Genomic DNA, 138,141 nt, shown 5'->3' with positions numbered 1-138,141 from the left:
GTCAGTAGGACACAATAGTGAAGCACTTAGTATGGCCCCACAGGCAGAATCACCATGTGCATAGTGACCAACATAGTTGATTCAGATGGGTGCTGGGGACTCGGACACCTTGACCCGGAGAGTGAACAGCTCTTGGTAAAGTTCAGAAAAATCAGAAGCATAATCAAGTCTCAAGCCTCTGCTTGCATGATGCCAGCATTCCTGGTACCTTCAAGTACATTAAAACTCGAAAGATACTCAGTTTTGGACATAAAATGGAGTGCGGGTCTCAGTTTGTACTGTCCAATATGGTAGCCGTGGGCCACTGGCCACCTGTGGCTATTGAGCACTTGAAATGTGGCTACTCAGGATGGTCTAGACCTGGGACAAGATAGAAAGAGTGCGCTCTAGCTCATTAATGATTTCTCTATTGATTTAAGTTCAAATATGTAAGTTCAAAAAATAGTTTAGATATGCTAGGGTAAGTGAAATATAGTTAAAGTTTGTTTTACCTGCCTATTTTTACTTTTTAAATGTAGCTATTAAAAAATCTTGAAAGCAGGTATGAGCACACATGGCTGGACAGTGGTACTGATGTTAGCTGAGCTTAGTGGGATGTTGGATCCCAGGTCGTTATGACAACCGAAGCATCCAACACCCAGCCCAGGGGCAGAGGTATGGCACACCCACGCCCAGCAACCCTCTGCTCCTCTCAAGAGGCAGCCCGCCTGGGCGGCCTTTCCCTCCTTCCCGCCTCTTCTCAAAACTCCTGCCTCACACTCATGCTTTTGCACCCCTGAATTCCCTGGGGGACCCTGAGACCCCTCCCGAGTTTGCGCCAAGGTTTCTTCCCTCTTGGACAAGGTTTCGAATCCCACTGGTGAAGTCACACAGGATGAGGCCCCCTAGGAAAAGTCTCCTAGCCCCTAACCTAGAGCCCTCTCCTAGTTGGCAGGGACCCTGGACTTCCCTGTCCCAGGTGAGCCTCATGGGGTCCCTGGCAGGAAGGCTGAATAATGCCTACAAAGACATCAGGTCCTAACCGCTGGAACTTGCGAATATTACCCGACTTGAAAGAAGAGTCTTTGCACCTCTGATGGAGTTCCAGACCACGAGCTGGGGGGATGGAGTCATCCTGGAAGGTGAGAGCAGTCCCTAGCACCACCACGCAGGGGACAAGGTGCAGGTGGAGCAGAGAGATCCGAAAGACTCACCTTGAAAGCTGGAGCAAGACAGCCACAGTACCACTCAAGAACTGGTGGCGACCGCCAGAAAATGTAACCAGTAAGCAACAGATGGCTTCCCTTTGGAAACTTCCCGAGGGAGCCCAGCCCACAGATACCTCAATCTCAACCCGGTGACAATGAAGGACTTTGGGGTTCCAGAACAGTGAGAAAATAAATTGCTGTTTTACGGCACTGAGTGTGGTAATTTGCTGCAGCAGCTTTAGGAAACATCTAGCCCTTACCTCTCCTGCGTCACTGAGCAGGGGGACATCTGTGGTCATTCCTGTCCAGAGGCCAGCCCCAAGGCCCATGCTGCCAGGCCTCTGGTGGACGCCCGGGACCTCTCATCTGTCTGACCCTCCAGCCAGTGACCTCTGCTAGGACTGTGCCGGGGCCTGTGAGTCTGGAGTCTCCTTTGCCCCCTAAGACCTCCCTTTTGTTCTGCCTCCGTTCTGCATCTGCTCCAGCCTGCCATCCTTTTTCTGCCCTCCGGGGCTCTGCGCTCTGGCTCTGTGCGTCTGCCTGGCGGCTGCTACCATTTCTCAAGTCCTCCTGCACCTGGGCTTCTCATCTTGGGGGAGCTTGGCACTGAGGTGCTATAAGGTGTGTTGTCCTCAGAATCAGTAGCAAACGCCCGAGTTTATATGCTAGGCCCTAAAACAAATCTCAATCATTTAAAAGGATTTGGATCATACAAAGTATGGCTGCAGATCATGATTGAATTACAGTAGAATCCATAACATTGTCTGGGGTCTTCCTGTCTCCACTGTTGGAGAGTCTCCATGTGAGTTCTTCACAAACTGTGGCTTGGACAGGAGAAGGAAGGTTTGGGGGACTTGGCACTGAACCCCAAAAGCCACCTCTCTAGGTTACTTTCCCTTACAAAGCAGGACTAGTGTGAGGCTAGCAATACTCCCTCCCACAGCACGTATTTCAGGGAACATGAAATCCCAGAATCAAGATAGATTATATTCTAACACAACATGTTAAAATCAAAATGCAAAAAAATATGTATGGTGAGTAAAATATCAAAATTTTAAATAAAAATAGGGTCAGTAGTACCACACTAAGCCATATTGTGGATTTAGTAAAAGAAAAAAATCAGTAGTTCTGGTCCTAAAATAAACTAAAACTCAGGTCAAATCCATCTGCAGCCTGTCTTCCTACATGAAGTCATATTGGAGCACAGCAATGCTTATTAATTTATGTATTCTCTAAGACTGTTTTCATGGTATACAGAGACTTGAGGAACTGTGACAGAGATTTTATGACCTGCAAGCCCAAAATATTTATCTGTCCCATTAAGAAAACATTTCCCGACATCTGCCGTAAAGTAAAACATACTCTAGCCTAACAAAACCTAAAATTAGGTCCTGGAAAGATCTTCAGTGAAGACAGAGTTCAGAGGTTGTCTTTCCAAGTTAGAGGAGCTCAAGAAACACCTTGAGCTTTTCACAGATCTGTACCAATAAAACATAAAACCACCCTTATCTGAAGGTGATTATTCCAGATTTGAAGTATGACTAGAACAAATATTAACTCTCTTCAGAGGAGTAGTGCAGAACCCAGAGTTTCTACACATATAATCAATAATACCCAATACATAATAATAAATTTCTCAGATTGGGGATGTAGGTCAGTGGGATGTAGCGTGTGTGAGGCCATGAGTTTGATCCCAATCACTGCCAAAAATGATAACTTTTTCAGGAACAGAACAGAAGACACAGAGATAAACCCACATAAATACAGTTTTCTCATACTAGACAAAGGCACCATAAACATACATTGGAGAAAAGATAGCCTCTTCAACAAATGGTGCTGGGAAAACTGAAAATTCATATGTAGCAGAATGTAATTGAACCCCTATCTCAACCCCTATCTGCACAAAACTCGAACTCAAAGTGAATCAAGGACCCAGGCATTAGACCAGATACCCTGCACCTACTAGAAGAAAATATAGTCCACAGGTCGGCTTAGGAACAGACTTCCTCAATAAGACTCCTAACACACAAGAAGTAAAATCAAGAATCAATAAATGGAATGGTATCAAACTAAAAAGCTTCCTCCCAGCAAAGAAACAATCAAGAGTGTGAAGAGAGAGTGTCCAGAATGGGAGAAAATCTTTGCCACCTGCACCGCACAGCATTAATCTCCAGGATATATAGAGGACTCAAAAAACTTTACACCATGAGGCTGGGGCTGTAGCTCAGTGGCAGAGCGCTTGCCTAGCATGCATGAGTCACTGGGTTGGATCCTCAGCACCACATAAAAATAAATAAACAAAATAAAGGCATGCTGTCCATCTACAACTACAAAAATTGAAAAAAAAAAAAAAAAAACTTAACACCCAAAAAACAAATAACCAACAAATAAATGGACAAAGGAACTGAACAAGTGCTTCACAGAATAAATATGAATGGTCAACAAATATATGAAGAAAATGTTCAATATCTCTAGCACTTAAGAGAAATGCAAATTAAAACTACACGTCAGTCAGAATAGCAATTCCATGAATACAAGTAACAATAAATGTTGGCAAGGATATGGGGGAAAAGGTACACTTATACATTGCTGGTGGGACTGCAAATTGGTGCAGCCACTCTGGAAAGCAGTATGGAGATTCCTCAGAAAACTTGGAATAGAACCACCATTTGACCCAGCTATCCCACTCCTTGGTTTATACCCAAAGGACTTAAAATCAGAATACTACCACATCAATTCACAATAACCAAGCTATGGAGCCAACCTAGGTGCCCTTCAATAAACAAATGGATAAAGAAAATGTGGTATATATACACAATGGAATGTTACTCGGCTATAAAAAAAGAATGAAATCTTGGCATTTGCTAGCAAGTGGATGGAACTGGAGAATATCATGCTAAGTGAAATAAGCCAATCCCCAAAAACCAAAGGTGGAATGTCTTCTCTAATATGTGGATGCTAACACACAATAAAGGGGGGGTGGGAAGAATAGAATTTCATTGGATTAGACAAAGGGGAGATGAAGGGAAGGGAGGGGAGATGGGAATAGGAAAGACAGAGTGAATTGGACATAACTTTCCTATGTTCATATACAAATACATGACCAGTGAAACTCCACATCATGTACAAGCACAAGAATGGGATCCGAAGTTATACTCCATATATATAAATATAGATATGTCAAAATGCACTCCACTGTCAAGTATATCTAAACAGAAAAACAAGAAAAAATGAAAAAAATTTAAAAGAGATTTAAAAATAAACTCATATAACAGAGAAACAGAAAATGTGACCTATGATCAAGAAAAAAGTCAGTCTATAGAAACCAACCTTGACATGGCTCAGAGGTAACAAACAAAAAATGTTAAAGAAGCTATTACAAAGAGCTTAGATAAATAAAAGATATATATTCAAGAAATTAGAAGAAAATATTGATCTATTGAATAAATAGGAAATTTCAGTGTAGAGATGGAAATAAAAGTCAAATGCAGGGCTGGGCTTGTGGCTCAGTGGCCGAGTGCTTGCCTAGCCCATGTGAGGCTCTGGGTTTGATCCTCAGCACTGCATAAAAATAAACATAAAATAAAGGCATGCTGTCCAACTGTAACCACAAAATTTTTTTTTAAATCAGAAATGCTAGAACTGAACAATAGGACAAAGGAAAACCATCGCAGGGGCTCACAGCATCTTGGAGATGGGAGATAGAGTCAGGGCTTAAATACAGCCACGAAAACCAAAGAAATGGATAGATCATGGTGTGATCGAAGACCTTAACACCCGCAATTGGATAGAATAGACAAAACAAAAATAAAAACTAGTAAAAATATTGAAAACTTGAGAATAAGTAGCAAATATTGCAGTTCATATGCTAAGTCACAGGACAAATCTCAGTAATTTAAAAGGATTTAAATCATACGAAATGTGTTCTCAGATCGTAATTGAATTACTGAAGAAATCCATAATAGTAAGATAGACAGTCAGAAAACTTTAAATGTTGAAAACTAAACACACTTCTAAGTAATCTATGGGTCAAAGAAGACATAGGGAATTTAGAAAATATTTTGAACTAAATGAAAAGGAAAACACAAAATATCAAAATGTAAGTTGACGCTAAGGCATTCTTTAAAGAGAAATGTGTAATTTTATGTGAATATAATGTAAAAAACATTAATTTAAAAATCAGGGCTGGGGATATAGCTCAGTTGGTAGAATGCTTACCTAGTATGCACAAGGCCCTGGGTTCAATCCCTAGCACCCCCACCAAAAAAAAAAAAAAAAAAAAAAAAAAAATCCAAGAAGTTAGAAAAAGAACAATAGAAAAAATTAACAATGTTAGAAGTTTGTTCCTTGAAAAGATTAAGAAAATTGATAAACTGGCAATACTAGGAAGGAAAAACAGACAGAATACAAATAATAAATAGTGGAATGAGAAAATCTCAGGTTAAATAGAGATATTAAAAGGATAATGAGCAAACATTCAATTTTATTTCAACAAATTAAACAATTTAAATGAACTGAAAACATTCTTTGAAAGACAAATTGTCATAACTGACTCAAAAATAAATGAAAACTTGATTGAAATAATCCTATATATTAAATTCATTAAAAAGTTTCTCAGAAAAAAATCTAAAGTGTGAAACATTTAATGAAGTATAATAATGGTATTATGTAAACTCAGAAAACAGAGGTGAAGGGAATGTTGCAACTAATTGCCAAAAAATCCATAATAACACGTTTTTCAATTTTTTGTGTTTGTTTTTAGTTGTAGATGGACACAATACCTTTATTTTATTTATTTATGTGGTGCTGAGGATCGAACCCAGGGCCTCACCCATGTGAGGCAAGTGCTGTACCACTGAGCTACAACCCCAGCCCATAATACCACATCTTGACAATGACATTCCAACAAGGAAAATTACAGGCATAGTGGCACACATCTGTAATCCCAGTTAATCCAGAGGCCAAGGCAGGAGGATCACAAATTTGAGGCCAGCCTGGGTAATTTAGCAAGACCCTATGTGAAAATAAAAAATAAAAAGGGCTGGAGATACAGCTGAGCGGTGCAGCACCCCTGAGTTCAGTCCCCAGTAGCGGGGTTGGGGGAGAGGGACAAAAGAAGAAAATTAATCAGGGGGTCCAGGGTGTAGCTCAGTGGCGGAGCTCTTGCTTAGCATTTGAGAGGCCCTTTGGGTCCTGAGCTCAGCAAAGGAAAAGGAAGAAAAAAACAAGAAAATCAATGTGATTTACCACATTAACAAAATTTTTAAAAATGTATGGTCACTAAAAATCTGAGAAAATTGTGTCAATGATTTTAAAACTCTACAGCTGACCTCGATGGTATGCACCGATGGATGTAATCCCAGTACTCGAGAGGCTGAGGTGGGGGATCTCTTGAGCCCAGAAGTTTGAGACCAGCCTGGGCAACACAGTGAGACCCTGTTAAACAAACCAAGAACTCCTCAAACTAGAAATATTGAAGAAACTCTTAGTTGGCAAAAGGGCATCTACAGAAAACCTACAGCTAACATATTTAATGATGAAAGACTAAACATATTCCTTTACGACGGGGAACCTTTTATACTGAGAGATCCTATTCAATAAGTTAAGTCAATAAAATAGAAGACACAAAGATTGGGAAAACGTTTCTTTTTCTGTACCCATGACTGTCCACCTAGAAGATGCTAAGGAGTTTAAAAAATAAACAAGATTTATGGAGATTAGAGATACAAGGTCACAAAATGACATTTCTGTGTACTAGTTTAAAAAGTGTTTCCTGTAGTATCAAAATACAAATACTTAAAATACTTAGGAATACATCTAATGACAGATGTAAAAGACCTGTTTGAAAATGACAACAACGATGAGAAATTTAAAATGATCTAAATATGTGGAGAGATACGTTGTGTTTATCACTAGACAGTCCAAGTTGTTAAGGAGTCTGTTCTTCCAAAGTTGGTCTATAGATCGCGTGCAATCCCAAAACCCCCAGTAAGCTTTATGCAGAACATGATAACCTGCTTCTAAATTTGTATTTGGAAATGCAAAAGACCTAGAATAGCCAGAGTCATTTTGAAAAAGAAAAAGGTGCTCATGCTAGATTGTGTGGCTTTGGCAGGGTTGCCACAAAGAACACTAGACTGGGCAGCTCAAGGAATAGGACTCATTCCCTCCCCGATCTGGAAGTCAGACATCAAGGGGCCAGCAGGGTGGATTCCTTCTGTGGCCTCTCTCGCTTGCAGATGGCTCCCTTCCAGTTGTTTCTCTAGGTGGGCTTCTGCTCTGGTACCTCTGGCCTCTCTTCCTCTTCCCGGAGGGAACCCAGTCCTGTTGGATTAGGTCCTACCCTGTGTCCTCATCGAACCTTAAGGTGTTAGTTGGCTTTTTGTTAAGTGAAAAAGCAGCTGACATGACTAAGGGAGGAGAGATTCCGCTGAGCATTTCAGGTTGTAGTCCGTGGTGGCTTGGCCCCATGGCCGTGGAACGGCCCATGGTGAGGTGGAACGTCATGGAGGGGCAGAGCAGAGCTCTCACCTCAGGGTGGCCGGGAAGCAGAGAGAGAGTGAGGAAGCTGCCAGGGGTACACTGTACCCTCCCTGGGCACTCACCAGTGCCGACTCCTCCAACGCTTTCCCTCACCTCCCGGTAATCCATACAATCATAGATTTGTCATGGATTCATCCACTGATGCGGTCAGTCCTCACGATCCAGTCACCTCTGAGCACGTCTGCACTGGGACCCAAACCTTCAACACCTCAGCCTCTGGGGACAGTCCAGCTCCAAACCCTTAATTATCTCCTTAACAACCTCTTCTCCAAATATGGTTGCTTGGCGGCTAGCCCTTGACTACAAATGAGGGACAGCATCACGTGGTCACTAGCACGCATCTCATCCTGAAGAGTCTGATTTAGTCCATCTGGCATGTGGCCTGGCTGTAGAATGCTCCAGGGATGAGCATGGGTGGCCACAGCCACTCACCCAGGACTAAGGCCTCTCAGACCTGCAGATGACCTGAAGCCACGCAGGCTCTCGGAGGCCCTGCACACTGTGACTGCGGGGTGTGCACGCTCAAGGGCTGCTCTGTTGAAATGCGCCTGAGAAGAGAGTGCCACTTCAGAACCTGCCCTACGCTGGCTGGTCCAGGTATTACCGTAGACTGCACCCAGCCCAGCACCAGGCCCCAAGTGATGCTCCCTGTTTGAGTCAGCTCATTCACACTGCACTGGAAGACCGAGCGGAAGAACCTTAGAGGAGGCAAGGTTAATTCGAGGGCTCGCAGTTTCAGAGGTCTTGGTCCACAGACAGCCTCTTGGACAGCAGACTCCATTCCTTGAGGCTCAAGTGAGGCAGAACGTCATGGTGGAAGTGTGCGGAGGGAAGCTGCTCACATGGTGATCAGGAAGCAGAGACTCCACACTCCAGATACAGATATATACAAATATATGCCCCACGGCCACACCCCTGGTGGCCTCCAGCCACACCCCACCTGCCTCCAGTTACCACTCAGTTAATCCCATCAGGGGTTAATTCACTGCTTATGTTAAGGCTACAACCCAATCATTTCTACTCTCAACCCTCTCACGTTGTCTCACATGTGAGCTTTTGGGGGACACCTCACATCCAAACCCTAACACTCACTAAATAGAAACCATCAGCCAAATAGTAAATCACATTGGTTCATTTCAGGATTCAGGGTCTTCCCACTAACTCATGCGGAATTTCAGGCTGTGGGGAAACGCAGCGGCAAAAAACACGGGGCGCACACAAGTCTAGCATTAGTTGACTAGGACCCCAGTATTCGGATGCTAGTTTTTTTTTTTTTTTTTTTTTTTTTAATATTTTTAGTTGTAGACGGACACGATACCTTTATTTATTTGTTTTTGTGTGGTGCTGAGGATGGAACCCAGGTCCCCGCATGTGCCAGGCAAGTGCTCCACCACTGAACCCCAACCCCGCCTGTCAGTGGTTTCTAGTCTTTTTAAGGATCTGTGTATATGCTGGCAGCTTCTGGGGTGCAGTGGCCCAGAGCCAGTTAGCGGTGGTCTGTCCGCACCGTCCCTCCTTTGGTCCACGACAGGGCCGTCTCAGGACTTGATGGCAAGAATGGTGGCGCCAGGCGGCCAGCCTCCTGTGGGGGACACCCGAACACAAGTGCAGCGTCTCTCCTCTACTGGCTGCTTGAGAATACGCTATTTTTAGGATCGGTGTGGTGACTGCTGGCAAGAGGCAGCCCAGGAATTTCTAGTCTTGTCTGTATTATCCGAGCTCTGGTCTCACTTCACCCCTTACCTGGCAGGCAGGGAAGTGGTTTGCAAGCTCTTCCCCTCTGTCTCCTCGCCAGGACTGTCCTGGGAGGGAGTGGCCGAGGACCTGGCTCCGCTTCTTCACAGTGACACATTGTGGGGCTGCTCTCTGGGTTCCACTCGGCCACAGCACGGCTCCCTTCTGACACATCGGCAGGAATAAGGGAACTGAGGTGGGGCAAAGAGCGAGTCAAGTGAGGAAAAGGACCAGGCGGGCCCAGAAGTAGCCGGTTCTCCAGGCTGGATTCCCCTTCTCCCTGGATTCTCCTTCCTCGCCTGCCTCGGCTGTCGGCGCTGCTCCCTTCAGATGGAAAGGCCAGGCGAGGCCCCGTGTGCTCCATGTTCACAGGGCCTGGTCCCCAGGCTGGCAGATACCAGAAGGCTTGGTTGGAGGCAGCAGAAACTTGGAGAGGAGTTGCAGATTCCATTGCGCACAGTCATCTTCCTCCCCGCCCACCGCTGAAGCCCTTTACGGGAAACAAGGCTCCCCCTGGCAGCCCTGTCAACACAGAGCAGCTCAGGTATTTCTGGCCCTGTCCCGGGCAGCAGCTCTAGACTGCTTAATGACCCACATCTGGGCGGTCAGGCTGACCTGACATGCACCAACTTCTTGAGACAGAAAATGCCTACCTTTTTAAAAGTGTGGCCTGGGGGGAGAGCGTTAGAAACAGGAGAGCTTGATAGCAGAACCTAACACAGTCTAGAAGTCTTTGAGCACTTGAGATGAAACCAGCAAAAGTACACATGAAAGTATTTTCCTTTGTCTTTGAAGTAAGAACATAAACATATTGTATTCATTTATTCAATGTTTGTGATAACTTCTTCTTTTCTAAGTGGGAGGCCCTGTTACATGCTCTGTGGAATGCAGCCCAGGTGTCAGTAGGGTTTATTGGATCTGTGAGCATCAGGTAAGGTTAAGTTAAACCCATGTGAAAGTATAATTTCCCCTAAATATACTCTTAAGGTCACACTATCTGGCATTCAACAAAAAACTACCAGGCATGCAAAACAGGGAAATAATGATGAAAAAAATCAATAGAAACAGACCAGAAAAGAACATAGATAATAGAATCAGGAGACAAGACATTAAAAGTTATTATACCCAGCCAGTATGGCAGGCAGTACCTGCCTATAGTCCAAGGGACTCACAGAGCTGAGACAGGAAGATCACAGGTTTGAGACCAGCCTTGGCAACTTAGCGAGCCAGTTTCAAGTAAAAAATAAAAAGGACTGTGGTACAGCACCCAGGATTTAATCCCCAGTACCAAAAAAAGTTATTATGACTATATTCTATAAGCTTATGAAGATATAAGAAATGTTAAGAACATTGATGACAGACATAGACTATTGGAAAGGCTACTTCTAGAGTTAAAAATTAATGTCTGAGATGAAAAATGCCCTCAGTGAGACTAACAACAGATCACCATTATAGGGAGAAAAAATTTGAAATTTCTTCCCTTTTTTTCTGGTAGTGGTGATTGAACTCAGCAGTGCTCTACCACTGAGCTACATCCCTGGCCCTTTTTTTATTGTCTAAGTTGCTGAAGCTGGCCTCAAACTTGCTGTCCTCCTAACACAGCCTCCTGAGTAATTGTGACCACAGGCGTGTACTACCATGTCGGGCAGTAGTGAATTTTAAACAGCAATAGAAACGGCCCAAAATGAAACAGAGAAAAATGACTAAAATATGGAGAAATTCTAAATGAATTTCAAGATGACTCAAATCGCATAATGTACCTGTGTAACTCGGCACAAGAAAGGAAGGTAGACAAAAAAAAAAAAAAAAAAAAAAAAATCATGCTGAGAATTTTATTTGATGAAAACCAAAATCCAGGGCTGGGGAGATAGCTCAGCTGGTAGAGTGCTTGCCTTACAAGCACAAGTCCCTGAGTTTGATCCCCAGTACTGGAAAAAAAAAAAAAAAAAGAAAAGAAAAAAAAAAAAAAAAGAAAACCAAATCCACAAATTCAAGAAACTCAGTGAACTGTTAGCACTAGAAAACTACAAGGATGCATATCATAATCAAATTGCTCAAAACCACTGGCAAGGAGAAAACTCTTAAAAAGCAGTCAGAGAAAAAGAGCAGGCTGCAAAGGCAGACAAGAATGACAGGAGACTTACCCTGGAAACAGTGTGGGCCCATAGACAGTGGGGCCTGCAAAGTGAAAAGCTGCCAACCTGGACTTTGACACACACCAGAAAGCTCGCTCACAAAAAGGTGAAATCAAGAATTTCCATACGTTCAAAAGCTGAAAGAATCCATTATGAGCAAATGAGTCATAAAAAATGTTAATGCAAGTCCTTCAAACAGAAGAAAAGTAATACCAGGTGGAAATCAGCATCTACATATGGGAAGAAAGAACACTGGAAATGTTACATATATTGATAAATACGTGAGTTCTTTTTTTCCCTATTTTAAAAATAGCTTTAAGAAATTATTATGATATCATCAGCTATCAGGGAAATGGAAATCAAAACCACCATGAGATACCACTTCACACCCATAAAGATGGAAAAAATTTAAAAGGGGGATAACAGCAAGTGTTGATGAGGACATGGAGAAACTGGAAGTCTCATGCATTCCTGATGGGAATGTAAAATGGTGCAGCTACTTTGGAAAACAGTCTCAAAAATGAAACAATTGACACTATGTACTCAAGAGAAATAAAAATCTATCTTTACCCAAAAGCTTAAATATGAATGTTAATAGCCCAGCATTATTCACGAAAATAAAAAATAGGAGCAGACAAGATGTCCATCAACTGAAGAATGGGTAAGTAGAATGTGGCCTGTCATACAATGGAATATTATTCAGTAATAACAAGAAAGGAAGTACTGGTAAAGCTATAATATGAATGACCCTTGAAAGCATTACGCTATGGGAAAGAAGGCAATCACAAAACAAAGCAGGTTAGTGGTCATCTAGCACGCAGGAAGGCAGAAGGTCGGGGGTGACTGTTAGAGGAGACGAAGTTTCTCTTTGAGGTAATGAAAATATTCCAAAATTGTGATTGCTGCAGAACTCTGTGAACATGTGGAAAAACATTGAATTATATGCTTTAAATGGGTGAATTGTGTAATATGTGAGTTATATTGTCATAAAGTTGTTACACGTAAGTTAATTGTTTAAGTAAAAAATAATTGCAAAGTTTTACAGGATTTATAATATCTACAGAAGTAAAATATGTGATTACAACAACATAAGGACCAGGAGATGGAAAATGGGATGTGCACAGTTATAAGGTTCTTATGCTGTAAGGAGACTATTATGGTATTACTTGAAGTAGCTAAAGGTGTATATTATAAATCATAAATGAACTATAAAATCTTTAATAATTATTTTAGTTGTAGATGGACACAACTTTTCTATAAAGCTTTTTAGAAATATTTTTAGTTGTTGATGGACCTTTATTTGTTTATTTATATGCAGTGCTGAGAATTGAACCCAGTGCCTCACACATGCTAGGCAAGTGCTCTACCACTGAGCCATGACACCAGCCCTGAACTATAAAATTTTTAAAAACAACTAATAAATGGGCAATGTGGAATTAGAGACACAATTAATTAAGAAGATGGTGAGGGGCTGGGGAGATAGCTCAGTCGGTAGAGTGCTTGCCTTGTAAGCCCAAGGCCCTGGGTTCGATCCCCAGCACCCCAAAAAAAAAAAAAAAAAAAAAAAAAAAAAAAAAAAAGGATGGTGGAAAAGAGGAAATAGAATGAACAGAAACTGCAAATAGAAAATAAATAGCAAAATGATGATGTAAATTCAACCATATCAACAATTATGTTAAGTGTAAATGTCTAACTATCCCCAGTTAAAAGGCGTAAATCGTCAGGTTGTTTAAAAATGTAATACCCAATTACATGTTGCTTATAAGAAATTCAGCTTAACTCTAAAGGCACAAATAGGTTGAAAATAAAGGTATGAGGAAAAACTTACTGTAAGGAGCAAGGCTGCAGCGATTTCTCCCCTGATTCCTCCCCACATACCATTTTGTAGCCAAATGGTTAACTTTCTTGTCAGTCATTGGTCCAATTTGCCAGGGGCTTTCACTATTTAAGGGTAATTCCCTTGCTCTTTGCTTTCTCTTCTCTCTCACTTTTATTCTCACTCGCTCTCGCTCTTTCTCTCTTTCACCCTTAAGAGGAGACACTTTGTCGCTAATAAGGTTTCTTGTGTGAGTTCCCAAGTCCAGAGTGGTTTCTGGGTGCTTTCACTTACTGTCCCAGCACTAATCAAAAGAAGTAATATCAGACAAAAAAAGTTCAAAGCAAAGAATAATACAGGAGGTAAAAAAAAAAAAAAAATGGTTGTTTCCTAATGATAGGGAGTAAATTCACCAAGAGGACATAATTCTAAACATTTAGGTACTTAATCATGGAGCTTCAAAATACGTGAAGCAAAGCCAATTAGCCCTCCAAGAGGGAAATTTCACATCCTAATTGAGAGAATGAGTAGACAGAAAATTGAGAGAATGAGTAGACAGAAAATCAGAAAGTATATAGAAGATTTATTTTTTGTTTTTTCTTTTTCACAGTGCTGGGGATGGAACCCAGGGCTATTTAAATACAGAAGATCTAACAAGTAACCCAGTAACCAACAAACTGATTGGACCACACTTATACAGGACTCCACCTATCAGGAGCAGGATGTGTACGTGTTTTAAGTGCACGTGGAACATTTCTCAAAGGTAGGCCACGTTGTGGGCCACAAACCAACTCTAACGCTAAGTTGTAAAGGGATTTGTGTTGTCTCCGACTCCTGCAATTAAAATACAAATTAGTAATAGAAAGATATCTGACCCCTTCCTCGTGTCTGGAAACTAAACAACATGCTTTAAAATAAATAACTTAGGGATCAAAGAGAAAATCAAAAGTAGGAAAAATTTTGAACTAAATCAAAATAAAACAGAATGAAAGGCTCAGAGGGTTTAAAGAATTTCAGCAAATATTTATGGAAAAATTAATGCAAATTTTATCCAAATATTTCAGGAAATTGAAGAGAAAGGAATATGTTTGGATTCATTATTTGAGGCCAGAATCAAACTGTTCCACAATCCAAAGGAAGACATTACAAGAAAAGATAACACAGGCTAATATTCCTCATGGAAACAGGTACAAAAATTCTTTTAAAAATTGGAACACTGAAAACAACATGGCGAGAAAACCCAGAGAGTGGCAGAAAATACTTTCAAACCATAGGTCTGATAGGGGTTAGCATCAAAAATACATAAGAAACAACTCAAAGGCTAGAAAACAAACAAGCCTATTATAAATGGGCAAAGGTATTTCTCAAAAGACAACAGGATCATGAAAAAATGTTCACCGTCACTAATCGCCATTAAAACCACAATGAGATACTACCTCGTTCTTGTTAGAATGGCTACTAGCAGCAAGATGAAAGCGTACGTGCTGGTGTGGCTGTGGAGAGAGGGAACCTGGCGCCTGGCAGTGGTGGTGTAAATTAGCACAGGCGCTGTGGAAAGCAGGCTGCGGGTTCTCAAGAAACTAAACATAGGGTTATCACAGGACCCGCAATCCCACCTTTGGGTGTGCGTGTGTAGGAACTGAAATCTGGGTGTTGAAGAGAGGTCGGCTCTCCCATGGCTTATCATGGCAGTATTTATAATAGCTAAGATATAAAATTATCTGTTTATAATCTGATTATAATATAACATATTATAATCTGTTATAATATATGAATGGATAAAGAAAATGTGGTGTATGTGCACAATGGGAACCATTCAGACTTTAAAAAAAAAAAAAGGAGGCAATCCTGTCCTTTGTGGCAACACAATTAGACTAAGTGAAATAAGGCAAACACAAGATGTAAACACTACCTGATCTCACTCGGAGGTGAAGTCTGTAAGGACTGAACGCGTAGACGTTGAATGGCGGTTACCAGTGGCAGCGGCAGAGGTGGAGAGGGAATGGCAATGGTGGTCAACAGGTACGAAGTTCAGCTGGGCAGGAGGAATGGCATTCAAGACCTGTTCACGTAATAAGCCAATCCCAACAGAGGCCGCATGTTGTCTCTGATAAGTGGCTGCTGATCCACAGTGAGGGGTGGTAGGGAAGAATGAAGGAACTTTGGATTATGCAGAGGGAGGGAGGGGAGGGCGGGCGGTGGGGGTGGGAAGGACAGTAGAATGAGGCAGACATCACCAGCCTAAATCCGTGTCTGACCACACCACTGGTGTGACTCAGCACCTGTACAGCCAGAGGTGAGAAGTCAGGCTCCATTCGTGTACAATGTGTCCACTGCATTCTCCTGTCATGTAAGACCGATTAGAACAAGTTAAAAAATAACATTAAAAAATGCAAAACACTGATCTGTTCACAGCAGGGTGACTAAGTTACTAATGATGTATTATGGTATATTTCAAAATAGCTAAGAGTAAATCTTTAATGTTTCACCACAAAAAATTAGAAAGGTGATATGTTAATCAGCTTAATGATTTTGCATTCTGTGTATGTGAATATATACATATATGTATATTCAAATAATCACACTGTATTCCATAAATGTATACAATTATGATGCTAATTTTAAAGCAATATGAATTTAAAATTAGAAAACTGGATTTGACAATATTTATAAAAGGCCAAATTGGGCTTACCTAGGAAAATAAGATTAGTTTAACAGTTAAAAAAATGAATTAATGTAATTTATCAGATTAACAGATTAAAAAGAAAAACCATATCATCATTCAAATTGATGGTTAGAAAACATTTGACAAATCCAATACTGAATTCTGATAAAAACTTTCAACAAATTAAGACTATAAAAGAACCTCCTCAGGGCTGGGGTTGTGGCTTAGTGGTAGAGTGCTTGCCTAGCATGCGTGAGGCACTGGGTTCAATTCTCAGCACCACATATAAATAAATGAATAAAATAAAGGTCTATCGACATCTACAATAATATTTTTTAAAAAGTTATTTAAAAAAAAAAAAAAGAACTTCAACCTGATAAAGGGCATCTATTAAAAACACGACAGCTAATGTTACACCTTTTGGTCAAATACTGAGTGCTTTCTAAGATGGAGAAAGTGAGACTGCCCACTGTTGCCACTTGCACTCAACACTCGGTTTCACTGTGTTCTGTGCAGTTCACTAGATAAAAGTCATCCACACTGGAAAGGAAGAATAAAAACTGTCTTTATTTCAGATGACTCAATTATCTATGAGGAAAACTCCACAGAATCTATAAAATTTAAGGAAGAATTGGGTCATGTTCAGGATAGCAATAAAGGTAGTTCTAGCAGAAAAGAGGTGGAAAGAAAGACAGGAAGAGCAGAAAAAAAGAGGCAACCAAAACTTCAGGAAAAACTAACAGCAAGCAGCTGGCCTAATTAGAATAGACAATGATACAGGTGGCACAAGGGTTGCAGCACCTACTGGCCACCAGTGTGGCCTCATAGAGCAGCATGAAGGAGGGGTGCCCACAGCAGCCGTGGTGTGGGTGCAATTAGCAGTGAACCGGGTTCCAAGGCTGCTGCTGCCTACACGATCTGAGATTTTGTTGCAGCAGGACAACCTGAGCTGTACCTTGGAGGACAAGTATATTTGGGATAAAGGGGAAGCAGCAGCCTGCAGGTGAATAGCTTGTGCAGGGAGTTTGCTTATTAGCAGGTGCAAATCCTGACTCAGACATCTTCCAGTTACATGACTGAGGGGAAGTTATTTAGCCTTGTAGGTTTGTTTCTGCATCTTAAAATGAGGGTAAAATCAATCTCTATTTCATAGGCTATTTGGGGAAAATAAGTGCTATGACGTTTGTAAACACTCAACTCAGAAGCCTGAAATGACTGTTAGTAAAATCGTGCGGGGGGACAGGAGCAGAGTCTGGGTTGGGCAGTATGAGGAAGGTCAGATGGGAATTGGGGGTCTAGATTTGGAGGCCACCAAAGTTTTGTGGTGTGTGGCTCTCATCTAGTGGCCTGGGCGTTTGAGAGCATTAACTGAGCAACTACAAATAAGGAACATTCGTTTGATCTCCATTGTGAAAAGATGAAATCAGTGCTCCTAGAGGTTGACTAGTTCCTGAGGGCCACACAGTGGGTGTGGCAGACAAGGGGAGTCCGGGCGTCTTGGCCTGCAGAGGAACAGGAAGGGAAGGTGGGACTAGCTGGGCTCTGGAAGACGACGGAGGGCGTGAAGTGAGGAGGCTGCTGCCCTGGGTGGGTGGCCAAGTGCAGGCCCTGGACTTTGAGCCCTGAGGAGACAGAGCTGGGGCAGTGACCCAGGTAGGGCTGCTAGATGCCCTAAGATATCGGATGCCCTGCCTGGCTCCGGCCAGTCCCTGGAGTCTAAGGCTGCAGGCAGAACTAACTTAAAGAGGGCTCCCCAGCAGCTGACGACCCCACGCTGCTGGTCTCAAGTGGCTGTCCCCACCCCAAGGATCCCTGTCCATCCCCCGGGACCCCCCACCTCTACACAACTCAGAGGGTAGCACCTGCTGGTCTCTGCAACACATCAGGCTTCACTCCTGCCCCCTCCGTCCACCCAGTCCCCCTCTTGTCACTCCCCTCCCCCAGGCTGCACTTCCCAGCTTCCTGCCCTGGCCGGTCTGAAGCTGTGACCTCGCTCCCCCTTGCACACCCACTCTGGGCTTCTCTGCCAGGTCACCCTCATTCTTGGCTTCAGCTTCCCCTGCAGGGACGTGGCAATCTTGCTTCTCTTCTGTTCCCTGTCCTGCTGGCACTGACCACAGTGCCTGCCCGTGGTAGGCTTGATGGATGAGTGAATGAGCAGGAACAGGGGGACGTGTCGCTCAGCAGCCACTCACGGTGACCAGGCCGCTTGGCTGGGCCCCAGCGAGAAGAGCTGGGATGCGCTGAGGCCCCTGGGAGGAGGGTGGAAAGGGGCAAGGATGAGGTCGAGGACATCAGGACCCCTACCCAGCGAGGTACACGGCTGGGGTGAGGAGTGGGGAGATGGCCACATGCAGCGCACAGAGGCCCAGGACATGCCCAGGGTTTGTCCGGAGGAAGGGGCAGCAAGTGCCATCTATGTCCCAGCTTTCAAAAGTCCGGCAGTTTCGAGGTTGAAGTAGTTTTGAATCTGGTAGCAAAAGCATTGTGGCCTCCAATGGGACCCAGCGAAAACCGGAGTCCCGCTGGCGCTGGGCGTCAGGAGCACAATGTCCATCTGTTCAGTCGCTTTCTCTTCTCAGAGGCTGTTGGCTCACCCCGCTGGACACTTCAGGACACGAAGCTGGAGCGGGTGGCAGATTTCTTGGAAGTGGTGGCGGGGTGATCTAAATTAAGACCTTTCTATCACTCCAAATAAACAGAAGCTGAAACAGAACTGAAGCAAATGCCCTTATACACGACTTTTGAAAAACGGGAGGGAGAAGTCAGAAAACAGAACGGTGTTTATTCGTTGAGTCCCGAGGTATGTGCTGAGAACAGTGGCACCTCTGTGTGACACAAAAGCATGTTAGGAAGAGCAGGTTTCCCTGAAGCTGGCCATTCAGGCTGCGCTGCTCGGAAGGCTCTTGCCCACCCCCCCCCCCCGGAGCCGAGAGGAGCCCCCCACACTTGGAGTCATCCTCGTGGTGGCCTCTTACTCACACTCCTGAAACACGCTCCCTTTGCCTTTGCCTAGCTCTCCTGGGGCAGTTGTGCCAGCAGCAAGAAGGTGTCCACCTTGGTTGGGTGTGGCGCGGGGCCAGTGGTGGGGCAAAGTCGCTGAGGGTGGCTCCCAGGGGCTGTTTCACAACAGACTTCAGGTCTCAGTCCCTGAGCCAGAGACTGGGTAGCGGCGTACTTCCAGAATAGCCGGGAAGCGGGAAGGGACAGCCCTGCCCAGAGCAGAGAGGAGCTCATCCTGCAGCAACGTCTCAGAATGGTCGGCCTGTGGGTCTCCTAATCACCTCAAGTGAGAAAAGGCCAAAGGGCTCCTGCAGCACCAGCAGAGGGGCTGCTTCTCCAGGCTTCCTGGGATTCTCCTGGCAGGCCAGGCTCTGAGGGGTACCACCTGCCAATTTCTGTGGTGTAACTACTCCCACTACGCTGACCAAAAGCTTTCCATGGGACCCACCAGAGTTGGAACGCACAGGGCCAATCATGTCGTATTTCCACAGATGCGGTAACAATAGCCCCAAAACATAACGAACTATCGTCATCAGGACGTAACTGCGTGCTTGCATTGTTCACGTTTTAACAGCAGCTGTGTTTAACCACTAGTTCACAAAATTCCTGGAAATTGTTAACAACTGGCCCTTGTTCTGGAAGCCAGTCTGAGCTGATGTCAGCACCCCAGACCTTCACACGCACCATGGAGATGAGCAGCTCCGAGAAGCTGATGGTCACACAGCCAGCACGGTATAACTTCAAGACAACTTACTGCACCTTTCTAGGTGTTCACTTTTAGCATTTTAACTTAATTTCCTTGATGATGGATACTGAATGAATTTGGCTATCAAAATGCACATAAGCCAGGGCTGGGGAGATAGCTCAGCTGGCAGAGTGCTTGCCTTGTAAGCACAAGACCCTGGGTTCGATCCCCAGCACCCCCCAAATAAATGCACATAAGCCAATTGGATATCTGTGAAACACGGTTTGGATCTGTGCCTGTTTGTGATACTGGCGTTCTTTTCTTTGGAAGCACGTATCAACGTTTCTCCACATCATGGCTGGCCTTTCCAGTCCGTGTCAACTTGGTAAGTTCTTAACTGCAGCAAAATCCACCTCATCAGCTTTTTATTCTTAGGGCTAGTGCTTTTTGTTTCCTAAGAAATCTGCCTATTCCAAGGACAGGAAAACTGTATTCTCATAGAGCAGCATTATTTTATTTTTCATATTTAGGACTATGATCCATTTGGAATTGATGTTCTATATACCGTGAGAGATCAAAGCATATTTTTTCCCCACAAGGGATATCTAAAATCATTCATAATGTAGCTAAAAACTTTTTTTTTCTGACTTGATGGTTGACCAATCTGATTTGACTGAGGATTGACTCATCAGGATTTTGTAGTCGACTACTTGTGTTCAACTTCTGCATTTTTGCTAAATATTTTCTTTTTAATGAGGAGTTAAGGGGGGAATAGCAAGAGACAATATAAAGCTAGGGTGGTGATGGAGTGAATGAGAACACCCTCAGCTGAGGAGTCTGAAGCACGCGGCTTCTCCACTAGGGCTAGCCTTGCCTGGGATCTTCCAAGGTGCGGTTCAAATGCCCCAAGTCAGGGGAGGTGGGCTCTGACCCTAAACTCAAGCTGGACAGGAAAGGCCAATTCAAAAGTGCTCATGCAGGCAACCTGGGAAAGCCAAGGGTGAAACTGTCCTCTGCTATATAATCACAATACCCCCAAAGTCAAGATTTTCAGAACTCAGCTATGTTTCAAATTGACTTTGAGATGATCTGATTTCCTCCTGGTCTTTTCACTACTTAACTGCGTTCCAGTCCAGGCTGTGTTGAGGAAGTGCTGCACCTAACCTAACAGAAAACTGTCTTATAGGACCAAACTCTCCTTTTGCACTGTCCAGGCTCACAATGACCAGTGCCCCTTTCTCAAGGGTTCATGTACTGTGCACCGTGCTAAGCACTTAAGAATTTGATCCATTTAAGTTCCTTCTTTGCTTCTCCTTCAAAATCCTTCTAACCACCTGGGATGACACTGTGTCTGTCACCTATTCAGCTCCGGAGCAGGATTCACGGGCCCCTGCCTTTTGTTTGCCACTGTGATCAAAGCGTCTAGCCTGGTGCCTTGGAAGTAACAGCACCCCACACACCTCTGTGGAGAACGGTTTCCAGCATGTTTGTTTCGAGGCCAGGCCTTGCCTGGAAGGCTCTGAAGTGCACATGGCTACAGGAACGTGGACATCCCTTCGTCCACTGTGTCAGAGTAAAGAGGAAAACATTAAAGGAACTGGACATAACTGGACCAACTCTGTTCACAATGAACCTTTCATCAAGTCTGTTGCGTGTGTTTGGAAGACCTAAATACCTTTTCCACTTCTTTCATGCTGGGTCCTGAGATGTTGGGGGTCTTTCCGCTACAAACCACTCGACACTTAACTACCTTTGCCTTTCAGTCTCTGGGCGAGTGCCTCATGTGGGTGAAAGGAATCCCACTGCTGCCAGTCTCTCCACCTGTCCCCTCCACAGAGGGTCATCCGAGTGAAAACTATTCTAAACTAGTTCTACCGCTGCAGTCGTAGTGCTTTGGTCCCTCTGGCCACCTGCTTCCACCGTACACACTATCTGTAAAATTAACTTAAAAACGTAGCAACATTTTATGTTGCTGGGCACCGCTTCAAATTCATATTGGATTATTCACTACTCTTAACAGATTAAGCAGTTCAGTAGAGAAAAATAATTTAATTTTTAAAAGAATAACCATTGTTCTAAGTTATACATTATTCTGAATTAAATGCTACCAGATTAAAAATATGTACTGATAATTCTCTGAATATGCCTCCAAAAAAAAAGCAATTATCTTCAGGGTCCTTACATGTATTTTATTCACATGAAAAATCTCTTAGCCTAAAACAGTGAACTATTTAATATCTCTGTATAAAAGTTCAATTCACAAATTTAAATAGTCAATCTTGTGAACTTGAGTTTGTCAAGCTTTATTTAGGCACAAAGGAGGGTTTTGAACCAGGCTCTAAAATACTCAAAGATACTTGGCCAAGATGTGGGATGGCTGTTTTTTCCAAATGAAGTCACTTTAAAAATGTTAGCATGGCACGGAGGTCCTGAATTGTCATGTAGAATGCATTTTAACATTATCCAAGAGAGAACAGGCAAGAATGACAGTATGCTGCTGGTCTTTTAGGATGCTCTTTATTGACAGTTAATGGACAGATGTATGGCGTGATCACGAGGCTCTGAAGTTAAGGACAGAATACATTCTCTCACTCTATAGCTGCTCTTCTCCTTTGTACCAGCTGCTACAAACTGACCCCTGTATATTTTAATATGTGCAGCTCTCAACTGTGAATACGAAGTGTTTTACGGACCACCATGGAGAATGCTTCAGAGTTAGGAGGGGGCTTACATGGACTACGTCACTAAGACATCACAACTCACATGGAGCACAGGCAGAGGAAGGTGACCTAATCTGCCCAGACTCATGACTGAGTTTACAGTAGAACGAAGAACACACTGAAAGTCACTTTTTGATCCCTTATGTTTGAGAAGTGGAATGTGTCCAGGATTCATGTTTCCGAATGTACCACTGTCCATAGGTCACTAAAAGATCTAAGTAGTTCCTAATGCAGTTACAGTTTTGTTCTTAGGCCACAGTACAAGATTGCATGCATTACTCTACACGAATGTCAAACACAAGACAGTTTTAACACAGACACCGCAGGATTGCCTAATTACACAAGTTTCTCTTTTGGGGTGGGTAAGGAAAGAGAACGATGGTGACTAGTCTACAAAGCGCCCGTGTGTGCTCAGCACCGAGCTATGTAGACATCCAAGCACTTGCTGACTGACTCACAAAGAAAGCCAAGTACTGCTAATGACAACAGCAGCATATTCTAAGAACGAGTTCAATGTGGGGTTGATACATTGAATACATGGCCTTGATTTTAGGGGTAAGAAAGTCTTGGCTGATAACTAATAAAAAAGCGTTTTGTAATTGAATTTTCAAAAATCAGATTCTATCTTTAAAAGATTAAAAAAAAAAAAAAACTATGGAGTGGTTGGGGATGTGGCCCAGTGGTAGAGAGTGTGCTTGCCTAGCATTTGTGAGGCCCAGGATTCAATCCCTACTATCATATGGAGGGAGAAAATACATGGGAAAACTAATAAAAAGAAAAATCAAAAGCATATGAGATTTCATAAAGAGGAAATGTGAATCTTTTTGGTCCATATCAGCCGATTTTTAACATTAAGTACAAATTATTAAAATGTGACTTGTTTAAGCCCATTTTTAAAATGTAGCATCTTTGAAGGAAAATGTAGGCATATTTTCAGAATACCGAATCTTATAAAAAATTTTAAAGGTCAGTATCATCTCTCTTGTAGAGCTACTAGAAAATACATTTCAAACATAAAAGGGGAATCTGGGCACTTAACTAGGTTAAGAATTCTTATATTTAAACTGCTCTGAGGTGCTCACAATTCTTCCCAAAAGAAGCCCCCGTCTCACAGAGCTCCTCCACACCAGCCCTAACAATGGAAGAATGCAAAGACACATCGTTTCATAAGCCACTAGTTGGCTGTCACTGAAGTGTTTAATCAGAGTGGGGAAATTACCTAATAGCAACTGAATTAAAGATTTCCACTGATTAGCTTTGTGGGACACAGAATGCCAGAGATTCTTCAGAGGTTTTCTTTTCATACTGAAGGTAGGGATTATCATTATTTCAACTCAGTGTGTTGGGAGAGTGACGCTTTAGTGAAGAGTGACTACCTAGAGCCACAGGAAGGCGGTCCCAGCTGGCCAGTCCTGGAAGGCAGACACAGGCTACTCTTCTGACAGGTCACCATCACGACAGGCAGGGCAAACACTCTGTCCTTTAAGCCACTGCTTAAAGCACTGAAAAGGAGAAAACGAAATCAGCCAGCGCCCTCAGGACCCTGTGGGGGCCTTAGTTCCCCTGCACTGCTGGACCCTGGCAGGCATGGCTAATGTCACCTGCAAGTCTGACAGGGCCTAGTGCTGCCCAACACTCAGGGACAGTAATGCCTGCGCAGGCCAGGAGTGTGGATAAAACCACAGAAGAAATAAGGCTGCTTCAGGTATGGCCTCCCACATGGCCTCAGGGGCGCCCTGCCCTCCCACACCTGGCTCCATCTCAGTTCTTCAGCACCGCTGCCCTGTCTTGCGGAGGGTTGGCATTTTCAAGGCCAACCCAAATCTGAGCCCATTCCTCTGCACGGTCTTGGTTCTTAAACATCCCGGCAGCCCGTGTGCCACGCTCCCTGTTGCTCCTGGCCAGCCTGCTGCTGCCAGATGGCTGAGTTGCATGGAAACTTGAGAGCCAGGCCAGGATGCCCTCTCTGGAGGAGTAAGACAGCGCGAGACTCTGCGAGCTTTCTCATCACCGTTAGCGAGTATTCTGCATTCATCCCTTCCTCGAGGATGAAAAAGTGAGCATGGCAGAGCCCGCATCTGCCTCGGCCCGCAGGACAACTGCTCACAGTCAGGCACATGGGACCCAACTAGGTTTTCTCTTTTAAAATGTTAACCACCTTTATACAGTACCCTAGGTTGATAATGTGCTGCGCTGTTTATTCGTTTAGTCGAATAAGGAACCATTTTTCAAGGAACTCAGTGCTTTGAATCTCAGAACCTATGTATAAGCTAAATGGAGTCAGCTCTTCTCCACCCATGACACGATCACACAAAGTACAGTCTGCAGAGCTGCACAAACCCCTGGCCCAGGTTCTCCTGCTTCTTCAGCACCAATCTTTACAAAACGGAATGAACAGAGACATGCGTAGGCTTACGAAGAAATTCATTTGGAATTATAAGTACTGATGCTTAAGAAAAAAATTCCTTTTTTATTTTCAAAACAGTTGGCAGTCACAATGCATGACAAAAGATGATCAAAGAGAATTCTTACCCCTTTGTGAAACTTGTGACCACATTTTAGCACACGCACATTTTTTGATTTGAACACCTCATGGCATATTTCACAGGAATCTGCATCTAGTACCTGTGGAAACAAACATGTTTGAAAAATAAAGATTAAATAAATTTCTTTTTATGACATGAGTTTTTCATGACTCATGATGAGTGGCTTTCAAACATTTTTGTCACAAAGGGTGGTAAATTATGGCTGAGCAGAATGAAGAAACAACTTGTTTTTAAATAGCATTTCTTAAGAAAAAAACATAAAAATATAAAAACAAAAGTATCCTTCTAAATTTCTAATTTTCTCAGAGGGAAAATTGGTTTTTACAATGAATAGATTCCCTGGTGAAATATTACTAGTGCCTATTTATCCCGTAGCCTACATGAAGTGTGGTATTAACTTGATATTACAAATTAATTATTCATCTAATTATATAACAGGGACTTAAATTATGACAAATCTACACAACAGACTATCATGTGGCCAGTTAACATCATGATGGAACACCATAATCTCTGACACAGAAAACTGGTCAGAACAAATCACTGAATAAATGTAGGTTATACAGCAGTCTTTATCATGTAATTCAATTATTTAAAAACAGAGAATGTGTGTCCACAGAGATGCCTAGAAAAGAATCTGATATCAAAATATTAATAGGGTCACCCCTTGACCAAGGAGATTTGATATTTTTCTTTACATTTTCTAAGGTTTCTATGAACGTGGAATAGTAGTGCATTTCGAAACAGATGGCTCGGCCAACTAACACTCAGTCAGGAACTGTGTGGGACGCTGGAAACAGATGAGTGTCAGTTTTTGGCCTCCAACAGCTCACAGTCTGGTGAGCACAGGCAGCATTTTCTAGGTGACAGCATACCCCAAGTGACACTTAAGCCACCAAGCACAGAGTTCTCCCTACAGCTCACAGAACTTAGCCCACACTGCAACAGTTTCTACTCTAACTTGCCTCTTAACTGTGAGCACTCTGAAGGCAGGAAATGACTTTCAGTGGCTGGTAAGGAAACTCGCCCCAACTGGTGTTCCGAAAACATCCTAAGAGTGACTGACTGAAGCAGACAGTGCAGGCAGTGGGGGTAAGCTCCAGGAATTGAGCTGCAGACATCACCTAAAGGCTGTGTAGATTCTGAACTACTATGTGGGGTCCTGCTCTTTCCCTAGGTTCTGGCAGGGCCCAGAGAATGGGGCAGACTAGGCAGAACAAAGGTTCACATTGCTCTACTGCTGTTCGTGACTCAAGGATCAGGAAAGAAAGGGAGGTGTAAGTCCTGGGGAAGGGCAAGGGAAGGCCTCTCCAACTCACTTTGCAAAGTTGAAAGTGGGAAAATATATAGATGACTTGACAATTTGCTAGTGTAGAAAGAGGAACACAGTATATTTCTGAGTAAAAATTAAAACCACAATAAAAAAAAATGAAATCTCCCCAAAGAACTAAAAAGTATGACTTAAATATTTGGTTTTGACTAAATTCACACATACATATAGAAGAGTTTAGAAAAATATATATTAATGTGATAATACTAGCTAGAAGGTAGATTTTAGAGTTCTTGTTTTTTTTTCAAATAGGGTCTTGCGATAGAGAACTTGAACTTGTGATTTTCCTGTCTTAGTCTCCAAAGTGACTGGGATTATAGGTATGCCCCACATTGCTCAGCTTTAAGTTTTTTTTTTTTTTCATATTTTTATTAGTTGTTGATGGACCTTTATTTTATTTACTTTTTTTTTTTTTTTTTTTTTTTTTTTTTTTGCAGTGCTGGGGATCGAACCCAGGGTCTTGTGCTTGCAAGGCAAGCACTCTACTGACTGAGCTATCTCCCCAGCCCTTTATTTACTTATTTACATGCCGTGCTGAGACTCAAACCCAGTGCCTCACACTTGCTAGGCAAGCGCTCTGCCACTGAGCCACAACCCCAGCCCCAGCTTTAAGGTTTTTAACATGCCCCTTGTATTTTTATTTTCTATTGTAAGTATGTATTACTTTTGTAATGTAAAAATATATAAAACAAACTTTTAAATTTTTCAAAAACTATCCACAATTATCAAGTTAAGTCCCAGTTTAAATATACATTTTTGTTTCTCATATAATTTGATAAGGTTTAAATAAATTGGCTTTTACAACTTAATTATTATCAACATTGACCATGAAGCAGAAGGAGAGCTCTCGTTCGAGTCTTTCTTAAGGTGGGGATGTCATAACACACATGCACATGGATGGGAATGCCCTGTTGGGAATCCTGCCTGGCTAACAGGTCACAGAGCACGTGACACATGAGAACCCCTGGGAAAAGGGGGGACTCCAGGTGAACACCCCATGTGCTTGTAAAGCTCTCTTACTAGGATAAGGTTGGGGATGACACCTTCTGGGAGCTGAGTGTATGTGATGTGTAAGTCTCCAAGGGGTAGTGGAAAGCAAAAATGTACAGCAAATATAAAACAAGTTCATGAAATGACTCACTGCAAGCTCAAGTTAACAGGCTGGTACTCTGCAATCTTGTATTGCTGACCCCTGCTGAGACCATTATGGGGCTATGACTTTCAATGTACTCTATACTCTGCTACCACAGTTGGAGAAACAGGGAAACGTGCTTCACACCAGAATTCAATCCCAGCCCCGCTACCTGAGCCACACAGTTGATGGCCCCTCTTACAACCACATGCAGTCCCTACCAGGTCTCTGGCATCAGGTGGTCAGTGTGAAAAGAACTAGGAATGATACACTGCTCACTTATTCAAAAGGCACAGTCTGAGCTACATCTATGCCTTCGCTCCAGTGAATGCTGGCAAGCTGCATTTGATTTCCTCATTATAAAATACCGACAATTACAAGGCCTTTTCAACTCAGACATAGTTCTAATAGCATTTTATAAAATTTTCCATGTAAATGTGAATGACTCTTACTGTTTAAAAGGAGAAGAAACAACTTAAATCAGTGTGTCAAATTTCAGGCGCATTTAGCCCATTCCAGCATGCCCTTCCCAGGCACACGGGGGAAGAGGTGAAGGGCAGCAACCAGCCTTTCTTAAGTACCAGGCTGACCTGATTATTTCATCCAGCAATAGTCTGGGCAGACCAGACATTACCTGGGCTCCGTGATGTGAAGTGATGCAACCCAGTCTGATTTCAAAGCCCATGGTTATGAAGAATAAAATTATTTAAAGTTTTTTTTTTTCAACTAATCCAAATATTACCCTTGGTACCCACCCCCCCCCCAAAAAAAAAAAAAATCAACATATTGCCCATCTGCAGGAACATCAGTGCAGTCAGTTTGTGTGTAGGGCTTTTTCCCTGCTCTGGGTCCTGGGCATTCCTCAGAACCACTCACTGCTGTTCAAATTGGACACCTTCAAATACAAAAAAATTTGGTTTCTAATTTTAGCATCCAATAAAGTGATCTATAAGTGAAAAGAATGGTGCTAAATCATGGATTAAAAATTGTTTCCTTCTTGTTCTTCATTAAAAAGCAAAACTAGTCACACAGTTATACATACGACACTCATGGGGACATCTTCTGTTTTCTGCCCTTTGGTTTTCAGCGATGGTCCAACAATCATTGAGAGTGGGCCCTGGGAGGACTGGCTCACAGAAGCAGCAGAGCTGGCCTCAGATGTACTCTTGCCCTTTCCTGGGTTTGGCTGCGGAGATAACAAGGGGGTTGAGGTGGGAGGGCACAGAGGAGGCCAAGTTCAGCTTAGGTACTTAAAGTTTGGTCACCTTTTCTTTCCTCAGTAAACTGTTCTCTATATTTTGGTTTGAAGCATTTTTAAAAAATAATTCTCGCATGTTACCAATAAGTAAGGGTGAAGTGGATCATGTTACTGCAGCTGGATGAAATACCTTTCTCCTTTTCTCTTCTTCTACAATGCGATCTGTCACTCTTTGGACGATTTCATCAATACTCAATCCCGAGAGTAAGTTTTTGTTTTTGTTTCGAACCTTTTTAATAAAGCCAGCAAGCTCGGTGCTGAAAGGGAAAGTAAGTGATACATGACAACAGAAAGTCAAGTTTTCTACTGTATGCCAGTATTACCCCAAAAGTCCAACCAGAAAAAATAAATGTATAAAAAAGTAATTTGTAGGCCATAGAATAATAATAACTATGCATTAAAAACAACTATTTTAAGGCAGAATCACTCTTTCCAAGTCGTGAAATTTTCCATATTATTTTAAAATATTTGTTTCAGTAGAATTACAAAGTAACAGTATATCTTCTCGTTCTACTTGGGATAGGCTTTCTTATTTTAGAAAAATGACTTTGTATAGCTAACTACATCATTAGTTTATGAAAAATCACTGCATGATCAAATATCCCAAGTTTCTGACTTGAAATTAATAAGATCTCTTTCTATCCAAGAAAACACTAACTTCGTAGATTTCCTCTCTTCAAAAATCCCTAACAAATCAGCCTTCAAAGCCTGAATGTTTCTCAAGTGCCATCAAATGGGAAGAGGGCACCATCAGTCAATGAGAACTTGATAGTTGCACCACTAATGCCCCAAACATTTTAGCATTTAGAAAATCAGAACACATTTTTGTTTGATTTTTTTTTTAAACTCTGCCAAATTTAATCAAGACTGTACACAATTTTATTTGTAGGGTACTTCTGGTAATTACAACTTGAATATTTTTACAACTGGCATGAGAACTGTTATTGAAAAAACTTACAATGTTTGTTAAACTCAGAGCAAAATATGCCCAAGTGTAGACAAAATAGACTTCTTTTCAAGTGGGCAGGGTTCCACTGAGAGTGTAAAACATTAATATTAGCCAATCACTAATGATGACTTTGTTTCCAAATAACATTGTCAGAGAAGGAGAAATAACAAGGCAGGTGCAGAGGTCATTCTCTCTGTGTGAAGTCCTCTCTTCTGAACTACCCACTGAGCCTTACCTTTTCCCTTCTTGCCCCAACCTGGAGCCACTGAAATGCTAGCAACCATCCCCAACCCCACTTACACCTGGCTCTTGTCGACCCAGGTATGAGAATCTCTTCTCCATTCTCACAAGGATCCTCTGTAATATGTACATATTCCTCATTTAGTGTCAAATTCAATCTAGTCTTTTCAACCTTGCACCTCTAACAAATCAGAGGTACTGTCTACCAGGTGTAAGTTGTTGTTGTGTTCTTTGCTATATGTGATTATATGTGATCTATCTTCCCCCAAAAGACATAAAACTATTATTTTACAACTAATTTACCAATTTCATAACAACTAGCATTGGAGAGTGTTATGGATCTCATAAAAATCTTAGCAAATCGATAGATTCTGTTGAGTACTGATTACCAATGCTCAATGTTTTCAATCTAGATATGCATATTTAAAATTTTATTTGAGGGCTAGGGGTGGTAGAGCTCTGATCTAGCATGTGTGAGGTGTGGGTTTGTCCCTAGCACTATGAAAAAGAAAATAAGAAAAGAAAACCTTCATTCTATGTTTATAAAAAGAAAGAAAAGTAGCACCCATCCTGATGAGTAAAACAATTATGCAGGTTTTTTCCATGTTAGCCCCTAGTCGGCCTTGATTTTATTTGATCAGGAAACATCAGTTCAACGAAGTTTAACAATCATAAATGTTTTATATTCATACCTGCTGTACCATGGGAATATCACAGACAGGTGCTCAATAATACTGTTGAATGGCTTTTTTGGAGACTGGCTTGAACGAGTAGCACGTTCTGCAGGAACAGGTAGTTTCTGATCTGCCTCAGGGCTTTGTTCCGATGGAATTGTCTGGCTGGTCCTTGTATGCTCTGATGGCTGAGCAACTTCAGTTTGACCAGAGGGCAATCCAGGTGATGGTTCAGGAGACGTTTCTGGGCAATCACCAGGGGAGAACAGAACAAAGTCCCTAACTGCTCCAGTTGCACTGTTTACAACTGTCCCAGGCCCTTGATCATCCTGGCTTGCAGGTTCAGTGGGAAACTCAGGATGAATCTGTGAGAGATACACCATAGGAGCTGGTCACTTAGGACTCGCCTTAAGAGGAGAAACTTGCAAGGACAGAGACTGATGATGATGCATGACTATGATATAGGAAACCTGAATACAATACTATTTTTGTCTTAAAAGAATTGCTGATCATAACTTGGTAGTTTTTAAAACAAGGAAAGATTTCTGACTTCTACATAATTCTCCATACTATACTTTTTTCCTATAAAATCAGAAAAGCTGCTTAAATGGGAACATCTCACCTGCCTAACAGACCTCCTTCAGTCTGTACTCCAACACTTCTCTCCTCCTTAGCTGAACTTGGTTGACTGATCAAAGCCTGTCCCAATGTTCTCCAAAGGTGTCTCCACCCAGCGGAGTCACAGGGACGTCTAGGGTGTCAGCCACCACTCCTTTCTCCAGATTCGCCCTTTGGCTCTGCTCTGCTGGCTCCTCCAGCAAGGTGCTCAGCCTGACCTTGTGGCTCTTAGCCTCCGCCCATGCTAAGTGTGGATGCTCCCTCTGATGTCACCTGAGGCCGACTGCCGCATGCTATCCACTCCCAGGCCATTTCACATCCTCTAGGCCTCAGTGACAATGCGCCCTTCTAATTAATACCCACTTTTCCGTTTCCAGTCTAGAATATTTTCCTGAGATCCATGTCTACAGATCCACATGGATGACTCTGACCCAAATGTGTTCAAAACCAGCCCCAGTGCAGTCGCACTAGGCTGTTCTTCCCCTCGGGCTCGGGCCCACCCTGGACTCCCTGTGTTCACACACTCTGCCCTAGTCTTGAGCTGGGCACAACTCTTTAATCTGCTCCTCCTAAATCCCTCTCCCATTTGGCTCTCTTCCCTCCACCCCTACGTCGACCCCTCATCTAGACGTGGCTGATGGTAGTAAGTGACTAGCCAGCCAGTGGAAATCACTCCAGTCCCTCACGCCCACTTCTCCACACCGCCATTCGGTTCACCTTCATAAAGTACAGAGCTGACAGTATTCCCTACGTGAAACTTGGATTGGCTTCCTAGTGACCCGAGGCAATAGCCACACTGCACAGCATGGCTTCAGCACTGCTCTCCTATCTTGGCCCCGGCTACGGCCACACACTCTACAGGCCCCTTGGTTAAAGTACGCTTACTTTATAGCTATGAAAGGATTATGTCGCCCTGTCCCACTTTTTTATCTAGCCACCAAATACGCTGTTTCTTCCACCTGGAACGCGTCACAACATCCTCCCTTCCCCAAAAGTCCATCCCCTCAACTCCTTCAGCCGTCTGTTCTTCCTCTAGATCTGTGTCATGGGGACCTACACCTCTAGACAAGGATGGTGCTCCTGATTTCTGCCACTACAGTGCCCTGCTCTGAAAACCCTCAGTGTGCTCTGCCTGTAGCTGAACGTAAGGTCTTTCTTCAAGTCCATGAGCACTCTGAGGCCCAGCCCACATCTAATCTTGATAACCACTAAACTCCCACCAAATGACTGAGGGAGAAAAGAGACACAAAGCAAAGGGTTTTAGGGTCCTTTATCGAGCTAGTTCCTAGCAAACTAAACTTCCAGAATTTTGGATATGAAAATTCTTTTGTGTATTTATAAAATTACATGAACTAGAATTACAATTTAATAGTAAAATAGTATATTGGAATCCACAGATTTTTCTCTCCATATCTGCTATAAAAACCTGGAGAACTATAAATGAGAAGTGATTTTCAATCCAAAATAAATCTATTTCTTATTCAGTTCAATGAAGAGAAAAAAGTTTGGATCTCAATACAATATTTTATTTAGTTCAAGGTGGACATACCTTTTTTACCCTTCAGACATTTAAGACCACACTGACTAAAGGAACCAGTACAGGAGATACAATGAACATGCAGAAGGGCCACGGGGGAAAGGCCAAGAGGGCAGCCCCCGAATAAGCATCCAGGTGAAGGTGAGATGAGAGGAACACCATCCTGGTCTCAGCATCTCAGGCAAAGGTCAGGCAACAGCAGGAAGACACTTTTTGTGCTGGGGAAAACAGTCTTCCCCATCTTTAGGATTTCAATGCCAAGCTCAAACATACTGAAATCCGTCTCTAATCATCTCAAGACTTTAAATTCCTATGGTCCAACCTCCTTTGGGTCTGATTCATTTCCATTAGTATTCACAAAACATCTCTGTGGTCAAATTTCAGATGTACCCCAGAATACGATAAAGTGACATCAGGCTTAGTCATATCATAAAGTCCACAAAATACAAGTAATGCTTTTCTTTACTGGGCTATTTTAAAGTGCAAAGACAAGGTATGGCAATCACTAGTATTCAAAAGATTCATAACAACCTCAAATTAGCAGTAAACTATGGTATGCTAGATCAACAAAGTCTTGCATGTCTCAGGTACAGCATTTTATTCCATATTTGATGAAGAAGCATCATTTTATGAAGAAGCATCAATCTAAAGCATTTTAGATTTTAGTTTTATACTTCCAAGTATCTAGAAATGACAATAAACCCAGATGGTACAGAAGAGAGGGCTTGCTTGCTACTCTGCACTATCTGTTCAAATGCTAGCATGTATATACACATCACACACACCAACATCTAGAATAAAGAATGGCAATAGGCTACAGTACATCAAAGTGAAGAAGAAACAGGGACCAACAGTGTTTGCCTTAGTCCTGTGCCAATGTGCAAATGTAGAAGACTCATCTATTTATATAAGAATGTTTAAAGACTAAAAGGTTAATCAGTGGCACCAAAAATGAAAACATTAAGGCAATCGTTAATTCATCCCATTCCTAGAAAACAATAACAACAAACAACTTTGGCCCTTTAAAAAAGAAACTGTGGTTCATTATGTTTTGTTTCAGGGAAAGGAAAAAAAAAGATGCAACCGACTTACGCTGTTACAGGCAGGAAATGAAAGTTCAGAAATCTGCACTTTAGAAAGCTCACTGAGCCGAGAACCATTCTTAATGGCCTTAATTTGATCTTCAAACTGAGACTGTGGGTGAAAGGGAAAATGTGAAGTGTTTCTAATAAATTCCAAGAGAAAATCACAATTTCCAGTTAATACTTTTTTTCTTACTATCATTACAAATGGTCAACGGTTTTCCCAAGAAATAAATGAGATGTAAAGTATTAAGACAATTTTTTTTTTCAAGAAAAGTTATTCAAAATAAGAACTCATTAACTAGAATGCTCTAAAGCCTTATCAAATATCTAATCTTATCAATCAGGGGCAGAGTTGGAGATAATTTCCTTATTTTTGTTATTTCTTTTTGATTGAACCCAGGACTTTGGCATGCTAGGCACATGCTCTACCATCCTACATCCTCAGCCCCAAGATAATGAATTAAGAAAATAGCATTAATTGCATAAAAAATTCATAAGTTAAACAAAAATGCAATATTATTATTAACAATTCAAAACAGAAATGGTTTAAATATGACACCAGTCTCCTAAGAACTATAATCATCATAAGGATTTTGACAGAATTATAAAATGTTTTTTATAACTTACTTTTGCTTTCTCAATTTCTTTTGTAACATTAGAAAGAAATGATTCCCAAGAACGGATATCAGACTCCATGTTGGGATATTCTGTGGAATCACTGGAAAAGTATAAAAATATATTTAATATCCACTTGAGAAATTTAATAAAAACATTTATTCATTTATTTTTGGTACCAAGGATTGAACCCAGGGGCACTTGACCACTGAGTCACATCCCCAGCCATCTTTTGTATTTGACCTAGAGACGGTCTCACTGAGTTGCTTAGCACCTCACTTTTGCTGAGGCTGGCTTTGAACTCGCAATCCTCCTGCCTCAGCCTCTTAAGCTGCTGGATTACAGGCCCACCTGGCCCAGCTGTAATAAAAGCATTTAAATGCAAATGAAAGTAACAAATAACATTAGCAAAAGATACATTTAACACTATCACACACACAATATTAAATTTTTGGGGGGGGGTATAGGAATTGAACCCAGAGGAACTTTACTACTGAGCCACATCATCAGCCCTTTTTATTTCTTATTTTGAAACAGGGTCTCACTAAATTGCTTGGGGTTTCATTAAGTTGCTCAGGCTGGCCTCGAACTTGCAATCCTCTTGCCTCAGCCTCCCCTCAGCCCTCCGAGTTGCTGAGATTACAGGTGTGTGCCATGGGTCCTGGGTACATGATTACTTTTAAAGAATTATGTATCATGCAAACCTGCCACTAGACACTTAAGGATGTCTTAACTATTGATAAAACCAAACAAAAACACAACAAACAAACAAAATCCTTGAACTGGAGACAGAGAGAAAATATTCTCTTGAATTTTTTCCACTGCAAGTTTGAAAATTTGACTATTCTTCATTTCATAACTTCATATTTAATATTAAACATTACCTTTGCATTTAAAAAATTTTAGACAGCTTGGAACATCCAAAAATTTGCAATAAAACCTAAATCCCCTTCTAACTGTAAAACTAAACAATGGGGCCTTACAGACTAAGATAAATTTACAACCTCAGAACTTTATGAATCTGCTCTATCAAAAGTAACAAACAGGGCTGGGGATACAGCTCAGTTGGTAGAGTGCCTGCCTTGCATGCCCAAGGCTCTGGGTTCTACTTCTAATTTAGAGTAACTCGCAATCTGTGATTGTGTCAGTTCTCCTTATACATCATGAAGAAGACCTGGAAGACCTTTTCCCTTTTTTCTCTTTTGCTATCCTTTGGTGGAATCAGCAGTTTGCATAGCATTCCCAAAAATCTACATAATACCTTAAGGCTTAATGGAAGAAAGTCAATATACTACTGGACAAAATAAGGTCTGAGTGTCTTTGTTTCCCAGATAAGACACAATCCATAGCCTATGGCAATTACTTAATAGAGGCTTTTGAACACCAGTTGGTCTCAACCTCAGCTATACTAGTTCTGTAATCTGAATCTGCATATCATTCACCTTTGATCAGAAAAGTTTTCCAGTAAAAAAAATTAAATCTTAAAAATAAAGGCTAAAAAACACCATATATATAGATGTTTTTCCATAACCCCTAAAAATTAATCTCTGGTTCAACTCTGAGGGTTTGAAATTCAAATAAAAAAAGCAAGCACTAGGAAGAATAAAAAACCTGAGATTGAATATGAAAAACCTGTGTAGAACATGATAAAAGAATCAGATGAAAAGTAACCCCACACGTACAAACCCAGAGGACCAGGGGTGTAGCTCAGTGGTGGAGCACTTGCCTAGCATGGAGGAGGCCCTGGGTTCCACACCCAGCACCCAAAAACAACAAACAAAAACAAAACCAAGGGGAAAAACACCACATAGGGAACTGCTAAATGCCAGACTAAAGATGACCTTCTAGGATTCTAAACACAAAACAAAACAAACAAAAATAGGTAAAGATTATGATGAATTTCAAAAATTTACATGTGTGAATCCTGAAGTCCTGAACTGTCAGGCAGCCTATTATGCAAAGCAACTGAGCAAAAAGTTTAAAAAACTCTGAAAATAAGTTTTTTGTTCCAGAAAGATTGTACATGGAAATGACTAATAATGTGCAAAAACACTTAAATGCAGGGATGTCACTTTAATTCAGAGTGCAGCTTATATCAACAGAAATTTGCAACAAATATCCCACTTTAGTGGTGTTTGGTAAATTCTGACATGCTACATGCTGGGATACTATTCAACCTTTCAAAATCAGGTTGGAGAACTGACTTTCAATATACTATCTAGTGAAAAAAAAAAAGGAATATTCATTTTTCCCCAAATACTTTAATGAATTTATTCTAAAATATTAGTTATCTTCTCCAGTTAGAGTTATGAATAATTTATAAAAATCATTTTCATTTGGATGTTTTCATTTTTCTACAACTGAACTAGTATCAACTGTGTAACTACTAAAAATAAAATGATACTCATATTTTTTGTTTTCCAAGTACATTTAACTTTATTTCCTAAATGACATGCTGGGAAGAACACCGGGAGGCCACACTACCTGCTTGTCAGCTTGAGGTTCTTAAGACAGGCTTCTGCTTGTGATGCCATGACCTGTAACTTAAACACTTCGCTCTCCTTCCAGTTTTCAAGCACGGACACCTGCCAGTAGATTAAAGGATGTCTAAGTATTTTACAAGTTAAATCCTGAAACTATCTTAAGACATTCCAAACCAGTTTCTCCTTAAGTAAGGTATGATGACAGGAACTCCAGAACTTGATTATGTGATCTCCCCAAACACCAATTAAAACTTTGGGATTTGAAAACACAATAACAAAATGACACTAAAAACCTGTGCTTTAGGGATCCTTCTCATGGATATCAAACTGTACATGGCTTTCTGCTTAAACTAAGTGTGAATTGAACGAGTTTAGGAATACAGATGCTGGGGCAAGTCCCACAAAGTATTTGTACTTTCACTCTCTCCCCTTCCTTTCCTTAGAAACAGTTACAAAGTCTAATATTTGCAGACTACATAAGTTAAAATTAACCGTTTTCTTATTTTCCCAGATTAATCATAGATATATATACCAATACATATCATTTGTTTCACAGATAGCTTGAGGTTCTTAAGACAGGCTAGAAAAACATGCACAACCATGCTTTAGAAACTAAAGAAAATAAAGCCAGATGTCATTACTTTCATTTCTGTCTCAGCAGTTTCTCAAATAATACAATGACGTTGGAATATATTCTTAATAAGTAGGTTATTTTCATTTGCTTTTTAAGAACTGGCAAATGTTTTATGGTTGCCTACTTTTTATATTACTTGATTAAATATGAAGCTATTCAAAACGCAGAGTATGGGAAATGACTGAATTATACTGTTAAGGAAAACAGGTTACAAAATTCGATGTACATTAGGAGTATATCTATGTAACAATGCATGTATAAAATTAAAAAGGAATAGCCAAGGAAAAAGAGTGGATATTTTAGGGAAATAGGATTATAGGTGATAGGATACCCCTCACCTCCATACTTTCGAGTAATACCGTTATGCCTCATACATAATTAAAGAGACACAACAGCAAACAAATGACCCCTTCCATCCACCAGTCACCATGTGCCATAACCTGACCTCTGCAGTCACAGCTCTTTGATGACTCTCTTCGAAATGCTCTTTCCCTTTCTTTATACATTCTTCTATTTTCATCTTCTCATTTGTAAACGTATTACTGCAAATATTAGGAGGAAAAAAAAACTTAAACAAATCCTGCTAGTAAGGATACAAAGGCTTTAGGCCAGGTCATCTTTGAAATTGTATCACATTTTCTAGAGTAACTTCCTGCCTCATATTTTAACCACACAACATATTTATGTGCATTCTCTGAACTTTATGAATGATCAAAAGAAGAAATGAGTATTTGGTAGGAATGATGAGAAAAAGGTGAAGACTCTGTAAGTTTTATGAGGGTAGGTGGAGAATAATCTGGCTACCTTGATAAACTTTATGTAAAACATTCTTCATCTTTTCAGTCAGAAATACTATTCTCACACTTAAGGAAATGATCCAAAAGAAAAAGTGATTTGTATAAAACTGTTCACGGCCATACTTTTGTAATGGAAAAAAGTGGAGATGAAAGTAAGTGTCTGTTAAGGTGGTGGCTAAAAAGATGACTATGGACTGTGATGGGAATGGAATTGTGCATGTGAAACAATATTAAATGAGAAAAGCACAGTGTAACTGCCTATCCCTGATACTGGTTACCAGTACGAGAACACACACTACAACAATTAATAAAGATTAAAAGAACACTTTTTACAGGTTCATAAATTTCTTTTTTGGTACTGGGGATTGATACCAGAGGCACTTTACCACTGAGTCACATCTCCCTAGCACTCTTTGAGATAGGATCTTGCTAAGTTGCTGAGGATGGCCTCGAACTTGTGATCCTCCTGCCTCAGTCTTCCAAGTTGCTAGAATTACAGGTTTGTGCCACCATCCCTGGTGCATGATAAAAATTTTTTAAAGAATCTATAATTACAGAGCAACAATGTAACAAAGCTACCATTCTACAGCTGAGACTAACAAACCAAGTAACATAAAAAAGTTTTTCTGTGATGCAGGAACAGAATCCAGGGCCTCATACATGCTATGCAAGTGCTTCTACCACCAAGCTAAACCTCCAGTCTAAAATAAAGGCTGGGGTTTTTTTTTGTTTGTTTGTTTTTTTTTTTTTTTTTTTTTTTTTTGGTATCAGGGGTTAAACTCAGGGGTGCTTAAAACACTGAGCCACATCCCCACCCTATTTTGTATTTTATTTAGTGGCAGGGTCTTACTGAGTTGCTCAATGCCTCGCTTTTGCTGATGCTGGCTTTGAAATCTCAATCCTCCTGCCTTAGCCTCCTGAGCCGCTGGGATTACAGGCGTGTGCCACCATGCCCAGCTCAAAATATAAGCTTTTAAAACACGTTTTTTGTTTCAATTAATTCAAGAAAATAAAAGGAACAACTGACAACATTTTTTATACTGACAATAGAAAATAAAAGCAGGGCTGGGAATGTGGCTCGATGGGATTGTGGCTCACACATGTGGTCACTGGGTTCGATCCTCAGCACCGCATAAAATGAATAAATAAAATGAAGGTACTGTGTCTATCTACAACTTAAAAAAAATTCAAAAACAAAAGGAAAAAAGCAGAAACCTAGTAAAATAAAAATATTTCAAGAAAGAATACACTTAAACATTAGTTTAAAAATAAAAGAAATAATTATTTAAAAGAAACGGGAGGAGCAACAGATTTAGAAGTCTAGAGTACTTGGGTTTCTGACAGTAAAAGTATAAGAAGGTACTAAAAATAAATTTAAGCTTCCTTTGCCTGATTTCAAGGGACAGATCCGGATGTAATTCAGGTTTGTTATCCATCCCATCATTTTTCAGGGCAGACCTATAAAAGCATAGTTACAAAATTTTAATTAATGTTCAGATTTTTTTCAATACAACTTTACACAGTAAAGCATGTCATTAAATAGCATTTCTTAAAATTGTTTTGTTTCTACATTTTGCTTCATTTCTGGTATCTTCTAAATAGGCAAGAGTTTGGGGGTCGTTTTCCTTCTAGGAAATTTTCCTTTACACTTGGAAGACAAATCAGCTTCTTCTTTACTCTAAGGCCCCTGCTAATTGGTAAATCACCACCTTGGTCCAAGAAGCCTGTCTCACATGGTTTGAACCAGAGGAAGCACAGGTAATGAGACACCACCAGCAGTGTGACCAGTGGTTCTCATTCAGATTAGAACGCATGGACTCTTAGTCAAAATCCAACAGGTCTCCTCATCTTTAAGACTAGGAGTGAAATTAGAACATGTGCACACACACTCTCTGATAACCCTTCATGACACAGTGTGGAAGTCTCTGACTTTAAGCAATGCCTGGACCAGGCAGGTTCTGCCTCTTTCATGCTCTTCTAAGATTCCTGTTCAGTTACCTATACTTGATAAAACCTCCACGTTTCCAATAAGAGCCAGTTTAACTACCATCCCAGAAGAAGAATGGTTCAGCTAAATTCAGCCCAGATTGCAGGAGCATGAGCAAATAAAATGGCTATTAACTTAAGCTACTGACTTTGGATGTTTGTTATACAGCAGTAGATAAGCTGAGAAATCCTTGCATGACATTGGTATTTAGAGCAGGAGGTTAGGAATGGATCACAGAGATCTTAAAACACACTTGACCCACCTGACAATTATCAATTATGCTCAGGATCTACACTTTAGCAAATCCTTCACATGAGCAGGGCAGCAAGTCCTTTTTTGATTCTCTGGCCCAGCCCATTCTCACTTTTATGAAATTAATCTGAAAACATGCTAGGTTTAGAAAAAGTTTTGGATGAGATAGCTACTCCATGGATGATTTTAAAATGAGATAAAAATGTTGTAAAAACAGCATCTATGAATTTTTACTTGATATAGTTTGAAATTAAATATAAAAAATGTGAAATAACCAAAAATCCCCACAATATTAAATATAGAAATATTACTGATTTTCTATTGTTACTTACATTTCACTTGTATTTAAAACCTTTTTAATTTTCTTCTTCAGTGCTTTTAATCTTTCTTGGATTTCTTTTTTCTCTTGTTGCCATTTTTTAATTTCTCTTTCCAAATCTTGAAGGAACCAATCTAATTCTGTCTTTGAGATCTGAAAACATTTTAAAAAGTACTTCAATTAATGGTAAGATTTACTTTTGGGAGGAACTTATTTTAAAAACCTGAAAGGCAAGAATTGTGTCTTAGCTTACCCTAAGACACCTGAGTTCAGGGAACAGCACAAAGGAACTGGCACCCTAGGTAGGCTGTGCCGCCGTGGCCAGCCTTGGGACACAGAGAAGCACAGCTGCATCCTGACCCCAGGAAGGTCACTCTGAAGAGACACTTCACTGTGCTCAAGATGTTCACACTCTACTCTTCACCTATATGATTCCATAGTCTTTTATATATATATATATATATATATATATATATATATATATATATATATATTTAGTTGTTGATGAACCTTTGTTTATTTATATGCAGTGCTGAGAATGGAACCCAATGCCTCACACATGCTAGACAAGTGGTCTGCCACTAAGCCACAACCCCAGCCCATGATTCCCTAATCTTGATGTAGTTTACACATTTATTTGGCAAGCCCAAGGTTTTTTGTTTGCTTTTAAAAATATGAATGTGATGCCTCTGGCTGCTTATTAAAGGCATCTGGGTTGAATATCTGCCAGATTTTAGGTTGTGTGATAAAGAGAGATGAAAAAGTCTTCGGTGGTGATCCAAGTTCCTTTTCCCCGGAGGGTCAGGTTCAATGCCACCTGACACACAGCTCTTTGTCAGTTTCTAATGCAGTTGCTGCTTTTTGAAACATCTGAACTTACGAATGTTTTAAAAAGTTTTTGGTCCTTTTTGAAGCATCATTCATTCAATGGTAGTGAAGGGTTGGATATGACATGTACTTGTAAATACAGGCCACTTATAAATACAACATTCTCTATATCAATAATTCTAATAATTAATTTAAATATGAATCAGAGAACCAGAGAACTATTTAAAAGAAACAGCTAACAGCAACATGATAAATATTTCCCAGCTTGAAATTCCACTATTATCAATGATTGCTTAATGAAATCCTGACTTCGTATATGCTCTAGGGGAACATTTGATTTTTTTACTTCCTGTCCAGTTCCCTGCAGCTTGAACTTCCTGCTTAGGCTCAGAACATGCCTAAGACACCGATGACTGTTGCAGCTACAGGAACAGCAAACCTTTTTCTTCAGAAAGGACAGTGTATCCTACAGTCAGTACACACGGCCTTCATGGGAAATAACAGCCCTGGCATCAGAAGTGATAGTGACTTACAAGCTATTTCTCCCTCTTCAGCCTTAGACACCAGGTTTCAAGTTCACGGGAAGCAGATATGCTGGTTGGTCAAGCTCCTTTTTAAGACTCCTGAGTCCTAACTAGAAGGGAGGGTGATTTAGACATCTGTGAAATGCACAGTGTACTGGTCCTAAGTGGCAAAAGTTCAACAACAGTTCAGTGATGCTCCCCTAATCCTGGAGATGAGTTCTGCCCACACTTTTCTTGCTAAAACCTTGCTGATCCTGCATTTGTCAAAGCATTACTGTGACTGTGACTCCCCCCCTTTATACTGTTATTTACAAAATCTTGTATTCTACATGGTTCAGTTCCACTCTGGATTGATACTGATTTGCCTGCCTTACTGCTGGCAGCCTAGCCAACATTATTTCTTGCCTATCCTGTGTTTCTACTCTGAGGCACTGATCTCACCTTAGATCTAAACTCTTTGGCTGGGAGATTATGTCAAAAACAAGGTTATGCAGGGGCATGAGAACCTACTTGGCAACAAGTACCTAAGGGAGGTCAAGTAACAAAAGCCACAAAGTATTATACCTACATTCATGCACACCCATATGCATGCACACAGACACACATAGACAGACAGATACTGACAGCTCAGTCAGTAAAAATACTACACAGGCTCATGTTTGTACTAACCACCCTTCACTGACATAGCTGTCTCATGACTAATTAAGAAGTGACCATGGCTAAGTGCCATCTGCTTTTGTGTAGATATCAACCAAAGGAAATCAGGTTAGCAATTTATCCCGATAGGAAGTAGGGACGCATTTCACCTGGGAAGTCTAATAACCTAACAAGCATGTAATCTGATGTACTAAGTAATCCCCCTTTAAAAACCAGTCAGACTACACTTGAGTGTAGCACTTGACAGCAGACCCAAAGCTGTACCAAGTAAAAGAGCACAAGAGCCAGAGTCCACCAGTCAGACTGCCATTCCATCACAGCTTCCTCCCTGGATGCTTTCTGTCCCATGAGCTTCCTGAGCAACTGTACAAAAAACAGGGTCGGGGGGCATGGGAGATTTAAGTTCTGTAGATTAAGACAACAGGGAGGGAAGGGAAGGGTACAGAAAAAAAAGAGTGGAACGGATCTGACATAATTTTCCCATGTACATAAATGAATCCCAGCATCATGTACATCCACAAAGATCAGGTCCTGACCAGAATAAGAAATATTCCATGTTTATACAATTATATCAAAATGGATTTTATGTCATGTGATACTAAAAAACCCCCAAAACCCCACAAAAAAACCAAACAAACCAAAAACAGCCTTGATGAACTGTACAAATACAGCAAGCACCCAGTCAGACTACCAGTTTATAAAACTGGAAAAGCCTCTGCCAGAAAAAACAATTTCACTCACTAAACACCCCCCTTACGTAAGGGTCCATGTGCCCAAATCTGACTTGTCACTCATACAGGTGGCCACAGGTATTCACATTGGGTTTATTAAAACTGAATTTTCAAGAAGTGATATAAAAATATTTCATTCTGTTAAACCTTCCAACTGGTTTATTCAGACTTGTGTCCTGGGTATCACGGGCTAGGCAGGGCTTTAGGCCCCTCCTGCCTGCCATCTCCCAACTAGACAATTAAGCAGAAACTCTCTGCATCCAACTCTTCCCATCCTTTGAATCTCCTCAGTCCTGTCCTGAGTGCAAACAGTTCTTTGAAATGTGATGGCAGTTACTTTTATAAACTGATCCTTTCTTCCTTTTTTTTAAAAATTATTTTTTATTTTTAGTTGTAGATGGACATAATACCTTTATTTTATTTATTGTTTATTTATGTGGTGCTGAGGATCAAACCCAATGCCCCATGCATCTGAGGTAAGTGCTCTACAACTGAGCCACAACCCTAGCCCCTGACCCTTTCTTCTGTGTACACTTGAATCTCAACAAATGAGTTTCTTGATTAATGAACCACTAAGCTAGTTTTCACTATTTAATGTGTTATTCCAGTAGATAATCCAGACTTCTGAAACAAATTCTTCCCTTCCTAAAGATCTCTCTCTTACCTTTCTGAACAGAAGACAGTAGTTTTTAAAAAAGTAACATACCATACGTTTCTCATGTTGATAATTCCACTGTCCCACTAATTTCAATCTGGTCTTTCCCCTAATTAGTATTACTCCACTAGTCAGATGCTGATGGTTAATCTCAACTAACAATATGCAGTATCAGTATAGTCAAATAAGATAGTTTAGATGATAGTTCTAACATCATCAAAGCTCCATGAGTTTCTGTCACACGTCCTTAGGAGTAGATGAAGATGATGGTAATAACAGTTGTAGTGATAATAGTGGCAGCTAATACTCACTGAGTCCTTACTATGTACCAGCCAGTTTTAAGTACTTGACAAGTGTTAACCTAAACCCATGAAATGGGAGCAATTATTACCCAAATTTTCCACAAGGGCCCAGACAAGTTAATCCATGTTTGGACCAGAACTATTGGAGTAGAACAGCCTGGATCTGAGCCCTGGAGACAGCTGACAGCTCACACTTGGAAGCTCCGATATAGAGGCATGGCCAGAAGTTTAACTTGGAACTTAGTCACCATAGGAGAAATTTTTACTTAACCAGTTAAACCAAATTATGGATAAACGAAAGCCCAGGTTTGCAGTCCTTTTCTCAAAACCAGTTTGCAAATGTTCTACAGCACTGTAAGGACCACTGTCACTTGAATATGCGGTAGTGAAATCTCAAAGAGATTATTCTGAGAAAGAGTCCTGTGTTTAGCCAACAGTGTGGTTCAGCAAATTGAGGCTCATAAGCGGAGTTATACTCATATGCTCCTAATTATGCCACATGCAATTAAGGAAGGTTTCAGATAGGATTACCTTGTTTTCTTCTAAGTTCCTTTTCAACTTTTCTTCCAGGTCTCTGGTTTCTTCCAAGCTCTTGCATTTTATCTGCTCATAATTTTCACATGCTTCCTTAAGCTGCTCTTGTAATGCTTGGTACTCCTTTTCAATCTGTGAAATATCCCCCTAAAATTAAATTATAGAACTATCAATTAAAAATCATTTAAAATGCCTACTTATGATCTTGTTCTGAAGTGTCTCTTAAAATAAACAAAGGAGAATAAAAGGAAGATGAAAATTTACACGGAAAATGTCAAACGATTCAGGAATTAAAAACCTCTAAACTTTGTCTAGCAGAGCCAGCTCTTAAAATGTAATTAGTCACGTTACTGGAATTCATAATGAAACTTTTCAATCTGTACTATAATTAGTTCTGAATATTTGCTTGTTTTAGAAAAGTTCAATATTAGATCAAGTTTCATTTGAATTTTACTCTCTGTGATTAACATCATGAACCATTTGGCAGAGGTTTTTTTTAAAGAATAGAACTCTTTTAAAATAATTTTTTTTTAGTTGTAGATGGACACAATACTGTTATTTTATTTTACTCATTTCATGTGGTGCTGAGGATTGAATCCAGTGCCTCACATGTACGAGGCAAGTGCTCCACCACTGAGCCATGATTACAGCCCCTGTTTAGTAGGTTTTAAAAAGACGATCATACATTTTTTAGACATGAATAGAACATATTAACTTTGGTTCTATTTTTACATGATTCAAATGCATAGTTGCTGGTTATTTCAAAAAGAAAACTGTTATCAAGAACTGCTTCCAGCTGGGGCTGGGGCTGTAGCTTAGTGGTAGAGTACTTGCCTAGCAAGTGTGAGGCACTAGGTTCAATTCTCAACACCATATAAACATAAATTAATAAAATAAAAGTACTGTGTCCATCTATAACTAAAAAATTTTAAAAAATTGCTTCCAGCTGTCTCACAAATCATCTTAAAACAAAAACAAGAGCCCAGAAATTATACTACAATAAACATTACTATGTGAGTCTTTTTAAAAACCTCTCATATACCAAGGACTGTTGGTGATCACACACGTCTGTGATGAGAATATCTGCTGGATGCTCAAAATTTCTCCTAGCTGCAGGGGACTGCCCTCCTGTGGCAACCAGGCTATTGGGAGATTTATCCCAGTGACACAAACCTGGGCCATTTTCGACATGTCCTGTACCTCCCCGAAATGCCTGATTGTCTTCCAAGTGTAAAAGGCAGGGAATAAAGTATTTAAAATTCTCTGATTTACCAGAGAACTGTTATCTATAACCAGGGTGATAAGACATGCCAATATGCCTTGGAAAGCCCCAGTTTAAGTCTGTCCAGATTGAGAGTTTAGCACAATGAACAAACTTGATGTTTAAATAACAAGATTATATGTTCAACCTTACTATGACCCACAAGCAAGAATTTATGGTTTTAAGATCTTAGTTACCTCTATTTTCATTCTCAATTTGTCAGAAGGATCCCAGTGAATAGTAACCGAGTACTATACTATGAATTAAATTTATATGCCCCCATATCATCAGAATAGGTAAGAAATTAAGTGCCATTATTACATTTAAACTTTGAAATACATTATTTTTGCCTTTAGTCAGAAAAACAAAGATTAGGGATGTGAGGCAATTCTCAAGGTCCCAGAATAAAGCATCAGTCCTGGGATTCAAATGCGAGTCTCACTGATTGAAAAGCCAGCATCAACTAGGTTAGGGTCATGGTACTGAAACTAAGAACTAATTTAAGAAGGCATGTGTGAAGGTCCCAACACTGACTCACCAAACAACAGAATCTACCTGGTTTAGAGTTAAGTACAACATAAAAATTCAACATACTCAGTACATACTATATATAGGTGAAAATATTCACTACAGCACTCTTTATAAGCATGAAAAGCTGACATAATCTAAATGTTCAACGATAAGAAACCAGTCAAATAAATTATCATATATTCATACAATGGAATACACTAAGTATCCATTTAAAATGATGATATACGTCTATGATTATTGACTAGTCTGTTTACTAAAAATCTATAATATGTTAACAGAAGATTACAAATTTTAATATAACTTACATGCTGTGATTCATCTTTTAAAAAATGTTGCTTAATTATATGCAAATGTTCAAGTAAGCACTGAAAGGCTACACATCAAAATGTTAACATGGGTGAGATGAATGTAGTTGATTTTCAACTTCTTTTTCATAATTTTCAATAATATTCATTTAAAAATATTTAAGGGCTCTATATTACTTTAATAAATGACTAAAACTATAAAATCTTTTGTTCAAATAGTGGCAAGTTACACAAAGTTCTAACGTTACTTCTTCCAAATATATAGTTAAATATCCATATTTAACTATATATTGGGTCTTGTAAATCATTTACTATCTGTAATTATAGAATTGCTTCACTGTTAAATGACAGCATGATATTTCACTACATAGATATACCATAATTTAGTCTACTACTGCTATATGCGTGAATTATATTCATTTCTTGCTGGTACAAATACAGACAAAACAAATATACAAATGTCCTTGCTCACTGATCTCTACACACAAATATGAGTGCAGAAAAATTATACATTGCTTTCCCCAGACATTTTCATTTTATTTTCTTTTAATAACATGTAGATGAATAATTTTCTTATATCATGTGTGGTTGGGTATTTTTTAATATGTCTAAAAATCATCTCTCTCTATATATTTTACTGTGGACTATTTACTTCCCTTCCCATTTTTGTGACAGGGTAGTAACCTTTTACTTATTTACAGAACTTTACATGTTAAGGAAATTAGTTCTCTATCTACCATGCTTCAGGTTGTCATCTGTTTTCACAATCTGTGCATATATATTATATATGTATATAAACACATACTTTTTTGTGTTTTATTGATCTTATGAAAACATTTTCCTAGGTACTTTTATGGGCCCATTTCTTTCTATTTAAATCTTTGATCTGCCTGGAACTTATTTTGGCATAAGGAAGGAGGAAGAAACTTAAGATGATTTTTGTTTAGATGTCAACCCACTTCACCTAACATTATGTATTTAATAATCTACTTTTGCTCACTGTTAATTTACCATCTTTATTTTAGCTTAAATTTCTATATTCTTCTCTCCCATTAGACTCTCATTCTAATGACCTATTTATGTGATATTAAGATTTATATTGTGTTTTGACATCTAGTTCCATAGTTCCCTTTCTTACAATTTCTTTTCCTTGGTCATTCTTGATGTTCATTTTTCCATAGAGGAACTTTTAAATCAATTTGTCTAGTTCCAGATAAATACTGTGCAGTAGTCAGCTTCCAGACTCCAAGTTAGGTCTTGGGATCCTAGCCTTGTGGTATTCACATCCTTAGATAAACCTTTCCCACCGAATATCAGGGTTGATGAGGTGGGTCTTTGTGACCAACAGAATACAGGGGAAACGACAAAGTGTGACTTCCTAAATAGGTCCTAAAAACCACTGCACTACATGGTGGTCTACAAGGCAAGGAGCTGAAGGCTCCTGCCAACTGCCAGCACCAACTTCCAGCCATGGGTGTGAGCCATCTTGGAAGTGGAATCTCAAGCCCCATTTACTCCTGCAGATGACTAGGCCTTGGTCCAAATCTTCACTATAACCTCCTGAAGACCTCCAGAACTACCCAGCTAATCTGCTCCTCAGTTCCTGACCAAGAGAAACTGTAAGACAATGTTTACTATTGTTTTAAACCACTAGATTTTGAGGTAATTTGTTATATAACTATAGATAATTAATACACCACTCTGTTCACATGTGTACTGGAACTGTTAAATTTTAAAATCTTTAGGGAAAAATCAATCTCTTTATTATAGTAGGTCTTCCTATTCAAGTATATAGAATACCATTTCATTTACACTTTTTGTGTGTCTCTCCGTAGCATTTTAAAGTTTTTTTTACATACATTTTAGTAGTTTATCATGTTGTTGCTATTAAAAATGGAATATTTTCTTCTAATATATACATCCTAACAGATTGTTGTTAGCACATGGAAAAGTACACTTATGTTGTATTCATTTACCCCTCTGAATTTTTAAAATTTGGCATAGATTTTCAGTTATCATTTTGAATTTCCAGGCATACAACCTTAGCCTCTGTAATTGGTTCTTACACTTACTTTTATCTTATTTCTTTCTCATATCTAATTTTGTCAGCATCTCAGGGTGATAATAAATATTAATGACAATGTCTGCCTTCAAGCAAGATGATGGTTTTTAGCTTAAGAAAAAAGCTTGCTAAGAAATATTTGATTCCCATTTTATTAAAACTTTTGGTCAAAAAAGGGACTGGGATTTGAATTTTATCCAATACCTTTTCTGCAAGAGTTGATCAAATAACTTTTATTCTTTGACAGTTAAAAAAATATTTTTAGTTGTAGATGGATACACCTTTATTTATTTTTATGTGGTGCTGAGGATCAAACCCAGTGTATCACATGTGCTAGGCAAGTGCTTTACCACAGAGCTACAGACCCAGCCCTCCTTTGACATTTTAATAAAGTACATTGTATTAATGGGGTTTTCTATTTATATATATATATATATATACACACACATATATACTATATATAAATATAAATAATATATATTTTATATATATACATTTTTTTAGTTTTAGGTGGACATACCTTTATTTTATTTATTTCTATGTGGTGCTGAGGATGGAACCCAGTGTCTCACATGTGCTAGGCGAGCCCTCTATTGCTGAGCCACAATCCCAGCCCAACATTAATGGGTTTTTCGATTGAAACATTCTTAAAATGATAAAGGTCTTTATAATATTGTTCCATATCATTCAAGCTTATTTATTATAAATTAATACAAGTTCATTATACCAGTTAAAACAATAAAGCCAGTATACTTAGAAATCAATATGCCAGGAAAAAACTTTTCTTTTGCTGCTCTTCTCATATTTCAATGATAAAAGCAAATAAATAATTTTTTGTTATATTCTAAAGCTTATTCCATAACTATATGGAATTAGCTAACTCCAAAATAGTTCTAATTCATCATCCCATCTAGATTAATTAATGAAAATCAAATCTTTAAACAGCTTAATACAATTTTGACTCACCTGTTGTACCTCAAAAGGATCATATGGCTCAGTATTGACTTCTTGGTGTGTTATGTTCCAAGACACCTATGTTGCAAAACAAACAAATTTAATTTACCTCAATTTGATTTGGTAAAACAAGTCTGCTATTTAACAACACTTTAGAACACATCCACAATTTTTCAAAAAGGTTTAGGGTCCCCCCCCCCAATTTAGGTTATGTTTCAGAGTTTCTATAAATATCTCTAATAGGAAATTTCATTTAGAACTAGTATAACTGAAAATGATGTTAGTTCATTACTCAATTTGATAAGGATTTCATGTATTCACACTCTATAAACAAACCCTGATTTATTTTCATGCTTGTTAGATAGGAACTCTTAATTCCTCATTTCTCTCCATCTGATCTTTTTCTCTCTTTCTTTGTATTGGTGACTGAACCCAGGGATTTTAGCATCGAGTCAGGGTTTCACTAAGTTGCTAAGGCTGATCTCAAACTTGTGATCGTCTTCCTGCTTCAGCCTCTGGAATCACTGGGATTATGGGCATGTGCCACTGTGCCTTGTTGCTTGTCTCTTTTTTAACTTTGACAAAGATGTTTCCTTTTTTCTTTCCCAGGGGAGCTGCCAGCAAATTTTCCCTTCCTCCTTCATGCGGCAAGTTCTATGGGCAGGCACCCTAAGTGGGGAGGTGTCCTGCTCGGGTCTGCTGGAACTGCTGGGTAAGAGGGTATGACAAGGGCTTCACTGTCTGCATATGTACTTCTCTACAGCAGTGGCCACATCCTCCTTTGTGCCTTTATTATTTAGGAAGGTGATATTTTGGCTCCATCTGCTGACTCATTTATCTTCTTTCTTATCTGGTATGAAATTTGGTCAGGGAAGGATATGATTTACTGGACCAAAACTTCTGACAAAATTAACCACCATGCCCCACAAAAAAAGTTCATATTAAAAAAAAAAATTTCAGGCAAAAGCTTCAGTAACTATTATAAAGTCAATCATTCCTAATAAGAACTTCAGTAAATACAATGGCAATGAAAAACAAAAAGGGAAATACACCTTCAGTATAAAGCCTTTCTCGTTAATCTTACCTGCATGGCAACCATCTGCGTATGTGGAATATTTGTTACCGCGTTGGTCCTTTCTGGACTGACTTCACATCTGTTGTTAGAGTTCCCACAGAGACCATCGTTTCTGTGAGACTCACTTGGGACAGTATCAGCATCACCCAGGCTGCTCTGTGACTTTACAGATGCTTCCAAAGAGTCCTCAAGGATCTGTGTTTCAGAGACAATCTGGTTACCAGCAGCATTCTTAGCACTCAAATTATGATCCTCAAAATAGGCAGTGGTGTTTTTATCTGCTTTGTCACTGGCTACAAGAGATGGCACCACTGGTATTGATCTCTGCAGCTGATATTCAGAAGAAATGTTGGCCAAAGATGTGTAAATGCTGGTGTACTGGGGCAAACTTGGTAAGACATTTATATATGCTGGTGGTGTCTGGGTGATGTCAAATCCCTGAAAAGGAAGATATGTACAGTATCCTGTGACCAAATGGGACTGAGTCCAATAGGTTGATTTCCCATCCTCAGGAACTGGTTTGAGAGAATGAGAAGAGACTTGCTTGTGATTTACATCCTCAGAGACTGACAGGGGAGGATCAGAAGAGACCCCTGTGGGTTTCCCATCCTCAGAGACTGGACTAGAGTAACTCTCAGGTACTGGTTTGGGTGTCACGTCTTCACAAGTTGGTTTGGGAGGATCAGCAGACGTAGGTTTGGGCTTCACATCCTCAGAAACTGGTGCGGAAGATAAATCAGATGCTGGTTTGGACTTCACATCTGGTTTAAATTCCCTAGCAGTTGGATTCAGTGGTAGTTTGACTCGTAAATACTCCCCGGTTTTTGAAATCTCTTCCACTTTTGTTTTAATGTTTTTCTTCTTTCTTTTTTTCTTGAGTCGTAATGCAACTTTTTTTAATGCAATACAGTTATCAATCACAACAAAACGAGGACATCCCAGGAGAAAAGACTTTAAACCTCCTGCTTTTTCTAGTATCTGTCGAGTTTCTTCTGGGAAAAACTCATATTCTTCAGAGAACATCTTGTTACTCATATCCAAGGGACCATGTTCCTCCAACAACTGAGAGAAATAACTTGGAAAAAAATTTACATTTACATAAGTTACTAAATGGAAGTACTTGCACATGTTTATTTGAAAAAAAGTTTATTCTACCAAAGCAAAATACTATTTTACTTCTCATTGATCTCAAACACTATAACAAACAAACAAAAGGTTAAGTATAATCAATGATAAAATAAACAAAACTGTCTACTCCTTAGGAAATAATCCTTTAAAGCTTTTTTGGGGAAATGCCAAAGGAGATCAAAAAGTTATTTATAAATTTCAATTACATAATTATACAATCTCTTTTTCTGTATAATGAAATGAATTTTAAAAAAATATTTTTTTAGTTGTTGAAGAACCTTTATTTTATTTTCTTATATGTGGTACTTAGGATTGAACCCAGTGCCTCACACATGGTAGGCAAGTGCTCTACCACTGAGCCACAAACCCAGACACTAATTATATAATCTCTTTAAAAAGGCAATGATCAAGCAAAATTTATTCAGAAATAAGAATGTCATATGAGAAAAGGAAATCAAATCTTTAAAAATCCTATCTCAATTTGCATATTAACATTTTTATGATTAGCAATGTGCAGTGAGTGATTCACAAGGAAAAGGAAACTACTCTTAGTGATTCAGCAATGAGGTTCCAGTCACAAAGGGGATCAGCAACACAACTGATGCTGAGCCAAGTGATGTTACCAAGCAGCTAGTAAGTCACAATCCTGAGGAATATCTAATTCTTCTCATGTAAGTTTGATTCAGGGACACTCTTTAGTATTTATTCGTTATGGAGAACAAAACTATACAGTTTAACAAATGTTCTGATTTTTTAAAAAAAGTCTCTATACAGCATTCATCAATGATTCTACTGTTGAAAAATACTTACCATGTGTAATGAGGTAAAAAAAGCAAAAGACAACCTAAGTAGCTTAGGGCCTCATAAGCTGCTGAGGCTGACCTGAAACCTGCAATCCTCCTGCCTCATCCTCCTGAGTTGCTGGGATTATGGCTGTGTGCCACCATGCCTGGCTAGAAAAAAATCTTCAAAGAAAAACAGCCTCCATGTTTTTTCTAATGCTAAGCAACAATGAATTTTTCATATATTCAAGCAGAACCAAATTTAACTCAACAAGCGTTCTTGGCCTAAAGAGAAATGGTACTATAACCATATTATTAAGAAAATTTTAATAGTTACTATTATTGAAAAAGAATAGAAAATGAATTTTTACTCTACATTTAGACTTTTCTAGATCTTGAAAAGTAGTCTTAGTAAAGTATACACTGGATCCACAATAGCACAAGTATGATTTTTCATGATCTAGTATTTTACAGGGGTTAGAATCAGTCTACCAACAGTGCACACTAGTAGTGGTGTGGCTGTGTAGTAGAGATGAAAGAAGTTATAAGGAAAGATACAACTGAGATGATGAAGAGGCTATGATCATTTCAGTTTCTGCGGCTTAAGAGATTTATCTTCTCTTTCAACACCTGGCCCCCATCAAATACCTCGGACTCTAAAAGGACTAGTATTCCTATACTTAACCAGAGACAAAGTAGTGGTCACATGTATAAGATGAGTAAAAAATAATAAAGTCAATTACACAGGAGATATTAATAGTTGTTGTGTATATGTTTGCATGCTGTATGGGCATACACAACATTTTCATGATTTGATGATCATCACTATTGTCTCAAGTGGTCAGAGAGAGACTTGCAGAATGCCAGGACATGCTGCTATCAGCATGGACAGGATAGGATGGGAAAGACGTTTCACATGGCACTCCCGTCCTACTATTCTAAGAGCACCCTTTTGAAAATCGTACTCAGGATTCTTACTCAAACATCATCCTCATGAGTAAAGCACTGTGATACTACCAATGATCATCCTGACTCTCCTCTATGTTGCAGGCTACATGAAAGACCTCTGCCTTCTACTTTTCCTCCCATCTATAGTACTCAGGATTCTTACTCAAACATCATCCTCATGAGTAAAGCACTGTGATACTACCAATGATCATCCTGACTCTCCTCTATGTTGCAGGCTACATGAAAGACCTCTGCCTTCTACTTTTCCTCCCATCTATAGTACTCAGGATTCTTACTCAAACATCATCCTCATGAGTAAAGCACTGTGATACTACCAATGATCATCCTGACTCTCCTCTATGTTGCAGGCTACATGAAAGACCTCTGCCTTCTACTTTTCCTCCCATCTATAGTACTCAGGATTCTTACTCAAACATCATCCTCATGAGTAAAGCACTGTGATACTACCAATGATCATCCTGACTCTCCTCTATGTTGCAGGCTACATGAAAGACCTCTGCCTTCTACTTTTCCTCCCATCTATAGTACTTAACCTCATGTGGATGATGAATCTTGGCTAACACTACTGAGGTGCTATTTGGAAAAAGTGAAGGCAAAAAATCTGTTTCAGTTATCTAAATCATAAAATGTTAGAAAGGGACATTAAAGAGAAATTGGGAGCTGGGGTTGTGGCTCAGTGGTAGAGCACTTGCCTGGTACGTGTGAGGCAATGGGTTCAGTCTTCAGCACCACATATAAAGAAATAAAATAAAGGTCCATCAACAACCAAAAAAATATTTAAAAACAACAAAAAGAAATTAGGCTAAATTCCTATTTTAAGGTGCAACACTAAAGTCAAGAAAAGGTTAATTCATAGTAGTTATCTCATATTCTTGACTCCTTGTTCAATATTTTTCTACTCTACACTCTTCATATATAAAAGTTTAATTTTAGTTTTCTTTTATATGTAGCCAAAAAAACAAATCATCATTTTTTAAAGTATTTTTTTATTTGTTCTAATTAGTTATAATGACAGTGGAATGCACTTATGTATTTTTATAAATCATATATAAATGGAATATAATCTCTCATTTTTCTAATTGTACATATTGTAGGATCACGCAGATCACGCAGTCATACGCGTACATGAGATGTCTGTTTTGCTCTACTATCTGTCAAATCATCATTCTTAAGCCAGCATATGTTTACTCTCTCTTTTTTTTTTTTTGGCACTAGGGATTGAACCCTGGGACACTTAACCACTGAGCCACATCCTAGCCCTTTTTACTTTTTATTTTGAGAGAGGGTCTCCCTAAGTTGTTCGGGTCCTTGTTAGGTTGTTGAGGCGGGCCTTGAACTTGCAATCCTCCTTCCTCAGCCTCCTGAGTCACTGAAATTTAGTTGTGCACCACCACATACAGCCATGTGTTTACTTTGAAATTTCAAGAATTAGGTTTAAGAAACACCTTCCTATAACTTCTTGGTTTTCTACTATTATGAGATATGAAAATAAAAACAAATCAGTCTACTTTCTTCTCACAAATGTTTAATTTCTTCCCACTTATAATGGCAATAAATTATTTTTTAACAATTATTTATATATATATTTTTAGTTGTTGACGGACCTTTATTTTATTCATTTATTTATAGGCAGTGCTTAGAAGTGAACCGAGTGCCTCATACATGCTAGGCAAGTGCTCCACCACTGAGCCACAACTCCAGCCCAATAAATTCTTTAAGAGGAAAACTACACTCTAGTTTCAGTTTTGGATGCCTGAAGCAAATTCCAGGATATTTTAAGAAATACCAGTGCAATTTTATAGGTAAATACACTGTCATCTAGGACTTCTCTGGAAATATGATTTGCTGAGCATTTCAATTCTAAGGAAAAATCACAAAAAAGAAACCCAATTTTAACTAGACTAAATGGGAATGAAGTGTTGAAGAAAAAAGAATGACCATACTGTGAATGAGTGACAGGATTTTCAGGAAAATAGTTTTAAAATTTATTTCCTACTATAGATCCTAACCCTCAATTTCTTTAAAAAAAAAAAACAAAACAAAACAAAACAAAAAAAAAACCTCAAGTACTGCTTATTAATGCCAATCTCAGAATGTTAAGCTATTCCCTAGATTTTCCCAAACTCTTTACTAGATTATTTTATCCATCCCACTCAAACTTGAATTGTTAAATTTCACATTCATGTGTTCAATCCTGAAGTAACTCACACCCAAAGTCACTTAAAAAGCAAAGGATGTTTCTCTTTTATTACATCATGTCCAGGAAGTCCAGTCTCTAGTAGAAGGCAGGAGGATAGGATTCTGTATTTGTATTATTAACACAGCTGAACAATTACAACACAAGCTGAAGTAGTAACAGCATCCTGGGATCGTTTCCCCCCCACAAAAAGGTAATAGTTCACGGAGTTATGTAATTGTCACTGCATTTTGAGATGCCAAACCACTACATCCTTCAACATAAGAACAAAGAGATCAAATAATCATATTAGTCTGTGTCAAATGAATACCTTGGAATTCATGACAAAAACATTATGGCTGAAAGCTTTGTTTATCATTTCTGTTGGGACATACCAGAACAATTTCAGAAGTATCTATATTAGCATTTCAAACCGTCAAAACCAAAGATTGGTATGACCCTAAATTTAATAATTGAAAATCCTCAATTAACTACACATAATATGTGGCACAAGTTCTCAGAATAGTCTTCCCCAGAGACTATGAACCAATAAATGAGCACTTTAATAAAAATGACTTTTGATCTTAATTGGTAGTGTTAGTATAAAACAAATGGAATAGGAATATTAATCTACTTACTCATACAGAGTTGAGCATTTTTGTTTTGGGTTAATATCCCATATTTTCTTATTGCGGACAACATATTCATTACTGTGTTGGTCATAGAGAGCTTCAAATTCTTCTACATCTTGCCGAAGATGGTCAGGCACAGCAAACGGGCCTGCAGAATCTGAATTGCGTCTGCTGATTAAAAAGATAATTTTTTGAATAATAAACTTTTGGGTAGTTTAGTAGAACATTTAATTGAAGCAAAGAACATGATGGTAATGAACGTATGACTTGATTTTATGTGGAAAGAAAGTAGTACCAGAGAGCTCAGTGTGGAACAGTTATTGTCCATAATTATAATCAAGAAATATCATAACTGACATTCTAAATAAGCACTTTTAATTTAATTCTGTACCAAGCACATTTACCTCCCAACTCCAGGTTTAAAAAAAAAAAAAAAAAAATTAATGCTGTATTAATTGTAACTTGTTAAAGAGTTCAGAGACAAACGAAGATCTTACAATTCCTATTAATTTAATTAAAGTGATATTGAGACTGGTAAAAAGTACTAATAAAAAGATTTATAAAAAAAAAAAAAAGGAGTATGAGATTTTAGTATTTTAAAAAAGATACAGTAGATTGAGTGTGGGGATTAAAACCACACAGTGTGGTTAAAATCCTGGCTCTTCTATTTATAAGTTTTGTGTCTTGAGCAAGTCACTCAACTACACTGCCTCAGTTTCCTTACTTATACTATGGATGAAATATCAGTACTTATTTCCTAGGGTGGAGGAATACATTAAATGAATTTATGTAAGTAAATCCCTTAGAGTAGTGCCTCCTACATATGTGCTCATCTCAACAAAGGCTTTTATGTGATCTGAATGTCTCTTCCCCAAAAACTCATATGCTGAAACCTAATCACAAATTAGTTCGTGAGGGCAGAGACATGATGAATGGGATTTGCACCTTTACAATGGTGTCTTTAGAAAGCTGCCTTGTTGTTATGGTTTAGATAAGATTTGTCTCCCAAAAGCTCATCTGTGAGACAATGCAAGAAAGTTTAAAGGTGAAATGATTGGGTTATGAGAGCCTTACTGCTTTCTTCCACCACACCCTTCCACCATGATGTGCTGCCTCTGGTGCAGAATAATGAAGCCACTATCGATGAACCGAGATCTCTGAAACCATAACACCCCAATAAACTTTTCCTCCTCTAAAACTATTCTTGTCAGATCTTTTGGTCACAGCAGCAAAAAAGCTGACTAAAACACTTGTCCATCCATCATGTGAGAATACAGTGAGAAGGTACCATCTATGAACCAGAAAGCAGGCCCTTATGAGACAAATGGATATGTCAGCTCTTTGATCTTAGACTTCTCAGCCTACAGAACTGTGAAAAGTAAATTTCTGTTGTTTGTAAGCCACTCAGTTTATGGTACATTGTTTTGGAAGTCCAAATGAATGAAGACTGGCTCTTAATTCCTCCACTTAGAGAATTCATGAAAATGAGTGCAAATTTTAACTGTTCTTACAACTTCCTAAGAAATGTGAAAAAAAAATTTTTTTAGTTTGGTTTTATTGGTCTCTTTAAAACACAGTTTCAACAATCAGATGGCATGAAAAATCATATAAAATTAAACCATAACATATCTAGCTTCCAAATTAGCTTCCTTCCTCCTATTACAGCAAAACCACTAGTTAATTATCAACAGAATATTCTCTTTACTGAATACTTTAAAGGACATTTTCTAGACATTTTTCTAGACTTTTCCCACAGTGTCCTGAACACAGTGGGTTCTCAATACATGCTTATTGAATGAATGTGGTCACCATTCCTGGGACTTTAACTCATAATGAATTCTTAATGACAAGTCATGCTATTAATTCAGTAGATTAGATCAGGTTGTGAATATGCAAATCTTTAGAAATGAAAGGGAAATAAAACACACATTTATAGTACATTAAATTAACATGCTTATCAAGTGAAAACATGAGTTATAATGAGGTAAAATTTTAAAAATTATACTTACTGATAGTCTTCACCTGAAGTGATAGTCTCATTATTTGGTGTTACTGTAGTTGTTCCAGATCCAACTAACATTGGCTGGTTTAAAAGGGAAAAAAAAAATAACAATGACATCTAACTTAAAAGTCTATGAAAGAAAAAATTATCATTAAAATTGATGAACATTTATATAAATATGCACACTGACTGCCAATATTTAAAACTTATCCAAATTATCTGATAAATAGGAACACATAGTAATATAAATTTTAATGGCCAGAAATAAGTTCAAATTAACATCTGGGGTAGTTTCCAATACTCCAAAAAACTTTAAATGTCCCTTGTTTTAAACTCCCATATTAGTGAAAGACACATTGTCAGAGACACAAGGAAACTTATACTGGAACCTCCAAGCAGCTTGCATCCTCTTCTAACACTCGCTCACTCTTTCTACCCCTGTTCCTCTTTTGCCCCCAGGATACACTGAAACCAAGAACTCATCATGAAGCTGAAACAGAGTACGGCCTTAGGTGAAAAGAAGGGAAAGTATCCATCAATCCTAAGACTGATACAATGACTAGAAATCATCATTCTTATTTGACTATTTTAGATAATAAAAATTTAAACAATTCCAATATGAGCTTCTGAATACTAGAAACCAATGTCTTATATGCTCTCATCTCTTCCTAAAATTCAGCATAGAAATAATAATAGATAATTAAGCATTTACTACCTAAAAAGCAAAGGTTATTAATAACAGGCATAGGAAAGTCAAATAACTTGCTCAAAGTCACAGATAATAATTGGTAGAACTGAGACAGGAACCCAGCCGGCCTCACCCTGCTCTATGGCTATCCACACAGGGTCCTACATTATGTTTTCACTTGGAAGTATCTAGAAAATATAAAGAACTATAAAGATTAAGAATCTCTTCAAGAGCTACTTATATGCAACACTAACCTTAAATTTCCTTGAAATGTAGGAGACTGCCAAAATAGACGGAAGCCTAGAAAGTCTTTCTCTACAAAATATTTCAAATTACTGTAAGAATTGCTTATTTCTAATTTATTTATTCAATTTAATTATTTTGCAGAGTCTGAAAAAGAATTAATATAGAAAATATTCCATACCTTTGTATCTTTTGGCTTCTTTTTCTTGCCTTTGTTTTTCACCTTGGTAGAACTAAACTGAAAAATGGGGGAAAAAAAAAATCAATGAACACTCAAACAACACCATTATGAAGCTCAACATAAACAAACCATACTGATTTTCACAGACTGGTCATCAATTACACGTATATAAAATGTCATGTATCAGGTCAAGTGTTACGACTTGCAACAAAAAAGAAGAAAAGGCTTAATGATGCCAAATGTTGTAACTAAAATTAAACTGTCCTAACATTTTAACCTCATTTTCAACAGGGCTTATGTTATTCTAAATAATCAACTGAACTTTTAAGCAATTCTGATTATGTGCTATAATAGCATTTTAATGATATCAGATGTTCTGCATCCAGTCAGACACTGGGGGCACAAAGAGTGAATGGAGCAGCAACTGTTTCTCTATGTGGTATGTTAGCTATGCTTCCCTACCTAGCAGGGCAAAATATGACAGAGTAGAATAAGACAGAATTTCATATATAAATTATTTGATCCTGAAAACTGATAAATAAGTGTCTTCTCTTTGAAAACTGCCAGAGAGAGTGGTGAGGAATGCTATTCTTTTCACTATTTAATCATGTTTCTCAAATGAAGAATTTCTGGCTTGCCAGAAAGAATAAAAGGCAACCAAAGTTGTCAAGGAAGACAACTCTTAAATTGTTCTTAAGTTAAACTCGGCGCAGAGCTAACTGAAACAAAGACCCTTTGTTTTTCTTCATCACAAAATATCGCAATTTTTTTTCAACTAAAGAACTCTTCCTTTTCTTTTTCTAATATTAACATTTATTAGTTGTAAAAACTTTATGGAAGTTATTTAACTTAAGCCTCAGAGTTTGCTGATAAATGCCCCATTCCCAAGAGGATGAGTGGAAATAACTTTCTAATAAAATAATACACATCTTCAGAAGTCCTCCTAATTTGGTTCTGAAAAGCTACCTGTGATGTAAACAAATACTGGTCTGGTTCTTCTTCCTTTCCTTTGGCTAATACAAATTAGAACATATGATTTAAAGTGGCCAAGTAGCTTACCGGAGCTTCACCACTATCTTGTTTCCTTAATACAGTACAGCGGCTGTCTGTAGAAGAAATAGAAGGTTCTATGAAGAAACTGAATATTTACATTACAATACAATATACTAAAGTCCTAAAACTACTCCAAGACCACTATCATAGACTACATTCTATTCCTTATTTGGGTCTGAAACAAGTTTACTTTAAAAACCAAGGGCAGTAGAGTAGTGGGGCGGATGCACTCCTATAAATCCCAGTTACTGGGAAGGTTGAGGCAGGAGTATCACAAGTTAAAGGCCAGCCTGGGCAACTTAGTAAGATCCTATCTCAAAAGTTTAAAAAAGGGGTTGGAGGTTTAGCTCAGTGATGGAGCAATTGCCTAGCACGTGCAGGGCTTCGGATTCACTCCCTGGTACTGCAAACAAAACAAAACAAAAAAATCCAAGGGCAAAATGACTGACTAAATGTAGAGTTACAGGTGCCACAATTAAATAAAATGTCAAAAAAGTTGATGAAATAATAAAGTCTTCAATCAAGAGACCCAAGGAACATCAGAGAGGGCTCTGGGAAGGAGAAGAAATTTAAGTTAGACTTGGAATGAACAGGCAAAGGGAAGGCCATGGCTGGGGAGCTGTGTGAACAATGACAAGAGGCACAAGGCTGGTCTGGATGCAGTCAGAAGAGGGCATATGCTCAGAGGGCAGCCAGAGTGGTGAGGAGTGCAGACAGATGATGTGAACGTAATTTGCAGGCAAAACTAACCAATTATTTCCCCTACAGAACCCTTACAGGATCAGATATTCTACAAGAGTCACTAGTAGTAATATAAGAGAAAGATTAGAGGCATGAAAGTCCGTCTGGAGAGACTACTGTACTAGTCTGATCATGGAAAGATAACTAAGGCCTTAGCTTAAGAAAGTGGGATGGTTAGGAAAGGCAGATCAAAGATAAGGCTTATCTATACCTCGTGACAAACTAGTTAATCTAGTAACAGGGAGCAGAAAAGAATGGAGGCTAACTTTAAGGTATCCTGCTAAAAAACTAGATTTACGACAAGAGTCACTAAGAAGAATCTAGGAAAAATAGATCTTTGAGATGTGATAAGCGGGTTTAGTCACATTACTTTGGCTGTCTACACAGAAATTCTCTAGGGAAACATGCATCCAGATTTCACAAGTGAAACTGGGGTCCCAATTATCATTGGTGGAATTACTGAATACCCTGATATAAAAGATCAGTGAATTTTGAAAAGTTTTAAGAAATACTATCCTCCTTTTAAATAAAAAGACATAAAACTGAAAATATCCAGGGTGAGAGTAGGAGACAGAGATAATCTTGAAAATCTGTTGGGATCACCAGAAATTTGACTGGTAGCTTTTGACTCCACAGAAGAAAGGAGGGAAACTGTGGCAGCCAGATGTTCTGAGTATTTCAGGTACAGAATGTAGGAGTCAGGAAGAATGAACACTAAGAGAAAATTGTGTCTTTTTCAGTTGTCCTGTTGTGTGACCCAAACATGCACTGGGTTTTCTAAGCTCAGTTTCAGGACAAAATTTATTACCAGCAGCAACAAACTGATGGCACTTATTTCAGGCTATCAAGTAGCATGTCACCGCTCATCAGGAAACAGTATCCTAGAAAGATAAAGCCATCTAGATACAAGTGTGCACTTTTCTAAGAACCAAAACCAAAGTAAGCTTTTCAGTTCCTTATACTGCATTTGGACTTTATAATACATGACACTGCAAAGTCAGGTTTTCAAAACAAATGGCATGAGAGTCTTATTCCTAACAAGATATAAAGTGGACTGATAAGGAAAGGGGGAGAAAAGACTGTCACAGGATGCATATACAGAATGAGAGATAAATTAAAATTAAGTTAGAATATAAGAATATTAGAATTCTGAAGTAAAGCAGGACCACAGAGATCACTGGTCCAAATCATTTCATTGTTTTAAGGATGAGGAAACTAAGGTCCAAGAGGAGTTAAGGAATTCATTGATAATCAGCCTATTCTGTCAAACTGGACTCCATGCAGTTACCCAAACAGGCCCCTCAGCTCCCCTCTGACCCACCTCTCCAAGGACCAAGCCCCGCCCTGTCCAATTCTACTTCCACATTCACAGGCCACCTCAAAGTCTGTCCCTGCTCCACAGCTTTCCTCTCAGGGAGAATCAAGTGCTGGTTTTTTCCTCTGAAGCCCTCAGCACTTTCTTATCCTTTCTCATCAAAAGGTCACTTGTCTGTCACCATCTTTTCAAAGTGAATTGATTATACCATAATTTTCACCATTATTTAAATGAGCAGCTCCTTTGCAGATATTTTCCTTAAGATTAACTACAATATAAATCCAACCTTGGTCCACATACCCATTATATCAAAGAACTCATCCAAAGCACTGTGCAGTGCTGGGAACTTGTCTCTGTGCTCTTCCAGCAGCCATATTAAACATCGTGCTTCCTTTAATGACGTTGGCTCACAGAAGTAATCAAGTTGCTTTCCTTCTATAGAGTCTAGTTTATGACCGTATTTCTCACTCCAGAGGAAAGTCATGATGCTAAAATCAAGCTCCTTAAGAGATGCTGCATATCGAGAAAAAAAAGGTCCTGTGGCATCTAAGCCTATAATGAAAACAAAATCCAAATCACAAGCAGGGAAAATATTTTACTGTAAAATCGCATGGAGTTTCACATCTTTGAAAGTGGTTCCTTTACAGTTTGCTTATATTTTCAGTGAAAACATTTTAATACTTTAAACCAACTTGTTTGAGTTATTATGCATTTTTAGAAACACCATATAACACTAATAAACTAAATACAATAATTTAAGCCAAAGACTTCTATCATTATAGATATCTTTTTTTGCACTTAGGAGATGACAATGTGACATTAAATTCCTTAGAAAACAATACTAAGTTTCTGACTAATATATAATAACTTTCATTTCAACTGATAAACTGGCAAGATTTTACAATGTTTTTCTATGTATATTCCACAGCAAGTAAACAATAACATGCAAAATTCTGCCCCAATGCCTTTAACAGAATGAGTAAATCCTCCTCTAATACCTCCAAGAATTGTTCCTATTTCCCAAAATATCACGGTTCCTCACCATGGTACAAAAAACTCAAGGTGGTCACCGTTCCTGTTTTTATTCCCTGCTCTCCACATCAGAAAACAGGGTGACTTCAGCCTCATAAATTCCCACTGAAAGTATGGTGAATCCTCACTCCTCCCTAAAGCCACCAAAAAGCAAAGAGGAAATGTATACAAATTCCTCATCATGCTTCTAATACAGCACTGTCACCTGTACGGTGACCTGGGCCTGAAGTCCTCAAATCAGTACATGGAGCAGCAATTACTAAAGTCAAAATTACTTTGGCCTGCTGTTTCTTTCAGATGAAACAGCTTACAGAGGTCATGTTGCATGAGAAAGTAGCATAAAACACCAGAATTGGTGACCACATAAAATACTCATACAGCAAACTGTCTAAAGGAACCCCCACTGAAGAAAGGCACTTGCGTTCCCTGTGCAGTCTCCGATGCAGGCCAACCACATTACTACTGAAACTCATTTCCTCTCACTTGTACTCCGCTATTTCTTTCTCTCTCCTTCCACCTTTTGCTGAATATATAAACTGGCCTCTCTTGTGTCAAATATACATGATGAGACTCCACTTTTTGTGAGAAAGAAGTAAAATTACAGGAATTGTGAATTACTTGCCTTAATTAAACATGTGATTTTACTTCAGGGCTATAGTAACAGTTACTAATTAACATGCTTGAACTAATTTTATATTTTAAATAGTATGTATATGTACTTTTAAAAATGATACCTTTACTCTTCAGAATATACATGGGTTACATCACAGGACATATTCATATTTTCCTGCCAGGGACCTACAAGACTTAAGTATTGCATTTACCTGAATCGACACTGACTGGCACTCTTCCAATGCAGTCTACCCCATAAGGCCTCCTTCTCCAGTCACCAGTCTATCCTCCATGGCACATTACAGTAAGTGGGAACTTTAGAATTTACTTTTCTATTGGATATTACTGACAGTCTTAACACTTAAGAGTACTTTTCTGGGACCAGAAACCCATGAAGATCTATGCTCAAAGCAGGAATATTTAGCTATCTAACTATGCCAGCCTTGTTGCCATTTTACTTTGTCTCTACCAACAGAAATTGACCAGAATCTTCTTTGAAACCCTTAAATTCTACTAACTGCACTTCTGTAAAAACTCAGGAAGGTGGAGGTAGCCGGTAGAAGCTGGGCAGGGCTCTACTCTTGGGACTGTTGCTGAGAAGCACTGCCCTCTTTCCTGTGGGTTCCTGTAGTCTTTCATCAATAGCTGCCAGCTGAATCAACTATCATGCCAGCCCAGTGGCTACCCTGGTTCCCATGATAAATAGTATCTTGAGAGATGCCCAAAGCATCCCTACCTAGTATTAAATAGCTACTGTACCTGCAGGCTCCTTCTGCAGTCCTGCATGGCCTTGGGCAAAAAGCCTGAATGGGAAGTAGGGGGTGTATCTTCCTCATCCTTCCCTGTGATTCAAAACAGCCTACGCCAACCCCAGGACACATTTCTTCTCATCCTTCAACACAGATTTGCCTGAGGTGATCCTAAACAATTAGTCCCATCTGCTTGTCCTAAATTTTTCTTCACAGAATCTTAATTTTAGATTACTTTTCTTTCTCAACAAAGCTATTAAGCTGCACAATCCCAGAAGGTACTCCACAGCCAGCAGGTTCCAGCGTATGCTGGTTATACAGGCTTGTGTCTAGTATTCACACTTACAAATGTTTAGCATTTAACACAAGGCTGAATTTCCCTATTGACTGATCTATAATGTTTAGATCTTTTAAAAAACATATTGTAACCTAGTTATAGAATAACCTAAAAATTATGTGTGGAGGGGGTAGTATTTTTCAACATACATGTGTATCTGCATTTAAAAAATATCACAAGTGATAAGATAGGAAAGTGAAAAGAAATCAGAAACCTACATTTATCTTTCCTACCAAACTACATCACTCTAGAATATAAAGGGACATACCAAAGCTATTAAGTTTCTGGATCCAGGTAGCTAATTTGGGTTCCACTTCTTTAAGCTCACTCAAAACATGAAGAAATATCCTTGTCTTTACTCTATTCTTTTCTTGAATCAAGTGACGAATGACATAGTCCACTGCTTCACTGAGGAAATTTCTGCTAGAAAAACAGGTTGTATAGTCTTCTGTGCTCAGAACTTTCCAAGAAAGCAATTCTTTGAGAAGCTTGGAAGGGTTCAGTATACCAGATTTAATCTTATCAGCATACTGCTTTATGCACTGCAGAATTCTGTCATCAATGAACTGACAATTCTGACCACTGTTTACAGTTTCTAGGAATAAATAACAAAGGCGAAAGTGATAAATAGTACTAATTTGCAGTGATATAACTTAGAAATAATGTAACATTATGTGATAATGTAAAATACAACTAATATTGACTACTTTACATAGACAACACGAGAAACTTTCAACTAGGAATATAAATATTTAAAATACTTCCGAAAAGATATAAAAGTTCACATTAAACTGAACTTTAATCAAAAGTGAGGACTTTATTCCCTTCATTCCACAGCATTCACATAACGGCACCTAAAATCTTCTTTCCTCTAAAATAAAGTTTCTTCCCTCAATAATCCCAACCCAACCTCATCACCAAAACATCATATTCAAGAAATATGTTTAGTTCTTAAACATGCAGAGTTAAAATACATTCCTGGAAAACTTTTTTCAGTAGTGAAGATAATTATGATTGATTTGTAAAACAGTATTGGAATATTAGATGAAAATTAACAGCAAGTGGTAACTTTCGTTTTGGGAACACAGTCGCTATAGTAGAAAACTGAGAATTAACTACTTCACCTTAAAACTAAAATTAAATATATTGGCTGAGACGCACAGGAGTGGTAAAATCACCTATGAACGTCCCCAGGTTATCAGAGAATGAAGAGAAGACGAGCATAAAAGATGAGACTGGGCGAGGATATCTCTATGGGGCCTTTTATAAACTGCCTCTTTATTTCAACTATTCCAGACAATTAATAGTTAATCTACAGTTCAATGATTTGGAACTTAAATGCACATAGCAGAATTTACAATGAACTATCAATATGCAGGTCAGATACTGTGTTCATCTTCAGTTTAAAGAAGAGGAAACTGACAGAGTTCACTTAGAGTTAGCAGCAGGAAGAGCATGTGAATCCCCGTGAATTGCTTCGGAAATGATGTTCTTCAACCCCCTTACCATCTCAGAGTAATAGAAGATAAAGATGTTAACTGAAATCTGTATTTTAGTGACAATATTAAAATACTAACTGAAATCTATATTTCAATTAAATAACCATAAATAGGAGCCTTATGACTCTCTATATTTGTACGTTTAGTTAAGTGTGTACTATTCTGATCATGCTTGGACTTTTGCATACCTTTCTGTTCTTCGTTTTTGGGTGGATTACTTTCTCTTAAGTCCTCTTCCATTCTTTCTTGTGCTAATTTTTTTGCTTCTTGTTTTTGGATCTTTCTCTTCAATTTTTTGTCTTCTTTCAGTCTTAGCTTCTCTAGGCTAATAAACATTTACAATTAGTGATAATTTACCTTTGTTATATATTCAATGACTACTTTCCATTGCCTACTGTAGAAAACATTCTCCAAGCAATAGGCTGTGACTTTTAATTAGAAAACTATGTAAAATTTGTATGGATGTTACTTCCATGTATATAAAGCATATAAATTATTTCAATGTATATAATGTATAAAAATTCCTATGCAGGGTAAATAATAGTACATGTACTCTGCAAGTACATGTAAACTCTGATCTTAAAGCAAGATCCCATAGTAAAATATTATTCTCACACCATAATATCAACATGGGAATTTGGTTGATCTGGTTACACTGAATTCTTTCCAACAAATAATTCTGTTCATCTTTTCTTTTGGTTTTTCTTGGTCACAAATGATAAGAAAAAAAAAAAAATCACTATTTAGGATGAAAACAAGAAGCAGGACCAAAAAGAAAAGAAAAAAGGATTGGAATTATTTGATCTAAACAAAAAGATACAGAGGTGAATAATTTTGACAATACACTGAGTATTTCAAGGTAAGAAATAGTCATTGGTTCAAAATGTTTGGTGAAGAAAAAAATGCTTTTAAAATTAAAGCTTAAACAACTAAAATCTAAATATATAATTTTTGTTAAATGCCAAATCTGTTAACCAAATATGTTATAATTTTACTTATATGTTCAAACACTAAATAATGACTTTTTCAAGTTTTCAGTATTTATCCAAACTAGTTTTTTTAAGTTTTGAATATCCATAAAAATAATTTTTAAAATACTTCTTTATGTGTGCACAGCCAATTAAAAAAATAGCATAATTTAGAAACCTGCATTTAACAGAGTTATATTTTAAAAGACAACATAAAACTACTGATTGATTGTTAAAAATCTTACCTAGAACATTTCTGTTTCAGAATAGGTCTTGGAGGAACCTTTTCTTTTATGACCTTGTGTTCAAACTTTAAATAAAACAAAGACATCCAAAATTTGTCTCATACTCCCATGACATAAAGCACAAAACCACAAGTAACAAATATTTCAGAAGCAGACACAATGTTCATTTTGATAAAGAACAGTGATGATGTTTTGACCCAGACAAAAGCCCAAAAAGCTTTAGCAAAAATAATTTACTGAAAAGAGGAACAAGAGAGTAGACCACTTTAGGAAGAAACTTTAAATAATTAAGAATAAACAGAAGATCCAATAAATTACATATATTACAACTACCCACTCCTGCCACTTTCAGGTGGTAAGTTTAAAGGCACTCCCTCAAGGCACTCTTTCCCCTTCCTAAAACCCACACCTCCACCAATACCCCAAAGTTTTGGGGTATTAATAAAACGGAAGTTATCAAAAAGAGTAAAAACAAAATATAAAAAGCTTTCTTTTCCGAGTAGGAAATAAAAGAATGTGAAAATGCTTCATTGCAATACATGTCCTAATATTAATTTTCTTAAATGATATAACTGTTTTTTTCCTATAAAAGACAAGGTCCAAATCACACAACTTCCATAAATTTAAAATGTTTTAACAGGTGCAAACATTTTGGTTACGAATTTAATAAAGTTTCTCCTTTATCAGGTACTTACTTCACATTTAACTTGACCCCCACTGCTAAAGATGATAATCTTAGAAATGATACCTTCACAGTCAGGGGTAAGACAGATTCCTTGCAGAAAATCCTATTTGATTTAAAAGAAGAAAAATGTTATGTTAGGAGGGATAAATCTATGCGTGTATTCCATTTTACCCACAAAGTACATTCAAAATATACTGTAAAAGTCCCTTCAGGGAAGCAGTGAAAGTTCCCGATTGCTGCCATGTGATTTCAGAGCCTCCCTATAGAAGCCTGAATCGGCAGATGCAGAGTTGAGCGGTGTATGTGACTTGCTCTGGTTAATGCGAGGTGAACTGAGATGGCACACACCAGGTCTAAATGAATGCTCTAGGAAACTCTGTGTAAACTGGCTATCGTTCTTCTCCCTCTGATACAGAAACCTGATCCATAAAAGTACCACTCTTCAACTTGGATTCAGAAACAAAGAACACGGCCACGGAGAACAGACCTGCTGCAGCTCCACCGTGGCTACCAACTAGAAAACTTCAGAACAAACAAGAGTGTAAGCCACAGGATATCTGGGTTGCATATTACTTCAGCACATCCCAGTGACAGCTGACTGACTGATAGAAGGTCACTGGGAACCCTGGGAATGGTCAGGACCACTATGGAGAGTACGAAGCTTGAGTAACTCAACGGGATAAGAAAGACAGCGGAAGTGGCTCCGAGGCAACGTGAGGTTTTGGGTTACAGTTATATCTCTACTTATCTATGTGAAAATTAGTTTCTACCAAACTTAAATAATTCCTACTGCTAAAAGACACCTAACAATCACATTTTTCCCACTAGGTATAGAGGTTTGCATAGGACTATGCAGTATTTTTAAAAAGTCCTTTTTTTAAGTCCACAGCTTATACAGATTGGAAATAAACATTGTAACTAGGAAATAAGATTGTAAAATCCTGCCCTCTTCCAAAGTATTCTAACTAATGGATTAATTAAGCATTATCTTGATAAAAAGAATAATCCCAGGAGAATTGGTAGTGTAAAATTTAAGTTAATTTCTTACACAAATTACCTTAACCAATACTCATAGAAAGCTAAAATGTTGGAACCTTTATTCTACATTAACACTTTCAATCTATGACAGACTAAAATTGTGCATAATTTAAGACCTGTATTTTAAAATGAGAAATTCAAATTTTTATTTCTGATCATAACATCACAATACAAAATTTAGTTAAGTAATTTATTAAAGGTCTCTACAGACACTGCCTTCAAAGTTGTGTAAAATTTAAAAACTCATTTTCTACTTTTTTTGTTAAAATTGTGATTTAAAACTTTCTAATAAAGTCTACAATGCTCAGGAAGGAATTTATATTCATTGAAGATTTTTTTCTTTTTCTACTACTTTTTTAAACATTCAATACACATACTAAAAAAATCTAGACAATCTTATTGTGGCTTACCTTGTCAATTTTATCATTAAAGGTGGTTGTTTTTAACTTCTTCCAGCAGTTCATGTGAAATTCTATTTTACAGTACTGGCAACAGCTGATTCGTATAAAACCCTGGGTTTCAAAACATTTTAATTCATACTTTAAAGATGTCTGTGCACACTCACTCATTCCCTCACAGCACACATACTAAGATGAAAAAAACTGTTGCATTCACCTGGCACCTGGCAGATATAACTAAACATTCTATCTCCTTGAAGAGGGACACAATACTCTGTACCACAAAATGCCTAGTTCTATACAGGACTTGACGGACATCTTCATTTCCACAGCTGACATCTGCATTATCCTTCACAACATATCAAACATTTTACAAACATAGCATCTGATCTACTAATCTAAGAGAGGGACAGTTATCTTCCTGAATAAACCAAAAACTTAATCGCTTAATTAGCACAAGACTTGGTCTCGAGTTAGGTTTTTAGGGGTTAAATTCAGCAACTACATTGGTCTTTCTATTCTTGGACTCGATTTTTACAAGGCATTAGTAATGCAACAAATCAGAGGTGACAATCTCACTATTTCTATATTCCTAAGGACTGGGCAGCTACATGACACATGGCTAGAGGAGGAAATGGAATTTGCTGGCTTTCTTCTATGGTTACCACCGCTCAGAGCATTTACTTCAGTGGCCCTAGGTTCCCATGTGAGATGACCTAAAGAAGTGCAGGGGAAGGCGCAGGCAAGGTGACAACTTGGGTGCCTCCAATTGCAGAATTTATTCTGGATTCGTTTTAAGGCATGATTTTGCAAGTTAAGTGTTCCACCGTACATTCATTTTTTACCTTAAAGTCTGGATCAGTTATGTATATCTGGATTTTGGAATATCCACGACACTTCTGATAGCAACAAATAGCATCTGGCACTGGAGGGAACCTGCATTCTTCAACAAATTTCTCTAATAGCACCTAAAGCAAAATAAGCAAAACTGATACTGTTACAACACTGATTTGTCAATAAAAAATGCTTGTGATTCCTCTTGCCATCAAAACATTTTCAGCATAGGAATGACTAAATGTTTTTACCAAGTACAAATTATAAGTATACAACTTTTAAAGAATTCCCTTTTAAAAGGAAGCTGAAACTAAGACAGGTAGAGGGAGAAATGAACAAATTTTTGTTTTTAGAATTTCAGAGTCAGAATCAAAATCCTGTCTTCTATTATAATCATCAAAACTGGTTTTGTAACTTACAGCTCTTTGAAATCTTTAAGAATCAAGAGGGGATGGGGCTGGTGTTGTAACTCAGTGGTAGAGCACTGGCTAGCAAGTGTGAAGCACTGAGTTCAATCCTCAGCACCACATAAAATAAATAAATAAATAGAAGTATTGTGTCCATCTATAACTAAAAAAAAATTTAAAAAGGAAGAAGAAGAGGGAAGCCTGGTGTAATGGCACACGTCTGTAATCCCAATGCCTTGGGAGGCTTGAGGCAGGAGGATCACAAGTTCAAGGCCAGTCTTATCAACTTAGACCCTAAGCAACTTCCTGAGACCTTGTCTCAAAATAATATATAAAAGGGCTGGTGATGGCTCAGTGGTAAAATACCCCTGGGTTCACTCCCCAGTACAAAAAAAAAAAAAAAAAAAAAAGAGGAAAGAAGAGAAGTCAAATAATTAAGATAACATAATCCTTAGGACAAACCTGAAAATCTTATGATTCTTCTCTTTCTCAGCGTAACCTGATCTAACATCCTAGCACTCCCATTCATCTGTTTCTGTCAATCTCTGCCAACGTGCTTGTTAATGCTCTAGAGAATTACAAGCCCCCAAGAGACTCAGGTCATGCTTTCAGTATTGGCTTTTTGTTATCAATAACTTGTATACCTCCATCCCAATACAGTATGATGAGAGGAAAATCTAATAATCCCGGTGCTTTATTTTTCTGTAACAGCTTTGTTGATATATAATTGATACACCATAAAACTTACATAAGAGTGCAGTTCAGTGGTTTTTAATATATCCAAAATGTTGTACTACCATCACCAAAATCTAAATTTAGATCATTTTCATTACCCAACAGGGAACTCTATAACCATTAGCAGTTCCTCATCTTTCCCCCACCCAACATCCAGACCCAGGAAATCTATTTTCTGTCTCTGTATATAGATTTGCCTGTTCTGGAGATTTCAAATATACAGAATCATACAATATGTGACCTTTTGTGTCTGGCTTCTTTTATTTAGCACAGAGTTTATAAGGTTCATACATGTTGTGTCATACATCAGTACTTTTTATTTATTTGTTCATCAAATGGACACTTGGGTTGTTTCCCCTTCTGGGCTGTTATGAATTGTGCTGCTGTAAACATTCACGTACAAGTTTTCGTGTGAACATGTTTTCCTTTCTTTGTACAACTCTAGGAGTGGAACTGCTGTGTCACATGGTAATCCTATGTTTAACTATTTGAGGAACTACCAGTCTTCTTTTTCCAAAGCAGCTGTACCCTTTTATATTACAACCAGTAAAGTATGAATGTTATGATATTTCCATACCCTTGCCAACACTTATTATCTACCCACGTCCTCAGAGTGTGAAGTAGTATCTCACTGTGATTTTATTTGCATTTCCTTAATAGTTAATGATTTTGTACTAACTGGTTACCACTATATTTTCTTTGTAGATATGTCTATTCAGGTCCTTTATCTACTTTTTAATTTGATTGTTGTCTTTTTACTATTAACTTGTAAAAGTTGACCCCTAAAGCTTCATACAAAAGCAAGTTCTGGTATATGTAACATAATTTAGTCTTTCCGGAATTGGTAAAGCATCTACATGGCTAGAAATGACACTAAATTTATAATTCAATTCATAAACTCAGGTACTATCTCAATAATGGTAGTGATACAATAAAATAGTAATGTTGTATCTTCCTCTAAGTACAACCTGTATAGTGTCCTGCTTAATAAGGCATGGTCTAAAGTCAGAACGCTGGGACCCAAGTTCCAGCTCTAACACTTCCTTGCTGCTTAACTTTGAGCTCATCACCTTACCTCTCTAAACTTAATCTTCCTCATCTATAAAATGGGAATGATCATACTGCACAATTCACAGGGCTGCTGTAAGGAAAGTGTAATGATGAATGGAAGGTGTGTGACTAGCATCTAGGAAATGTGCATTAAAGGTCCCAGTTTCTCTTTCGGGGAGCAAATGCATGTCAGGAGTGTGGAGAAGAGAACTACTACCCATCTTCCAACAGCTGAATCAATCAACATGGATGGGCATTCATAGCTAGCAAAAAACACTCTCAAAAATAAACTGTTACCTTTATTTTCTCTGGCTGAGACTCTTCAATAATTACATTACTTGTGGGCCAAGTTAACACTCCCGGAAGACGACAAATTAAGGTTTTTGCTTTCTCAAAGTGATTGAGAGCTTCCAGAAATCTAAAATTATAATTAGGAAAAAGAAGATACTGAAGTTATGATGTGATATTTTCATTTACCAAAAGAGTTTCCAAGTCCTCGAGCTTACTGGTAGAAGTACCTTCGATAAATCACCAGATGGAAGTATTCAATGAAAACTAAATTTCCTTTAAATAAAACTAAGGTCTTATTGCTGTCTGCTATTATAGTAAAATAAACTAAATACAACTTTGTCCTGGCCTCTGGTTTTATTATGGTAAGGTGCATGCTAGTCCTTCTAAAACTGCAAATGTTCCATTCAACAAAAGAACACTGAAGTATTGTTTTTTTTGTTTTTTTTTGGGTGCTGGGGATCTAACCCAGGGCCTTGTGCTTACAAGGCAAGCACTCTACCGACTGAGCTATCTCCCCAGCCCCTGAAGTATTGGATTATGAAATTAATGAGGTCTTTATTCTCTTAAGACTAAAAGAGATTCCCTACTTTCTCCAATCTTGAAACTCTTTCCTAATTTAAAAGTTTATTTTTCTGTAAAAATAAAAATAAATAAAATTTAAAATACATAAATAAATAAAACTTTATTTTTGCCTACAAGTATGTTAAGATTCATGCACAGAAAAGCTAGACCACCATCTACCGTAAGACAGTTATCAACAGTACGACTATGAACCAGAAACTGCACATTACAATGCCAAAAAGCAGTGTATTAAATTTTTAGCCCACATCTAATTACTTAGGAATTACTTAGGAATTAAAATGTAAATACCTTTCAACATGGCAAAGACTTTTTAGTTTACCACATCTCCATGATTTTACATATTTACGTTACTTTCCTGGACCTTGTGAATACCAGTATATTACCACTGCATTAAACAAGTATGTCCTAACAATTTACACTATACTTTGAAATTAATTTCATTTGCTATTACTATAAAGGTGATTGCTAAATCCTCATTTCCCTGCAACTACCTGATCCATACAGACTGGCCCAACAGTAACTTAAAGAAGTAAAAGAACTTTCTCTAATCTTCTCTTAAAAATCTACAAAGGAGTTTCTAAGATTGGGTTCCTAAGAGTCTCATAAATCTTCCCCTAAAAAGTGGGATGAAAGGCTGGAGATATATCTCAGTTGGTAGTGGGCTTGCCTCGCATGCACAAGGCCCTGGGTTCAATCCCCAGGACCACCAAAAAAAAAAAAAAGTGATGAAAATATAAGGATAATTAAGTTATGAGTAATATTCAAATCAGCAAACAATTATTTCTTTATCAAGTAACCTGTGTACATTGAGTGCTAGTGATTGCGAACAGAGATTTCTTTTTTAAAGCCCAAGACACAATCCTGTTCCCTAATGGTCATATAGGCAATCTGGGGAGACAAGGTTAAGAGCAATAAAACATTTAGAGAAAAGTTGCATTTTAAACTTGGAATAAGGATTTCTACTATAATAGAAATTCAGAAAGGTTTTTATTCTTAACTCACGATGTATTTGAACATGTATGTAACTTTCATTAAAAAACATTTTCATACAATTTTTTTGAAAGTAAGTGTTTAACCTCAAAATTTATTAAATTACATTATAAAGCATTAATTTATATGAATTCAGTCACCATTTATTGATGAAATATGCAAATGGATATTAAATTCTTCATGTCAAATTACTCTATTACTGACTTTCTAATGAAATTCAAAATTAAGAAGCACCAGGAACTGCACTGACTGGTCTTGCTTTAATAATTGATAATAAGATGCTAGCTCCTCAAAGTAAATCACAATCATAATAGTGTGCCACACATAAGATAACAAAATAATTCCAGAAAAAAGGTCATTATCACATTAAGACTTCAAATGAGTTATCAGCCTGGAACTTAATGTAATTTCTACTGACCTGTTTTTTTTCAAATATACTTTTCCAATTCCACAATAGGCCAAGCAATCAAGTCCCTCATTGGGGTAGTGTTCAATAATCCTTTTAAACTGGTTTTCAGCTTCAGATAATTCCTTTAATAGCAGTGAGAACAGTGATCACTTATGCAAGAAGAGAAATGCTGAAACAGACTTGATCCCAAAATTGATTTCTTTTGTGTAATATGAAAAACAACTGTATATCAAAAGATTCTTATGGCAAAATTATACCCTCTACATTTCATTTTTTTAGAAATTATACAAATTTCATGTGGCTAGTCAGATGAACATATGGAAACTCAGGGATACAACAAATACAACCCTGCTGAAAACACCAGACAACCAATCATATCAACATTTATTTGGTCTATGCTGGCTAACACTGTAACTGATGTAAATGCACAATTACACACACACACACACACACACACACGCACAGTAATCTATATCCTACTAAGTGCTGCTCTCTTAAGAGGTCAGAATTTCACTGATGCTGCCAGTGTTTTGTGGCATGAGACAAAGGTTGTCTTAAAAATAGCCCTTTAGAGGCATTCCAAGAATGTCTGAAACAAGGGCTGGACTGTAATTGACACACACCTTCCTTAAGGATCTATGCTGATGAAAATCTTTTAAATGCATAAATTCTACCACACCTATGTGTTTTTTTTATTAGTCTATTCTACAGTAAATCATGAGCATAATAAACTATTTCTCCAATTCCAATAAGGGAAAACATGACATTTATTATTCTGTCAAGAGAATTAAAATCACGGAGTCCTGTCTCCAATGATACATTAGAAAATAGGATTAGGCATTAATAGAAGACATTCCTTCTGTCACATCAAGAACAAGGAAAATGAACCTCAGGAACTGTGAACTCTCAAAAGTGAGTAAAACATAAAAGTCAACTTTGATCTTAACTAGGTAGTAGTAATTTAGGGTTGAATTTCCATTTTATCAGGAAGTTTAGCGTCCATGTTGGCAGAAAGGATACAATATATTTGAGGTCCTTCTAGAGAACCTCAAAGTTATAACACTGAACAGCACAGATAAGTAAGCATTCTAGGGAAAGCAAAAGAGGAGCATGAGTAATGGGGACCACTAGAGCTCACACCTACATGCAGACTATATGCCCTTAGCAGAGGCCTGCACACTTAGGAATTAATCAAACACCCAAGTACTCACCAAACAGAACTGAGCTATTAGCATGATCACATTTACTTTAGTTTTCTAATAAAACAGCATAACACAAAGTTGAGGTCAAATCCTTTCTAACCTCCCCAGGCCCATTCCCCCTTCCATCAATAAATCTTGTCATTATTGTAAATGTGATGTAGGGCTAGTTGGTGATTAATTTTTAGTTTTACAAAATGCAGAGATATTCATAAACAATACTTGGTATTGATCTACATGGAATTATATGCCAGTGGGATCACCATGTTTGTGTTCTCCAACTTGCTCTTTTCCTTCAACTTTGTTTCTATAGTCTGCCTACCATGATACATTAGATTCTCTACTTTTTATGTAAATAAGTAGATTCCCACTAATTCCCACTAACGCAGGCATAACCTTTTTCTAACAGGAATACAAAATTTTCTTTAAAAAAAAAGTACAAACTATTTAAATTTACTATTTCAGTTTGTCAAGAAAGTACACAGAAGGAAATGAGCCAAGATGGGAAAACAATTTTTATGTATCTTCTAAAACCAATATCCTATTTTAATTGTTTTATTCTTTCTGTTATAATCTTACCTCAGGTTGTCCTATTCCAAGGAGAGAAATGGCAAGTCCATATACTACTAATACATAGTTAATCATGGCCAGGTTTAATTGCTGTCAATAAAAAGGCGTTAGTTAAAAATCTGAACATAAATCTACCAATTTACATCATATTAATCTTCTAGCCACAACAGAAAAACAAGTACAATAACACCACTAATCAGTATAACTGGACTAAAGATCAAATAGAATTAGAAAATATATTTTGCAAAGATAAGCTGTCATATTCCTATCACGGATTTAAAATCCAGAATCAATGTGTCAGAATTCTTTAGGGTGTAGTTCATAATAGATTAGAATAATCTCTAATTAAAGTCATATGCTTTCACATGTATTAGTAACAGATTAAGTAAGCCATTTACTCCCTCACGACTTTGCTTAAGCTACTCATTTACCTAGTTAATACTTTCTTGCTGGATAAAAAGATGCAACTTAAAAGTGAGTCCAAATCCTTGATTTATTAAAAGTCTCCTTTACATAAAAAAAGGCCAGGAGGTTCTAATAAACCCAAACAATGGCCAAGAAGACAATATAAGCATGGATTATATGTTGAGATAATCATAAAATCTGAATTGGGATCATTACATGCACCCCACAACCTAGAGGGGATTTACCCAATCCCAGCCAGATATAAGGTCTATTAATATGAGTTAAAGCCTTGATTTCTTCTAAATTCATCTGAGGTGCACTAGTATTGATAAACAAGTTATGATTTACCAATTTTACCTTTATTTTTTGAGGATCTAAACCATTCAGCAACTCTGTAAAGGCCTGTGCAGCACTGCGGCAACGCTGCTCCAATAAGGCTGTATAGCCGTCTTGAATTAAGCTTCTCAGCATTTTCATTATATTAGCAAAATCCTGCAAAAAGGAAAAAAAAGAAAGAAAAAAATTTTATTTCAATAGTGCAAATCTACAGCTTTTCGATTAAAAATTTATGATGCTAAGTTCATCAGTAACACTTTATAAATGGTAATATATACTTAAATACTCAAACTACCCTTTATTCCTTATATTCCTTTCTCAGCACAGCACTGAAATTTATAAAAGGTACTGTTTCATCATCTTCATTCCAACATGCCTGCTGCTGTCCATGAGAAGCATGATTCATTTTATTCTATACAGGGCTAAGCTTTGCTTACTTTTTCAACAATACTTTGAAGTTTTAACAAAGAATACCAACCATCACTAAATAAATAAATTGTCTGGGACTACAACAATTAGACACATAAGAACTCACAATCTATGTACCCAAAACAATCAGATTGTAACAACTGTCACCCTGCCCTGAAACAAACATTAATTTTAAGCAAGAAATATTTCAATCTTTAACTATTCCTACTTAACATGTACTTAAATATAACCAGAAAAATTTATTGCGAGAAAGTACAATAGGTTAAAAGTAAAAGGAAAAACAAAAACAAAATTGATGTAATATACTCTTAAATAAAGCGAGAAACTCTTTACAAGTTGAATACATATGTACATAAATATTACAATTTGAATTCAGATTTTAGTTACATGGCAATAGCCTTACTTCACAAAAGTTCCATAAATATGATAGAGGCAAGACATTAAAAATCTCATCACTCCTTGCCATACATGTGTACACCAGTCAGAGAACAGAAAGTACTAATCTGAATGTTAAATTCCTCACTGTTCCTAACAATAAAGATCCAAGAGGTACACTGCACACAGAGTTTGCTCACGGATTAACAAAAGATTCCTTACTGTTTCCATCCAGTAAACCAAAGTTTAGGACAACTTTCCCACAAAATATGATGGAAAAGAGCAGTTCTCATATAAATCTGGTTATCCATTACAGTATTTAAAACACAATGATAGCCACATTTTTTTGCAGGGGAGGGTACAGGAATTGAAATCAGGGGCACTCAACCACTGAGCCACATCCCCAGTCCTATTTTCTATTTTATTTAGAGACAGGGTCTCATTGAGTTGCTTAGCACCTCACTTTTGCTGAGGTTGGCTTTGAACTCTCCATCCTCCTGCCTCAGCCTCCTGAGCTGCTGGGATTACGGGCGTGCACCACCACGTCCAGCTAGCCACATTTATTTTAAGATGTGAATTTGAGGTTACAGACCATGATGTGCTGTCCCGTCAATCACTAGTCATTCGCCTTGCATGAACTTGCTCAGTTTTAATCTCCTTTCTTATTCTAGGAACAGATCCACATGGCCTTATAAATTGTTTCCCTCAATATAACATAACACAGGTTATCTGTACTGCAAGTTCCATCAGAGCAGGCTGGGCCACATCAATGCAGACCCCATCTGTCTGCAACCACTGGTGGGGCCCAATAAAACCGTGGAAATAAACAATGGGTTCACAAACAACTATCATAAGTAATATTTTTAACTTCACAGGCTGTTTTTTTTTTAAAGTCCTTTAGGGTTTTTAGAGTCAGTAAAATTAATGTAAAAATACATAATTCAAAAATCTCCAACTGTTAACAAATTCTAAAACTGCTTTTAGTCAAATGATTAGAAATGTGTTTCAGACCTTTGTAAGGTATGTTACATAGACTTAAATGATTAATTGAATTTTAAATGACCCATAAATTTTGAAGTAAGTACCCTATTCCATAAGGTACATTTTTCATCACCAAACAAAGAAAAAGAATTTACCGAGTTTATTATGAGAGTGGGCATAATGCACGTGTTTAAATCTTTTTAAATTATCCAAATCTTTGAAAAATATTTAGTTATATTTCTATTAAATCTTTGACGAGCAATTCTACAGTACATTGGTTAAATCTCTGGGTAACGATTTTCAAATTAGTATTTAAATTAGTGATAGTCTGATTTCTTAGCGAGCATATATTAATTTATGACCAGAAGTTTTTTCATGTGAAAAATGGTTTGTTCAAACCTTTTTTCTTTTCTTTCTTTTTTTTTTTTCCCTGTTTCTACTGGAAAAGTTTTCTTTGTTACCTGGTGTGCAGCTCTGGAAGATTTAGAAAACTGTTTCTCCAAGATGTTTTTCAAATCAACTGGTAAAGTCAACTGTGAACTAGAACTAAAAGAGAAAAAGCATGTTTTGAATTTTAAAATAAAACAGTCCCAATTATATAAAGAAAAAATACTGAGTAAATGGAGAGTCACATGTGAGTTCCTAAGTAGAAATATTACGAAGACATTGATTCCCCCAAATTACTCTCTAAATCCAAAGCAATTCAATTAAAGTCCCTATAAAATTAGAGAAAAAAAAAATACCTGAATTTCTCTGATTCATTGTTTCGGGATTTTTGTTTTCCTTTATGTTTTGGAGGCTGACCTGTGAATACAAAAGCATTTGTTCTTGAAATCCATACAAGAGAAACCATAAGCCTGAGAGCAAAACAATAAAAATATGTAAATTAGAATAAGAAATCCAAAGAAGCAATATTGTATGTGAGTATAATTACAACAAGTAAGCCAGAAAGGAAGGTATTGATGATGCTATTCTATGTATGATGTAAAACTATTATAAAGATATTTTAAATTTTATTTTTTAGGCTATTCTCAGGCAGTTTACAATCAGATAGGAAGAAAGGACACACTCCTTTAGTAACAAAGATAAGAAAAAACTGTGTCACTAATGACACATTAATTCCACAGCCAGTAACTCCTCTCCTAACTCACAGAAGGGAAAAATGACCTACCTCGGCCAGAGTGGTTGGGGAAGGTGTTGGTGAGGACGCAGCCTTTGTTTGGTTTTGAGATGAAGAATTTGGATAGACTGGTTGGAACCCAAGAGTAGAGTTCATTCTAGAAATACTATGTAAACCTGTACAATCCCAAGAGCTCTACCAAGACGGAAGGCTGGAAAATGGCTGCGAAGGCAGGCTGGGTGACACCCCGGGTCACCAGCCCAGCCCTTATCACACTGGTAGGAGTACAAGCCTTTGCCTCTTTTGCAGCAGGAGAGGGACATGTTTGAAGCTATGTAGAAGAGTGAGTACGGCAGGAGGGGCAAAGTGTATGTGCTAGGTTTGTGGGGACACCACGGAGACAATCAAGGTCAATGGAATAAGGAGGGTGGAGCCGAAACTGGCTTCTCAGAAACGACAGGCACAAGAGATTTCTGCTTTGTGGCACTGGGCAAAAATATTCAACCCTAATCTGGGGACCTCAAGTTCTTTTTCTAAACACGGATGCTGACGGGTGGACGGTATTTAAATGTGCTGTCTGCTAATAATGGTCTGAGAAATATTAACAAATTAAAAGCTGACTTTCAAAAAAAGTTTAATCCTCAAAGATGTTTCACACACTGTTGGAATCACAACAGATTAAGACAAACACCTAAATTTCCCATTCTCTGTCAGCACACTGATGTGCTAGCCAAATACAAGTGCTCAGCACTAAGGGGTTCGATATGTGGAACTGGACCCCAGAGCAGACAAAACGCAGGTAGTAAAAGATAGAAATGGCTACTAGAAGCACAGCCATTCAAAGGAAAACAAACAAGAGAAAGGAAAGAGGGCAACAGGGTATCACTAACTGTCAAGCCAACAATTCACCTCAATAACCCTGAAAGGTACAATATATGAAAGCTTAAGATAAACAACTATTGGGTATACAACCTTAAGCCAATTAAAAAAAAAATCTCTATTTCCTTAAACTCTTGTTCGAAAAAGCAGAGAAGCATGTAATCCACTTTAGAAAGATTTTCCTCAAAACTAAAACTAAAGAGGAATTAGCCAAAAGCATTCTTATGGGCTGAATGTATTGCCCCAAGATTTGTTATGCTGGAAATCTAATCCCCAAGATAATGTTGTTAGGAGGTGGGATTTTGAGGAGGGGATTAGGTCATGGGTAGAGACTTCATAAAGGAATTACTGCCTTTATAAGAAGAGGCCCCAGGAGATGTCTCAATCTTTCTACCATGTGAGGACACAGCAAAAAGATAGCCATCTATTGCTGGGCAAAGTGGTGTACCCTGTAATCCTAGCAACTCTGGAGGTTAGGGCAGGAGGATCCCAAGTTCAATGTCAGCCTCAATAACTTAGCAAGACCCTTTCTCGAAATAAAAAAAAAAAAAGGGTTGGGGATGCAGCTCAGTGGTAAAGTCCCCTGGGTCAATTCCCAGTATGTATTTAAAAAAAAAAAAAAAAAAAAGATAGCCATCAATTACATCTATTAACCAGGAAAAGAGGCCTCGTCAGATATCAAAGCCACTGGTACCACAATATTGGCGCCTAGAGAAATATGAAAATTGAATGTGTGTTGTTTATAAGCTACCCAGTTTATGGTATTTTTTTTACAGTAGTCCCAATAGACTAAAACAGGCATCCCCCCTCTCTCTCTCTGGGTTCTTTTTTTTGGTGCCAGGGATTGAACTCAGGGGTCCTTAACCAGTGAGCTACATCCCCAGTCCTTTTTAATTTTTTAAATTCAGAGACAGGGTCTCATTAAGTTGATTAGGGCCTTGCTGAGTTGCTGTGGCTGGCTTTGAACTTGCGCTCCTCCTGCTGCCTCCCAAGCTGCCGGGATTACAGGTGTGCACCACCACACCAAGCAACAGGCATCCGTTCTCAACAGGAGTGATATTACCCCCAATACAATGAAAATTCAGTTGTTGGGAGATGAAAAAGCCTAGTTCTTTTTATATATAAAGCACGGATGTGTTATTGTATGTAAAAAGACAAACAGTACATATGGTATTAAAAATTTCAGAGGGAGACCAATTGGGGGGAAAAATTTCAAAAAAGGTTCCTGGGGTTAAGGAAGGGGAGATAATAATGAAAAACTTTCCATAACAAGAAACAAAGGAGGCCCAAAGGTGAGTGACACATCAAGAAATCCTATGTGCTTAAATGTTCCTTCCCATTCTTCTTATTGAAGTACCAAAATTAAATGTATTAAGTAGTATGAAAATAGACTGAGCATTGATTTCAAATATTCAATGTTTTCTTAACATAGAAGCTGCTATGCTTAGGCTGAGTGTTCCCCAAAAGTCCATGTGCAAAGCCTTAGTTGCCAGGGTGGCAATATTAGGAGGTGCTGTGGAACCTTTAAAGAAGTTCTTTAGATCACTGGGAAATGTGCTTGAAGGGATTGAATGTAGAAGCCTGGTCTTCTCTCTCTCCACTTCCTGGCTCAAGATGTGAGCAGTCTGCTCCACCACACTTTCCCTGCCACTGCCATCCACTGCCCTCACCAGCACTGAGCCAACACAGGCACCACACCTTTGAACCTCCAGAACTGTGAGCCAAATATACCTCTCTTCATGTCATAGCTAGCCTTTGCCAAGTATTTCATTATAGTGATGAAAAGCTGACTAATACAGAAGGATTATAAAGTAAAAGGAGAACAAGAGCAAATATAAATGAGGGCTTGTACAAATTTTAGGGCATAAAGTTTAGGCAATACTACATTAACTCAGCAATAATTTATATAAGGAAAAATACTCACTTGGTGGTGGTAAAAATTCAGGATGACAGTCACAATCATCTACGTTCAAAGCCTCATCTACCACCTGCCCATGAAAATAAAACTAGTGAGACTGTAAAAAATAATATAGCCATTTCAGTTAAATCAATCCTCAGCATTTATCAAAGAACTAAAGTCAATATACTATAGTGATCATGCATATTCATATTTATAGCAGCACAGTTCACAACAGCCAAACTGTAGAACCAGTCTAGGTGCCCATCAATGGATGAACAGATTAAGAAAATGTGATATATACACACATGGAGTTTTACTCAGGTATAAAGAAGAACGAAATTGTGTCATTTGCAGGAAAATGGATGGAACTTGAGAGCATTAAGTGAAATAAGCCAGACTCAGAAAGTGATAGGTCATATGTTCTCTCTCACACATGGAAGCAAGAGAAAAAATAAGGAAAAAAAGAGGACCAGCTTCATGAAAAAAGAAGGGAGTCCAGTAGTGGAGAGAGACCAGGGCAGAGGGAGAGGAAGTACTGGGGAATAAAATGGACCAAACTGTTATGTGCATGTATGAGTATGTAACAATGGATCCCACTATGATATATAATTATAATGCACAATTAAAAAATAATAAGAATTCAATGGCTATGTAACAATATGATAGAATTCACTCAAGCGCCTAAAACACACATCTAATTACCAAATCTAAATGTATAAGCAAGCAAACATAACTAATGACCATAGATCAAGACAAGTGACAAATTCTTGAATGACAATTCTATGTCTGATGCCTAGAAAGATGTTGCACATGGCAGCTATTCAACAATGACTGTACTAAATTAATATTACCATTTTTTTCCTATGCTCTTCTCCCTAAATTAATACAGCCTCTTGGAGATTTTCAATATTATCAACAAAAGAACTCTACAGTATGTTAAAAAGTTCCTTTCAATGCCCACCACCCACCAATGCCAAAACACCATGTTTTCCTTCCCCAAACCCTGAAGAGAAATATAATATGGGCCTGGTGATAGCTACTGAGTGCTGTATGTGTACCACAGGTGGAGGAAAGCTCAGACACATCTATTTGGGACACCTGAACTCAGGGGCAGGGTAGAAGCTTTAGTGGTGCTCTGAAGGAACATCAGACCAAGATTTCTGTTGAGCACAGCCATGAATCAAGGGGCCATGATCACTGTTGTCAAGGCAACAGAAGCTGTAGATACCCCCTGGGCAGAGGTGGGGAAGGAGCACCTCCTAGGCACCCCAGCATAGCACAAGTCAGGTGGCGAGCTGCTACAGTGCCAGGCCACAAACAGACTGCAAAACAGAAAAGGGAGGAAAAGACAAAACACTGGGAGGGGCAGAAGTGACTTGGCCATGGGACCCCACTGTCACGCATTCCCGAGATTGGTTGGGTGACCTAAAAGGAGGGCATAAAAATGGACTAAGTGGCAAAATGATATCTAGAAAAAATACTTTTAATATACGTAAATACAACCGGGCATGATGGCACATGCCTATAATCCCAGCAACTTGGGAGGCTAAGGCAGGGGGATGGCAAATTCAAAGCCAGCCTCAGCAACTTAGAAAGGCCCAAAACAAAAAAATAAAAAATAAAAAGGGCTGGAGATGTGCTTAACTCAGTGGTAAGCACCCCTAGGTTCAATCCCCAGCACCAAAAAAAGATATGTAAACATGATTTCAAATGAAATTCTGTGACTTTGAAATATTATTTTATGTAGTTGTATGAGGTAGACAGGTTGTTCATTAAAAAAGGAATACTTTTCTTGATCTCAACAGGTAAAAAGAGGGTTCATATCACCAAAAGGGCTGGTTTCCACTATCACCAAAATGTTACTAGAAAAATGAGACTATTTTTACCTGAAATAATTTTAAGTTTTTAACTGAGCTTACCTTTAGATTCTGATTACCACCGTTTGCCATCTCGTGGTTAGTTTTTCTGAAATCTCTTTCCGTCTCCACAAAGTTAAGTGAAGTACTAAAAGCAGGTGCTGATAAATTCCTAGGTATATAGGCCCTAAAATGGGATAAAAGGAATGATCCCTTTATTCCTACTAATTAATATGCACTTTTAAAAGTTATCCTTCAAAACAAACAGGTTTCAGTAATTAGTCTTTCTTCCTTGAAAGCAAGGTACAACAGTTTTGAAAAGATTCTCTACTTCTCAGATGAGCCTTTATACATAAGTAGTATTTAAAACCAGTTCAAGACTAGTATTCTGTGTTCTAAAATTAAAGTAAATAAGTTTTCCTGTTTCCCATGTAACAGCTTAACCATCCTGTGCACTTATGCAAGGGAGAAAGGTTTAATCTATTTTAATTGCCAAATAAGCAAATGTAGAATCCTGGCTATTTATTTTCTTATAAGCATTCTTAAATTGATTTGTAATCTTTGAAAAGTACCAGGAGGCTGGGGTGATGTTTCCAGGACAAAAAGGAAGGGCATGAGGCACAGGCTGTGTACAAGCTCTCTGCTGCCAAATCCTCATGACCAACTGTTCCCCTTCAAGCACAATTCAAATTAACGTTCCACTCCTCTTTTCTCACTAGCTTAGACTACGAATCATCCAAATGACTCAATAAAATAAATCTGACAACTTACAGGTCACCTGATCTTTTGTGTGCAATCACACACACCCAAAAATATCCTTCTTTTTCTTCCATCCCTAACTTTACTATGATTGCCATTAGTTTTTAAAATGACAAACACAAGTGATTCTTAAGTTCACAGGACAAAATCATTCCAAGTAGTAGCTACTGATCTGATATTAACTCACCTGCTTTCATAAAAAGCTTTAATTGGATTCTTATTTGGTGTTCGACCTATAAAAGTCAATCACACACACACACAGAATAATCAATGGATTGGCAACACAGACTTCAAAAGATTTTCAAATTTCCTTTAAGCTGAGAGTTAAGAACATCAAACAACTTTAGAAAGTTGAAAAATAAATCTAAACAATTTTACAATTCTAGATGTCAGTAATTTTAGGATGGTGTCAACAAACTGCTGCACACCGTGTCCGACATCCCATTGCATGTGATTATTGACAAGATGACAGCAATACATAGATTTGAATCAGAGATGGTACCTGTCTTCAAGGAGCTCACAATCTAAGAGTCATGTTATGCTGGATGACAACATCTAATAGTGACAGAATTGCTCAGCTCAGCTCCATAGACACTGAATACCCAAAGAAGAAAAAAAAAGGAAAGACCTGGACACTCAAAGTGTAGAGTAAGGAAATTTCAAGCACTGAGAAAGAAAAATGTGTAAGGACAGAAAACAGGATTGAAGAATGGAAATCTAGAAGTCCTAACCTGCACAGCCAACTTCTGATTATAGATGTTCAATATGCTACAGAATTATTTGCAAACTTGGTGCAAATTAAGCAAGTCTACTGAAGGGCCTTTTCTTTAAGAAATAACTTAAATGATGAAAAGTTTTAAACAATTTCCTTTCAAAAGCATTTATTTTACTCAAAATTTCTGAAAAGAATTTTTTTCTATAGAAGAATAATTAATAACTTGGTTGCTGGCTGTTTCAAATAAAAATACAAATCATGTATAATTATCTAATGAAACATATTACTAATTCTACACAGAAAGATATAGAAAACTTAAGTAACTTGAAGATAACATAACAAAATAAGCACAAATCATCTGAGAACTGATTTATGATCCTCCATTAATCCAAGAAACCCACCTTTGAAAGTTTAAAGGGAATTCGATTGTAACCAAAAGAATCTTAGGTGAAATACCTTGTAGGTCTTCTATTTGTTTTTGTAACTTTACATGCTGCTGAATTAGATCCTTGATTCCCTCAGGGTCATTTTTACAGAGTTTTTGAGCTTTTATGTTTGCTTGTAGGGCCCAGTCATATTCCCCCAGCATAGAAAGAGCAGCACAATAACGATAATGACCCTGTTCCAAAAAGATAAATTTAATTTTTTCTCAAAAATATGCTTAAATTAAATAATAGGTAAGGAAAAATATTGTTTGAAAATGGATTAATTAAAATGTTAGATTAGGCCCCTATCAATGAAAAATAAATAAAATTTTAACACCTCAAGAAATAAACTGTCTAATGAACTAAGTGAAATGTTATGAATAGGCAAATAATTTTTAACAATTAACTAAAGATCAATATTGTTGCTTAAGAGATTTTTGTACCCCAGCAAAATATTTAACTTCTGTTATATTTTACTAATAAAGTATAAAATACAGTATTTTGTGCCAAAAAAGTATAAAGTTCATTATAAGAAACAATTTAAAAAATAATACTTTAAGGCAATACTATTCTCCTAATTATGACATGCCCTACACTTTGGAAATCAAGACTTGAGAGGCTGGAAGGAGCAACCAGCTTGGGCAGTACCTCCAAAAAGCACAGGCACAAATAAGGGGTACAGTCAGGCTAGCTCCTCTCTCCATCTCTCCCCTTCAACCAGCTTTTAATTATTTTATCTACAAGTGTAGTTCCTAGCTTTAAGAAAAAGTCCAAAAGTCGCTGACTTTACTCTTAATTCAAATGGTAAGGTTTTGGGTTTTTGTTTTTGATTTTTGCTATAGAACCCAAATCCTTACTGATGTCAACATCGGGAAATTCATTATATCTAACATTAACTTTTTAGTCTAGAAAGCTAATAATACCAAACCTGGGCTAATTTAACTACACGGCTCCTAGTTATACACAAATCAAACTTCCATTTTAGGCACAGCGTCTCCACTAAACAGATGATCTAGCAGAGAAACACACCAAAACCTGGCCTCAAGTCATCACTGGAAACAAACTAGAAAACAGTGATTTTATGACACCTCGTCTACATCTCTTTCCTACTTACTACACATTTTACAAAGAACATTCTGATTTGATGAGAATCCAGGAGAAAACATAACATCAAAAATAAGTGACCCCTTTAAAAAAGAGTAGCTTTTCACTAAAGACCATGGGGCATATTTATTCTTGTGGACCTATGAATTCTAAAGACTTTTAGCCAGAATATTTAGGCTTAGATCAAAGAACTCAATTCAGATTGTACTTCATTAAACTCTGCTTTTCCTTAGAGGGTAGAAGTCCTGTTTTCTGACACCTGCAGTATAAGAAGATAAAGAGATCTCTCAAATACACTAAAAGGTGAAAATCCTGCCACTAGACATTTGTCAACTTCGATATTCAGATATCTACGTTTAAAAAAATAAAAGTTAGAATAGAAAATAGTGTTAGATCATAAACCATACCTGCTATATTTACAATGAATACTTTTTCTTTTCTCCCTACTATTCTCACCCCCTACTGGATCTTTTCCTCTAGACCCTATATAACTTCTGCTGGTTGAGAAAGGGGTGTATCCAGCTCCCTGTGCTGAAGCTGAATGAAGCTCAGATTAAAGTATCTCAATTTCTTGAACCCAATTACCATAAAAAGTTGTGTTCTTCTTTGACCCTCACATTCTCTATCATACATGAATATCTGTTACTGTGTGTTGGCCTAGCATTCCCTCGCCCAGGGGTGTGCATTTCCCACTCCTCATAGCCATGGCATGGCAGTACCATCAATCCTAGTGCTCCATCCCAACAAGGATTAACAAGGAGAAGGCATGGCTAGGACCGAGGAGACTTGTCAATAGAAATGTACCACTTCCCAGGCCACTATGATTGATCCAAGCGGGGGCACATGCCTCAATCAGACTCAGCCTGAGCCCTAAGGCTTATTCTACAGATACTGTCAGGGGTTTCTTTTCTCATTGGAATGAACAGTTATGAAGGATATTGGTTTGGGGCTCCCATTACATGGTAAAAGTCTTTTAAATAAATTCACGAGGGCCTATGCTTAAACTTCTTCTTCTGGCCAAGATAGAGTAACAATGACCAGATTTACCTTCCTACCCAAATGAATTTAAAAAACATAAAAGATATGAATCCCTGGCTTGTAAGACAGTAGACACTGAGCAACAAAACTGAGTAATACTTGAGAAAAGAGAAACACAAAAAGGAAGACTTAAGATTGTTCCAGCTTACTGAGAAAAGAGTTTCTAAACCTCAGCACAGGAAAAAGTCACCCAGGCAGAGAATGGCAGTCTCTCTCAGTTAAGGAGATAGAAGTGGGAGGCAGGACCAAGGCAGCTTGAGTTCATGAAGCAGAGGACCAGAGAGGGGAGAGCTGCAGAGAACTTCAGAGGGTCCTCGCTGGTCTTCAGCTGAGCACTGTCAGCACAAGCCTGTGGGGCAGCAACCCCAGACCAGGGAAAGAGCTATCAGAAAGGCTAAGAGTATGAGTCGGACTCACACAGAACTGGGTAGGCCTGCTGTACCCACAAACCTGAGTGGAAAATGCCAGCATTCAAGGAGCATAAGTACTCAGAAAGTTTTGCCTCAGTAGTGGGCAAAAAGTTAGCCTTAGGTTAATGCTACTACGGCCCCACATAACAGCTTAAAAGAAGATTCCAAAACACCAAACTGCTTCTGCGTAATTTTACTGCAACCCAAAACAAAGCTCAAGGGTATTCACAGAAAAAGATAGGCCACACCAAACAAAGTAACATTCACAATACTTGGTTTCCAATTAAAAATTACCAGGTATGCAAAGAAGGAAAATGTGTCCAATAATGAGAAAAATCAATCAACTGGAAGCTCATAAATGACACAGATGATGGAATTAGTAGACAAGAACATTAAAACAGTTGCTATAACCGTATTCCATGTTGTAAAAGCTAAAGGAAAGATTGCACATAAATATTAAGACATGAAATATATGAGACCCCATTTAATTTCTAGAGATTAAAGTATTTAAGATGAAAAATACATTGAATTTTGAAAGGCAGATCAGACATTGTAGAAGAAAATATCCATGAATTTGAGAATACAGAAAAAAAACCTTTGTAAAATCAAACAGAAAAGAGAAAAAAAGACTAAATATGAAACTGACAAACAGGGAGACACAGCTGAGAAATAGAAAGAAGGACATGGACAGCCCAAACATGACTGAAGTCCACCCTAGACTTCTCAGTCACAATAGCCTACAAACTCTTTTCTACTTACACCAAATCTGAGTGAGGTTTCTGTCATTCACAAACAAGAATCCTAACATACTCTTCAGAACTAAGTTTCTTGAGGACATTAGTGTGTCTATTGTTTTGTATCCTGTAAACCATACAGCAAAAAACAATACACACAGAAATGTTAACAAATCTCAACATGGTATGCCATAAAATTTCTCACTCTTTAAAGCACAACGACTCAACCTCTCTAAAGCCTGAAAGTAACTCTAAAGACAGGTGACCTTCTAGGAATCTCCCCTATGAGGAAAGAGGGAAGCAAAAAGGGCCCCTCCGCACACCGACAGAGAGAATACCTGCGTCTACTGGCTTACACCTTACAGCTATGGCTCCACAGACTCAGGCTCACACTGAATTCTAAAGCAAAAGAATTATTAGAAAAGTAAAGAATGCACCCCGCGTGCTCTCTTTTTTTTATTGGGGTACTAGGAATTTAACCCAGAGGGGCTTAAATATTGAGCCACATTCTCAGCCCTTTTTTTAATTTATAATTTTGAGACAGAGTCTTGCTAAGTTGCTAAGGCTGGCCTGGAACTTGTGATCCTTTTGTCTCAGCCTTCCGACTCTCTGGGATCAGAGGTATGTGCCACTGTGCCTGGCTGCATGCTCTACTTTTGCTTCTAAGCTAAAAATATTTTTTAATGAGGATTGCTATCTGGTAAAATAAAAGGACAAGCAGCTTACATATGTAATTACTGAATTTTGTGAATACTTAACTAGTGGATGTATTTTTTTAATCTACATAAATCTTTTTGCAATCATATGACCTATCATAAAACAATCCAACTTAAAAAATTAGCAAATATTTTGTCTGAGAAACCAAATCAGGAATATTCTTCGAAAGTCTTCAAAATAATTTAGAAAGCTTTAATATTCTTTCCCAAATTTGATAATAAGTTAAAATTTGCAAGAGTTATCTCTGGAAAACCAGTATCATAGTCTGGGTTTCAGTATTCAGAATACTATCATTCATTTGTTCTACAAACACTTATAGAGTACCCGCCAGATGCCAGGTGTAGTCGTCAGCAAATCTATTTCAAGCAAAAGAATGATTCATAATGGAAATACCAATGAATTTATCACCCACTAACACAAGTACCATTCACTTTTGTCTTTCACTTACAATGACACTTTGAAAAGTCACTTTATGCCTGTCTGTTGGACTCAATTTCTTCATGCATAAAATTAGACATTTAAAAAATTACTCAAAAATTTGCATGCAGAAGTCCACCTGGAAAACTCTACCATCTCACCACTAGATACACTCCTACGCTGCCTGAATCTTAACTTTAGGGGAAGGTAAGAACATCTTTAAAGGTCCCCAGCCTGAATCTTTCTTTTTTCTTCACACCCTTCTTTACTTTCTCTTTTTTATCATATGCAATTTATAATATAAAGAAAAAAAAAACAATTTTAACAACACTAAACAAAATAAAATTAACTCCTCCAATAAACCTAATGAAGTCTATCTGCAAAGCAGTAATGGAAGTAATGGATGAGATGAGTAGGGCTCTAAGGTCCTACTCACTGTAATTTTTTTCTTAACTATGTAAAATCAGAAATACAGTATAAAAGACATGAGTTTTTGTGTGTCTTATTTTGAATCTTCACTTTTTAAAACTTTTTGAATATTTTTACAAATTGGAAAAATACAGAGACTAATGTAACAAATGCCCAGAATTTTTCTTTAAAACACTTATAATGTTATAACATGTTATATTTGCTTCAGAAATGAAATGATACCAATATGGCTGCTTTGGAATCTCTTCAATCTCCCTTCTCTCCCTCAATGCCCAGAAGTAAACACTGGGATTCTTCCAGCCTATGTTGTGCTTTTATTGATTTTTTCACTTAATGTTGTTTTTTAATTCCACAAATGCTGACATGCCAGTCAACTACAATCTAACAATTGACTATTCATTTACTAAGTCACCAAATACTCCTTCTGAGTGCCTGCTATGAACCAGACAACTTGTCAGACAGTACAGATTCAAGAGCAAACCAAACAGACCAAAAAGCCTTTCCTCATAGAGCCCACATTACACTGGAAGTTACAATAAACAATATAACTTAAATAGTGTACAGTATTTAATAATATGCCAAATGCTAAGAGGAAAAAATGGGAAAGAAGATAGGAAATGTACAAAAGGGGCAGGGTTGGCATTTTAATAAGGTGGCCAGGGAAAGTTTCACTGAGAAAAGGATGTTCAGTAAAGAATGAAAGGAAATAAGGGAGCTAGCAAATGTTCTGGGGGAAAGTGTTTGAAGCAGAGGAAAGAGCAAGCACAGAGTGAAATGGGCCTGGCCAGTATGAGCAACAGTGAGGAGCCCAGGGGCCAATTCAGAGTGAACCAGAGACAGAAGAAGGAAGGAGGTTAGAGGAATAAAGGGTGTTCAAGACGCGGACAGGTCAGACAGATCAGAGTAATAACCTTGATCAAGTAAAAATACCACATTCATCCACTGCTTTATCAATGGACATTTAAGTATTTGAGAGTTGATGCAATTAAAACAAGGCTACAATGATCAATGCTGCATACATAAGAAATTTTCTAGTTTTACACATGTAAAATAGAGTAATTATTAGTGTAAAATCAAGTAATTATGGGTGTGCACACAGGGTGCTCTCCAAGTTGGTTTTAAGCAATTCACACCCCCGTCAGTTTATAGAGGGTTCCTGTTACTACACATTCAGAACCAACACTCTGGACCCTCAGTCTCTTTAATTTTTGCCAATCTGAGGGATCCCAACAAGACTGCTTTGTTTTATTTACTCATCTACAGGTGGGTCTCTCTCTTAGAGGCTCTCTACTTTTCTCTATTGGTTTCATTTTTCTATCTTTGCACCAATACCTCACAATTTTAATTACTAGGAAACAGAGTATAAGTTTTTTATTTCTACTTAGCCATTCAGGATTTCTCATGTGAAATTATTTGCTTCACTGGCCCATTTTCTACTGGCTTTCTTATTTATTCTAGGAGTTCTCTGCATATTCTCACTATAAATCCTATCAATTATATATAAATCCTATTAGTTATATAAACTATTGATGGACAAATGATCTCCTCCCTACTCTTTTCATTCATGACTTTTGAAGTACATAAATTTTTAAGTAGGATATAGAAAATTATATCAATGTGGCTTATTTCACTGCTGATTTGTGCACTGTGTGTTACTTAAGAAATCCTAAGCTGGGGTGCTGCTCAGAGGTAGAGTATATGCTAGCATGAGGGAGGCCCTGGGTTCTATTTCTGGCACCAAAAAAAGAAAGAAAGAAAGAAATCCTTTCTTACAGTTCCTTCAAAGTTTTAAAGTTTCATTTCTCACAGTTAGGCACATCCATCACTAGCAGATGTTACCTCTCAATTGCTAAGATCCCCTCTACGATCTCAGGATACCCCAGGCAGGCGCACACACTCTCTCTGCCTCTCACAGCTACCACCCAATCCCCATACTGATAGTGGAACTGAAAAGTCCCTTTTCCTATTCTTCAGCGCTCCATAATTTCATTCGGCATTTTTACATATGAATACACATCCCATATATCAACTGTCACAAAAATGTATGGTATTACTTGCTCAATGTAAAAATACAAAAGAAACCTACCTTTGGCCAAGTGCTCTTCAGAATAATGGCTCTCTTTCCATCACCAAGTGCATTTCTAAAGAGAAAAAGAAGAAATAAAATATTTAAATATTTTCATTCTTCTTTTGTAAAAGTACTATATGTTGCATAGCTATTTGTATGTTCTGAATTTTCCATGTATACCATCTAGTCAAATAATTTTTAAAAATCCACATAATATATGTCCATTATAGGAAATTTGGAAAATACAGAAAAGTAAAACAAAGGGAAAAAGTCATCCAGAGTCACAATCACAACAACCTAGGAATAAGTACTCTCAGCATTTCTGGAGTATTTCCTGAATCTATCTTTATCAGCATCTTACCTATGTATAACTAAAAATCTGTATATTTTTGTGCACCAATTTTGCCTTTCAGTAAGACTTCTGAAAGACAAAATTCTAACTCCCAGGTTTTTCCACACAACATGTCAGCTCAGCTATACAGAACAGAGTGTGGCTGCCTGGACAGGAGGGCAGAGTTAAATCCAATTAAACTGCTAACTCTCTAGGAGCCTTTGGAAAGTCATTAGTTTCCTGGACCCACCTTCTCAACTGTAAAGTGAGGAAAACTCCTCTTTCTACTCTAGCTGGTGTGAGGTAGATGGTTAAGTTAGAAAATGTAAACTGTCAAGTACTAATATGCATACTTAGCCTCCCAGTTGCCTGGCTTCCTTATCTTCAACAACCACCTCCCACACCTCAACTCAGCCACCCACCACTGCACCCTCTGACAGAACATAGCATCACTCAGAACCATCCAAACTCCTAAATCCACTTGTGAGGGCAGCCAGCTCTTACTGGTTAAACTATTTCCTACTATCTTCTCAGGGGGTCCAACTCATCGACTTGCCCACTATCCCTTTTTCCTATTCCCCTATTTATCTAGTTTAAAATTCACTGGTTTATCATTTCATATTCACACATATTAATTCATTATTCTTAAAGAGAGATTAGAAGAATAAAACTAGGTATCATACTACCAGATATCAATTCCTAATAAAAGGTTATGTAAAAAAAAGTATGTAAGATAGACAACTTAACCAACAAAAAATGAAAGAGAAACCAGGAATGAATTTGACACAATCACCTGATTTATGACAAAGTGACACTGCAGTACATGGAGAAAATATACTTTTTAAAGAAATGGTATTGGGTCAATTGGACATTCATATGAATTTTGAACCCTACCTCACATTAAACACAAACATCAATTTTAGAAGGCTTACAGATCTAATTATCAAAGTTAAACTTGTAAAAGAAACAGGACACTTTGGTGGCTTTAGAATAAGAAAAGACTACAAACAAAAAGCACTTACCATAAAAAAAGTTAATAAACTATTTTAAAATTAATAACTTTTCAGTGAAAGCATCAAAAATGAAAAGGTAAGTCACTGAGAAGATATTTGCAACACAAGTCTGACCAAAGACTCATCCAGAATACAAAACGAAACAAAAAAATCTCCCACAAATGAATAAGACATTCAAACTAGGAAAAATAAAAATCTAGCAAAAGACCAAAAGGCACTTTGCAGCAGAGAATATCCAAATAGTCAATAAGCATATGGAAAAATACTCAAATATCCTTACTTGAATTACAGAAATGCAAATTAAAATTACAGTGCTATATACTCCCACCAGAAAACCTACAATGAAAGATGCAAAATGGTAAGTGCTGGTGAGGACATGGAGCTGAAGTTCACATATTGCCAATAAAACCACATAGGAAACTATGCATTAAGGCTAAATACGAGCAGACCTTCTGTTCCAACAATTCAACTCCTTGATTATATACTTTAACAGAAATGGATACATACATTTACAACACTATCTGTAAAAGCCAAATACTAGAAACTACCAAAATGCCCATCAACAATAGAATGGATAAAACATGGTATATTCATGCAATAGATGAACACTTTACAACTACATGCAACAATGTGGATCTCAAAAATAATGCTGAAAGCCAAACACGGAAGAGCACACAGTATGCAATTCCACTTATAATTGCACAAAGACAGGCAAACTAACCTCTGGAAGTCAGAACAGTAGTTATACAGGGGGAGGATGTGGATAGTGACTGGAAGGAGGAACAAGGGGGCCTTCCTGGGCACTGAGTCTGTGATGTGGGTGGTTTCAGGTGTTTGGTCTCAGAAAATGTGTATTAAGATCCTTTAAAAAAAAAAAACTACAAAGAAAAGTTGTTTTCCTTCTGCTGGACACCATTAACTGGTTTGCTGTCTGAGCCACAATGTCCACCCTGCCATCCTGAAGGGACAGCCCGCTGACCAAGCCACATTCTGAGACTGGAAGAAAACAGGCCTCTGATTACACTGTTGAGTAGTCCCAGAACCACCTTCTTTTGGACATCGTGAATGAGATTGTTTCCTTCGCCATTTAAACCAGCTGCCTCCGTTTGTTTCGTGAGGCCCCAAACACCTTCCTCTAACAGCACACTCAGTCTTGTCTCTCCCCCAGCACCTCTACCAGTTCCTGTGCTAGCTGTCTCCACTGCCTCTCATTTTTCGACTTGCTCCACCCACCTTCTGTTCCAAGATTCCCACTCACAGATCTAATAGTAAAAGATGTTTCTGTTGCTAAACCCAAATTCCATTGGAACTAACTGGCTTCTCAGCAGCCAGACTCCCCTGGCCACTCTTATACTTCCATGACAACACACTTAGTTTTCTACCTACAACTCTGGTCACTTCTTAAGTCTCCTGGGTAGGTTCATCCTTCTCTGCCTGCCTATTTGTTACTCAAGAGTCAATCCTGGTTCCTCTTCTAGTCTCAGACCTGCGAAAGGCCAGTAGGTCTCAAACTTGTTTACATATCAGGGGAGATTCTAAAAGCCCAATGCCCAAATTTGAACCTAGATCAATTTACCCTAGATTTCTGGGTGATCTTTCTTCAGAGTTCAAATGATTCCATTGTGCAATCCAAGTGGAGACCTTCTTCCCTAAGCAATCTCACCCAAATCTACAACCTCAAATTGTCTAGGCCAACTATCCCAAACATGTCTACGATCCTTTTGAGTTCCAGACGCACAAAACTCCCTGCTACATGATATACTCACATGGATGTGTCACAGGCACATCAATTTAGTATGGTCTAGAGTGACAAATGTATTCATCTTCCAGTGACTGACCAATGCCATGAATGGGCCCAGAATCCACTAAGGCAGAAAACTCAGACCAGTTCTAATCACTGCCTTCTGCCTCAAATCCCAACACCACCCACAGGCAATTTCTGTCAACTTTATCTCTAAAGTACTGTGAATCCTTCCACTTTTCCACTTCTCCTGCCATTACCCTGCTCCAAGCCATCATCACCTCTGGCCTACAGTTCTACAACAAACTCCCAACCCACTTCCATACAGCATCCCTTTCAAATTCATTCTCCTCATTCACTAATAGTGCTGTCTCCCTTACTTCAAAATCCTTTACTGTTTTCTCACTACTGTGAAAAGCCAACAGCCTTAATGTAGCCTTCAAGGTCGAGCCCCTGACTACCTCTCCCCCTCCTTTGTCTTCAGGCCACCTGGGATACTATCAGTTCCATAAATGAAACAGCCCTTCCCATTCCAGGCCTTCACATTTCTGACCCACTGTTTAGAACATAAGGACTATATGCTTTTGCTAATTTCTGACATCGGCCATAAATAGAACCCCAAGAATTTGCTGAATCAGGGCTGAATGCTACTTTTTAATTAACGCTATAACCATAATAGTAAATGTTATAATTGTACCACATACTGTAAGTAACCAAATATTTACTAATATATGAATGTATGTTGACTATAAATTTTCACATTTACTAGCATGTGGCAAGATCCTATGGAAGAAAAGTGGGCACAGTAAATCACATGTGGCTACAGTTCATCCCAACCACTGTAGCCCCAGTCACTCTGGTGAGAGGGTACAACTTTTGGTAGCAGAAATACCCCCGCAACATACATTCATGACAATGGAAAGACTCGAGATGCAAAGTTATTTACTGTTGGAGACTGTGTAACATGATGAGAGTAGGATAGAGGATAAGAACCCATTCTAGTTCAGGCACTTGGATTTATTACTATTAAATAGGAAAGTATGTTTATTTCGCCAACTACCCTCCATCTACTGCCTCATATACACAATATGCTACATTTTGCCTTAAAATGACATTAGAAAAAGTACCTATTCCCTCTTCCAGTTTCCATGAGGTTTTGCTAATTATTCCTGAACATTCCTCTCTCCATGCCTAACTTTTCCCCAGGAGTGGGGGTAGGCGGCAATAATTGCAGCCTCATATCAGTGATATGTGATCAACAGTGGCCCGTTTTCCACATCCATGTCTTATCTGATTCTAGGCATGGATGGGGAAGAGATGCTATCTACTGACTCCTTCAAAACACAACAGGAAATACATAAGAACTTTGGGCCACAGGCATTCCCCATTACTATAAATCATCATCTCATTTCTCAACAAATAACAATAACTATTTCCCAAGTTTCTTAATGTTACCACTAAATTACAAAAGTATCATTCAGATACAAGAGTCACTGTCAATACAGTGATTAATAACCATCAGTTGAATAAGCATACACATTTTGAATCAAAAGTTAGTTATCTGGCCAGGCACAGTGTCAAATGCCTATAATCCCAGTGACTCAGGAGGTTGAGGTCCACAAGCTCAAGGCCCACCTCAGCAACTAGAAGGACCCTCAGCAACTTAGTGAGACTGTTTCAAAATTTAATTTAAAAAGCATCTGAATTTAAAATTATATATGCTCTTTAAGTAATAGAAATTTATCAGGAATTTAACCTACAGATATACTTGTACCTGGATACAGAGCACAAGTAAAAGGATACTTATTATAGAGCTATTTTAATTCTTTAAAACTAAAAAATCTGTATCCTAATAAATCTGTAATTATACACAAACTAATCTATACTAACAAAGTATATACAAAACCTGATAGATTGAATAATCCATTCAGTAAAATACTACATAGTCATGTGAAAGGACAAGGTAGATCTCTAAAAATACACTGATATGCAACAAGTTCCTGGATTTAAATATTAAAAAGCAAGATGTACAACCACAGTGTAGTTATGTTCCCACCACGTTTTTTTTTTTAAATCTGTTACATTGTAAAAAATGTCTATATTCGGATTTACGAAAAAGAATTCATGTGGTTCAACATGACGAGTGTTTCTACAGGCGAAAGATATTATATAAATGCACAAGGACGTAGAGAGGGATTAGGGAATAGGTCTGAGTTGGGCAGGAGATTTTGGTGTATCCTTTTCTATCCCATCTTTTACCGTCAACATGTTTCTGCTTCTTAAAAAAGGGGTGAACCTCAAAGAAGACTAAAAAACAAGGTTTTCTTCAAAAACATGAAAAGTAGCTTCTAAACAGAGACCATACAAGTAAGGGCAGAATTAGGAATGATTAATCAAATCAACATATTCACACTCAAACTACACACACAAAGACTTTTTAAATTCTAATAGAAACATACAGTTAAGTTGCTTTATACCTTTGGTCTCAGAGAAAACCAGAAAAATAACCAAGGGAGGAGTTTATTTAAAGTGTGTGTCTACTACTAATCATAGTTGGTATCTGATGAAAGGGAATATCGTATGATGGGTAAATATATTATCGACTTAAAAAATTCCATAATTTTCCAAAGTAAATTTTTAAAAAATCAAGGCTAAGCTTTTCCTTTCTCCAATCACATTTCCCCTTACACTGTTCATTACACCCCTGAAGGAATATGAATTTTCCATGTGCGCATCCCACAAGAATTAAATCCCAAGTGCTACACATTGCACATGCTAGTCTAAGTACCAAAGTTACAAGTTCGCCTGCCTCCTTTCCTCGATTCTCTTCTGAACTACAAGTTTCTGGTTACTTCAATCACAACCGTCACTCTCATAATGCTTTGTAGTTAGCAAACTGTATTTGAAAAGTGGCTTCTAGGAAACCAGGTAAAACAGAATCTCATCCACACCTGGCATCCTGGGACTCACCACACACATTCCTAAGCCTGAAAGGAATCCATGGGAGGAGGGAGAAGTGGGCAGGAGAAACAGGAGGCAGCACAGTCCCCACCCCCCCACCCCACCCCAGCCCACCCCCTCCCTCATCCAACCCCATCTCCACATTTCCCAAGCACAACATCCACAGACTCAGAATGGTTTTCATTGGCTTTTGGCCTCATTATCCATTCAAAGGTGGTCTCTGATTTACAAACTGCAGCTATTGTAACATTAAAATCACTATAACAGATATCTTGACCATTTCTGAACAAAGCATGTTTCCCAACTTATACTTCATCTTAGGCTTTTTCCCCTCTGCCACTAGTCTTGCAATATTTATATTTCTCTCCTTTGAAGATAATTTTTCACTTGTTTTACCCTTGATGTGTTTAGAGAGTACTATTTTGGGCTTTTCCCCTCTTATGTGCATTTTTAATTACACTTTGTTTTACTTTTTATCAAATATTTCAAGCACACATTAAAGTACAGAGAATAACATTAGCATAATGAACACCCATGTACCAACTGTGTACCAACTTAGCAAGAAATTAACATTTTGCCATATTTACTTCAGCTTCTTTTGTAAAAGTTTGTTACAGTTGACATCATTCAGTGTATCACCCTTTCCATCTCCAAATTCTTTTCCCTCCATTTTCCCCAGAGATAGCCACTCCCCTGGTGTTTAACAACCCATGCATTTTTAAAACATTTTAAAAACATTCTCTGTATTAAGAATATGCATACTGTTTTGCATGTTTTTAAACATTATATAAATGGCATCATACTGTACAAATCATTCTGCAACTTGCTTTTTTTCACCCAACATTGCATTCATTTTAACTGCCATTGAGAATTCCATTGTATGAATATACCATAATTTATTTATCCATTTCCCTACTGATGGACATTTAGGTTGTTTCCATTTCTTTACTCTTACAAACAATGCTATATGAAGGCTTGTACATATCTTCTTGAGTACACATTTGAGAGCTTGGAAGGGATGACCCTAGAAGTGGGCTGCAGAATATGCACATCTTCACCTTGTCAGATTGCTCTCCAAAGTGACTGTACCAATTTATACTTTCTCCAGCCGAGTATGAAAGTTTCCTTTGTTCCACATCCTCTCAAACACTTGGTATTACGAAGTTTTTAAGTTTTTGCCAATCTGATGGATATGAAAAAGAAACTTATAGTTTTTAATCTGCATGTCATGTAAGGATAACCATGTCCTCATAAATGTTTATTGACTATTTGGATCATTTGTTTTAAAAAATGTTCAACTTCCACATTTCCCTTTTATTCTATCATCACCTTTCCAAAGTGATTAATAATTAAAGACTCTGCATCCAGGCTGTCTGGGTTCAAACGTTGGCTCCATCACATATACCTTGTGTCCTTTTTTGATCTCTCTATGCCTCCATTTTCTCATGTGTAAAGAGGCAGCAGCACCTACCTCACATGGTTGTGAAGGTTTTATAAGTGAACATGCATGAAGTACAATAGCACACCCATGGTGTAAGACACAGTACTATTATTTTTACCCTTTTAGAGAATAAACTTGACAAAGTTATTCCTTAAAATTTGATTATTAATGTTCCAAATTATATTTACTAATCTTTCAGGATTAAATTATTTTAGAAGTTTCAGCATTTGTTACTTTAATCCTTTTATTCCTCTTTTCTAATATTAATTTTAAATGTTCCATTTCTGTTCTCTTGCAACTCAATAGCTAAGATTGGCCTTAAGGAACAACTGAGGAGGACATCCTTGACCAAACTGGTGGAAGGAGGATGCTTTACCCCCAGCTGTCCCCACAGATGCTCAGCAGGATTCCCACGTCAGAACTAGCATCCCTCTGATTTGAGAGCTTCATAACATCTCAACCTTGGTGACTAAGCTACAAGCCCTTCTCAGGGCATAGGTCCTCCTGTGTGAATAGCACATCTCAATTACTGACAACATGTTCTTTTCTTAAGGCTCATCATTCTAGTCATTTTGATCAGGAGTGACCCATACTATGGACTATGAAAACATTAGCCCTACATTACAAGCAAATCACATAACAATGTGTGTGTAAGAAGGTAGGAAACACCAACAAAACTGGTGTGGCATAGCTTCATATGTTAAATAGGCATCCAATACATACTGGTGATTGCCTAATAAGGAACAAAGGGTTCTCAATGCTGCTGATCTGGCTCTAGTGAAAATATAGATGGTGTTCGACAAGCTATAACATCAGGAAGGAGGTACAAGAATACCCTGCTCCTGGCCTTTACCTCACCAAGCTACCTGCTTCTGTGTTTCTACTTTCATGCACCTCCTGTTGTAGCAGGGTTTGAGGAGGATCCTCCTTGTGTGTCACCCTGGTTTGCCTCTCAGCTTTCAGAGCTTGAAAGTAGATGACTTTCTGCCCAGCAAGTTTCAGACAGGCACCTCAATTTCCACAAGAGGCTAGCCAAGTTGCAAACCTATTCATCTGATCTTGAAAGCATACAGATTCACCTTCAAACACCACAGAATATCTGCAATTCTGGATCTAGCCAGAGGCAATAACCTAAAGACATTTGCAGCTCATTTCTTGTCAGAACCAGTTGAGGACAGTGGTATTGATGGAAGACTGTGTCAAGCCCATCCATTCCTCTAGTCTAGTTAGCCTCGGATTATCCACGGCTTAAGCCATCTAAAAGCTGCATAACGTTAATACAGCGGTATTCTCCAAGGTGGTTGGATTACTGGTGATTTTTATTTTCTTCTTTTTAAACTCTGGTATTTTCCAAATTTTCTACCATGAGAATGTGTTCTGTTTATAATAAAAGAAAAACACAATAAATGTTATTTTTAAAGCTCCATACTTGGAATATATTGTCTTCCCCACTCCCACCCTCCCACATCCAAACGTTAAGTGCTTTTACTGAAAAATAATTGAGATCATGGTTCTCAGTTTCCTTGACTTCACAAAAAACATTTGTGCAACCCCAAACTTCATTTTCAGAGTCTTTCCCCCCTATAAATACCAATGTTGCTGGGATTTTTTTCTGCTCTTATCATTCAATTAACATTATTAGTAAACCATTTAAGAAATTTCCTGGAGAAGGACGCACCGGGAGGAAAGCTCATCTGAGCAATTGGTGTACTACTTTTTTGTAAACAATGAATATCACATAACTTGTGGCTCAGTGGTAGAGCGTTTGCCTACCATGTGTGAGGCACTGGGTTCAAGTCTCAGCATCACATATAAATAAATGAATGAAATAAAGGTCTATCAACAACTAGAAAAAACAAAAAAAAAGAAAATTACATAACTTGCCAAGTTTTCCTTTTTCATTCTGGGCAATAGGAGGAAAGGGTCAAATATGAATTATTAGTATTTCTGCAGGCCCATACACCTGTGCAGCCTTGTCCTGACAATAATGAGCTCTAACTTGGTTTTCTTGCTTGTCCTGTTTTGAATATTCTATTGTGTGTTCATAATATTGTATTATGTGTTCTTCAACATACCACAAACCCTTCTTACAGTAAGGTACTACATAATTAAATACAATAGTGTACATATTCAATATTAATACTTGTAATTAATTCCTTAAAATTTTTAAACTGAAGGGGCAACAAAATCATGGTAGAGTATATCAATCTTTCTCAACATGTAAATATATTTGACATAAGGAACTAAAAATTAGTTATGATTCCACTCTTACAGTAATACTATTAAATTTATGTGCTTTCATTCACTCTGAAAGATATTTACTTAATTTTTTCATACCAAGAAAAATTGAAGGAAAAAAACGCGGCAAAACTATTTCTTCCAAAACAGATTAATTAATAGGGCAAAAGGACATAGTATGTTATAGGTGTTACAAACAGACTTTGACATCAGATGAGATCTGTGTTCAAATCTTAGCATCAGTGTTCACTAGTGGTATGAGCTGGTCATAGGTAAAATGCGGAGAATAATATAACCTACCTATTAAGGGTGCTGTTTCACTTAGCATGTGAAGCAATTAAAACAACGCAGGACATATGCGTGCGCGTGCACTCAATCAGCTGCTGCAGTCACCATTACTATATATACAGCCTACTATGCTCTTTTAACCATTTATCCATTTTTGCCAAAAAAACAAAACAAGGGTTTTCTTGCATACCTACAAAACAGAAATGTTTCCCCCAAAATGGGTATTTAGCATAATAACTCAATGATTGTGGTACTTTAACCAACTTACCTAAACTGTCCAGTACGAAGAAAACAAAGAGCTCGGTTACCATAAAGAAGGTGGTTTTCAGGTCTTAAAAAGAAGTAACATTTAGTCAGTAAATCACATTATATATGAAACAAACAAACATCACACTGTAAACAAGGCATGAAAAAACTTTTTAAACTTTACATCTACATGGCAGAGCAGGAAGAATACAAGATTTGGAGTCTTAAATGGGTAAATCTCAGTTCCTTACTTCTTCAGTAGGTTTCTTCAAATCAACTTAAACTATTCTGTATTCAAAATAAAGACAATCCTTGCTCTGTCCAGCTCATAGGACTATTGTCAAGATCAAATAAGACATATTATTAAAAAGTTAGTTGACTACAAAGTATACTGTAACTAGAGAGGACAAGATTATTTATGTCAGGACCATGCCACCTTGGCAAAGAACTCCAGGCAAAAGAAGCTTGAAAATTTCAACAGCAACTTAAGCAGCTTCATTTCAAAGCTTGTTCTTTTTAGTTTGGCTGACAGTATGAGGCCAGAAATGCTTCTTTCTTCCACCTCTTCCTCAATAGAACAGAGTAGCAGTCTTCAGTGCAGCATGCTGACTAGATTGACTCATTCCCCATGAGGATGAGCAAGGTAGGAAAGGGAGCAGTCATGTACACAGCACCCTTCAAAGACTGCTATAATATTAGGTGGCCCAACTGAAGTAGCCGTTAGGAACAGAGTGGCACACCTGGGGGAAGACTACAAAATTCTAGCAGCTGAATAACAAAACCAGGTAGAAAGAGCACATGCATCCTCAACCATTCCAACTATTTTCCTTTAAAAGTTCCCTCTAAGAAAGCAAAAACTCCTGCGTAGGTAGCATTTTAAGTATTAGGAAACAATCCTTTTGGATCAGTTATTTAGAAGGAAGTAGTTGAGAGCAAAATGAGAAAAAGACAAAAAAAAAAAGATGACTGCTGGGAAACCTTAAGGAAACGCAGCAAGGCCGAACCAAATTAACCACTGTATCTGACTTGCTTGAACTGTATTATTTAATTAGTTCCATATATTCAGGTTATCTCCAATGTTACTAACATTTAAAGATGAAAAAACAAATCTGCATAACAAATTGGAAAAGAGTCTACAATTCTTCATCTTGCTTTTATTTATTTATTTATTTTATTATTATTATTTTTTTTGTGTGGTGTTGGGGATTGAACCCAGGGCCTTATGCTTGCAAGGCAAGCACTCTACCAACTGAGCTATATTCCCAGTCCCATCTTGCTTTTATTTATGCTAACATTCTAACTTGAGCTGCCACACAAAAAAAATCTCATTGCTCTGTTTTGCTCTTACCTATATTCAATGGCTCTGGTGTAATAGATAATAGCTATATCAAATCTTTCTTTGGAAAACTCTTCATTTCCTTTCATTTTCATTAGTTCTCCTTGCTGAGAAACCAAGGTGAAAGAAGACCCATCAATTAGCTCCAAAGACAATCAAGAAACCAATACCTAGGAAAAATGGATCTAGGTTTCCATCTTTAATTTCAAAAATAAGCTAGGGGATTATTTATATAGAAAATAATATTCGATATTTTGGTATATACAGTTGACCCTCAATATCTATTGTTTCTGCATCTGCAGATTCATTCAACCAAGCACAGATTAAAAACATTTGGAAAGAACAAAAAGTATCTCTATGAATATGTACACTTTTCTTCTTGTCATGTCCCTTAAGCAATACAGAATAACAACTATTTATATAGCATTTACATAGCACTAGGTATTAGTGATCCAGAGATGATTTTAAATAGATGGGAGCAGGTGTGCAGGTTACAGCAAATACTATACCATTTTGTATGAAGGATTTTAGCATCAGCAGATTGGTATCAGAGAGGATCCAGGAACCAATCTCCCTCAGATACTGAGGAACAAATGTATATTACAAGAAAATTTTCTCCAATAACTCAATACTAACTTGTTATGGAATATTAAAAAGGAAAACCAACACATTATGAATTACTAAAATAATTTTTCCTTCACATGCAGTATTTCACAGGCCCATTTTTAAATATCTTATCCATATGGGACAGCAAGCTACAAATGAGATGCAAAGTAGAATTTTAACTTTATGCCAGCAAATGTGATATTATTCAATAAACCTTAGTGTTTAAAAATATATAAATTGTAACACAGGCAAGTTGACTAGATTAACTACAAAATATGAAATGGCAGGTTAGTAAGAATACATATGAAAAATATTACTGATATAATCAATTTTAACTTCAAAGTTTTAAAACAATTAAATTAGATCAATGGCTCTAGAGAACTTAATTGAACATTAAATATTTTCCTAAATCTTTTTTTAAAAATTGAATTAAAATCATTATTTCCTCTGAGTGAACTACATGGCATGTGAATTACATCTCAATAAAAATGTTATATGAGAAAATCATTTCTTCAACTCATGAAAGGTCGATTAAAAAATAAATCAAACTTAATTTTCAATTAACTTTTAAAAGTATTAAAAATTTCAGATTAAAGTATTATCTCTTATTCTAAATCAAAATTTATTAAAATTTTTCCTCAAACATGTTATTCAATCTTACAACAGTTCCTTAAATATTGTCAGCAGGTTTTTAAATTAACTTCCTCTGACTGTTACAAGTTCTAATAAACATCTTTTCTAAAAAAATATTTTTTAGATGTTGACAGACCTTTATTTTATTCATTTATTTATATATGGTGCTGAGAATTGAACCCAGTGCCTCACACATGCTTGGCAAGCCCTCTACCACTGAGCCACGACCCCAGCCCAACAAACAACTCTTGATACATATTTACAGGTAAATATTTATCCTCACCTCCATACACTCCGCACAATTTTGGGTTTTAAATTCTTCAAGTAAATTGCAGTTTTCTGTTACAACTTTAGTTATGTGATACTTGTCTGTTTAATTTTTAGGAGAGAGTGAAAGAAAATATTTGTTAAAAAAAAAAAAAAGAGCTGGTACTGATAATATTCTAATTCTTAGGTTAAGTAGATGAGTTCATAAAGTTTATTATAGTATTATTCCTTCTAAATACCCTGTTTCTTATCATCTTTCATGTGTATTAAATATTTTAGAAATAAATAAAATGTTACAAAAAACAGATTTAATGCTTGCAATAAACCTAATCGTTTTATTAACAATTAAAAAAACTTATTACTCTATTTGTTACTGTAGTTATAACAAATGCTTTGTCATAACATATTCCAAATAGGTCTCATAATTACTCAAGTCAATCCAACAAACATTATCAATTATCTACAATATACCAGCCACAATGTTCAATAAAAAAGTATAAAAATAAAACCCTAGAAAACTATTTTCTAAAATGTATTCAATAAAATGAGTCTTTAAAATGAATAGTTGACTCTTCACAAAAGAAATGTTAACAATGAGAAATTATCTGAAATACTACTCATAGAAAAATCTTTAAAAAATATTTTTATAAAATAATTTAACACTCTAGATAGCCAAACTTTGTGTCAAAAGTTTATCAGGCCTCACTTTCTATATTTTAAGCTGTTATATAAAAAGGATTTTTTAAAATATGGTAAAGAGTCAAAACATTTTCTGTTTCAAGATTCCTGTAAGTACACTGTAAAATACTGCTAATATTCAAATGCTTTAAAGAAAATCATTTTAGGGCTGGGGACGTAGCTCAGAGGTGGAGAGCTTGCCCAGCATGCATGAGGCCCTGGGTTCGATCCCCAAAAAAGAAAGAAAAGAAAAACAAAAAAAAGAGGGACTGGGATTGTGGCTTAGTGGTAGCATGCTTGCCTAGTACACATGAGGCACTGGATTCAATTCTTAGTACCACATAAAAATAAATAAAGGTATTGTGTCCATCTACAACTAAAAAAAAAAAAAAACTTAAAAAAAAAAACAGAAAGAAATATGCAAGGCTATTTCTTCATACATAAAAGAATAGCAGATTTATCAGGAAAATGAAAATCACAATCTTATCTTGTTATTTTCTCGTATGAATGAAAAGACATAAGCCCAGCTGGGAGTTTTTATTTGACTATTATATAGAATTTTAAAAGTATGATGTCACAACAATTCATATGATAAGGAAACAGAATAAAACTAACTATAAGGTTAAAGTTCTCTTATTCAAGTTATACTTGAGGTATGTCTAATATGTCAAAATACTCTCTACTGTCATATATATCTAAAAAGGATAAAAATAAATGGAAATAAAAAATTTAAAAAATTAAGAAAAATATTTTAAATGCTCTTACACTAAATCAGAAATTACACAATTACACATTCCATTTTCCCACATAATACTTTAAAAACTGAGTCAGCAATTTAAAGTACTTATACTTACATTCAGTGAAGAAAATACTTAACATAGGCCAACAATTGTCAATTGATCCTAATTTAGGTAGAATTGTTATATCGCCTGTGTATTTTACCCAGTTTAAAGCTTCTTCCATTGCCAAGATTTTCTGTTTCAAAAAGAGGAATGAAGAATGATACTCAGGTATTCTGTGACACTGTAAATTTATGTTGAGTATTTCAATCCTTAATACAAAACTTACACAACCCTGTATTTTCATTACTCCATCACACAACAAAGAATAATTGAACTGCAACACACAAGTTAACAGAAACCACGGACTCACATCTTTGGGGGACCTCAGGTCACCCTCAGAGTTCAGCATGCTTTTGCAATGATTACAGGACCTGAAAGCTGAAGTCTACATCCAGGCCAAAACCTGCCCTAGGCAGGAGGGAAGTGCAATATTACAAGGGACACAGGGGGTCTCAGATCTCATCTAGACTAGGACTTCCATCTTTACCCCAAGGTTAAATGTACAATTAAAGTTCTCCACAGGGACTACATATTTGACATGGTCTGTGGCAAAAAGAATTATTATGAGATAATCATCAAGAGTGGCTGGGTAAATGGACACTCAGTGCAATGATTCTCATGAAGGGTCAAGAGTTCACAGAAATATTTGTTCTTTTTGTGCCTGAAATAATCACAGAATTAAATAGCTAGGTTGCCACTGCTGGTATCAGGCTTAAAGGAAACATGAAGACATTTACATCACCAGTAGCATTAAAATTTGGTTTATCACTGCATCTGGGGATTAACTAGTAATTATAAATAAAAAATATTCATACTAGGGAAAAATAATTTCATTTGGGGGAATATATGCCAGTAAAACAATCTAAAAGAGGAGAAAGAACTTGTAACATACATGGGTAAAAAAATGTAGCCAAATCTACAAAATGAGATTACTTGAGTAAAACATAGAAACCATACTACCAAATATTACATATAACTTTGAATATGTGGTCTTGATACATGGGAAAATGGGCAGCGATGGGACTGCCATTTATTCAGTGGGTGTGCTGGGTTCCCACATTTAACACTTACATTTTCTATTTTATAACCAATTCTCAATAAGCCTTCGATAAGGAATGAATCATTCTGCAAAATAAAAAAAAAGAACAAAAAAAGCATTTTTTTCCTTATTCTTGGATTTTCTAATAGGAAAAAAAAAAAAAAACCCTCCATTTTAGGAATACAGTCTTATTGCATGACATTTTCAGTCAATGACGAGTCAAATAGGACAGTGGTCCCATAAGAGCTGAAGAGTACTATCACCTAATGACAAAGTAGCTATAGTGATGTCATGCATGCCATGATGAAATGTGCTGCTCACAAGTTTACTGCATATTAAAGTACAGCACAATTATATATACATATAACACTTGATAATGACGTTAAACACCTACGTTACTGGTTTATGAAACTGTTATTTTAGAGTGTACTATTACTTATTGAAATAAGAAAAACTTCACTGTAAAGTAGCATGCCATTATGTCAGCAGAGTCACCTGTATTCACTATGTCCCTTAATAGCATTAAGAGGCCACATTCAGTGACTGATCTATATACCACCTGGGTCTATGTTAAGTATACTATTTGATATTCAGACAACAAAACCACTTGATTCCTTAGAATGTATCCCCATCGTTAAATGATGTGACTGTATTACATAGTAGTATATTTCCCACAAGCACTTACATGATCAATTTACCCCTTAAAAACTCTAAAACAAGAGTTCTACAGTTCTAGTAATAAAATGATTTTGTGTAAATTTTCATTGGACGTAAACTTTTTATAAAGGTACACTGGCTGGTATGTTATTGTAAACAATTATCAGTGAGAAACACCAAAATGTCCTTTCTAAATTTAAGTTTGCAACCAGAATAAAATCAAGCATAACACCTGGTTCTAAAATCAACTGAAACAAGAAAAATTATCAAATGGTTTTTAAAAAGAGAGAGTCTCACCATAGTACAAAGATACCTCCTCAAATCTATCCTAATAAATTTTATCCCAAAGGCAAAGTATTTGTCAACAGTGGTATGTTTTCATGTCAAAGAGAGTCCACTGCTTTCAGAAGCTGTGACAAAGGCTTCTATGAACCAGGGCCCCCTTTCATTTGTGACAAATTATAATTTCTCTCCTTTAATATCAAGAAGCAGTCCTGGTTCATTATGGCATGTCAGAACCAGGACATTGGCCATCAACCTGATCAGTTCCATACCGTGCACACGTGGAGAGCAGAATAATCTCAGGTAAAGAAAACTAAAAGCTTATCTGTTAACTGCTATAAATTGGTAACACAGGCATGATGCTGTGCATTTATATTCCTTAAGGGAGGGGGTGGGGTTGGGCTATACTCTAATACTTACCGCGACTTTCTTTGCCAAATCCACAATATCTTCCATCAATTCAAGATACTGTAATTTCTTCAAACTTATCTCAGAAGCACGAGAACTGCTTAAAGACAAATTTATTTTTTAAAAGATTACATTCTCACATATACAAATTCATTTAATTTTATGCTTAATTATATTACAAGTTATCTGACAAAAAAATTCAGTTCTTTTCTTCACTCTAGGTAATATGAGTAAGGAGTTTATTAAATGAACCAAACCACATATTCTGTCCCTCTTCTGTTTGATAACACTGACATTTATAAAAGTATGTTAATTTTTCCTGACTTAACTTCAAGTCTACTATTTCTATTCAGAATTATTTTGCTATAGTTATAATTTATTTTTCATATTCAAATTCCAAGAAGTTACTTTTTGTACCTGTTAAAAGCAAAACTCAAAAGCACATAAGAATGAGGGATAAGCAAGCTGTGGTGGCACATGCCTGAAATCCTAGCTATTCTAGAGGCTGAGCAGGAGGATTTCAAGTTCAAGTCTAGCTTGGGCTATTTAGTGAAACTGCCCCTCTCAAAATAAAAGCTTTTAAAAAGGGATGGAGGTGTAGCTCAGTGATAGTGCTTGTCTAGCATGGGAGAGACCCTGAGTTGAACCCACAGTACCAAAAAAAAAAAAGAATGAGGCGTAAGCCTTCCATTGTACTTGGCATTCCTTAGTACTGTGCTGCATGCTGATCACTGCTCATTCAAAATTAATAACATATAGTAACTTACGTGGTCTCCACACAGGGATGTAATCGTGATATTACAGAACTGTGCTGATGTTGAAAAAGAAGTGGCCAGAAGATATATATTTTAATGGCATCACAGTAATCTTGCAGGACAGAAAGTGGTTTACTACACCATATATTGCAGATGTCAAATTCTTAATTAAAATAAAAAAGTTTAAAATTAATATTTGTGCCTTGTTTTTAATGAATCAACACTGTTAATACAGAAAAGGTAAAAATGGGTGAGAAGACAAGAAATAAATTAATGTTTTAACCTGTTAGATGTTAAGAATATTTAAGTGTTAGCTAAAACTCTATTTTAACAAAAGGTTTTAGTTTCCAGAAAAAAAAAAAAAATCTATTTTTAAAAAGACATATAAATCTGTTTTGTTGATATGATTACATAGATAAACTTCCCTTTATGGTCCTTCAATAAATTAACATTAACGTGTCGAAATGCTCACCTAAATGTTTCTCACTTTGGGCATAATCTTTATACTTCATACCCTAAAAAGAAGAAAATTATTTTGATTTGCAACTAGTAAAATACATAAGTACAGTTTTGATTTTTAATCTAAAGATTAGCAGAATTAAACTGAAAAAATTCAGTTTACATTACTTATATGCTTTGAATATATCTGTAGCCAGTGAGTCTTAATTTAAGGGCTTTTTCACATTTCTTGAGTTTGTTTCTACAACTCCATCAAGGAGTTTTTCTAAGTCAGAAAGCCACCTCTTTCCGTCACTCATTCTCTGAAATCCATTCTTATTGTTGAGGCATTGCTTACTTCTTTTGAAGAATAACCTCTTCAAAAGCATGTGTACCTTCCTGTAAAAACCCACAGCCACAAAAAACATCTTTACTCGGATGCCCTAAACCAGAAAGCCTTTAGGATGCCATGTTAAAAACAAAAATTTGACAAACCTACTTACCACTCCATCACAGTAAAGCTGAGTCACACGAACGTAGTCATCGGTCGTATATTCAGGAGCAAAGACACAATCATCTTCGTAAGGGCAATCTTCCAACAACGCATAATCCGCCACAGTGAAATCTCCCTCGGTAAAATCGTCCATGGTACACAATCCTAAGGAAACAACACACACCCAGTTCAGTAATTAAATCATTCAGGATGACATGAGTAGCAGTTTTCCTGGCTTCTATAGTATAATAGAAAAATACTTAAAACCTATGCTTCAAGGAACTCTCATTAGAACACTGATTTTTGTCCTCATTCTGCTATTCTTTTCCTCCGACTCTCTCCCAATAGTTTTATCTGTTTCTTCCTTTCCTCAGATTCAGATATTCACCATCACTACTCTGAATTTTTCTGTTTACATGTATCCCTTAGATAGAAGATAAGGGCATTCTTATTTACTTTGTATGTGCCTAGTATACAGTAAGCCCTCATTAACTGCTGAAAACGGAAAGACATTCTCCCACTGCTGCACTCTAACCACACCTGCTTTTACTGCATCCCATGCTTTAGCATCCATGAACTGCTACATTCTCAGTGTCCTGGCCTGAACTAAATCCTGACCAGTGAGAAACACCATGTTTCCTATCAGTGCTCGTATTCCCCTGTGTGTCTCTCAGTGTTTCTCCATCTTGGTCCAGGGTGGATCTATCAAGTGGCCACATCCAGACATGCCATCTCCTAACTGCCTTCTTCTAATGTTCTCCCAGCTACCACAACACACAGCACTGCTAGACCACCAAGGGGAAGAAACCTCACATTATCAAAGACATGTTTTAAAAATGCTTATTTCAATGGGGGGAAAGAGAAACTAGGGCCAGAGTTTCAGACTAAGGTTTTGTTTTTGTTTTCCCTGAAGAAAGCTCAATAATGAAGATTTTTATAGCTATCAGAGAACAGCTACACTAAATATCACTGAAAAATGCGTTTTATTCTTCTAGCTCTTGCCCAAATAATGGCTTTCTTTTTCTACCATCACCAGCACCATGATTGAGACCATTTCTTACACCTTTCACTTCACTGTAATCCCATTATGATTAGAACAAACTAGTAAAGTTTCTTTTTTCCTAAGCAAGACCACCACCAGTCCTTGAAATATTCCTTTAACCAATCCTTCTTATTGTATCCAATTTAATGTATTAAAACCTCACAATATCAAAAGTGAAAAGAGTAACAGACTTTTTAGCAAACTCTTATTCTATTGTCACATACCGTACCAAGTACTTTACAAGCTATCATCTCATTAATCCTCCCAGCAATTCTCAGTAGTCCCACACAACATCTCCACTATAAAAATGGGAAAACAGTCTCAGTAAAATTAAGTAATTTGATCAAGGTCACCAAGCTAGAAAAGATTCACACTCAGTCTTCTGATTCCAAAGTCTCTTCCCTCAAACACTGTATTTTGCATCCATCTTTCCTTGTCAATACCAGTTATTTACCTCTTGGTTACTGTCATGTTTAAGAACACTGGCAACTAGTTCCTCTCTCTCCTCCTCCTCCTCTTCCTCCTCCTCCTCCAAATTCCATCACTTATTCCAACCTCATCAAGACCCATTCAGACAACACCCTAGCCTTGAATTTCACTGCCTACCTACCTCATCAGGCTATTCCTTCTTAGGGACACACTTCAGACCACCATCCATGTCTGAAACAATTTTTAAATCCTTCACTCAGCTCAACTTCCCTCTTCACACCAAGGGTCATTACAGCTCGCATTTTCTGTCTCCTCCCACAGCCATTCAACATCATCAAGGACTTTTCTTCCTTTTTCTCCTGTTCAAATCCTCCATTCTTACTCATTTTCAGTTTCCTACAATTTGGTTTCCATTTCCACCATTCAAGGAAAACTGCTTCCATTAAGGTCATTAGTCATCTTCTATAAATAAATTGGCTATCTATAATGCCTGGAACTTGACCTACTCAGCATGAACAATATTTCCAAAGTTTAAAGAATTTAACTATAAAAGTAACAATGGCCATAAAAAACCAGACATGATAGTACCCAAAGTAAGACACATAAAATGAGATAAATGTTATCCCAAGAAATATATATACTATTTAATTCACTTTCCTTACAAATGTTTTTGGTATAAATACAGAAAGAGCCAAGAACTGTCACAGCCTACATATTGCCATCATGGTGCTGATTACAAAACCATTGGCTGACTCAGCCATCAAGACATGACGCTGGTCTTTTAAGCCTGGCAGATCTCGTGATACCACAACCAGCACCAATTGTATAGTAATTACAACATTAATTTTTTTTTTCTATTTTGTTTTAACTAGAGAGGCAATGTGGCAAAATGGTTAAGAGCATGGTCTCTGGGGCCAGAATGCCTGGGCTTGAGCCCCTGACTCACCCATTTCCTTGGTGTGTCATCTTGGGCAAACTACTTAACTTCTCTGGGCTTCAGTTTCCTCACATCACATCAAGTGGAAATAATGACACTACCTACCTGATTGATCAGTTTTTTTTATGTTGAGTGCTTTGAAGAGCACTGAGCATATAGGAAATGCTATAAATACCAGCTATTATTAACACTAAAATTAGATAAAAATTTTTTTAAAAAACTTCTGTTTGGATGCTTCTAGCTAAATGGTCTACCTTAATTGCTAAATCCAAAGAGCACTTTTCAGCTTACAACTTACTTGACGCTGTAGACCAATTCCTCCTCCTCAGAACTCTTCATCTGGACTCCAAAGACCATCTTCTGGTTCTCCTCCTACTCGTTTGGCTGCTCTTCCTCAGTCTCCTTCATGGGCTCTTCTTCTCCATTCCCCGCCACCCAAATGTCAACTCTCTTTTCTTCTCACTCTTACTCTCTCCTTGGTGACCTTATCCACCACACCCATGGCTTAAAACGGCACTTTCTGAACTTTCATTATTTGCATAGCTTCACCATGATTTTTGCCATTTCCATATATCACATGTATTTTTACTAACATTTCCCTTTCATTGTATCCACTTGGCCTAAGTGATAATATCCATGATATAGGTTTAATATGCAAGTTTTTCATACACATAAAACTCTAACTATTAAAAAATTTCAAGTACTTATCCACGTACCACTTAAAATTATCTGATATGGTACTGTAGGAAACGATGGCTTCCAAACTGCCAAATGCCAAAATCCCAAATCCTTCTCTTAACTTCTGACCTTCTGTGTCAATTGCTATTGGATCTTAACCAAGATGTCCCACAAGCCCCTCAGATTCAGAAAGTTGGAAAACAAACAACTTTTTCCTCAAAAGAAAAAACAAAATAAAACAAAAAAACAAAACCAAATGAAACCAAGTTCTTTCCTCTTTCTGTATGCTATTTATCGGTCAATTGCTTGACATGCCACATGGTTACCCAAACCAAAAACCTGGGGGTCAATCTAGACTACCGAGTTTCCTTCTACATTTCTATCCAACTGACCACTAACTACTGCATTTCCTCCCTCGAGAAATCTAAATTTAGATACATCCACCTCTTCATACCCAGTGCCACTATCTTAGTTGTACCTTTACCTTCTTCCCTCTGAAATAATGCAACAAGCCATCTCTTAACTGGTGGTTTACCATTCAACCTGGTATCCTCTAAAACACTGATCATAATTTTATCATATAATTTTACCACAGAAAATCATTCAATAGCTTTCCTTATCAGAATGAAGTTCAACCTCCCTACTATAAGCATAAGTCTTACGTGATCCTATTCCTGCTTCTATCTCCAGTCACATCGTGAAATATAACAAGGAAGCCAGTCATAGTCAACTGCCCATCACTCCTAAACAAACCTTCCTCTCTGACGACCTAGTGCCTACCAATCCTTAACACTCAATTCCAGGAAGCACTTCCCACAGCACCAAGTTTAGTTTTGCACCTCTACCCTAGAAGCCTGGAACATCCTACCCATTCCTGACCACAGTTCTCATACTGTTTGATCACCACAGGTTCATCTCTGTAAGGTCACTATGAGTTCAGAGGATACATTGTGTAATCTGCTTGCCACCTATACTATTATTTATTTAATATTTTCCTTTAGAATAACACAGCTTTTTAAAAATAACTGTTTTAATAGAAAATTTAACAACACCAAGAAATCCTATGTTTGATACAATAGAATTTTTCTAATACAAACTAAAATATACTACTAAAATCAGTATTAAAATAATTTCTGATCGCATCAGTTATGATGAACTAGATACTGAAGAACACTACCAATGCAAAAAAAAGCAGATCTCGGATTTTTTAAAAACACTTTTTGAAGTATTTTCTGTTCACAGAAATACATTTCAGGAGACCTTCTCCCCAGAAAAGCAGCAAATTTTTAGACAGGAACTAAACTTGGCAGCCAAAAGCTATAATAGTATCAGGACAGTAAATCCTAGACCAGAAGTAAAATGTCAGAATTGAAAAGTGGGTCTAGTTAAGCTCCTGGCTCCCAGTCAAAGCTGATACAACTGCTTTCAGAAAGAAAAGTATCTTCCAGTTAGGCTCTCAAGATTCCCATGAAGATCTATCAAATAGATCTTTAGAGTTCATAATTGGTGATCACCAAGCACTGGACATAATAAGCCACCATGAGGGACAGCCAACAGAAGGAAAAACAGCAATAAATTTGGATCCCCTAAGGATATCAGCCACTGATATTTCCAGATACAGTCCATGAATAACTACAGATTTCCAAAAATGAGTAAGTAACATGAGACTACAAAGAATGACTGGGCATATATGAAAAATAACCAAGTTGAACTTTGAGAAATTAAAAATATAATTGTTAAAAGTTTTGAAAAAATGTGGGAGGGGATAGGTTAGAAAGAAAATTAGGCACACCTGAAGAGAAAATTGGCAAACTAGAAGATAAGAAGGATGAAATTACCCAGCACTAAAAATTTTACTAAGGAGGAAACAAGATGAAAAATATGAAGGGGGAAGAGTAAGCAATCTGGAAACAATTTAACACACACATAGCCAGTTAAAGCTCCAGAAGGGGAGAACAGACAAAATAAAAAAGAGCAATATTTAAAGAATTTAGGGCTCAGAATCTTCTAGATCTCATGAAAGACAACATACAGAATAAAGAAACACAAGTATCCAAAATAGGATAAAAAAATTAATTTTAATCTAAACTTAGAAGTGAAATCATATAACATCAAAGACAGAAAATCCAATGAAGCTATAAGAAAAAGGATATTTTCTTCAAAAGGCATAAATAAAACTGGCAGCAGACTTTGCATAATATTCTCACCATATTCTCTTAAGAAAAGTGTAAAATAAAAATAGTTTTAGGGTTGAGCTATATCTCCAGTTGGTAGAGTGCTTGCCTTGCATGCACAAGACCCTGGGTTCAATCCCCAGCAGCAAAAAAAAAAAAAAGGTTTTAGATAAAAACTGAGTTGACCACCAATCAAGAGACTTGAACTAAAAGAATGTGTAATCATACTAATTAAAGATAAATCCTGTAATATGAAAAAGTGAAAATAAAATGAAAAGCATATTCCAGATAAATTATCACCAAAAGACTCGAAGTCAAAATAATCAAGATTAGGAATGGAGAGGAGCCAGACAGAGTAAACAATGTTAAGAGAAAATGTTAAGCTTGTATGCAGCTAATAAGAGTGCCTCAAAATACATAAAAACAAGAAATGATTAGAAGTACAGAAAAGTCTATTAGAAGGGAACAGAAGACTACAACATACTTCTCTCAATTAATTATATGACAAAGACTAATAAAGACTGAACAATACAATTTCTTCGATGGTTATAGAAAAATTATAGAATTCACTATGGACAAGGTCATAAAACAAGGGCAAAAGATTGTTTTTAAAAAGAGCACATTCTCTGACACATAGGTGAAAAAAATAATTTAACATAGATACATCTGAAAATTAAAACAATGAAAACGTTAATGCAGATATCTGAAAAGAAAAACACACTGGGGGCAGTGGTGCACCTGTAATCCCAGCAGCTTGGAAGGCTGGGACAGGAGGATTGTGAGTTCAAAGCCAGCCTCAAGAAACTTAGTGAGGCCCTAAGCAACTCAGTAAGACCCTGTCCCTAAATAAAATATAAAAACGAACTAGGGATATTGGTATTGTGGTTCAGTGGTAGAGCGACTGCCTACCACGAGGGAGGCTCTGGGTTTGCTCCTCAATACCACATAAAAAAAATAAACAAAATAAAGGTATTGCGTCCATCTACAACAAAAAATTTAAAGAAAAAAAGGGCTGGGGATGTGGTGCAGTGGTTAATAAGATCCCCTGGGTTCAATCCCTGGTACTAAAAAAAAAAATTTTTAAAGGTATTTCTAAATAATAAGTAAAAAAAATCAAAATTGAATTTTTTACTTAATAAAAGCATTACAAACTGTTAAAGAAAAAATGCATCTTAAGGAAATTTATGGCATTATATGCTTATACTAGAAAATAAGAATAGCTAAAAATTAATGTTAAGCATGCAATTTAAGTTAGAAAAATAAAAGAATAAAAAAGAAAAGAAAGGGAAGGAAATAATAAATAAAAGGGGGGAAATCAGCATGCACTAGACCCTGGGTTCATCCCTAGCACCCCAAAAAAGTTAGTTCTTTGTGAGGATTAACAAAACAGACAAACTTTTGGGAAAACTAATAAAATAAAAAGAGAGACAAGAGATAAATCAGGCATAAATAATATTCTAAATGAGAAAAGGGAACATCCAAATAAAGCAAAGATGGAAAGAGGAATTAAAATACCATGAACTTGATGCCAATAAACTTTAAACACGTTGGTGAAAAGACAATTTTCTAAAACTTATCAAAACTAAAAGAGAACACCTGAACTCTCCACTCTCCTACTACCATTCAACTGCTAATGACTACTAAGCTTCCACAAAGCAAACATTAGATCCAGGTCATTTTCAAACAGGTTTCACCAATTTTTTAAGAAACAAATCACAACAATCCAAACTCTCCCAGAGAACAGAAAAAAAGGAACTACTTGTTAAGTCATTGTCTAAGTTCTGTGTAACCTAAATACCAGAATCAGACAAAGAGAGTCAATAAAGTAAAAGAGGGGGAGCTGCGGCTGTGGCTCAGTGGCAGAGCGAATGCCTGGCATGTGTGAGGCGCTGGGTTCGAGACTCAGCATGACGTAAAAATTAATAAAGTTATTGTGTCCATCCACAATAAAAGAATTCTATTTATAAAAAGAATAAAACACTCTAAAGAAAATATTAGCAAAGTGAATCCAGGAGTTCATAAAAAGATAATCCATCAAGAAAAGTTTGGGTTTATCTCAGGAATAAAGAGAATAAAGAATTTTTAAATCCATAAATTGGAATTCATTACATTTATAACAGATTAGAGAAAAAAAAAAAGGAAAAAATGAGATATTTCTCAATAGATGCAAAAAAACCTGACAAAACGGCAGATTTCCTGAACACAATCAAAGGTATCTACAAAAGCTCATAGCAAATGTTATTCTTCATGAGAAATCACTCCCTTTAAATTGGGACTGAGACCTGTAAGCCCACTATGACAACTCACTTCTAATGAACAACCATAATCACCCTATTGAACACAGATCTAAGTGTGCCAGGACATTAAACCAAGAAAAATAAAAGGAAAAATAACTGGAAAGGAAGAATCCAAACTGTCACCATTTGCAAATGATATAATTATTCACATAAAAAACCCAAAGGAATTTCAGGAAGTATATTAAAATATTAAGAATTTATCAAGTGGATAGCTAAGGAGCAATATTAAAAACATTAAATTGCTACTTACAAATAATTGTCAGAAAATAAGATTCTTAAACACTGCCACTTATAATATCAACAACAATTTAAAACATTGGAATCAACACTTAAAAGTGGAAAATCTCTACAAAGAAAACTATAAAACTACACTAAGACGCTGAAAACCTAATAAATGGAAATGCCATATTCTCAAAAGGCTCAAAATTCTCAAGATTTTAATTCTCCCCAAAACTTACTCCATAAATTTCAATTAAGTACCAAAGGATTTTTCATGTCATGTATAACAAACTGATTCTTAAAGAACAAATGTCAAAAACAGCTGGCACTCAAGTCCTTCCCAGATATCAAGATTTCTAGTAAAATAATAGCACTAATGATTAAGACAGTGAAAGTATCTACTCAGAAACAGACTGCATATGACACAGAACAGGTGACAAGTGATGCAGAAAGGCAAACCAGAACCATTATGCACACAGAAGCCAAAGATGTAAAAGAGACGGTGCAGCAGATTACGAGTGACAGAGAGGCTGGAGCCACTTGGGGAGGAGATACAAAGAATGTGGATCACTAATGCCATTCAAAAAAAAAAAATCAATTTCAGATAGATTATGAATTTAAATGTGACAGGTGTTATTTTAAAACTTCTAAAAAGAAACATGGGAGAATATCTTCATAAACCCAGAACATGGAAGGTTTCCAGTTATAGAACATTAAAATTAAGGAAGAGTGAAATACAACATAAAGACTAAAAAGACTGGTCACAAACTGGAAGAAGATATTTACAAAGTATATAGTCAGCAAAAGACCTGCTACTAATTTGTCAGTTTTACAAGACAAGTCAATAGAAAAAAAAGGATAAAAAGACATGACCAAGTATTTCATAAAAGGAAAACAGGTGGTTCATAAATATATGAAGAGATGTTCAATCTCAATAATCAAACAAATGCAAATTAAAACCACAACAATGTATCCTATTATACGCATTCCAATGGCAAATATTAGGACATCTAATGTAAGTATTGAAGAGGTTGCACATCAACTTACACACTGTTGATGAAAGTAAGTTGATGGGGCTGGGGTTGTGGCTAAGTGTAGAGCACTCACCTAGCATGTGTGAGGCACTGGGTTCAATCCTCAGCAGCACATAAAAATAAATAAAACAAAGGTATTGTCTCCATCTACAACTTATAAAAACAATTTTTAAAAAAGTATCTAGGTTGACAAATCTGTTGGCCAAAGTATAAACTGATACGACCACTTCAAGACACAAACTGGAATCATTGGTGAAGTTGAACGTTCACACAGCCTTTGACCCAGCAATCCCACTTATAGCACACAGTTTACCATGGTGGTATTCTAACTTTTTTTTTCCTCTCATAAACCACCAAAAATGTGTTTGAAAAATCATGTATCTTTCACGTTTCAATGACATCTAAAAAATTTCAGCTTTAAGTTTAAATAATTGTGAATGATTATTTTATAGAGTATTATAGTGGCATTTTAAAGTAAAATGATTCTTTTAAATGCATAATTATGAATGAGTATACAGTTGATCAAAATAACTTTATACACTGATAATTAAACAGAAAAAGTGAAATTTTATTGGACATGCATCTCTTGAAATAATGGAACGGTGGTGCTAGACTAAAAGAGGCTTTCCTCAACACTATACACTGTATTTTAAATTATCTCTTTGTTTTCCAGAATTTTCCCACTGGGGGTATTTCCTAGTTCTTTGTTGTGGTTTGTATGTAATACTACTGTGAAAGGGAAGGAAGGAAAGTTGAGCCAGCAGGGTTCTTATTATCGCCCTGAGGCATTACCAGTTTCAAGGAAGAGCATATACAGAATTTAATGATCTAGAAATTCATTCATTAATATCACGTGTACTCACATACTACTTAGAAAATCATTACTTCCCTAGGTCATATATTCCAAGATGAAAATTGAAAGAAATTTTTGCAACTCTGTACCAGAAAATGTATACAAGAATCTTCAAAGTAACAAAATCTCAACAACCAGAACATCCACCAATAGGAGAATGCATAGGCTGTGTTATATTCATCTGTGGAATATTACACAGCATTAAAAACTAATGACTTACATCCATTCTCAATATTAGTGACTTTTAGAAATGTAACATTTAGTGAAATAAACATGCCCCCAAAGATTATACCCAGTAATTTTTTTTTAACTCCGAACACAGAAACCATACAATACATTGCTGAGGGATATTTACAAATCTGATAAAAAAATTTTTTAATGAAAGAAATAACACACAATTCAAGATAATCATCTTTGGGGTGAACACATTCAATACTGGTTATTTTGATTCTTCGATTGGTTGATTCACAGGTGTTCATTTTATTATTTTGCTTCACAGCTTGCATATGTTACACATTTTTAATATATCAAATATTACATTAAAATAAAGACAAAAAGTTAAAAAAAAAACATTCATCATATAAAAAATGCTTTTAATTAAGTCCCCTCACCTGCCACTTGAGAGGTACATATAACATATCATGGAAATCCTATCTTTACATCAACCATAGCAACATTAGGTACATAATAAATGTTCATCAAAATTAATTTTCTGAGGATCAAATGCAGTAAAGATTGAGCTAATTAGCTGTGAGAGAGGAACCCATAGGTTGACACAGGGCTAAGGCAAAAGTCTAGGTGATTGCAAGCAAACTCAGCAGCAAGCTAGTCATAAGGAAACTGGTCAGTAAAGAGAAGACAAAAAATGTAGTATGATAACATAAAGTGTTAGCAAGGATATGAAGAAATGGGTGTTCTTACTCAAAACGGACAGGAAAAATTGGTACAACCACTTTTAGAACTTCTGTAATATCTGGTTAAATTGAAGATTTAACATACTGTTCTACCCAGCATATCTACTACTAGGTATGCTTCCTAGAGAAACTTCCAAATGTGTGCACAGCAGACAGGCACAAAGGTTATTTATTGCAGGACTGTTTTAAAGAGTCAAAAACTGGAAACAACTTCAGAGTCCACCAGTAGGGGAGTGTAAAAATTATGGTATATTCATACAATGTAATTCTATACCAGGAATTAAAATAAATTCACCAAAGATTATTCATATATGATCATTCAATTCATTCATATATAAATCTCTAAATGTGATACTGAGCGAAAAAAGCAAGTTGCAAAAAGACACAAGTAGTTAATATCATTAGTTTAAAATTCAACAATACTATGTATCTTTATAGATTCACGGTGAGCAAAGTACAAAATATGCAAAGAATGATTTACACAAACCTAAACACAGTGGCTATCTCTAGGCAAGGAGGGGGAGGAACTGAAATCACCTCCACAATCTTTGAATTTTATTTATTTATTTATTTTTTTACAAAAAAGATTTGAAGTAAATCTGGCAAAACAATTACATCTGTAAAATCTAAATCATTGATTAAATCCCCATTTATATTCAAAATTTATTCCAGAAATTAAAAGAATAATGAGAAATTAAGCAAGAATAAGGAAATTGCGCAGAACAGACACCAAAACGCAGCCCTTGAGAGCAAAGCAGGAGTGAGTAATAGGTGGGTAGTAGGTGGGTCCCTAATGGGTTTGAAGTCTCTTTCCCCAAGTATCCTTGTAATAAATTCCACTATCCATAGGATAAAATGCAAATTCCTTTCAACAAAAAGTGTCCTAACTAGGGCTGTAATCATAAGGAAACTACTCCCAAGGGAGGAGTAAAAGGTTCAGATTTCTACCTTGTTTCCCTCACCAGGACGTTGGGCAGAACCGAAAGACATTTATGTGAATGCCATAAACACCCTGCACCATTAAGTATCATGGAGAAGCCCAGGGATAGCTACTACGCATCTGCCGGTGGCAGGGGCACGTATTTTGGAAGGAGCTGACAACTGAAAGGCTTTCCGAATCTAGGGCACCTCTGGACCGACTCACTGGTACCATCCCACATTCACCTCTGATCATGCCTCTGCTCAATTTTTGTTGCTAGGTCCCTCTGTTCTGTCCCCAGAGAAGGATGGCTCGACTGGTCACGCTGACGTTGCCGACACTGCAGAGCAGGTGGCCGGCCAGACCCTTGGCTGTCCTCCCCCTTCGCGTTGGCGTTCAAGGGAGGATGCTCAGCAAAGGAGCCGGGAGCGCGGAGTGCGGGGGCGCGTCCCCCTCCCCAGGTCCCTTCCCCGCGCAGGGGCCGGCTCTGGGCTGGGCGGCCGGTCCTCCCCACCCAAACAGGTGTCCAGGACGCAGAGAACGCATCAACATGCAAGAGCGCGCGCACGTGCGCGAACGCGCGCGAACGAAGCCGGCACAGGAGCTCATGCAGGCGACAGGACCCCTGGGCCGCGCACACGCAGGGCGCGCGCTCTCGCGGGGGACGCTCCCGGCCAGGGTCGCGACCGCAGGAGCACGGCCGCGCGCGCTGGGGGACGCGCGCCCCGGGGGACAGTGACACAAAGGGGGCCACCCACCGAAGCCTGCAGCGCCCACGCAGCCTCCCGGAAAGGCGGCCCCCACACAAAGGCGCCGGGAGGAGACCCACGCGCGCGCGCGCCCCGCAGGTGTCACCCACGCACGAACCCAGGCCGGGCGCGGGCAGCCGGGGGTGCGTGCACACGGGCTGCCCCCACGTCGCGCATGGGGGTGGACAAAGGGGACACACCCACCGGGCAGACAGCAGCCACACCCCCTCAGCGCGGGCAGCGGCCCACGCAGACACCACGGGCACCTCCGCGAGGGACGGGGCGACGCGCACACACCCACACTCACCACACACCCACGGAGGGGGTGTGGAGGGCCCCGCTCCCCGGGCATCTCGACTGCGGCGGGACAAGGTGACACCTCCGGGAGCCCTGCCGCGCGCTGGGCGTGCACTCACCCGGGCCCGCAGCCCGCGAGCCTCGGACGCGGGCCGCCGCCGCCGCCACCGGCCCTCCACGTCAGCCGGATGGCGGGCGGAGCGGGCGGCAGCGCAGGCGGCTGGCGCGTCACGTGGGCTGGCAGCGCGCATGCGCAGTCGCGCCGCGCCGCCCGCCCCTCTGCGGCCGCCCGCCGAGCGATCCCGCGGCCCCCGCGCTGGCTGGCTCCCTCCCGGCGAGGGTCGCGGTGCGCCTGCGCCCGGGCGAGGGGCGCCGTCCCCCGGCCTTTCCCTGGGGTTCGTGTCTTCCTCCCCCACTGCGGCTCCCCGACCGGCGCTTGCGCAGAGAAGTGGGCGCTGAGGGCCCGAGTGGTCGGGAGGGGCTGGTGGGCCTCGGAGGACCCCGGGCCGAGGGCGGGGAACTGCAGCCCCTTGGAGAGGCGGGGCGCGGGCGGCGGGGCGTCCACGAGTCTCCCGCAGCCTCCCCGCAGCCTGGCAGGGCTCGGGGGCCGGACCCCGCCGACGCCCCCGCCGCAGTTTGCGCGTGCACGCGGGGCGCGCTTCCGGGGCCCTGCGGGGCCGGCGGCGTGCGCTGCAGTGGCCGTGCCCCCGCCGAGCGGCGAGGTTAGGGCAGACCAATGGTGGAGGCGGTGCATCGCTGACGGTTGTGTTCCTTCTCCACAGACTGGCCAGAGCCACAGGGAAGATGGTGGAAAATTCACCGTCGCCACTGCCAGAAAGAGCGATTTATGGCTTTGTTCTTTTCTTAAGCTCCCAGTTTGGCTTCAGTAAGTACTTTCCTGAAGGACAGCCAGGGCCTTTTTCTGGTGTCCGAGGACCAGGAAGCAGTGCATTTGTTCCTAGAAGGTGCACACAGAAACTGTTGATTCAGCCTACCTCCCTTTTTAAGAAAATCCGAAGGGAACTCGTGCTTGCTCAGTGTTGTGTGCCAGCTCTAGCCAAACGGATTTAGATGTTCATCCAGCACTGCGCGGTGGCAAAATGAATAAAACCAGGTCCCTGCCAGTAAGGAGGGCATGGTCTTGTGGAGGAAGCAGTAAATCCACGGTTAACGGCCATTGTGGTGAGTCCCTTGGATCGCAGGACAGACATATTGAAGTCAAATGGAATTCAGAGTTGGCTTCCTCCAGGGAACCATCCCCTTGGCACCATTCGAGAAGAATAAATAGAAGGGGAGGAAGATGGTGGCATAGGCCTGGGGTAAAAGCATGACAGGGGTTGGAAGTGAGTTTGGGATTGCTCCAGGGCTGCATGCAGGAGCGGGGGAGTGAAGAGAACTAGGCTGCAGAAAGGTTGAAAGATGTGTCCACTACATCCTGGGCCTTTTTAATCCCCTAATATTCCATTTTATAGATAAGGAATTTGAGATCCTAACATGCTGAGAGTCTCACAGCAATACCCAAGTTTCTCTCCAGAAGGATTTGGGAATTATGAGGCAATTATGAATGCCCCCAATCCAGCTTTCTGGAATTTGGTGGAAACCAGGGAGATAGAGCAATGGTGATACTTCTGAACCCTAATTGAAAACCAACGACCCAATGTCAGAGCTGTAGCCTATGGAGTCTGAAGTGAATAAGTAGTAGCTGAAAATTAAATTCTGACTTCCACAAATTTGCTATTTGCTCTGGAAACAGTGTCCTTATCTGTAAAAGGATATTGATAATGATGGTTATTGAATGCTTGTTATGTATAAAACAGTCCTGGGTAGTACTCTTATTGTTGTCCTTGTTTTAAAAATGAGAATACTGGAGTTTGAGTAACTTGCCCAAGATCACTAATAGATAATAGAACTAGAATTTGAACCCAGACATATTGACTGATTTCACTTTGCTCCTCTTGACTGTTGCATTAACTGGGGTAATAAAATGTAAAGCACATAATGCAAAAGAACCATAAGAACATATTGTTAGCTGCTGGTATCATTTTTGTAAATGCCTGTTCAAATAGTATTTCAAGGATTAGAAATTATACAAATAAATAAAAGCAATGCCTTTAAGGCTGAAATTCCATGATACCCACAACTAGAAATTAATTAAAAAATTTAAGTGCTTACCTGTGTTATAGGCCAGGGAGGAGCAAAAATGCTTTCTAGTGGGAGGAACTAGCCAATGGACAAATTAAATAAGTAAAACAATACAATGCCAGATGATAACCTGTACTATGCGGAAATATTTTAGCAAGGGGGAGCCAGGTGCAATGGGTATGCCTGTAATCCCAGAGACTCCAGAGGCTGAGACAGGAGGATTGCAAGGTGTAGGTCAGCCTGGTCAACTTAGGAGACCCTGTCACAAAATAAAATTTTATAAAGGACTGGGGAATGTAGCTCAGTGGTGGAGCCCCCTTGGGTTAAATTCATAGTACTGCAAAAATAAGAAAATCCACGGGAAAGATGATAAGGAGTGGAAGGAGGTCCCTCTAATATGCTCCTTGTCATCCCTTATTACTCATTTATTAGCATTCACAGTGAAGTGAAAAACTTGTTCCTGTTCACCACGAGAGTTTAAGCTCCACAGAGCAGAAACTATCTCTTCAGGGTTCATTATATTTCACACTCCTGACACACAGACTTCTATAATACATACTTGTTCAAAAAGCAATCTGTCATCACTGATAAAGAGAGTTTGAAATTTATTCTACCACTTTCCTTGAATAAATGATAAAATCTTTCTAAGTTCCATTTTCTCATCTGTAAAAATTTCACACATACTTTGTGACTCTTTTGAGGATTAACTGAAATAATGCATGTAGAATTTTGCTTACCCCACAGTGAGCACTTAGATTTTAGCTATTCTCATTACACAGAAGAATATAAAGGGTGCTGCAGAGACTTGGGATTCAGGGAAAGAAGATTACACCCAAACAGAAGCCCAACATGTGGCAGATCAGAACTAGAGTAAATTCCCCTTTAAGCAACTAAATGTCTATAATTACAATGAAGATGAAGTATTGAATATCTGATATACATAAAACAAAGAATTAGATACTATAAGAAGTACAGTAATTGCTACAGCATGATTTATACCCTTGAAGTGCTTAAAATATACCATGAGAATTAAGATGTTAAAAAATTACTAGTAAGGTAATTGTGGTAAATATTATAAGAATTGTATGAATGAGGACCTAGAAAAACAAAGGGGGGAATCATTTCTGAGGAGTCAGGAACGCTACAGAGGAGCATTTTTGTACCTGAACCTTTTTAGATTGAATACATGCCCTACTTACTTTTCTCTTTTTTATTTTCTTCTACAGTACTTTATCTTATGTGGGCTTTTATTCCTGAATCTTGGCTGAACTCCTTAGGCTTAACCTATTGGCCTCAAAAGTAAGTTTAATATGTATTAAACAAGAGTAAAATTATTGCTGTTTTAAAGATTATATTATTCCTTTAGTCTATCTAAATCTTTCATTATTCTGTTAAAAATGCATAGATGGACATATGGAAATTGAAAACTTTGTAATGATTGTGATCAATAAAACTCTAATTAAATATGGTAGTGTGAGCACACATTTATCCCCATTTCCTCCCAAAATCTTGCTACTGTGAACCTGTAGGAAAAATTTATATTTTTTTAAAGGTATAAACCCACAGAAATAAAGAATACAGTAGCAGATAAGAGTTATCAACAAAATTTTTTAGTAGATTGAGATAGGGGAGTTTGCTTTTTTTTATACAGCTAGAGTAGGGAAGCCATCAAGAATATTTGTGCCCTAGAATGATACAATGGCTCAGATATTGGAGGTATCAGTACCTCTTTAACATGGTAATTCTGGTTGAGACAGAAGCATACTTAAAGAACATTCTGTCCTCAGTCCTACCTCCTTTAGTCATCATAACTGGGAGACTATCCCTACCCTCCTTTGCAGAACATAATTTACCCTGTGGAAAGCCTGAGGGAGTCTCTAGTCTGGAGCCTTAGATCTGAGTGTGGGAAATGCAGCACATACTGCAAACCCGAATAAGTGAACATTTGCATGGTGAATGATAAGGCACACCCCTCCCCTAGCACCTGCCAGGGGCTCACAGGCCACTACTACCCTCTCCTTACAGAAAAAGATGGAAGTACCTTCCTCAGGAAGTGGAACAGTGTAAAACAAAAAAACCCTATAATTTCTGCAATTTGAAGGACCCCAGTAAAGCAACCAGAGGAAGGCTGACCAGTTGGTTGTCCTTGCCCACTGTGCTTCAGTTAGCTTGTTACCACTTTATTTTAAAATATGAGTGGACTGGCATAAGTTACCAAGTGTTGAAAGAAAGCTTCTAACCTGAAGTACAAAAACAAGAAAAAAGGGAAATTTGAGGTAATGCTGGATACAGAAGAAAATTTTTAAATAACAAAATCCTCAAAGATAAGAAAAGATTATAATTATGAAATGAACAGTATGCTCTATGAAGGGAATGTTTAAGGAGTTATCATTCTTGGCAATTATGATAGCCAAAATTAAATTTTTAATTGAAAGCTTGGAAGATAAATCAAAAGTTAATCTCTGGAAGGTAGAACAAAAAGAGAAGTGGAAAATAGAGGAAAATATTCAGGGCAAAAAATCTAGAAGTTCCAGAAAGAGAAAACAATGGAGGAAATTATTAAAACAATAATGCATTAGTAAAATATGGCAAGATGGGGTACTCACTGTGCTCGCCTGTGTTGAGAGGTAAGTTGAAAGGCATATCAGAACTTGAGGCTAACGTATTGACAGGTAGATGGAAAACCAAGCAAACAGACAAAAAGATGTAATTACTAATTTTATAAAATGATGCACAAGAAAATATATGATGGTGATATACTAAAGTTCTCAGTTGCAAACATGGTTTATATAGTCATAGTAGTTTTTAATAACTGCTGAAAACAGAAATTGTGACATAAATATAGAAGAGAATAGGAGGAGTTAGGTTCCTAATATCCGTTTTAGGAAGTTTATAGAAAATATCTAAAATTGAAAAAAAAAAATCAAGAAATAATAATATGAACATGTTCTGTAGAAATGAAGAAGTACCAGAAGAAACAGCTCAGGTGTTAAAAGGAGTCCTTTTGGGGATTAGAATTTCAGGATCAGGGTGAATGGGACAGGGGTCTGCAGTTTTTCATTATAACCCATAGAAAACTGTTTGACCATTATGTACATTCATTACTTCAATAAAAATTAAATTTAGGGGCTGGGGGTATAGCTCAGTTGGTAGAGTGCTTGCCTTGCATGCACAATGTCCTGAGTTCAATCCCTAGCATCACAAAAAAAAAAAAAAAAATTAAAAAGTTGATATGTTTTGTGTGACTCTTGAGAATTATAACTGGTTAAGCTGTCTATTATGTACATTAATATTCTCTTCTGCAGATATTGGGCAGTCGCATTACCTGTCTACCTCCTTATTACTATAGGAATTGGTTATGTACTCTTATTTGGAATTAACATGATGAGTACTTCTCCCCTCAACTCGATTCATACGATCACAGGTAAATTTATATTAAAAAAAAAGTGTTGGGGCAATGGAAGAATGGAGTTTTAGCATTTTTTATCAGAAAAGCAATCAAGAATAGGTTGCAAGACCCATTGGATCAATAAAAAGAAACTAGGACCCCTGGGTGGTGGCGCATACCTATTATCCCAGCAGTTCAGGAGGCTGAGGCAAGAGGATCATGGGTTCAAAGCTGGCCTCAGCTCATTAGCAAGGCCCTAGGCAACTTATCAAGACCTTCTCTTTAAATAAAATATAAAAAAGGGCTGGGGATGTGGTTTAGTTTTTTTAGTGCCCCTGGTTCAATTCCTAATACCAAATAATAATAATAATATAGGGGGAAAAAGTACAAAGTGATACCAAAGAAAATGTTTACATGGAGGCACTAAGATATGATGAATATACAGTAGTTATATTCATAGATAAAATCAGTTCTGATGAATTATACCACCAGTTAACAGGTAGACTTTCCCATGCAATGTACAAGTATATGAAGTATGTTCCTCAGTAACTTTGCGTAAGAAACTTTCTTTATCCTAAATAGTCACTGTTGTTCAAGGGATGGCAAATAGGTACATACAGACCTTGTTCACAAGGAAATTTGTGGTGTGTATTCTCCTCAGATTGCTGTGTACTCCTCATCTTAAACAAGTGGATAGAAGAGCCACAGCATGTTTTTGTGGATTTTTTTTTTTTTTCAGGTTCTTTCCTTTCAATTCTAAAAGTAGGTAAACTGACTTATGAGCTTTCTTAGATTCTGGGAAGTATTTTTTAAGTTCCCTGGTATGATTTTCTTTTTTTCTTTTTTTTTTTTTTTTTTGCACATTGTAATAACACTTATTCATGAATCTATGCAATGTATCTCAGAAATCAATATTATATTATTTTTCATCTCTTTCCTGACTATCTACTACATTCCCTGCATTTTTGACTGGAATTACAGCAAATAGGCAATTTGTGCAGAGAGGAAATTGTTAACTTTTCATGAATATTTATACCAAATGACTTAATGGATTTTTGCAGTGTTGATTTAACTACATCTTTAAGGCAGGACATCATTCTGTCCCTATGAGAAATGTGAAATGGGACTTTAATCATCATTGTACAGTTGAGTGAGATACTAATTTTTTTCCAAATTAGAAATGAGAAAAGTACTTTGCTGATTACAATTTTGCTGGGACATTTCTTCTAAAGGGAAGATTTAAGTAATTATTTCATTATTTTAAGCTTGTTATTAGTCATTATCCAAACATCAGCCTGGTGAACTGTGGTGGGTCTCCATCAGCCACAGAGACTATAGAAGAAATTGCTTAAGTAACAGAGCTTTTTGTTTTTTTCTTTTAGATAACTATGCTACAAACCAACAAAAGAAGAAATACCAAGAAGAGGCCATCCCAGCATTAAGAGATATTCCTATTAGTGAAGTAAACCAAATGTTCTTTCTCACAGCCAAAGAACTTTACACCAGAAAGTGAGTCGCATGTAAACATGCTACCATCAAGCATGATAAGTTTTTGACAGAATAATTTTGCCCATAATTATACTATTTTCTCTTATTGCTCAATATTGAAATGTAAAAAAAAGAAAGTCATTCTCTTAAGTAAATTTTGATTAATATTGTAAATGTTTTCAAACATTCATTATTAATAGAATAAATAAAATACTTCATTACCTTATAGCGAATTTTTTAATGTGTTGATATAATCAAGAGTTCTTCCAGAGAGGCATTTATGCTATAATTTGCAAAGGTCAATTGTGTCTTTCATCCTGTTTGTCCTGAGGGGCTCAGAATGCAAACTCTTGGATTTGGGTAAAGGGTACATTTAATATTTGTGCTATCAGATGCATGCCTAAGACACAAATATTTGTAGATTGCTTGCTTGTTCCAGGTATTTTTCTGCATACTGGGGATGGATAATGGTAAGATTCCCTCAAAGAGCTTATATTTTATTTATTCTTTAAAGAACTTACATTTTAGAGGCAAGTTGAAGCAGACTAAGCAAATAGGATATTTGTGATGAGTGCTGTGCAGAGAATTAAGGTAGTATAATGTTTTGGAAAGTAAAGAGATGACTATTTGAGTTGGGGTTGTTAAGGAGGACTTTTCAGAGGAAAGCTGTTGGGGCTGAGATGTGAATAGCAAAAAAAGCAACCAGACATAGAAAGATTGGAGGGGCAGTATGAGCTAAGTTTGATGCAGGCATAGCAGTGACTATAAGACAGGAAGGAGCTTGGTGTGTCCTAAGAACAGAGAGAAAGCCAGCATGGGGCCTGAGACACCTGAGCAAGGAGAGATGTGGGCTGAGGTATGCCTAGTGAGACCAGGCCAGGTAGTGAAGAGCTTTGTATGCCAGTGTAGGAAGGCTGAACCTAAGTCAATTGTGATGAGTATTGGGCACTTTCACTACCAAGCTATTAGAGTCTTTAAGAAAAGAAGTGACATGGCCTAATTTATGTTTTTTTAAAATTGCTGTGGTGGATGGAGAATAATTCTGGAGAGGAATTGGGAATGGGGCAGGAGTATGGAAGTGAGGAAGGAGTCCATTAGGATGCTGTTGCATTAGTCCTGCAAGAAATGATTGCTGCATAGACAAAAGTAGCAATGGTGTTGGGGAGGCAGGGATAGCTTTGCAGCTTTTGTCAGAATTCAGCAAACAGACTAAGTATGTGGATCTGATTGTGCAGAATAGTCAGGGCTGACTGAGAAATTGTGATCAAGGGTCATTCTCGGTGTTTGGGGATTAAGGAACTGGGTAGATGGTTATGCCTTTTACTGAATTGTCGGTATTTGGAGAAGTGTAGTTGACGATTTGGAGGATTTGGTAAATAAATTCATCTAACACTGCCTTATTAATATTTGGATGAGCCTTGTGTAAGGTTAAGAAACAGAAAGAAGGTGTTTAAAAGTTAGAAGAATACACTCAAAGCCAGTGGGACCAAATTAAATCTACTTAACCTTCAAGGCCCTCTAACTCTCGATGTCTAATCTATACCATCCAGTGGGTCTTTTTTTCTTTAGAGTATATACACACAAGAGTGGAGTCACACATTTTAATGTATGCAGATTTTTAACTCTTTCTTTGATGGAAAGGAGGGAGAGAGGGAGGAATTTTAAATAGGAAAATTAGGGCTTCCATTTCAGTGACTAGTAAGCATGCAGTGGATGATAAGAATCCTCTGTTCCCTGTTCCCGAGTTTGTCCCAGCTCTGCATTGTATGTTGTGTCACCACAATCTAGCATTTTGAGGGAACCAGCCAACTTCCTGAAAGAGAACAGTACATAAGTAAAAATTATATACCATGGATGCTACAAAGCCAGGCAAGCAAAAATTAATTTTTGTAACACCTAATGACATGAATGAACATTGCTGACATGATGGTGAGCCAGTAGGTCAGGCATAAGAGAATATATACTGTATAATTCAATTTGTGTAAAGTTCGGAATCAGGAAAAATTAATCTGGTGGTAAATATTAGAATAGTGGTTACCTTTAGAGGTAGGTTAAGTAGGAAGAGGCATTAAGGAACCCATTTTGTGAGCTGGAAATTCCCTGCATCTTGATCTGGATGGTGGTTACCTGGGTATAATACATTTTCAGAAAATCATGGAGTTTTATCTTTGTGCTCTTGATTTAAGTTATGCCTTAAGTGAAAGAGTGGAAAATCAGTACCTATGCCCATAAATTTTGATTTATTAGTCTGGAGTGGGACCCCAGCAGAGATAATTTTTTTTTTTTTTTTGATAATTTTTTTTAATGTCTTCCAGATAATTCTATATGTAGCCAAAGTCAAGAATGACTGCCTTGGGGCTGTGATTGTGGCTCAGGGGTCACACAGTTGTCTAGCATATGCAAGGCACTGGGTTCGATCATCAGCACCACATAAAAATAAATAAAAGGTGTTGTGTCCATCTACAACTAAAAAAAATAATAAAAATAAAAAACAAGCAAATGAAGAATGACTGCCTTGGGGCTGGGGATACAGCTCAGCTGGAGAGTGCTTGCCTCGAGTGCACAAGGCCCTGGGTTCAATCCCCAGCACCACCAAAAAACAATCAAGAATGGCTGCCTTGCCTGATTAGACTGAACTGAGCCTGTGGTCAGGCAGGGCAGTGGTGGGCCACTGTGGAAGAGAAAGCCAGCGCTATGGGAGTAGCCCTCTTCCCTTGTCCTCCCCTGGGGCCAGTGAAGTGCCCAAGAAGGCACTTCAAATGGGTCAGAATGGAGCTTTCACTCTAAAACTGTACTGCACTTTAACCTCAGATTGACATTTTATTGTTTCCCAGCCACATGGCTCTAACCATACCAGGGTTTCCAGACTGTGGGCTGCGTTCCTCAGTGGATGGTGATCAGTTCAGTGCAGTGAATCTCCTTTTTTTTTTTTTTTTAATAATCTTAGGACCTGTTTTTACTTATGAAAAGTAAGAGCCTCAAAAAGCTTTTGTGTACATGGGTTATATTTAGAAATTAAAATAGAAATTATCTTTTATAAAAACTAGTTTTGTTATAAAATTAATGTTGCTGATCATCTTTCCACATACGAAATGATTCCTGTTACATAAACATTTAACCCAAATCATTATTGTAATAATAAACTGAATCCAAAAGACAATGAAATTTAATATACTTTTTGTGAATATTAACTGTATTTTCCAAAACGAAAAATATTAGCAAGATGGGTAGAAATTTTTTTTTTTTTTTTTTTTTTTTTTTGCAAATCTTTAACGTCTGCCTTAATGAAAGACATCTGGGTTCTCATATCTGCTTTTGCATTCAAATTTGTTACATTACCACACATCACAAAGCCTCTGGAAAACTCCATTGCATACTCATGAGAGAATGAGAATGAAAAAACAAGTAGCGTCTTAGTATTATTCTGTAAGTGGTTTTTGTAAGCATATGGCGCACAAATGATGGGGGCAGGGAGCAGATCTGGGATCAGCAAGCTTTTCTTTAACCAGCAGCCGGATTAATTGGAAAAACACCTGATGTGACTCATTTGCAGAGAGAAAATGGCTGCTGGCCAGGAGGTTCTGGGCTTTATATGCAGCCTTAGCAGAGCCAGGCCTTGGGAAGAGTTAGTCACAGGCAGGGGCAGGACCAGGTCATGGGAGGAGTTTCGGTGGCAGGATTATTTAGGGCCAGGTGGGTAGAGAAGTAGGTGACCATACGGTTCAGTGTTGACCTTAGAAACTCCCTGAGACAGGATCTTTGTACCCCAGCCTTTGAGAACCACAGGTTCTCAAAGCGTGTGTGTATATGAGAGAAGAACTAAAATAGGGTATAATAAAATATATCAGACTGCTTTGCATTTGGTAAGGGTAAGTATTTTGATTGGACACCTCAAGGGCACTTCAGACCCTTTCTGTTCCACCTCTTACTCCAGCTGCTGATGCCCCAAACCGTTTTGTGTATGTTTTGACCAGATCCATGCAGGTCCCACTTTTAGTCCACACTGGAAGGGAAAGATTAACGCTGTAGAGGATCACCTGGAGCCCGACATGGGACAAGCATCTGTGGAGACACATGCCCCCCTTCATCTCCCAAGGAAACAGTTCTGAGCTCCATTTCATGAGCTTCTTAAAATCTCTTGGCCTGAGCTGTGGTTGCCATGGCATTGGTGAGCTCATCCCACACGCCTGGGCTGGCTTGTCTGTCTGCTGTTTTTCTCCCTCTGCCACTCACTCCTCCCTACAGTTACTTTCCCATTGAACTGCCTACACACAGCCTTTGTCACAGCCCCTTCCTTTAGGGGAACTCCAGCTGCCTTTATTTTCTAAAAATCATGCATCAGTTATAAAGCCATGATGTATGGTGCATTTTCCATGTGGCATGTCATAATTTAAGAAAAACATTTGAAAGATACTGTTTTGCAATGAGCCTAAATAATAACAATACTCTAAATAGAAGATGTAAGTAGTACAAAACTGTTCTGAATATTTTTAAAAAAAACACCTCCAGTTTAAACTCCAAGGAAGAATTAAAAGTCCCTGTATGAAATCATCTAAATGTGAAGCTAGAAGAATTCAGCGCCAAAATCTTGCTCTCCCTAATTTCTTGATCTGCTCTATTTGGTCGAAAACATCTTAATTGGATGCCTGTGTTTCCTCAAGAAACCGCCAGGTGTGGGATCATTAGAGTTGGTGTCACTCCTTAAGCAAATTGACCCGACCCCAAATTTTTCTTGTGTCCCACTTTTTCAGTTAGTAGGACATAAAAGAATGTCCTATTAACAGCCCAAACCCCCAGAATCTCTATAGCAATTGTTGCAGAAACCACCATATTGTATGGTACAACTCCACCAGCCTATAACCTTAGTACCGACGGGATGGAATGTGGG

At 37.9% G+C, this 138,141-nt stretch overlaps 2 protein-coding genes across 14 annotated transcripts; one reads left to right on the top strand and one right to left on the bottom strand.

Moving 5' to 3' along the window:
• Positions 1-22,266: 22,266 nt before the first annotated feature.
• On the bottom strand, positions 22,267-126,461 carry Ttc3 (tetratricopeptide repeat domain 3). 11 transcript variants are annotated; one of them, XM_047564526.1, is made up of 46 exons: positions 126,355-126,461; positions 113,704-113,858; positions 113,235-113,277; positions 112,775-112,925; positions 112,020-112,107; positions 110,693-110,746; positions 109,634-109,754; positions 108,118-108,203; positions 106,608-106,702; positions 105,282-105,344; positions 95,019-95,073; positions 88,115-88,277; positions 87,131-87,176; positions 86,248-86,371; positions 84,353-84,416; positions 81,173-81,233; positions 80,891-80,975; positions 78,666-78,800; positions 77,913-77,993; positions 76,144-76,256; positions 74,160-74,280; positions 71,682-71,804; positions 70,849-70,950; positions 69,411-69,503; positions 68,716-68,780; positions 67,691-67,827; positions 66,272-66,598; positions 63,574-63,825; positions 61,224-61,270; positions 60,165-60,221; positions 59,060-59,133; positions 57,057-57,221; positions 51,373-52,438; positions 50,301-50,366; positions 45,173-45,322; positions 40,958-41,097; positions 39,776-39,844; positions 38,035-38,131; positions 36,957-37,057; positions 34,485-34,575; positions 33,865-33,966; positions 30,636-30,982; positions 28,885-29,011; positions 28,539-28,682; positions 25,021-25,113; positions 22,267-23,990 (listed from the first exon to the last, which is right to left on the bottom strand). In XM_047564526.1, the coding sequence occupies exons 2-46, from the start codon at positions 113,845-113,847 to the stop codon at positions 23,919-23,921; spliced, it is 6,000 nt and encodes a 1,999-aa protein (XP_047420482.1). In that variant the 5' UTR covers positions 113,848-113,858; positions 126,355-126,461; the 3' UTR covers positions 22,267-23,918. The 11 variants fall into 11 exon arrangements, with proteins under 11 accessions (XP_047420482.1, XP_047420475.1, XP_047420476.1 ...); XM_047564519.1 differs by having other exon boundaries at positions 126,246-126,455; XM_047564520.1 differs by having other exon boundaries at positions 57,057-57,218; positions 126,246-126,455.
• A 32-nt stretch (positions 126,462-126,493) lies between these two features.
• Positions 126,494-133,479, top strand: Pigp (phosphatidylinositol glycan anchor biosynthesis class P). Of its 3 annotated transcripts, none has more exons than XM_047564531.1 (5): positions 126,494-126,630; positions 127,018-127,121; positions 129,604-129,676; positions 131,683-131,801; positions 133,148-133,479. In XM_047564531.1, exons 2-5 carry the CDS (start codon positions 127,040-127,042, stop codon positions 133,276-133,278), a joined length of 405 nt encoding a protein of 134 aa, XP_047420487.1. In that variant the 5' UTR covers positions 126,494-126,630; positions 127,018-127,039; the 3' UTR covers positions 133,279-133,479. The 3 variants fall into 3 exon arrangements, with proteins under 3 accessions (XP_047420487.1, XP_047420490.1, XP_047420489.1); XM_047564534.1 differs by having other exon boundaries at positions 126,564-126,683; XM_047564533.1 differs by lacking the exons at positions 126,494-126,630; positions 127,018-127,121 and adding an exon at positions 127,178-127,417.
• The last annotated feature ends 4,662 nt before the right edge of the window (positions 133,480-138,141 follow it).

This window comes from Sciurus carolinensis, chromosome 9, assembly GCF_902686445.1.
Source record: "Sciurus carolinensis chromosome 9, mSciCar1.2, whole genome shotgun sequence".
NCBI lineage: Eukaryota > Metazoa > Chordata > Mammalia > Rodentia > Sciuridae > Sciurus > Sciurus carolinensis.
This window is presented reverse-complemented; position numbering and strand designations above follow the sequence as displayed.

What these genes read in the sequence shown, in the direction of transcription:
- Pigp (XM_047564531.1), top strand. Translation starts at nt 127,040, where the DNA reads ATGGTGGAAAATTCACCGTCGCCACTGCCAGAAAGAGCGATTTATGGC. An exon ending in TTAACCTATTGGCCTCAAAA is followed by an intron (nt 129,677 to 131,682) that starts GTAAGTTTAATA and finishes TCTCTTCTGCAG; the next exon opens with ATATTGGGCAGTCGCATTAC. An exon ending in CTCGATTCATACGATCACAG is followed by an intron (nt 131,802 to 133,147) that starts GTAAATTTATAT and finishes TTTTTCTTTTAG; the next exon opens with ATAACTATGCTACAAACCAA.
- Ttc3 (XM_047564526.1), bottom strand. Translation starts at nt 113,847, where the DNA reads ATGGACGATTTTACCGAGGGAGATTTCACTGTGGCGGATTATGCGTTG. An exon ending in GTGGTAATCAGAATCTAAAG is followed by an intron (nt 84,417 to 86,247) that starts GTAAGCTCAGTT and finishes TTTCATGGGCAG; the next exon opens with GTGGTAGATGAGGCTTTGAA. An exon ending in AACCTCAAGCTGACAAGCAG is followed by an intron (nt 34,576 to 36,956) that starts GTAGTGTGGCCT and finishes ATACTTTTCCAG; the next exon opens with TGATTCCACAGAATATCCCA.